The sequence below is a fragment of the Lissotriton vulgaris genome, chromosome 5, assembly GCF_964263255.1.
Source record: "Lissotriton vulgaris chromosome 5, aLisVul1.2, whole genome shotgun sequence".
NCBI classification, from domain to species: Eukaryota; Metazoa; Chordata; class Amphibia; order Caudata; family Salamandridae; genus Lissotriton; species Lissotriton vulgaris.
Window position 1 is genome coordinate 584,081,504 of NC_141693.1, and position 144,179 is coordinate 584,225,682.

Consider the following 144,179-nt stretch of genomic DNA (forward strand, 5'->3'; position numbering starts at 1 on the left):
TCCTTAGTACCAAAGGAGAGCTGAAGCAAAGGGGGAAATAAGTTTCCAAATTGAGAGATATAGAATATTTGACAAAGAAAAAATCAGTAGCGCATATGCTAAATGCTTGGTCTAACGAAAATTGGTTCCCCTACCTAGACATTTTACCAAACCGGGGGTACAGGTAAGAGATCCTTAGGTTACGGATCGGGATTAACCCATGGTTAGTAAACAGAGACCTTAAAACAAAATGTTAGACCAGCAAGGTCTCTGTAGGTGTGAGTTGGGAACAAAAGGAGACCTGTCACATATCTTGCTAGATTGCTTGACACTTTTAGAGCAGAGAAAACTGTGGCTGCGGCCTGTATTTCTAAACCATGATATAAAAACAAGGACGCAGGCAGCCAACCTCTTAGCAGAAATCCCCTCTATGGATATCGTAATTGCCCTGGGGAATTTTATAAAGGGGGCCCTGAGAGCACTGAGAACTCAAGAATAATCTATAATACTGTAGTACAGCTTGGTTGAATGAAAGTGCCTGTAGGGGTAAGAAAACGAATAGGTTTTTAACATGTAAATATAGGTTTTAAGAAATGTAATTTTTAGTGGAATTTTGTACTTTTGAATGGGTGGAGATCCCTTTTAACAGATTAACTTTTAAAAAAGTTTTAGGAGTTTATTGTGCATTCTCCTTCCAGTATTATGTTCATTGCATTGTTTAAAGACTATGGTCATAATAAACATATATTTTGACTTGACTTGACTTGAGTGATTGCATGAGTTCATGGGTAGTGCCTGGGTGAGTGGAGTAGTACATGCGCACTGTCTGAGTGATTGCATGAGTGCAGGTACAGTGCTTGAGTGCATGGATGAGTGCATGGGTAGTGCCTTGATGATTGTAGGAGTGAATGGGTAGTTCCTGGGTGATTGGATGAGTGCATGGGTAGTGCCTGAGTAATTGCATGAGTGTATGGGTAGTGCCTGGGTGATTGCAAGAGTGCAAGGGTAGTGCCCGAGTGCATGGATGAGTGCATGGGTAGTGCCTGGGTGATTGGAGAAGTGCATGTGTGTTGCCCAAGTGATTGTATGAGAGCATGGGTAGTGCCTGAGTAATTGCATGAGTGCATGGGTAGTGCCCGGGTGATTGGAGGAGTGAATGGGTAGTGCCTGGGTGATTGGAGAAGTGCATGTGTGTTGCCCAAGTGATTGGATGAGAGCATGGGTAGTGCCTGAGTAATTGCATGAGTGCATAGGTAGTGCCCGGGTGATTGGAGGAGTGAATGGGTAGTGCCTGGGTGATTGCAAGAGTGCTAGTGTAATGCCACAGTGCATGGATGAGTGCATGGGTAGTGCCTGGGTGATTGAAGAAGTGCATCTGTACAGCCCAAATGATTGCATGAGTGCATGAGTAGTGCCTGGGTGCATGGATGAGTGCATGGGTAGTACCTGGGTGATTTGAGGAGTGCATCGGCAGTGCCTGGGTGATTAGAGGAGTACATAGGTGGTGCCCAAATGCTTTTATGAGTGCATGGGTAGTACCTGGATGATTAGAGGAGCACATTTGTACCAGCCAAGTGATTTCAAGAGTGCAGTGGTAGTGCCTGAGTGCATGGATGAGTGCATGGGTAGTGCTAGAGTCATTACATGAGTGCATGGGTAGTACCTGGGTGATTGCATGAGTGCAGGGGTAGTGCCTGCATGATTGTAGGACTGCATGTGTAGTGTGTGGGTGATCGTATGAGTGCATGTACAGTGCCTGGGTGATTGGAGGAGTGAATGTGTATTGTCAGAGTGATTGCATGAGTGCAGGGGTGGTGCCTGAGTGGATGGATAAATGCATGGGTAGGGCCTGAGTTATTGTATGGGTAGTGCCTGGTTCATTGGAAGAGTACAAGGGTAGTGCCTGAGTAATTGCAACAGTGCATGGCGAGTGCCTGAGTGATTAGAGGAGTGCATGGGTAGTGCCTGGGTACATGAAGGAATGCATGGATCGTGCCTGGGTGATATGAGGAGTGCATAGGTAGTACCTTGGTGATTGCATAAGTGTAGGGGTAGTGCATGAGTATATGCATGAGTGCATGGGTGGTACCTGAGTGATTGCATGAGTGTATAGGTATTGCCTGTGTGATTGCATGAGTGCAGGGGTACTGCCTGGGTGATTGGAGGAGTGTATGGGTAGTGCCTGTGTGATTGGATGTGTGTATGGGTCATGCCTAGTAGATTGGAAGAGTGTACAGGTAATGCCTGTGTGAATGGATAAATGCATGGATAGTACCTGGCTGATTGCATGAGTGCAGTGGTAGTGGCTGATTATAGCTGTGCATGAGCAGTACCTGAGTGCATAGATGACTGCATGGATGATGTTTAAGGGAATGGATGAGTGCATATGTAGTGCCTGAGTGCACAAAATACTGCCTGGGTGAATGGATGATTGTAATGGTAGTGCCTGAGGTATTGAATGACTGCATGGGTAGTGCCTCGGTAAGTGCATGAGTGCATGGGTAGTGCCTTGGTAATTGGAGGAGTGCGTGGATGATGCCTGGGAGAATGTTTGAGTGCAACATTAGTGTTTGAGTGCATAGATGAGTGCATGAGTAGTGTCTGGGTGAATACATGAGAGCAACAGTAGTGCCTGAGTGACTTAAGGAGTGCATGGGTGGTGCCTGTGTGATTTGAGGAGTGCATGGGAAGTGCCTGGGTAATTGAAGGAGTGCATAGTTAGTGCCTGGGTGATTGCATGAGTGCATCAGTATTGGCTAAGTGATTGGAAGAGTGCATGGGTAGTGACGGGGTGATTGGAGGAGTCAATAGTAGTGCCTGTTTAATTGCAAAAATGCAGGGGTAATGCCTGGGTGATTGGAGGTGTGTATGGTTAGTGCTAGGAGGATTGCTAAAGTGCAGGGGTACTGCCTGGGTACATGAATGAGTAGATGGGTAGTAACAGGGCGATTGGAGGAGTACAAGGGTAGTACCTGGGTGATTGCATGAGTACAGGAGTAGTGCCTGGGTGATTGCTGGAGTGCATAGGAAGTGTCTGGGTGATTGGACGAGTACAGGGCTAGTGCCTGGGTGATTAGAGGAGTACTTGGGAAGTGCCTGGGTGATGTTATGAGTGCATGTCCGGGGAAAAAATAATCAATGAGATTGTAAAAAAAAACAAGTTACCGTTAAGCATTATTTCCAATATGTGTACCTATATGTTTACCTATCTACAGTTTCTAAATTAAGTCCAATTTATACATTAAGGGCCAGATGTAGGTAGCCCAATACCGGTTGGTAACGGCCGAAATTACAGAATTTCGGTCGTTAGCGACCGGTATTGGGCATTTGAGATGTAGGAGGCATGTTTAAGGATTCGGTAATTTACCGAAAGGTAATTTAAGGAATCAGTAATTTACCGAATTCTTAAATACCTATTCAGTAAATTACCGAATCTTAATGTAGGGAGCACTCAAGTGAGTGCATTTTTCATTTAAGGGTTCAGTATTTACCACCAACTACAAGTTGGTGGTAAATATCGAAAACCTTTGAAAAAGCAAATTTGTGCTTTTCCACGGGGCCATGTGGCAGACATACATGCCCTTAGGGCATGTATGTGTGCCACATGTGCACCCATGCACTTTTCAGGGGTGCAACAGGGTGTCAATGTGCCACCCTGCCACCCTTGTAAGTCTTCCCCCTATTACCGATTCAGTGTTTATTGAATCGGTAATCCTCATTCATTCCTATGAGCCTCCAGGAATGAATGGCAATTACTGAATCAGTAAATACCGAATTGGTAATACCCGAATTTTACCTATTCGTTAAAATGTACCGAATTTTTTTCTTCATAGCATTTACCGATTCTAAAATACCGAATTGGTAAAATTCTGTATTTTAGAATCGGTAAATGTAGATTACCTACATATGGCCCCAAGTCTTTTATTACTCTGAAAAACTATTCCTAAATGTATACTCTCATTTATATCTGGTACAATATAGACAACAAAAATATATACAATTGCTTTTAAAACCAATTTTCCAAATCTAATATCAATTAGCACAAATAATAACATAAAAACTAACTAGAAATATTGATTGTTACAATCATGTCCAGTTTCTGTTCACATTTTCCCAATAGACAGAATAATGTATTCAAAACTTTTTCTTGGTAAAAATCCAATATAAATTTGATAATTTTTGTTGACATCTTTCCAATAGGCCAAATCATGTATTTAAAACTTTGGCTTAAAAAAAAAAAATATGAATTTTGTAAATCGAAAGGTAATATCGATTTGAATTGCAAGTGGGCATCATTGTAGTGTGTCCATCCTTTATAACATTTTAAATACACAGTATAGTGTCCAGATGTGGTGTTAGGGCCATTATGTAAAGTAATAGCCACTGCTATAAAGGTTCTTCCTGAAATAGATATTTGACTCGCAACAAAATTTTATATTTTGTCTCCAATTTTCTTCCATTTGCTTTACAAAGTTGTTGTAATAAAATTAGATATTTTCCAAATCTTTCTATATGTAATGTAGACAACGTCTCTGATTTACAATGAAAACATTTTATATCCTGATTTGTTGTTTTCACTAATTTGTTAAAAGGTACGGATTTCCAATATGGTACCATCAAGTATATGAATCGTTCTGTGTTCATTCCAGTGCTGGAAGTCAATGAACACTCTTCACATTTCTGATCCCATCTGTAACTTAGACCAAATAACTTTTCAATCTGCATTCTTCATGTTCTAATACTCCAAGCATAAACATAAGAAATGATTGTGCATCTTGTTGAACATTATGAGTGAATGTCAAAGAACCAGTACATATATCCAAAAGATGTCGAACACCAGAAGCAGTTTTGATTTTACTTCTGTCGGTTATGAATTGGTTAAATACATGACATAATAAAGAACAAAATCCCATAATTTCACAATGAAGCTCTTCTAAATAAAACACAATATTCAAAATTACATTAGCATAGCAGTTGATACCCATTGCTCCATTTATTAAACCTTCTTCTACATTCAAATTACATTGTAAAATTACCCAACAGCTTATACAGAGATGTAAAGTCTTTTCTCAACCTGCAGTTTTAGATACAGACTTTTCCAACAAATTCAATTTTGACTGTAGTTTTTCTGTGAGAAGAATAGTCACTCCTTTATGTTCAATTTCATCAATAGCTTCAATTTCCACTAATTGTTGCTTTTCCAGTGTTAAAACTTCTTGATTAAATGTAGAACACTCTTGCAAAGTAGGCATTAATCAAACGGTAAAGTTTTTTTTCTCCAAGCTTTTTGTACATTACATCAGCTGCTGTGTTTTTAGTTGTAAACACATTCCTCAGTGGTCAACTTTTCAAAGCTTCATTACCATGTTTTATCAAGACACCAACTCTCATATCTTGAAGAATATTACCATAATGTTCATCACTTGCTTGTCACATATTCTTAATAAGTTCTTTATATATTCAAAATGAGACAATATGTTCACAGTTCCAATACTTCTCGAATATTTTCTTGTCCCTTCATGGAGAAGTGTTTTAAAAACCGGTTGCCCTTTTACAAGAGTAAGTTGTAGTAGATCGCCAAATACAATTATATGTTTTCATCCAAACAAAACATCATAATCTCTTTTTAAAATCTGTTGCATTCTGAAAGGAACCAAGGAAAGCATTAGTTTTGAGACCATGCTCACCTCATCAATGATTAGAAGTTTAATTTTCTTCATTACGTTTGAGACTTCATAACAAGCTTCTCTAGATAGCTTTTGATATTCCAAATTATTTTCTTGTTCAATTAGTAGCATGAGTAATCGATTTTAAGTAATTCCCTTAATGTTGTGTGCTGCTAATCCAGATGTAGCTGTTACAACACAAGAGAAATGTGATTCTGTAGTTTTGTATAGATAGCTAGTCAAAACTTTCATTAAGAAACTTTTTCCTGTTCCAGCTTGACCACTGATGTACATTAAAATAGGTTTAAATGGCATTCTATTTTTTCATGTTGCAAACCATGTTGTATCTGTTCTGTCACTTGTAGATATATTTCTTTTTTCTCAAAGTTTAGTTGTTCTTCTAACTTTCCCAACTGAATAATATCCTGTTGTGCTTATAGCATTGCAGTTTCCACTTCATTCATGGTTCTGGCTGCTTCATTTTCAATAATTGGTTGTCCTAGTGGATCTTGACTTAATGGACCCGAACTTTGACTATCTTGAGAACTGTCTCCAGCTATTTCAGCCGCATTAGTAGTTTCTTGTTCAATTTAATTATTTAACATTTATAGATAAATTGGGAAGATTGTGCATTGAATACTATCTTTACATGCATTAAAACAATCTTCATAGCAGTTGAAATCTCCAAGTAATTCTGGTTCACTACGCCAAGGCTTGAAAATTTGCAGAAGTGCTAAACAGAAAGATTCCCTCTAATCTGGACTTTCACACCTTATTTTTCGTGGGTTAATAAGACTTACTTTGACATGTTTTACTTCATAGAGACATAGGTTTTTCGAATGTATGATGTTACAACGCATAAATTTACAACACATGCCTTTACAATGCAGTTTTTACATCGTACCATCTTTTACAACGCACTCCATAACATCGCATGACACTACTTCGCATTTTTAGAAACTACCTTCACAACGCATTCCATTACATCGCATTATACCTTTACAATGCATATCATTACAACGCATATCATTACATTGCATGTAAGGTAAGTATTGGATAGTATAGGGGTAACATGTAATATTCTAACTCAAGGGGGTACAACAGAAGGGTAAGTGTTGGATAGTGTAGGGGTAAAATGTACTATTCTAACTCCAGGGGGTGCAACAGTAGGGTACGTTTTGGATAGTGTAGGGGTACTATGCATTGTAATGGTATGCGTTGTAATGATATGCGTTGTAATGTCTGTTTTGTGGTGACATGCGATGTAGTGTCATGCGATGTAGTGTCTTGCATTGTAATACCTGTGTTGTACTGACATGCGTTTTAAATGATGTTGCGATGTAATGACTGCATTGTAAGTGTTGTGCAATGTAATGGTTGGGTTGTAAAGATGTTTTCCAGGTTTTTCAGACTTGGGCTCTTTTTAGGATAGTACATATCCAACTTATTAGTTTAAACAATATCTGTACTTTCTGGTTCATTCAATGCTAAGTATTAATTTTTTTGTCAAGATTTCCACACTCTATTTTGTGTGGCAGCAAAACCTAGACATACCCAAATGATTTCTCTTGACTTTGAATATAAACTGGCAGAGATCAACCGATCCGAACATTCATAGGATCCAATCGCTCAATGGGAAAGCATGTTCAAGCTAATGCTGTATAATTTCTTGCTATGACTCTTTTCCTGTGAAATTTCTTCCCACATTTCTTTCAACTCTGTCTTTTCAGAATTGGGTATATATCACATAACATAGCGAGCAACAGCAATTGAATTATCAGCAACATATTGAATATCCATGTTTACACTCCACATTATCAAAAACACTGGATTGTAATCATTAATGTCCTTCGAATCTTTAGTTTTTTTAAGTTGTATCTATTCTTTGAAGATTTTCTAGTTATAGTAAGCCTTACAGCTAACATAAAACTATTGACTCTTCCTTCTGAAATTATTGGACGTGAGAATCCATAACGACATTTTGAATACAAATTTTCCTTTGACTTGTATTTTCCTCAACAATATTTTCCACACCGATGACTTTGAAACCGTAAAACTTATTGTCTCAAGCTGTTATTTCCTCCTTTATTTGGAATGGCACAGGTAACATAGTCTTCAATAAAAGACAAAACAGTTTTATCAGCTCCAAATGTTGGTGCATTTTTGATACATAATAGCATGTGTGTATAAGGAGCACATCTGGCTGTCTCCTTTCTCCAAAATAAATCAGTAACTTCTCCAATGATGGATTAAAGATATCATAGATTGAAACCTATGATTAAAATATCTTCACACATTTACAGGATCCAAGGATCACAGTTCTCCAGCTGTCTTCAAAGTAATGATTTTTACATTTGAATTTGCTTCTCATAGAAATTCAAGTAAAAAATGCTCACGCATATTCAGCACAGGTAAGCGTAACAAACCATGTAGGGGTAACATAGTTTCTTAACATTCATTTAAGTACCCCATGACGGCGATACCAATTCTCATTGGTACCATGTTGACACACCATCAAATTAATTAACTCAGATTCTAAATGATCATCTCTTTGTTGAACTTTGTCCATGAATTCCTTTGCAGAATCATGTGTAAGATGAAGTCCTGGTTTTAATATCTGATTCACTGCATATGAAAGTCTAGACAAGTCACTTTCAAACAGAATATTATATATATATGGAATACACTGTCGAAATCTTGGATCTTCAGAGTGCAATCTTGAAAAGCGGCATTCTGGAGCTGGAATCTGTACTGCTCGTTCATCATATTGTCCACCTTCTCCAGTGGGAAAGAGCTGTGAAAGACAACAATCTTTTAAACTATTTACCCATACACTCATGGGAGTTTTCTCCACTTTCTTCATTTGAAATAATTCAATAGTGTTTCCTATCACTTCTTTTGAATGGAGAGGCTGTATTCTGTAATATTAGTAAATCTCTTCACTCATGGACTTGTCCACTTTTTCTATTTGGTCAGTTGAAATTTCTGTTTCATCTTCAAAAGATATTTATTGTACTTCAACATTTTCAGTTTTATAATAAATATTGTTCTGTACAAGATATAGGGGTATATTCACAAGAACGTGTGCTGAACATCTCTAAAAAATTGTTAACACAACTTTACACATGGCAGCCTATCGCAGGAAAATAACCCTGTGACAATGTGGAATTCACAACACCGCAGTACCATGCGAAAGTCTGCCAAAAACGCAGCCAATGTCCGCAATACAACCACCACCACGGAGATAAAAACACAAACTCCAACACGTAAAAAGACGCAATGTGCACAAACGTGATAAGAAAACAGTGACAACCAGCGAGAGGCCAGCTATACCCACACGTAATGCAGGAAAATGCACAAGAACAGCATATGGGAAATGCCACTAACAAACAACATCAAATGCGGAATACCACGGATGAACCCCACAATTCCCACTGAGTAACAGCCAGGAATACAGGGCCCGTGGAAGGCCAATAAAACCACCAACTGTACGTAACCTCTAACGTGTCATTGAAAACAAAGAGGAAAAGATGGCACACCACCTTGGACCATGTGAATGCCGTCGCATGGCAGAGGAGGACAATGGAAGAGCACAAGACGCCCTGGGCTGATGTGAATGGCAAAACCAAGCATTGTTTGTTCTTTGGGTGTGGCTGTGTGCGGGCCTACGTTGCCTACTGCAGGTAGTCGTCCGGCTTTACACCTGCAGGAGGCAGGTGTTAAATACCTGCAATGACCGCGGCTTATAGCGTGGTTTTGACTCGCATCGCAGATCTGGCAGTTTGTTATAAAAGTGGTGTTGTGGTTTTTTCGTTTTTGCGCGGGATCGCCTACTCTGCATCTCATTAGGGTTAGTTGGTGGTGTCCACCGTGGAGATACATTTTGGGGCAGTTATCACAGGAATACTGTTGATATCTGCAGTTCACACCAGCTTGTGAACGAGGTATTAAATATATCCCCACTTTTGATGCGTTAAGGTGGGGAAAAATCAGAGATAAGTTCTTGTGACCTGTCCCCCATAATGTAGCCTTTTGAAGTTTGGTTACATCTACTAACTCTTGCCATATATTTGGACTCTTTGTTAGTACACCATTAACTAGAATAACTACAGACTCCTTTCCTCTCTGTCTATACAAATTCATTTTCTTTCCTAAAATCTAAAGGTAAGTAAAAAACTCTTCTTTTTAGACCTCTTTTATAAATCTATTGAAGGCAGCTTACCTGTTTTAGGCTCCATACGAACTATAGACTGAAACGGGTGCACAGATTGAATAAGAATGGATTCATATGTATTTAAATCTGACAGTTCCTGAGGAATAGCTGTCAAGTTGTTATGTACTGCTCTAGCTGGCACTTTGTACTCTTCTAATTTGTTGTAACAATATTTACAAATACGTTGATCAGTACCCAACTCAAAACGAACTTCCACGAACAAATAAGCACCAAATTGCTCCCACTTATCATTGTTTACCTTTTCACTTTTTAAATACACATCAACATTCCTAATTTGATTTACATAGTTAGTATGTCGACAACGAATACAAACATATGGGGCCGATTATGATCGCGGTTTTCCTGCATCCTCCGAGCCGGCGGAAGCCACCACCGGCCGGGAGGATACAGGAAAACTGCTGAGGAGCCTCCACAGACCCACCGCCAAATTAGGATGGCTGGTGGGTCTTGAATTCCTTCCGGAGCTTTTCCGCCGCGGTCGCCTTCCGACCGCGGCAGAAAAGCACTAACATGGCTGGCGGTGTCTATCAGACACCGCCAGCCATATTAGGATGGAGGGAATCACATGCTTTTCCGCAGCGGCTTTTCTGCCGTGGAAAAGCATACGGACATTCACTTTGGGGGCCCGTTGCGGGCCGCCTGGGTGAAGGAGGGGTGGGGGGTGCACATGGGGGGTACCTATGGTACCCCCCTGCCTTTGCGTGCACGAAGCGGCAGGCACCACGCGGTGCCTGCCGCTTTGTGCATGCAAATGCACTGCTTTCATTTTTTACATTGCGGCGGGTGCTGCTTCAAGATAACTTTTGCTAGTGACACCATTTATGAAAGAAGCATACAAATAGATGTATACCTGTGTATTTTACATCTACTATCTTGCGATGCATAACACATATGAGAACACATGTGGACGTAAAGACATACCTCAGTTAGAAGGCCATGAAGACCGAAAAACCTGACAGACTGCACTTTACATTTCAACACACCCCTAGATTTATGCAGCATACTTCAAGCTATACTTCCCATAGACTCACACAACGCAGCAGAATCACTGTTCCTTCTGACAACATGTCTTAAACCTCATTTGCTACTGCAGATTCACCATTCAGCAACTACTCAGGGTCTTGGGCCTAGCAAAATATAAACCTTAAACCCTTCACATGTCTCTGCTGTAGATCTCACTATATTCCTGAAAGCATGCATACATTTGTGTGCAACCTTTTCCTACTGACACCATATAGAAAAGAAATATAGAAATAAATGTATACCCGTGTTTTTTACGTCTACCATCTTGACATGCATAACACATATGATAACATATGTGCAAGTAGAGACATCCCTCAGTCACAAGACCATGAAGAGCTTAAAACTTCACAGACCGAACTTCACATTTCAAACACACACCTAGATTTATGCGGCATACTTCAAGTGAACATTTCCACAGACTCATACAAAGTCGCATAATCACTAATCCTTCTGTCAACATGTCTTAAACGTCACATTTGTGTTGCAATTTCATGATTCTGCAACTATTCAGGGTGTTGGGCCAACAGAAAATTTAACCAGCAACCCTTCGCATATGTCTGCTGTAGGTCTAACTATATTCCTGAAAGCATACATGCAGTTGTTTGTAATTTTTGCTAGTGACACCATATATAAAAGAAGTATACAAATAGATGTATACCTTTGTTTTATACATCTAGCATCTTCAGATACACAACACATATGAGAATACATATGCATGTAGAGATATATTTCAGTCACAGGAGCATCCAGATCTAAAAACGTGACAGTCTGCACTTCACATTTCAAGCAGACACTGAACATGATGCAGTATATTTGAAGTTTACCTTCCCACAGACACATACACCTGTGTTTTACACATCTAGCATCTTCTGATGCATAACACATATCAGAATATATCTCCAAGTAGAGAGTTTCCTCAATCACAACAATACGCAGACCAGAAATCTTCAGAGAACACATTTCCTATTTCAAGAAAACGCCCAAAATGACATGGCGTATTTCAACTGTACCTCTCTAGACACTTTTACAAAATAGCCTAATCCCTAAGACCTCATGTCACCATGTTTGAAACATCACTTTTTTGCTGCAGCTTCACCATTCAACTTGTACTCACAGTGTTGAACCTAGCCACATACAACGCGGACAACCCCTCTTTCTGATACATCTTGCATGTTCTAATGTATAAGAAACATGAGAAGAATACATATGCCAGTACAGACATGTCTCAGTTACAAGTCCATGCACACCTTGAAACTTGACAGACAGCAGTTCCAAAACTAATGCAACACCTAAAATTATGTGGTGTTCTTCAATTGTACATTTCCACACACTAACGCAAACTAATTTAATTGCTAATCCATCTTTCAATATACACATATTACTATACACAATCTATTCCAATGATCATTCAAGTTCAATAAAAAAGTACAATACACATCCCTACATATAATGGATTTTTCAAACATCGCATTTCTTGAATACGTTTTTTTAATTTAAAATAAAGCTAATACATATAACATCTCACAAAGTTGTAACTCATCTTTCAAATAGTATTGTAGAATATGAAATATCAGAAACTCATAAAAAGATTTTTTTATGCACACAATCAATGTAATGCACCACTCTCAGCAAGGTAAACCCAGTAATGGCTAACTTTCCCTCTCTTTCTCCACACAAATAAATGTAAGTAACAAATCACAATCCTTTCTAAATATTTTCAAATTGTGAAACATTTCTATTGGTTAGACATATTAACCCTTACCAACTGACTTCTAAAACTTCTAAAACTGCCCAAATTGGTTCAGTAATTTTGAGACTCCACTGTGTTACCTCAGTAAAGCATCGCTATGGAACGTTGAATCCATACAGGAGTTCAAAAACCTAATAGTAATAATACTAACATTATTTTTTAAGAACAAACCACTTCTAAATATACTAGTGATTTGGGAAATCTTACTTTAATAAGATATCACTTATATAATGTACAATTTCATATTTTAAACCACAGCGAATTTTAACCCTTCACCCATTCTGTCTAATCTCAGTTTCCATAGTAACACTTTCTGCAACATTCACTGAACTGGCAGGTCACAGGTTTAACATATTTTCAAGCTAAGCACAGCAGCTTGCAAATGCAATTTCATTACAAGACCGGAGGCTACCATTATGCATACAACTTTTAATGCAGTTCTAAGCATAGCCGCATATGTCACAAAGCAAAGTTCCAACTTAGAATACAAAGAACCAACAATAGCAAGTATCACTAGGCAATCAGCCTCTTTTAAATGCGGCTCCAAGCAAGATAAGTCAACTTCTTTTTACCTCCTGATAAACCTTGTAATTTAGAGTCTGTTAAAAGTATTAGCGCAATGTTAATTGTTTTAGATTTTCTAATATCTTACTGTGAGTAACCCCACTCTTATCCCTACAGCATTAGGAGTTTAGATATACTGCTTTTACAGTGTAAGTATTATCTCTTTGATTTGGTTAAGGTTTATTTCCACCTTTAGACTCCTTGTGCTCGGATTACCAACCTCCAATTTACGGAGGTTGGATTCTGCTTTATTTCACTTGCTCGTAATGTATTTCATAACGATTATTTGAACCCCTTCGAGTTCGCTCGTTTTTCCCCTTCTATTTTCACACGCGTTTTAAGCAAACACGCACTGACCCGTTTTATGTACTTGAACGTCAGCCTCATTGGAATCCCATCGTTATTGAATTTTAGTCTCCAACGCTGCGGAGCGAGGCTTCATAAGCGCATCCCGAAGCTCAAACTTCACAATCAATAAGGGTTTGAGAAATGACCCTTGGCAACACACGCGCTACATGCGCTGGCTGCCAAGGTACTTTCCTACACTGCCATCAATGTAAACAGCTGTCAGGAGCCGAGCAACGGATTTTATCTCCGCTCGTGCCTCCAAATAGTCCTTGTTAAACACGCTTGCGTTTTTTGGCCTTATTTACTGCTTTTGGGATATTGCCTACCCCACACCCACTTCCAATATTACTATTTAGTCAAATATAGCTGTTTTTATTTGAAAAACCTTTGGTTAATAAAAGAAAAGGTGATTATTTACAATTTATTAGAAAAGACATCATAAAATATATTTTAAAAAAACGAGCTCAGACTTTAATAATATTTATTTTAGAATCATGTCTGACTCAGATTCATATTCATTCCATAGTAACACTATTGAATTAAATTTTAATGATGATGCCATCAAAAAACTGATACATAAGGAGATGAGATCTTGTATGTTCTCTACCTTATCTCAAGTTATGTCATCCAAGAGATCCTTGATCCATGATAATGATGATCTTTCGGATCTGGAAAAGGTTAATGTTATAATGCAAGAAAGGGGTAAGAGGCTTAAAAAAAGTAAAAACATAGATTATACCCCAGAGAGCACGGGAGGTCCTAGTACCTCAAGTTTAACAGGAGGTCCTCGCACCTCATTTGCCACAGGTGTCCCTCGCGGCACAAACTGGAAAGGTGTCCTTAGCGAAACAAATTTGATGGGTGACCCCCGTGGCACAATAAATCAAAGTGCTCTAGACAATGGTGATGGCTCAGAATTTCCTGACAAATATATTCTTGATCTTGATGAGGACGATCAAGATATTGAACCCTTTCTCTCAAATGAAATTGATGGTCCTTCATCTTCAAAAGATAATATTTTGGATCCTTTGGGAGAGGAAATGCTCTCCCCCTTTAATATTAAACACCCTAGGAGCTCTGAGTGGACCCCACATGAGCACGTATCCAAATTCATAACCAAATGGATTAGGAACCCGTTAGAGAGAGAGACTCGCAATCTCTTGAGAGCGGAATGTAACAGACTTTCTATTGAAGGTAAAGTATGTCAAACTCCGAACCTTGACTCGGAATTGATTACCTATCTTTTTAAATTAGGAAGAGACCCATGCAAAGGCTTGGAAAGATCACTTAAGATTTGACAGGATAAAGTCATCCTAGGTCCTCTAACAAAAATAATTGATGCAGCTGAGGAGAGTTACCTTAATGGTTGCCCTCTTGATACACACTCCATTTGCGGATGGAGTCAAAGGGCTCTAGTCCTTATAGGAAATGCAAATGCAGGACTTAATTGCGAAAGAAGAAGAGTGGTTCTTACTAAAATCAGCCCCAAACTAACCGACATGGCTGAAAAAGAAACCTCCATCAATCAAAAAGGTTTACTTTTTGGAGAAGATTTAATAAGAAGTCTGGGTAAATATGTATCGACCTTTACAGCCTTGAATAAAGCGCACCAAAACATGAAAAAAGTTTTCAATTACAACAGTAACCTTTTTGGAAGGGTCGGCAGAAGGGGTCAATCTTCCGGCTGCTTTAATCGACGCCCTTCCCAAAAAACAGAGGAAATTTTGGTAGAGGTTACCAACCATCCAACCAGCCACAGTTCTATCCACCCAGAGGAAGAGGTTTCCGCTCCAGAGGATTCCAAGCCAGAGGAGCATCTGCCGAATCTACCCCTCAAAGTGAGTACTCCTTCCCCTCCCCTTTCTTCCAATCTAAAAGTGGGTGGGAGACTAAGTTCTTTTACAACAATTGGAGAAATATTACACAAGACCCTTGGGTTCTAGACACCGTTCTTGGTTTCTCAATAGATTTCATCCAGATTCCCTTCCAGAACTCTTATCCAAGACCGATTCCCCTCACACTAGATCAAGAAAAAATTATAGAAGAGGAAATTTCCTCAATGCTAAAAAAAGGGGCAATTTTAGAAGTTCCTATGGAATTCATGAAATTCATAAGTACCTTATTCCTTGTGGAAAAGAAAGACAAGGGTTGGAGACCGGTATTGAATCTCAGGGAACTTAACAAAGTCCTTGTCTATCGGCATTTCAAGATGGAGGGCATATATCTTCTAAGAGACCTCTTACTAGAAGGCGACTGGTTGGTCAAATTGGACCTGAAGGACGCCTACTTTACAATTCCCATGGCAAAGGAACATCAACCCTTTCTTCAGTTCCTTTGGAAAAACCATCTCTTTCAATTTCTGGCTCTGCCTTTCGGCCTCTCCTCTGCCCCATGGTGTTTCACCAAGTTATTGAGAACAGTTGTCTCATGTATAAGAGAAAAAGGGATTCGTCTCATCATTTACTTAGACGACATCCTGATTCTTTCTCAAAATTATACTCAGATCATCAAAGATCTCAAGACAGTTATGGACCTTTTAGAAAATCTGGGTTTTATCATAAACAGAGAAAAATACATTCTAGTTCTAGTAGAAGATGGAGTTCCTGGGTTTCACAGTAGACACAGCAAAATGTCTTCTCCTTCTCCCTCCCAAGAAGATTACCAAAATCAGAAAGGAGATAAGACATGTATTGAAACAAGAAAATCTCTCCCTGAGAGAACTAGCCAGACTTTTAGGCCTTCTATCTTCTTCCATTCAGGCCATTTTTCCGGGACCACTGAATTATCGAGCCCTTCAGAGAATAAAAGCAAGGGCACTCAGGCCGGGCCTTTGGTACGGAGACCGTATTTCCTTAAACCAAGAAGCGATCTTAGAACTAACTTGGTGGTTAGACAATCTAGATGCATGGAATAGGAGAGCGATTTTTGGTTCAGCACCAAATTTTATTCTAGAATCAGATGCCGGCCTTCATGACTGGGATGCTTGTCTTCAGAACCAGAATACGGGAGGAATTTGGTCGCCAGAAGAGTCCCTGCACCACATCAATTATCTAGAATTAACTGCCGGTCATTATGCTCTAATGAGCTTCAAACGATTTCTTCAAGGAAGGTCGGTTATACTAAAAATGGACAACATGTCTGCTGTAGCGTACATAATCCACTTAGGAGGGACCAAGTCAGAAGACCTCTCCAATCTAGCAAAGAAGCTTTGGTTTTTCTGCCTAGAACACAGAATCTCTCTCAGAGCAGAATACCCTCTCGGGAAATCCAATCTTTGCGCAGATTGGAATTCAAGATTCATCTTGGATTACAGCGACTGGAAGCTCAACACTTCTGTTTTCAACTCGCTCAATCATTTCTGGGGCCCTTTTCAAATAGACCTATTTGCAAGCAGGTTAACTACCCAATTGGTGTCCTATTTCAGCTGGATGCCCGATCCTGGTGCTCTAGCAGTGAATGCTTTTCTCCAATCTTGGAAAGGGATCAACGCTTATGCCTTCCCTCCATTCGCAATGATTCAGAGGCTTTTTCAGAAACTGAGACAAGAACAATCCTCAATTGTCCTAATAACTCCCTTCTGGCCATCTCAAGCGTGGTTCCCAACAGTTCTGGAACTAACTTACGATTTTCCGTTCCTAATTCCTCCTCTGAGAGATCTTCTCACAGACGTAGACGGTCATATTCACCCTCTTATACAGACAGGGAATTTGAACCTTCTTGCCTGGAAGGTGTCAGGAGATCTAACGATCTCGCAAGACTTTCGTCAACAGCTTCAACTCTCCTTGGAGAGTCGTGGGCCCCTGGGACTCATTACAGGTACAACAACATTTGGAAAGTCTGGTTGCGTTGGTGCTTGGAAAGGGACTTGGATCCCGTGGAGGCACCTATTGTTGATATAGTCAATTTTCTCGGAGAACAATTCGATAGAGGATTAAGTTACAGATCTCTCAATTGTTTTAGATCTGCTATTTCTGCTGGACACTCTCTAATTAACAATAAAACGGTAGGTAAAAATCCTATTATTTGCAGAATTCTTAAGAGTATTAGACTTCCTCAACCTAGATATCAATCTCTATGGGATGTTAATTTAATTCTCCAGCTTTTCTGCAGTTGGCCTGTTAATTCTCTTCTTAGTAGGAAGAATCTATCAATTAAACTAGCTACTCTTCTTTGTTTAATTTCATGCAGGAGAGTCTCTGATGTTAAAGCTCTCGATATTTCTTACTGATCTTATGATATGTTCGGAGTTAAATTCGAAATACATAGAAGAACTAAGACTATGTCTGATTCTATTTTCTATCCTCGCTTTGATAGATGTACTAAACTCTGTGTTGTTCAATGTATGAAAGAATATGACATTAGAATGAATTCTCTTCGTCCTTTGGACGTTTCTCAACTACTCATTTCTTTTGTTAAACCCCACAGAGGAATTTCTCCACCCTCTATTGCTAGATGGGTTAAGACAGTCATGAAGCTTGCTGGAATTGATCTGAATATTTTTAAGCCGCATTCTATTAGAGGCGCAATGGCCAGTAAGTCTTTCTGGTCAGGTGGTAAGTTAGATGATATTCTTAAAGCAGCTGATTGGTCTAATTCTAGAACCTTTGCTCACCATTATTGCAAACCTGTATCTCATATGTCTGATGTTGTGTTACATGGCTACCAACATGCATAATGGTAGCCTCCAGTCTTGTAATGAAATTGCGATTCTCCTATTACCATGACCAGAGAATCCTGATTTCATTAAAGACACGGAGGCTAACATTATCCCTCCCACCCTTTCCCTGGGTGGTTGACTAGTTGATTTTATATGCTCTTTTCTTTACAGGAAAAGTTGGTTATATGCTTATTTATTTTTTCCTGACATTCTTGGTTATATTAAGTAAGTAAATAGTTTATTGTGATGATTATTTAAAATCTTACAATATTACACATCTCAGACAAAGGCTAAAAAAGATGCTTTCTCAATAAAAAATACTTAAAATATCATTACATCAAAATTATAGAACATTAAGTTTATAAAGTAGATATAAGTTCTAATTTCCTTTTGACTATCATTAAAAACTTTACAAAGATAGCATTTAAAATAATGTCGTTCGAGTTCATACAATTAATCAAGGCCTGCCTACGTGTCCTTATGTCACGTACTTTGAAGGGAAGCTTTAGTAGAGATTTTCTCTCCTGTAAAAGCATAAGGCAGGTGCAGAGAAGGTGAAGCATATCCTCCTCACCATTATTGCACAGTCTGCATGTCATTTGGGATTCCGGTCTTTCCCATGAGGGAAGGTGGCACAGGCCTGGCATTGTTCCAAAGGTGGCTTTAAGGAGGGCCTGTTTGTTTTGTTCTGTCCATGGTGTAACCAGGTATTGTTGGATTTCCTTATTTTTGTATCCATTAATTACCGTCCATGCGTGTTTTCTTTTGGTGAGGATTGCTTTATCGTTTAAAATGGATAAATGGTTTGCAGTTTTATTAAATATTTTCTTGAAAGAGGACTTGATTATATTGGTTTCCCATATTGACGTGATCGCAAAATCCTTTATTGCTTCCCTAAGGTATTGGTTTAATTCTAGAACCTTTGCTCACCATTATTGCAAACCTGTATCTCATATGTCTGATGTTGTGTTACATGGCTACCAACATGCATAATGGTAGCCTCCGGTCTTGTAATGAAATTGCGATTCTCCTTTTACCATGACCAGATAATCTATATTTCATTAAAGACACGGAGGCTAACATTATCCCTCCCACCCTTTCCCTGGGTGGTTGACTAGTTGATTTTATATGCTCTTTTCTTTACAGGAAAAGTTGGTTATATGCTTATTTATTTTTTCCTGATATTCTTGGTTATATGCTTATTTATTTTTTGCTGACATTCTTTCCTTTCGCAGAATTGTGCTTTCATAATGTTAGGATTTATTAACATCCTTTCTTTTCTTTACAGATAATCTTTCTAGATGAATCTTCCATCTTTTGGATCAGTTGTGGATGGATGATGTTTTCGATGTATTCTTTCTTCAATTTTGATGTTACTCTGGAGTTTATTGGACTTTTCTTTTCCTTTGTCACCACACTTAAAAGAGGCTGATTGCCTAGTGATACTTGCTATTGTTGGTTCTTTGTATTCTAAGTTGGAACTTTGCTTTGTGACATATGCGGCTATGCTTGGAACTGCATTAAAAGTTGTATGCATAATGTTAGCCTCCGTGTCTTTAATGAAATCCAGATTCTCTGGTCATGGTAATAGGAGAATCACAATTAGCAGATGTGATTTGCCTTTTGCAAAATATTACCTAATCCTATTTACTGTACCTTTCAAACATTTTTTAATAACCAATAAAAAACATGCTTTTTTAGCAAATTAACATGCATCCTATTTTTCAGTGTATAGTGTTAATGAACAGCCAATCAGTTATCTGCTTTTTCAAGAACAACATCTTGCCCACCATTTTAGATACCTCTCATTCTCCCAACTGACTATCTCAGCTACAGATATCTTTTCATTACTTCCAGACATCCCTTCATGATGCTTACAGTACCCATTTTTTTTGGCATTTTGTTAAACAGTTGTTGGCGTACAATTATCGCTCATTCGTGATACACATAAACTTTCATACAAGGGGAATAACACAGTGTTGAGTATATTCGTTAAACCCCCCGTGTTCCATGTGTATTTTCAGGTGGGGACACTACCAGTTCCCACCAATTAAAATTGTAACTTTCCTATCATTACAGAGTCTATCTTTTGAATAACCATCCCCCAATCCCATATGAATACATTAAATGGCATGTTTACATTCGCCCCTGGGGTTATCTATGCCTGTGTGTGCAGTGCCATGCCCTCTTAACAACATATATACATAAATTTTATCAAAAAAGGCATGAAAAAACAAAAAGCAAAGTTTCAGTCTGCCTTCCAAGGTCCTTTGCAGCTCTGTCCCTGAATAGAACTACTTACATATTATAAAAAAAACAGGTGAGAGTGGTCACAGGGGGACTCAAGGGAGACAAGCAAAGACGAGGGACCAATGAAGGGAGGGAGAGAAACATGAAAGACCCAATGACCGCAGGGCGGACGCACGTATCCAATAATGCCTCAGATGTAGTCCCAGCCAACACCCAGCATAATTCACCTGTATACAGGGGGGCCCACAGGAAAACCCAGTCCTGTAACCAATCACCATCTGACATGCTCAATTCACTGCTTTATGCTAAGCTGTGCGGATGGGGGGATTCCCCTTTCCCCTCAGTACTATCTGGGGTGCTCGGACGTTCCCATCCCTGAAAAACATCCCTTCATTGTTCAGCCATGGGGAGCCGGCGCAACCCCCTAAATTATTCTCCACACAGTGCTCATTCTTCCGCTCCGGCCCAGCCGGTCACTTCCCTCTGCCACACAGTTACCTGTGGCCCCATGTTTGCTATGCGCCTTCTTGCCAATGCAAGTACCGGATCAATGAACCTATTCCCTACCTCACGTTTGGGGGATCTAGGGAGGAGTCCGAGCAAGAAGATTGCTGCAGTGTGATTTAAAGCTTGCCCAAAAGTGTTATTAAATTGGAAGAGAACCTCCTGCCAAAGACCTGCGTAATCTCACATTCCCTGGTCATTTGCAGATAGTCTACATCTTCCATGGGGCATCGTGGACATCGCCGCAGTTCTCCCCCAAAGGCAACAAAGGTCCTATGTGGTGTCAAGTAAGTCATGTGCAAACAGTTAAACTGAATGTACTTCATTCGTGTGTTGTGAGATATTTTCTTGAGGGATTCTAAGACGCTTCTCCACTCTACATCTGTGAAGTCCCTACCCAGATTCCTTTCACATGGTCCCAGGAGCTGCATCAGGGGGGCCAGTGAGGCATTGCACAGGCACGAATAGAATCACTTGATTTGGTGCCCAGCAGTGCCCAAGGTAATCAGTGAGTGCAGTACACCATGCCCGCAGGCAGACCGCAACCCTCCACCAATTACCAGAAGGGAAGCATGTGCTTCTCGTGGCAGCAGTCCCCCCCATTTTCAAGACCCACCACCGCCCAGGGTGCCATCTGCTCTAGAGTTACAATCTGTTGTGGTTCACCAAACAGTAAGCCCACCAACGGCAGCTCCAGTGAATATTTTGCGATATCAGTACAGTTCTTGATGCAATGTTTCCAGCATTGCAGCGCTGTTGTCTGCGAGAGTAAACTTCCTTTTAAATAACAAATACAATGAAAATGCATTTTTTCTAGTACATATTAAGGTATATAGTTTTTATGTGCAGACAATCCTGAGAACTTAGGTAAAAATAGACATACCTCTAATTGACCACCACCACATCTTTACCAACATCCTAATTCTTCTTCTTCCTTTTTTGGATGTGAAGAACACCAACTTCCTTTATTAATTGGTAAATAATGGCCTATGCCCTAATATGCCTTAGAGTCTCTTTTTAACCCCAAAAAAGTGTAAATTACTTTATCAGGATGATATGATCAGGCGGATCACTAGAAAATAAGAATCTGTGGAAAACAAGCTTTATACATGTTCTAATTGGTTTTTGAAAGATGGCAAAACATTCCCCCAAGATGGCCGCCAACATTTGTCTAGCCGACATAGACGAGCTACACACTGTCCACGCTGACCGCGGTGTCAATGCGGAAATATCTGCATTTTTTCCCCAAAATAGAGTAATATTACTTTTTCGTGACTATAGTATCAGGCGGATAACTAGAAAAATAAAATCTGTGATAAACGAGCCTTTTTCATGTTTTTTATGATTTTTGAAAGTTGGCAAAACATTCCCCCAAGATGGCCGCCAAGTTTGCCAAGCCGAGAAAGACGAGCTATGCACGGTTCATGCACACCGCAGTGACAATGCGGAAATATCAGCATCTAAACAACCGCCGGATGCACACTCTTCAATATGCGGTCCGGAGGTTGCAGCGTAAGTGATTCAGCCTTGTTATCCCGAAATCCAAGTAAGTGAGTAAGTACCTTCTCTCCCCACAGGCCCTGACCAACAGCAGACTGCAGTGGTCCCCTTTTGATTTTTAGCAGCGCAACCAGCCACCAACATCTTGGCATTCCTGCATCATAACATTGCCGAATACTAAAACTGCAACCTTTTTTCCCTCAATCTTTCCCCAGATTGGAAGGGATACGAGCAACACTCCGCATTCCATGGGGCAAAGTTAGGTACCTATACATGTATGTAATGGTCTGTCTTTTTCCATGTAGTATGTGTGGGTTTAACCACTGAGTGTTAATGATAGTATTTAGTGACAAGCGGTTTTTAATCTCACGCCATTTGGCTTTTCTTATATTTTAGTATGGACACAGGCACAGTCATTCCTACGATCTGTGTCTGGTGTATGTATTAAAGATGCGAATACCATCAGGGACCATGCACCCCCTTAACCATATAAGTGTTTTCTTCTTTTTACTTACAGATACTACGTGACCATTATTTTGCGTATGTGTTAATGCCGGCCTTATTATTGCGTTATAACAGAAAAAGGGTGCCAGGGCTCCAATTTGGTTCACGACTGCTCTTTATTTAGCGGCTCTGTACCTTCATTTGACAGATTCGGAAGGCTCTTGTATTAATTCATACATTTCTTTTGCAATTCAAATTATTTACATTTTTCACAAGCGTCAGAGGCTTTAACAAACCTAAAACAATTGAAGCAGTTTAAACGGACATAAATCATATATGTGATACTCTATAAGTACATAAATATTAACATTCAATGACAGTTAAACATATGGATTAAACACAATTACAATAATAGAGCAACTCAATTTGGTACACCTATACTTGTTTCTCTAATAGTCCTAACGACACAGTGTACACAGTTAATAGAACTAAACACATTGGGCCTTTGGATTTTTTTAGTTCCTAAATTTTACTTAAATCACCCTAATTGTGAACGTGGATATTCTAATCCAAACCGCCAAGGTGTGGGTTCCCTTGAAACAGCTGAACAGCCGACGTGTTTCCAAACCCTTTATTCGGTTAACAGGGTTCTTCCTCAGGGCTGAGCTGTGTACCTATGGTGTAAAATTTGGGAATATTTAGCTTCTCTTATTCTCTAAATTGTTTGACTCTTGAGCTGTTTAGAAAAAAAGAATGGAGGGAGTTACCTCATCTTTCAAAAACGTTCGTTCTCTGTCACTTTCATGCATAGGGCGTCTGTTTGTCCTTCAATTTCGCCATTGCCTGGACAATAAATCAAAAGATGGCATACTGACAACGTTCTCACCATATGTGGGAGTTTTATACTACACAATCGGTAACATTCATCTGTCTTTTTATGGAGGTGCCAGCACTTACTTGATCAAGGTTTTGCGATTCTCTGAAGGTGCATTTGCGGTGTATGGTTCCTATTGGTTCCCGGATGCTAAATGCTGTTGGGTTTGAGAAAGCGCTCAGTCATTAAATGAGTGTGGCTATGTGTTTTAATTCATTAGTCTACCACGTTTGAACTTACTTGTAGACAGGAAAAGTGTATTCTGTACGTGCGGCTCTGCTTTGCTGTATTTTCTTCAAATTAACGGGGGTCCCTGAAAGGTTAAAACTTGCCGTTTAGTATATTTTAGCTGGAGCTGTGATACTGCTCGGTTATGTTTGGCGCGTTTGTTCTAAATTCTTACCTCTTTTAACTCTTAAAAGGTCCACTGTGATTTTCTCCGTGTCGCCGCATGACTGGCGTTTCGATTACCGCGAGTCAACTGATGTTGTCAAACGTTCCCCCGTAACTGGATTGACCTTTATGTACGCTGCTGAGCATGATGGAACTTGTAGTCTTAAATGTCTTTCAAGTTTGATACTGAGTTTTAACAACTGAATTATAAAGAGTTGGATCAAGTTATATTATGAGTGATGGCTGGCACTGTGTTTTACGAGGAGGTGGTGGGGGGCAGAGGGCTCAGTAATTGGATCGTTGCAGTTCGGACATTTTGTTCATTCCATCCACCACACAGTTAAATTTGAGGATTAAGTATGCCTCTTTTTTTATCAACATGGCATCGACATTTCCTCCTCGGGGGGGAAACTTTTATTGCGGATAGCACTGTCCATTTGAAGTCTGTCTCGGTATGTTTATACTCTACAAAGTGTTGTACCATAGGGGCAGTCAACACCTTGTGTCTGATTCTGGATCGGTGTTGCGCCACTCGCTGATTTACTCGTTGAGTAGTTTTCCCAATTTACAATTTGGGACACGGACACATAATTGCGTATATTACATTGCTTGTTTTGCAATTAGTGAATTCTTTATGAAGCCATTTTGATGTATTGAACTGGAATTCCTCCCCTTCTATCGTGTTGGCACAAGACACGCAGGAGCCACATTTATGATGGCCTTTTACTGGTTGTAGCTTCCATAAAGTGCGTAAATCTGATTTAGCCTGGCTTACTCCCAAGTCTGCTCTCACAACATATTGTGCAATGCTTTTGTTTTTCTTTAGTGTGAACAATGGTTTTTCCATTGGAACTTCTGAATTGGAGATCAGGTGCCAATTTTTTAAAATAATTGCCTTCAGTTTATTTGTATATGGCCCGAATGTTGTTACACAGACTGGCCTCTCAACTGGCTTATTCTCCTTTTTCTTGCGCAGTTCCTCTCGTGGCGTGTGCCAGGCCCGTGTGATGGAATGTTTTAGCAGTTTCGTGGGATAGCCTCTCTTACTTAGTTGGTCGCTTAGTATTTGAGAGTGTGCAGTGAAGTCTTCTTTCCGGGAGCAGTTTCTTCTAATTCTCAACATTTGGCCATATGGGAGGTTGGCTTTGAGGCTTTTCGGATGGCAGCTTTCATAATGAAGCATGGTGTTTTTGTCCGTGATTTTGCGGTGTAACGTGGTGGTCAATTTGCTTTCTTGTGGGAAAACTACAACATCTAAAAAGGTAAGAGATGTTATGCTGTGAGTTATTGTGAATTTGATGTCAGGATGTCTGCTGGTCAGCCACTGATGGAATTGGGCAAGCATTTCTTCAGACCCATTCCATTGACACCAGATATCATCTATGTAGCGATACAATGTTGTTATATTTTGTCTGTATGGGTTGTTTCGATAAATGAAGCGCTACTCATACAGGGCCATGAAGAGGACCGCCATTTCCGGGGCATAAGGACACCCCATGGCGGTCCCCTTCACCTGCACGTAGAACGCGTCCATGAACCGAAAATAGTTTCTTTTGAGGGCTATCCTCGCTAGGTCAAGAATGAAATAAGTGGGGACTCTTTGTGGTCTGGGTCGTGTCTCCAAATAATATTCCACTGCTTCTAGTCCTTCTTCTTGCGGGATTTGGGTATATAGGGAGGTGACATCAAAGGATACCATGAGTTCGTGACTGTCATCAAATGGGACACCCTCAACTCTATTGATAAAGTCCATGGTATCTTTGAGGTATGATGCAACTTCAGGCATGAAAGGTTTTAAAAAAACATCCACATATTTGGCCAGTGGTTCTAATATTGAGTCACACCCGGAGACAATAGGTCTTCCGGGTGGCTCAGTCAAGTTCTTATGTATTTTTGATAGAAAATAAATGACTGTAATGCGTGGACTTTTTTTGTCTAGATATTCAAATTCTTTAACTCCTAGTATTCCTTTGTCACGTCCCTCTTTTAGTTTAGTCTGAATTTCTACTTTTATTGTGGAGTTGGGTCTTCTTTTAGTTCTCTGTACCACTCAGTATTTTTAATTTGACTGTTGGCTTCTGCGATGTACTTATCCCTAGCCCAGACCACCAAGGCGCCCCCCTTGTCTGCGGGTTTTACAACTATCGATTCATCGTTGTGAAGATTGTTTAGTGCTGTTTGTTGTTGTCTGGTGATGTTTCTCTTCAGAAACATCTTTTGTTTACCCAACTGTGTGATGGAGGAAAGAACTGTCTGTTCGAAGGCTATTATTTCCTTGGGTATTGTGTATGTTGGAGGAATGAATGTGGATTTGTTAGAGAGGTTCGAGGGTTCCATTACTCTGGTATCTTCTTTGTTGTGGAAAAATGCCTTCAGTCTCAGTTTGCGGCAAAATTCTAAGGCTTCAATTTTTAAATCGGTTAAATCTGTGCTGGTTGTTGGCACAAATTTCAGGCCTAATTCTAAAACAGATTTTTCTGATGATGATGAACTTTCTGAGAACGTTACGAATCTATTTTTGGACCTCCCCTGGTATTGGGATAAAACTTGTCTTGATTCTATTTGTGTATAGTAGTCCTCTTTTAGATAGGGGTAAACTGTCTCTATTTTAAAAGACTTAACATCTTTCTCAAATTTGTTAGACCTGAAATTGATGGTGTTGTCCCTAAAAGTCGCAATCTCTTTGTCAATTTTTTCTAGTAACGCTTTTGCTTCAGTCACTGTGTGGTTATCTTCTATAGCCTTATTTAAAGCCTTGATTTCCTCCTGTTCTTTTTGACATATTCTTTTAGCCGTTTCCACTGTATGGACCATAAGGTCTCTACTACATTTTGTCGCTATGTAGCTAAAACCCTTTTTGTATACTGGGTCCTCTGGCCTTATTATTGCAGCATTTAATGTAATCTGTTTTTTTACATTAATCTCACTTGAGCACGTTTAGGAGTGGCGAACACAGGGCTGGTCCCTGTGTAGTCCAGAAGAAGAGCATGGGGACGTTCGAAACATGTTGACAGAAATTGCTAAGTACACCTAACTCATTGCCAGTAGGATCCCTAGCATTCTACCCTGTTTTTAATGTACTCCCCAGGGGTAGGTATAAATCATTTGCAGCTCACTAGGAATATAGTTGTAACCCACTTAAATAATACCACTCCACTTCACAACACCTTTAGCACCACACATAGTCCATCACTTAAAGTGCTCCTACGTAGTTCGCAAGTCGCAGCACGCCTCAGTCGGTAGAGGGCTGGGATGGCCCCAATGATGAAGCATGTCACCGTGGGAAAACCCTGATGAGTGAAGGGACACAAGAAAGAAAATCCTTTTCTTACTTCCAAAAACATCGTGGTTCCAATTCCAGCGAGTGTTGTGAATACTAGTCACTGAAAAGCCAGTCTCTTGACCCTTGGTTCCAAGGGTTTTATGTTCGCCATCCAGTTGCCGCATCTCAACCTCTATAGCTAATAATTCACTATGAAGTATCCAATGCACCCCCACACAGCATCCCATGCAATGCACCCTCACCACTTCTTGAATGCCTCCCACTCCAGACAAACAGAAGAAGCAGATCACTCATTATTAACAAAGTAGTCACTGACAAGGATTTGTAAGGCGGTTGCAAACTGCACATCTTCTAGATATGCAAATTAAGGCACCATGTAGGTATGAGGGTTCTAACAACTAAAGGACAGTATACCAGCAATAATGGACTGTGGTCAGATAGGGTTCGTCCCAAATACTCTGAGTGTGTGATAGAGTCTCTGAGGGAAGGGGAGCACCAAAAAGCGTCTAGCAGTGTGGAGGTGGTGCAGTGGGGAATAAAAATAAAAATCCCACGCGTTTCCATACTGAGTCCTCCAGACATCACACAATCCCCAATAAGACATCTAGTCCCGCAGCCCAGCTGCCACCCGTCAGGTCTAAGCCCAAGGTAGGGGAGGTTGGGACCAATCCACATCCATGTCCATTACTCCGTTAAATTCTCCTCCTAACAATACGGGGTCCACAATCATATTTGCAATACGTGCGGAAAGACTAGCCGTGTAGGCCAGTTGGTCCTGATTAGGAGCATAGACAGAACCCAACGTTCCCTCCCGCCCATGTAACCTCTACAGGAGAAAGACAGCCCTGCCCTCCTTGTCAATGTCAGACCACAATAATTCAAAGGGTACTCCCGCTCTGATCCAGATTAACACTCTGCGGGCATATGCCGAAGAGGACGTAGCATAAACCTGCCCTCCACCTTCTGCGAAGTCTGTCCACACCTGCTTGGGGCAGGTGTGTTTCCTGCAAAAAGGCTATCTACACCCTCCTCCTCATGAGATAGTTGTGTATTTTGTGGCATTTAGCCATTGACCCCATCCCCCTAATGTTCCACTTAAGTAGTTTTAATGTCTGGTAGGGTACTGACCTCCCAAACTAGTTAGTCCATCCCCCTCAACCCCCCAGGCCAGGAAGGCATTTCAGGCACCGCATTTTGGACAGGGCAGGGCTTAGACAGAAAGAAAACAAAGGGAAAAATAAAACAAAGGAAATCCCAACATGGGCAAACTCACCAAACCCCAGAACATTGCAACAACGGCCACCCGTCCAAACCCTCCATGTAACTTTAATAGTCAATCAAGTTCTAAACCAGCTGTGGTGAGGTCATACAGGGGGTCGTGGCATAGTTCATTGCCTCGTGTAATTGTATAGACTGTCAGGGAATGTGCCAGTCCCCAAACAACTCGAAAATCAACCTTGACCAATTTTATCTCAGTACTTCTTCCTGGCCCCACTGGCTCCAGAGGCCCAGGACATGCGACCAAGTCTGCTCCATAGTGTGACCTTCTCTATATGATCTCTTCCGCAGACTCCGGAGTAACTTGTGGTAGAACTATTCTGTCCGCATTAGAGGAGTTTGAGTCGGTGCCCCCTGTACACCCACCCCCACCCCCGGAAAGTGCAAAGTCGAACACACCTGATGATTTGGGATCACCTTAATAAATATCTAAGGAATTAAAACACCTTGGAATTGCCACGGATGTTAAACTGTCAATGAATCCACAAGTGGATAAGGTAGACAAGTCAAGTTTTCTAGCAACAAAACACTGAAATGCATCTGCCCGCACCTAGAATCCCCACACAAGGTTCAAGCTACCATCTTTCTTGTCCTATCAAAACTGGACTATGCTAACATTCTGTATCATGGCTCAACCTAGTCAACCATGAGAAGAATACAAAGAATTCCAAACACTGCAACTAGACTACTACTATATGTAAAGACAAAAGCACACATCTGCCCTGCTTTGAGGGTGGTATACTGGTTATCGGTTGCAAGAAGATACTCCTTCAAGCTACTTTGTACCACAAACAAAGCAATACATGACACATTGCCACTCTCACAACCAACAAATTCATACAACAAAGGAACCTATACTCAATAATGGCTCCCTGCCTCATAATTCCTACAAACAAGAAAAGAAAACATGGGTGGAACATATTTCTCTGTTCAAGCTGCCACAAAATGGAATTCCCTACTCTGAAACATAGGAACCACAGAAAACCATCTCCACTTCAGAGGATTAGTCAAGAGCTGGCTTTTTCACACATGGCGACTATAGTCACATCAAGAATATACCATAACAATTTACTCAGACACGACAACCTATGATTGTCATAAAGGAGAGGATTTGGCCTTACGATTAGAGCAGTCGGACTGGAATCTGGGGAACGGGGTTCTAGTCTCGGCAATGATGCTGATCATCCTGTAATTCTAGGCAAATCACTTAATCTCCTCGTGACTTGACCCAGGTCAAGTTCACGCTATATAAAACTCTGTAAAAAAAGAAAATGGAAAAGAGCTGTTTTTATACAAGTGCACCTCATTGTACCTCAAACTATGCCTCCGGTTATAAGTAGATACATTTGTATAAGTAAAAAACTGTGTATTAGACCAAAAGATACATTTGTACACAAGATCATGTCAAAATTGCTACATCTATGTATATATAGGCAGCAGTGACCTGTCCATACTGGCAAAGGGGTCATTCCCCCTCTTCTTTTTCTGGAGAAGAAGAGTGTCTGTCAGGCTGAGCAAAGATCAGTCTGACAGACACTCTTTTTGTTTGGGTTGGTATCCAGGAGCTAAACATGTGCTAAATGAGCAGGCTACTGCCTGCTGAAGTGAACTTTGCCTGGCTGACGAGTTCACAGCCCTGTGAGCATGACCCCCTCTTCCTGGCAAGAGTGCCTTGAGGTCATTCCCCTCATGATGAGGGTGAGGATTACTGAGTGCCTACAGTTTTAAGGCCTGAAGTGCCAATGGCTGAGTGTCAATCAGTGATACCTCATCACGGAGTGGGGTAGGGTCAGCATATCTTACTAACCATATCCCACTATGTGATGAGTGAGGGACTGCTGCTTTCCCTCATTGAGACAAGGCAGCAGTCCAAACTCTCTTGCTACCTCTGAGGCTTTCCTCTCCTGGAGCTCCAGAGCAGGTAAGTGTCATGTTTTTGAATGTTTGATGCATGAGTGCATGTATGTATACAAGTATGAATTTATTGTGAGTGAGTGGTGTGAATAGGGGTGTGTACACATTTATCAATGCATATGTGTGTTTGGCCCATCCACTGTCCTCCCTGCCAAAATTACTGTCCCCCTCTGCATATAGGTGCATATATAGAGGGCTATACATGCCACTAATAACTACAATAAGTGGTTTAGTAATATTTATGTATGTATAGGTTAATTAAAGTTATTTGAAATAATAAAAAAGTACTGCAAGATGAATGTGCACAGTAAAACATGTATATATGGTCACTTCAATCTACATATGGGTATTTATATAATTTAGATAAAGGGGTTTAATCAAGCAAACATAACTTTACCAAGCATCATATATACGTTTGTATCCTCGAGTGGTGGAATGCAATGGGAAGTATCATTTTATATATATATTTATCTCATTCCAAACCTTTCTGACTACTAGGAATTCCCAAACATCCTTCTCAAACTTTCAGCACTCCTTTTTAGCCATGCCACTCAAATGACAAGAACACACTAGCACTGCTAACAAAAATGTATTACTTTCCTTTTACGATTCAATTCCTATCATTTTATCCCTATTCCAAATTCCCCTTTTCAAGCCCATTCCTACCATGCTATCCTTACTCCAAACTCTACTAAATATGCATGAAATTAAGATCACAACCTAACACAAATAATGCACAAGAAAAAAGAAAAAAGAAATTGTACTAACCTACTAACTAATAAACTTGTTTCCGGGTAGCATGCTTCTTGCCGAAAAAACTAAGGGCCACATGCATCAACCTATTTAGGTAGTGCAAACGGTGCGAATCTGTAAATTCGGCCGTTTGCGATTCCTAAATAAGTTTTTGGGATGCATCATGCATTTTTGTGAAATTCGCTATTTTTAGCGATTTCCAAAAATGCGATTGCTTTTAAGGAATCACAAATTTGCGATTCCTTAAAAGCAATGCATGATTGTTTTTCAAATTGCTAATTCGCACTTAGGGGGTGCAAATTACCACGAGGGTGAACCTCAGCCAAGCTCTGTAGCCTTCGGAAACGGAGGTCAGTCATGCCCCCTCACAAGAGGACTGGAAGGTGGCAATGATGCAGACGGTGTCCTACAAAAGTGTTATTTATGGATTACAAGGTCAGATGGAGATTTTCAGGTACGCTCCACAGGATCCGGATGATGATCATGCAGCCCACCTCCAAACGTCACAAACCCTCTGATTAAAAGTCAACAGAGGTTTTGAGCCATTAGGTGAGGGGTAAATACAAAATAATAAACAGGGAAGGAAAGGGAGGGGTCTGCGGGGACACTGTTCCTTCTTTCAATATGAACACTCATATAGTTTCTTTATAATCTGAATACCTGTGGATAAATGCAGGAATTCTGAAAAGGTATCTCTGTTATCCCTCTTTGCCTGTACCCTCGTCCTATACGAAACATAAATACAGTGAGACCAAGAATCATATACACAACTGTGAAAATTGTACCTGGTATGCTATGTCTCTCATACCTTCTACATGCAACTGCAAGTTAACATAAGGGGTTCCTGGGAGAGCTTCCCACCAATCACAATGAAGAGGAGGACTGAGGTGAACCAAAGAGAGGCAGCACAGAAGATAGAAACACAGAACACGGCAATGCGTGGGAGGCAAGAACCACAGCACTCCGCTCTGCCGAATCTCAAAGAAAAAACAATCAGTTTGATTTCCACAGATAAGAAATGAATGAGTCCAAAAGAAAGAACGAAAGGTTGTTAAATAGTATTGTCTCAGGCTAATACTATTAGGACACAAAACCTTAAGTAGTATCACTCACGGAAACGCGTAGCTGCGACCACCACGGCGCTCCGCTCGCATTGGAATCAAATAAACACGAATGTGTGTAAACAAGCAGCTTGTTCTGGTGCCACGTAGCTGCGACCACCAACGTGCACCGCCTACTGTACAGTAGATAGGAAGTAGAGACTTAATAATACAAAAGTCAAGGAGACACGGCGGCGTGTGGTGCCTATGCCACTCCGCTCCGCTCTTTTAATCCTTCCTCAAAAGCCAAGAAATATCCTCCGATACTTCATACATGGACACGGCAACGTGTGGCAGAATACCACCACGCTCCGCATCTCCAATAATCAAATAAGGATACTGCGCTACAGTTCCTTCACTGTACGCAGATAAAGACGGCAACGCGTGGCGGAATACCACAGCGCTCCGCTAAATGCCGGTGAACACGGAGGCGGGGCACCGCTCCTACCTTCAGCCGCAGGTCCAAAACACCCGGCCCCCAGGTAAACACACGAAGCTGCGAGAGGCGAACTCCTCTCTCTCACAAACTCGGAACCCGGAATAACACACAACAGGAAGCGTGTCAGGCAGCCTAAAGTAGCCTCAGCCGAGGCTTCTGGGAAATGTAGTTTCCCTTGTCATTTCCAAAGTAGCGTAATACAGTTCTCACAGCACCGTAATGCAGGCGCTTAATCAGACCTTGACAGAGATATTTACACAGACATGGGCCCCATTCCTTAGAGAGACCACAAACTAGTACACTAAGGCCATAAACAGCGCAACTTGAGCTATCAACCCGCCATCCACAGATAGGAGGGATGTCCAGCTCCTCCACCCTTTTCCTCCTCTTCTTGTTATTGCTTACCTGCCCTGCTACAGCCCCTACTCTTGACCTTTTCCCCACCTTCCCCCTCCATCCCCCCACTTGTCGTCAGCCTCACATCCCTCATTTCCTTTTTTCTTCTCCCCCTCCCCCTCTTGCTACTGCCCACCTCCTTCTCCCTCTCCCTTATCTGATCACACCCAACCAGCTCTCAGTCGCAGAGGCAGACACCTCCCATTTTGTACCCCTATCCACCAAGGTTGGCCATCAACCTCTCTCCAAAAGCTGATATCTGAACTCTTCCTGTGGAGATACAAACCACTCTGCCTTTTTTAGCAGTGCATCACCGCCAGGCCCTCCTCAATGTGCACCTGCTCCCTTGCCTTCCCGACTACCAACACTGTCCGATATCTGCAATATACCCCACACCCAGACTAGACCAGGGGCTGCCCCTCCCTGTTCTTCCCTCCCTACCCCTCCTGCCTTCCACCCCTCAACACCCTACCTCACCCTGCTTGTTTAACTCTCTCCACCACACAATCTCCCCCCTTTTTTGCCCAAACATAAACTGCTGTGACCACAGTAGTGTGATCACCAGATGACACCTTCTAGACAATACCCATGTAACATGCTGTCTTCACCCAGAAGCCCAAAATCCATCAACTGTTCTCATATGTCCCACTATAGATACGGGAGATGTTCCCATCTGTACTTGTCCTCTCATCCTCCATTCTCTTCCTTCTCTCCACCCCTGTGCATACCCCTTCAACACCTCTCCGCCCATCAATACTCAGAGGTGTAGGTCATGTTGTGGCTGGAATTATGTACCATGATGTACCATATTGTACTGCTGTGTCATTGGTTTGTTGCCATGTATAATCCTCCTGTGAAATCTAATACAAATTATGACACAAAACAAAGATAATCTGGAGGATCCAGACTGTGTAGATTTTGTCAACAAGGTGGGTATCTGTTATTTTCAGGAGAAGTGAAAACTTACTGAGGTCACCTTAGATGAGTATGGCAATTTTCAAATCTAGACAAGAATGAGAAACAAGACCTGCCGAATGGAGGGCTCAGGATGTGCATCTCAGTAAAATTGCAGCTAACTATACACAGATCCCTAGGTCCTCCACTGATTATCCAAGTCAAGAAGCTAATCAAATATAAAACAAAATAGGAGGGTATACATATTTTGGATATTTATATTCCACTAGGACAAAAGGGCAAGAAGACCGGCCAATTTTTTGCAATTGAAGACCTCAATGGTAAAGTTAAAGAAGACAAAAAACATCAGATAAATGATATGTTGAAATTGTAGGGCGATTTTAATATCCATCTCCCAACTATTTTGCTGGAGAACTAAGGGCAAGACGAAGCTTTACCCTTTGTTGTTAAATAAGGGTAGGTGTTATTTCAATGGACACATACAGTCATATAGTCAGGCAAACTGTACCTTTTAGCAGGGGTGTAAGAAAGTTAAGATACAGCCACTGATGCAAGAGTGAAATAAGAGCAGGAAAGTTTTTATTAACAAGGTACTACCAGGTTTATTGAAACAATGTGGTAGAGATTGGTGTGGCTGACAGTTAAGAATACTATAGGGCAGACCAAATGTGGATGGACAAGAGAAGGTCCCAAGTTATATGAAGGTAGAGGGGCAGAGTCAGCCACCATGCATTAGTGAGCATTTCTCCTGACTTCCTCACCTGCTCTGGGGACTTCTGCCTTATTCTGGTGTCCTGACCCCCCTTTTGCTGGACCAGGGGTGTAGGAGCACATACCCAGTGGTGGTGGATCACCATTGGTAGCCGAGGACCCCTAAGACCACTATGGCTGCAGACTAACAGGACAATCTTGTGGCTCCACCGAGAAGCAATATTGTGATTACACTCCCTCTGGGCTATGCTGATGTACCTGGACCCGCCTAGGTGAGGGGAAGTGGGTTGATGGCTGTGGGAGCGAGATGGGGGTGGTTTTGCCACCCCCTTCTCTGCCCCACTGAGAGGCCATGAACTTGGCACAGCTGTATTGGGGTCCAAGTACCTGCAGAGGGGGACATGGCCTGTCCGGCGGCTCACAGGTCTTCAATGCCACTGGAATTTGCTGGGACACTTCTCCTATCAAACACTTCGCTCCTCACCTTCCAGACTGCAATCTGTGATGGTGCTACACCTGGTGGGGGCTGACCTGGCCCTCCCCCTGATTTACACTGAAGGAACCACCACAGCGTTACATAGGAAGCTCCAGGGTTGAAGGCCCTCCTCCTCTGCAGGTCAGTGACACTGCAGGCAATGCAGGCCCCAGTCACCAAGACCCACCCTGAACTTGATATCAAATTTGGGGCACAACAGCAGGTACAGCAGAATATCTACACCGTCCTTCTTCAACTTTACTTACTGGACCTTATTGCGTCCCACCACTCCCTTGCTTGTACTTCACCAAGCAAGACACTGTCCAAACAACTGCATCCAGCAAGAAGCACCCTTTGCCCTCCATCATCTCTTTCCTGGCCAACCGCTGAGCAGATCCTCCACAGAGATGCAAAGCACATCAATACTCTCTGGATACTGTAGATGCACTATCCCTATGTCTTCCACATCTCAGGTCCATTGTGCGACTACCTTGAATAGAGGAACCAGAGACAGGTATTCTAACCTGCATTGTAGTGGAGTTCAAGATGGTGACCACACCCCCCACCCTGAATGGAGAGCCTTGTATAGTCTGCTTCACCTTGGCTTTGCCCTAACTAATGCTCTCCACACAAACTTTGCTGCCCCCATGAAGACAACTAGAATAACCACTCTTGTGTACCATCTCTCTTGGCATCCCCCTGCAACAACCACCCACACCCCCAAATACCTCCATGGGATACACAAACTCTCCACCACAGGGCTCTCAACCACTGACTATGCCCAGGAGCCAAGTCCCTCGATCACAAACCTCTGGCACGATTAGCTTAACAAGCCCATATGCCAGAGACAAGCTTGACATTATCATGGCAGCCATTACCTCTACGCAAGAAGCCCTGGAATCTAAATTTGACTCACTAGTGGTGGATCTCATTTTCTTGAGGGACGACCACCACAAAAGGGCTGACTTAATCCACGCAGATGAGACTGACATCTTTGAACTCACCCCTACCATGAAGGATCACATATCTCAACTAGACGACATGGCGAACCACGTGAAAGTGATTGAAGCCAAGATTTAGGCTCAAGAAGGCAGAGTCAGGCATAATAATATCATAGTGATTAATTTTCTTGAAAACATTGAGGGTGCAGCAATGATAATTTAACTTGAGGACGGGCTCCAGATGGTGGTGATCCCCGAAGGCCTTTAGAAATTCTATGCACTAAAGAGTTCCTGCCCACCCTCTATCCACTGGTGTCCTGCCATGGCTAGTCTTGGAGGTTGGACACTGGATCAATGCCTATGATGCTCTCTCTGGCCCAGCACCCCAATCAACGCCTCACACAATGACCTGCTGGAAACCAGCATTGTGCGGAAAACAGCATTGTCCTTCTTCAGATCACTCCTGGCATTGCATATGACATTATTTAAGGAATTATATTCTCCGTTTGGTGTCACCAGGAAATATAATGTTTACTATAATCACTACTCTCATAATAGCACTTATGGTCCTGTCAACCACATGTTTTTATTGTTGTCACTTACAGACTCATTGGGAATTCTGGGGGCAGATGGGCGCCTCCCTGCTATTGAGTGCTCTCTTTCCTCCGCTCACTGCTCTTGTGAGCTTGGTTTATGCCAGCTTCACCATATGAGAGATTTCATTATGAGTTAACACAGTTTGGGCGGAGCGCCTCATTGCGACTGTCCTTGTTGGGTTTTGTTGAGGAATTTGCATGTTGATTTGTTTTTCATGAAGATTGTTTGTGCTCACTACTACTGAGTTGCTCAATGCTTTCTCATTCCAAGTGCATGATGGGGTGGATTGGGTAGTGATGGCCAGCTGTCCCTAACCCAAACTATGTGACCTTCCACACGTCCAATGTAGCTTTTAGCTTCAACGAACTCACTTGGAACATCAGGGAACTCAATTCCCCTGTCCAAATGTACCTCAAGACACAAGAGATTCAGATGGCATTCTTCCAGGAGATCCACCTTGTGACAGAAACTCTGGAGAGGGGAGATCTATGCCACTACCTAGTCCACCTTTGCTAGGGGTGGACTGATATGGATTCTACCCGGCACCCATTTTCTCTCACCAGCGGAAAATCATAGATCCAGAATTTTGCTTTGTGGTGTTAATGGGAAAACGATATAGGGTCAACATTGCTTTCCTTCATGTGTGTGCCCCAAACTCGGATCGACCTATGTTCCTGTCCTCTTTAGCACACCATATCACCAAGGTGTTGCAGTTACTTTATTGGTATAGCTGACACCTGACTCAGCAGATCACACACTATTCGCACTAGCTCCCCAGTATAAAAAGTAGCTCAATAACTTCCTAAAACTCATTCTGATCACAACCCATTACTACTGACTTACACATGCGGTCCTACGAAAGTCCCAATCCAATCCTGGAGACTGAACACCCTAGCCATTGCAAATCCTGATTTTCGGGCAGGCATTGGTCATGTGATCCATGATCACTTCATGGAAAATGAGCACAAAGGCTCCTCTTCCCTAGCAGAGTGGGAAGCAATCAAATGGTCATTTGGGGGCACTCTACAGCCAATATGATTGGTATTTTTTCTCAATTGCGCAAGAGGTCAAGCAACGGGAGGATTTCTTAACAGATTTTGTGATCCATTGTTTTGGTAACCCTGCCTCCCAGATAAGTTACCCATAGAATCTGAAACCCTCCTCGTGCCAATTGATCGCCTTTGGACTTATTGTTGTGAAAGTTATGGCTTTGGAGTAACCCCACAAGGTGTGCTTTCCCACCTATGGGTTACACAGGTGCACATGCTTTAACCACCAGCAATGAATGTGAAAGGCAGATTATCAAAGCCCCACAAAACACTATTCATAGTCATGGTCAGCTTTATTTAACTATCTTGAAAGAAACCACAAAAACATATCATACAGAATAAATACACATTTTATAGGCATAAAATAATAATCATAAAAACGCGAAAGATGGGCTATGAGACATCAATATTAAGCATGGGCTGAAAATGTGTTCTGCTCGCGGAATTTGCGGATATTCTGCGATTTCGCAATCCACGAATCTCGCGAAATTGCGGTAAAATCTGTGACTCAGCGGGACGAATTTTCATTTAAGCACTTACAGGGTTACAGCAGCAGGTGCAAAAGTTGAAGCTAAATTTGTGTAACCTTTTACAAAAGGGTTACAAAGAAATTAACTTCAACTTGGGCACCTGCTGCTGTAAGCCTGTAAGTGCTTCCTGGCGCCTCATTGCCTACTTGCAACTATTCTCTGACCCTGCTCTGACCCTTGAAGCAGGGTCAGAGAATAGTTACAAGTAGGCAATGAGGCGCCTGTCACGAAAAATAAACCTCAACAGGAAGCACTGACAGATATAAAAATAAGCATTCGCAATGCAGTAGGTCGCACATTAGGAAAGTTTGAGCTATTGGTCTTGTAAATGACAATTTCTTTTATTTATGTGTTGGTTTTGAAAATAGCTAAATTAATAGCTTTGTCATTTACAATGCCAATATTTATAACTTTCGCAAATGTGACACCTATACCATTTGTAATGCAACATGACTTAGATGTATTGATATTACAAATTACAATGGCTTTTAATTTTTTAAAATAATTAATACTTAAATAAAAGTGATTTTAATTTATTATGGCAATAGCTTAAACTTTTGTAAAGAACTTTTGTGAAGATTATGTTCAGTGTATTTTATTGTGACGAAAATACAAGAACAGAAGTGAAATATTAACATCTTTTTGTGACATTTGTAATAAAGCTTGAAACATTGAGAGAACATATTTGAACCAGTTGTCGTTGAATGGTTGCGCAGATTGATGCTAGGGTGGAGCTGAGTGGTGCTGTGGTGGTGCTGAGTGGTGCTGTGGTGATGCTGAGTGGTGCGGTGGTGGTGCTGAGTGATACTGGGATGGTGCTGAATGATGCTGGGGTGGTGCTGAGTGGTGCTCTGGTGGTGCTGAGTGATGCTGTGATAGTGCTGAGTGGTGCTGTAGTGGTGCTGAGTGATAATGTGGTGGTGCTGAGTGATGCTGTGGTGGCCCTGAGTGGTGCTGTGGTGGTGCTGAGTGGTGCTGTGGTGGTGCTGAGCGATGCAGTGGTGGTGCTGAGTGGTACTGTGGTCGTGCTGAGTGATAATGTGGTGGCACTGAGTGGTGCTGTGGTGGTGCTGGGTGGTGCTGTGGTGGTGCTGAGTGATGCTGTGGTGGGGCTGTGTGGTGCTGTTGTGGTGCTGAGTGATGCTGTGGTGGTGCTGAGTGATGCTGTGGTGGGGCTGAGTGGTGCTGTGGTAGTGCTGAGTGATAATGTGGTGGTGCTGAGTGATGCTGTGGTGGTGCTGAGTGGTGCTGTGGTGGTGCTGAGTGATAATGTGGTGGTGCTGAGTAATAATGTGGTGGTGCTGATTGATGCTGGGGTAGCGCTGAGTGATGATGTGGTGATGCAGAGGGCAGAAAGGCACAAAAGGCAGTCTAATAAAGGGCAGAAGGGCAGAAACACAAGGGGAAAATGAGACTAACAAAGGGCAGAAGGGCACAAAAAACCAGTCTAACAGAGGACAGAAGGGCAGAAAAACAAGGGAAAAACGAGTGTAACAGAGGGCAGAAGGGGACAAAAAACGAGTCTAACAGGGGGCAGAAAGGCACAAAAACGAGTCTAACAGAGGGCAGAAGGGCACAAAAAACGAGTCTAACAGAGGGCAGAAGAGCAGAAAAATAAGGGAATAACAGAGGGCAGAAGGGCACAAAAAACGAGTCTAACAGAGGGCAGAAGGGCAGAAAAACAAGGGAAAAATGAGTCTAACAGAGGGCAGAAGGGCACAAAAAACAAGCCTAACAGGGGGCAGAAGGGCACAAAAACCAGTCTAACAGAGAACAGAAGGGCAGAAAAACAAGGGAAAAACGGGTGTAACAGAGGGCAGAAGGGCACAAAAAACGAGTCTTACAGGGGGCAGAAAGGCACAAAAATGAGTCTAACAGAGGGCAGAAGGGCACAAAAAATGAGTCTAACAGAGGGCAGAAGAGCAGAAAAACAAGGGAATAACAGAGGGCAGAAGGGCACAAAAAACGAGTCTAACAGAGGGCAGAAGGGCAGAAAAACAAGGGACAAACGAGTCTAACAGAGGGCAGAAGGGCACAAAAACAAGGGAAAAACGAGTCTAACAAAGGGCAGAAGGACACAAAAAACAAGTCTAACAGGGAGCAGAATGAATCCCGCCCTGCGTGTTTGTCCACAAAGATGCCACCGTTTTGTGCAGTATCTCTACTCAGCTTGAGTACTTTCTACTGTCTAATCAGTAAGTGCTCCCTCGTTGGCTAAATGTATAGGGGCAGATATACAATAACTGGCACATCCCCAGGGATGCGCCAGTTATTGTGTGCCGCAGCTCTGCCCCCCATGGTCCACCACATTTACAATGCAGCGCACCATGTGGCAAAAACGGCACAGATGCGTCACGCATCTGTGCCGTAAAAGCAGCGCATTGCTGGAGCTGCATCGCAAGCGAGACGCAGCTCCAGCAATGCTCTGGGGGGCCCTATCTCCCCAATGCTGCGTCAAGCCTTGCGCCTGCTTCAAGCAGGCGCAGGGTTTTGACGCAGCATTGGCCTAAAAGTGACTGAGTGAAATCTTGTAGATTTCACTCAGCCACATTTAGGAGGCGTTCCTGCGCAGGAACGCCCTCCCCTGCACCGGAACGCCTCCTGATGGCGCAGGGCTTTACAACGTGACGCAGCTCTCAGATGCGTCACGTTGTTAATACCCAGCACCATGGCGCATCTTTTGTGCTGCCGCTGCGTCACAAAAGTGACGCAACTGCGGCGCAAAAGAGGCGCAAGTGGCTTGTAAATCTGCCCCATAGTGCTTTTACTACACTGTAGCTGCGTAAAGGGCCAGAAGATGTGTCTCCAGTGACCATGTATGCCTGTGCCTGTGTTACAGGCACACATGGTCACTGGAGACACATCTTCTGGCCCTTTACACAGCTGCAGTGTAGTAAAAGCACTATACATTTACTCAATGAAGGAGCACTTACTGGATTAGCCAGTAGAAAGTACTCCAGGGCAAATCGCAAAAAAATCCACGATTTCGTGGGAAAATTCACGAATTCGCTGATTATTTTTGCGATTTCGCGGGGAAATCCGCGAATTCGCAAATTTCACCCATGCTTAATCAATATAGCGCTATCATGTTTTTCCATAACCAGACCACACACCATAAAAAGCTAAAAATCTAGCAACAAATTGCTAAGGAATTCAGTTGTTATAAAACAATAATGCTGGCGAGCATTGTATAAGATCTTATTCATGAAGAATGGGGAAAACATAGCGCTTACGACACAAAGCATAAAAGGAGCAAACAAACATAAAGTGCAAAGTGCATTAACTAAATAGACCTTCACAAGAACATTTCACCAAAACATCTAACCAGTCATGAATACCAGGAAATGTGAAGAAGCGGTGGAAAATATCAAGCTTAAAACATGTTAAAACAAACCTATTCTGATGATTCTGTACAGAAGTACGATATGGCTGGATGTCGTCTGTAACCAAGGTCACCCGGTTTTTGATGACACTAAATTTTGCCTTTGATTTTTTAGATCAGTTCTGCTCACAGTATACAGCACATCAGGTGTATCGAAGTATTACCTTGGCTCAAATTCTGAGAAAAAGGTTTAACAAATTTGAACCAGGGAAATGATCCAGAACTAGTCTACTTAACACAATTGTTAAAAATCAAACCATTGGCTCAAACTTTATGTCGTGATAAAATCAGCGGAATACTCATCAAGTTAGATAACAAGCATTTACAATGCAATGGTATTGCCTTTGTTAAAGTTAGAGCTATTGGCATTGCTCTTGACATTATTTTTATTTGTTTTTTTTAAACATAAATAAATGGCATTGTCATTTACAATGCCAATAGCTTAATCTCTTGCAAATGGCACACACAAACACCCACAGAGAGCCCCCACACACACACACACAGAGCCCCCCCCACACACACACACACAGAGCCCCCCACACACACACCCACACAGAGCCCCCCACACACAGCCACACAGAGCCCCCCACACACACACACCCAGAGCCACACACACCCAAAGCCACACACACACCCACACACCCAGAGCCACACACACACCCACACACCCAGAGCCACACAAACCCACACACCCAGAGCCACACACCCAGAGCCACACACACCCAGAGCCACACACACCCACACACCCAGAACAACCAAGGTCAGCCTCTTGTGCTAAAGAAATGGCCAGGAAGGACACAATCTCAGATTCTCGCGTTTGTAACTCATTTACAGAGGTCCCATTTGCTGTGTTTACTTATCATGTCTTCACCTTCTGTTTTGTGACAAGCAAGTGGCAGATTAAATGATTATTAATGGTCCTTCTTAACTTTAATCAGTCTGGCGCCAGCACGCTCAAGCTGGTACAGTTGGTACTTCACTACACTCCTGTCATCACATGCTAGATCAACCAGGTACAAAGGAAATCTATTACTAGAAGTTAAAACACTTGCTAAAAGGCAGTCTTCACATGCTTAATTCTAAAGATGCTTCCCACTATGATCAGAAGGGGCACGTGCCTGCAAAAATGCAGAGGTTTAGGCAGAACTGCATCACAACCATATTACACGAACAGATGGAGAGTACGGGTGGCACTGAATGCTTAATTTTATTCCTTATTAGGAGAGCCTGCAACAGGATGTGCCACCCTTCTTCGTATATATAGTAACCTACTGCATCCAAAAAACTTCATGTTGAGGGTCACAGTTTTCGGGAGACTGCACCTTACGGTCGTAAAATGTATAAATGGACTAAGTACACACAAAACCTTTGGAAACAATGAATGACTGCACCAGGTAGGGCTTTTGACATCCTGAAAATTAAACTCAATTTGAGTGGTCTGTATCACAAAATGTGCATGTGTAACCTTTTCTCATAAAGTATGTGTTCTATGAATCAAAAGCACGCCAAAGAAGCCATTCTAGGGAAATCAAGATATGCATTTTCAAAGGAATGTAAATATTGTTCATATGTTGTCTTCACAGATACGTTCCAAGGGTCTACCCAAGTGGCTCACGACACAATAAGACACCTCATTTTGTACCTTTAATCGCCTGAAGAGAATGTTACACAGGAGGTGATGAGGTTTGGTTACTATACTGTATAAAACATGAACTCTGGTATAATGAGCTAACGTAGGACCATTAAATTGCATAACCGTCAATTCGTCCTCTTCTGGGTGGTATCATCTGCTTTTCAATTATATTCGCCATCCTAAAAGTGAACTTTTTCTCGTGAACGCCAATAGGAAAAAGATTTTAGCAAATCTGTCAAATGTAAAAAATGGCTTATGCTTCATTTAAACTATTAGGGCCACCCTGTTAATTAAAAACTTTACCCTCATTCACGAACCAGCAGGTTTAGGGTTATGAAGCTGGCAAACAGTAGAAGTCACTACATTGCCTAGAAGAAACAAGCTTCACTTACACACAGCGCAGGCAGCTGCATTGCAAGCTTCACTTACATACAGTCAACACAGGCAGCAGTAGTGCAAGATTAACTTACACACACAGGCGGCAGAGGCAAGAGCAGTGCAAGCATCACTTACACAACGGAGGCATAGGCAGCAGCAGTGCAAGTTTAAATAACACATGCCGACCGATGAGTCAGCAGCTGCAGCGTACACCTGAATTACAAACACAGCACACTTACAGCAGGAGCCAGAGAAGTGAAACGTTACACTAAAAATCATTTGCTGCCTTGATATGACACATACACAGTAGCGACCCCTAAAACACAGATTTACCTTTATAAAGCATGCACTAGGATCACTCTGCCATCAGCGAGGAGGATAAAACTATCACCGAATGACAAACAGGAAATATTCAGAGAAGTACATTTGAATCACGTACTGTACCCGGCTCCCACGCCCAAAATGATGAGACTCAGAATGTAGGAGACATATTCAACATTGAATGTATGGAAAGCTAACTTCTGTACATAGTGCGCAGTAGTGTCTGACGTAGGCACTGTTTGAAATGCGTGCTTATATAGCATTCTCTCTGAGATGCACTCCCTGTACCACAATGCATACTGAATGGATAACAAATGCTTACATTAAATGGAACATCCTCGGTCTATTCGGTGTTTGCTGTAGCATAAAATAAGCACTTACTCATTGCTATATGCATAGCTGCCAAGGTTTCAGATTGCTATATGTGACATTTCCATAATTTCAGAGTAATTATGAGTGACATTTCACCGACTATGAGTGACACTTTTTCTCACGGTAAAAATCAAGCAGATAAAATGATGGAAACAAATATCTGAAATTGCACCAATTTGAGAAACGTGACTGCGCGAGCAAAAAGACATTTTCATAGCATATCAAGTCAGTGCAACAGTAGATCTTGACTAACACACTCTTCCTGTACTGGGCAACGTAGGTCTGAGACTGGCCAGATTCACCAAAAGCACAGTAAGTAACTGTATGTGTTAGAATCTGACACACTGTAGAACCAGCACCCACTGACTGCAGGCAGCTACCTGATCATGATCTGCCAAAAAGGAATTTGCGAATTAACACACATGCACGCACGAAAAGTCCAGGGCAGGCAGATTTGTGAGAGAGTCGAGGGAGGGCGGAGAAGGCAGCCCGGCGGGGTGCAACAGCAGCATAAGGGAGTCTGGAGGGCTCACAGGCGCTTTCCAAATTAATATAATTTGAACAACCTGCTGAGCACAAGAGCCACAGAGTTTGCTGGGAACTGTATACTAGGGTGCTTGGACGTTTGTTCCGAGCTTCGCTCCCCCACAGCAACTTTACTTGATTGATCCTACTTACAACAGGAAAAAAATAACATTTTTACAGAAACAGTACCCTTCACTGAAAGCAGTGCAATGGCAGTTTCTGCTAACACCTTGCAAAACGTAGGTTCAGAGAAGACATTCGCAAGCCTCGAAGATAATTAACACTTCCTTGTTTTGGAAGTTAGTCATCACACTGCGTTTCAGTTGATAAATTAGGAACACGCACTGGAAGCACTTCTTTTCAGCTGTAACACGCCCTCTGGTAGTCAGTGCCCACATCTGACTCTACCAGGCGGCCCCGCCCACGACAACATGGTTTCTCTGCCTGATTTAAAGCTACGGGCTGCTGGTGTGCACTGTAGAGGCTGAGGCAGGCTGCAGCTGAGGATGAACCACTCCAGCGGGCAGGTTCACTCCGCTGCCTGTGTGGGTTCGACTTGGGTTATTAAATTTCCCCCAAAGGTGCGAGCGCCAAAACTTTTATCTGGAACTGTGCTGACTGCACCTCGGGTGGCAGACGGGAGGACCCGACCCGCCTTAAAGTTGTATGCGAAATCCCGAGGTGCGTGCAGAAAAAAACAAACACTCACCTGGACAGCTTCCCGCAGATCTCTTGCTTCCCGCTCTCCACTCCTCTTCCTGATGACGCGGCGGAGGCTCGGCCAGCTGGGCCAATCCCAGCGCTGCCCTGGCTGGAGGTGGACGGCTGCTTCCTTCTGTGGAACTCGGCTTCGGGGGCCGCGGCGGGGAAACAAAGGGACACTGCCGGGTGGGCACCGGCTTTAGAGGACAGCAAAAGCACTCCACACGCTCTAAGCGAGGCTCCTTCTCACGGCCCCGAGCAGGAAGGCGGGTGCCGGCAGTGCCGGACAAGATTCGGGGGCGTTCCCGAGATCGGCTTTCGGCTGACGTAGCGTGACGTAGCCAAAAGCCAAAAATTCTCGGGAACGCCCCCGAATCTGGTCCGGAATTGACGGACAGGCCCGTCTTCCAATGGCTAGCCTCCATTTATGGAGCTAGCCAATGGAAGACTGGGGCCGTTCCTGTCTCCCCTACCATAATCATTAGGTTTTCGCCTGCGCAAAAAAGATGCGCAGAGCGCATCTTTCGCCAGGCAAAACCTAAAAAGGGGGCTCTTAATTCTGCATGACAAACAAAGGTGGAAAAGCTGTTTGGGACCGACAAAAGGTTCCATTTAAACCGGGGTGGTGTGACTAAAGCCCCATATTCCCGCCTCATATAGGGCCAGAGATACGCATTTTGTGTTGTAGAGGGTTAGTATTTCCTTACTCAGCTAACTTAATTGCGAAGTTAAGCAATGTTGAGATCAATTTATCAAAATTCACCTTCCAGTTGTCAATGGCTGGGTACCATGAACCACGATCATCAACTAAAATGAATAAGTAACAAGAAGTTGTGGTAAAATATAACTTGAGGTTATTTATCATAAAATCACAGCACTTCCGGAGATGCCTCTCACACTTCATTGCAAAGGTTTTCCCTGCATTAACCATCAGGCAAGGATCACTCATAAAGCTAACAAAGCCATTAACTAACTGCAGCAGCCCCAACGATTTCAGGACATGAGAACGCCATTGTCAGCCTAAATCAAACAAGGGTATGGGTCTGTGGATGACCTGAGGAAGATCCCTGCAAGTGCTTCTTAGGGCAGACTCTAGTCTGTCAATATACAGTGTAAATAGAAAGGGTGCAAGTATGCAGCCTTGTCTGACCCCTCTCCCAAGCTCAAAAGTGGTGGTGCATTCATCCCCAAGACCGAAATGTACTTTATTCTTGCCACCAGATTATATTTCCCTGAGAAAGGCTATATTCGGTGGATCTACCCGGAGCTCTAATAAAACTGAACATAATTCAGTATGGAGGATGGACTCAAGTGCCCACAATAAATCAACAAAGGCTAAGAACAAATGACTCTTCTTCATAAAAGTATACTTACCAATAAGTAGGTTAAGAGTAAACCCCTGCTCAATTGTTCCCAGGCCCTGTTGGAAACCATACCTTGGGTCAGAAAGAATGTTATTAGTTTCAGCCCACTCTTCTACACGATTCAACAAAATGATCCGTATTAATTTTTTACCAAGAAATCATTTCCTAAAATTGGTAACAATTGTAGTCTCTGACCAGGTATCAAGGACACCAGAGCAGCAGCAAGTCCATAATGCCCAAGTTAAAATTGGACCACACAAGGGGGTATTGGCCTTGAAAAGATCAACGGGGATGCCATCAAGGCCTACAGCTTTACCGCCTGTTAGACTTGACATCCTTGGCATGGTTTCCCATGACTGGTACCTCCTGTATTTTGATGGTATACTGGATTTCATTTTTGCTGGCTTAGATGCCTTTGGCACCTTGCCACTGCTGATCAGTGTCAAAGTGCAAGCGTTCCCTAGAGAAATTGTTATTATGAATGTGTAGTGGTCTCGCCCATCGCGTGCCTCACGTGCAAATACTGAGGCATTGCTGGCCTTGTGCCACCTGCGTGTGTGCATTAGGCATTCTGTGACAGTTGATATATGACAGTTATTATGTCCCCTGCTGGAGCGGTGCAGTCGTATGTTCCGTTGCTCCTGTTGGAACGCAATAAAGTTTTATCTTTATACTCAATTATTGCCCTCGAGTTATTACACTTGATTACTGCGATGGAGGTAATGAGTTCCCACGACAAACCCACAAAGAAAGAATAAAGAAGATTTGTGAAGAAACTAGCCGCGAACTTACCAGAAGCGGTAAAGACAGCGTTGTGAGGCGATTCTGACGCCCGATGTTCACGGAAGCTGTGTGGGCTGCATCACGTGTTGGTAGGCACCACCCCACTCACTCCTACTGTCTCTCAGCTTAACCCTTTCGGTGGTGAAGGAGCACGGACTAAGCAATCAAGGTATTTTCTTTCATTGAAAAAAACTGTACCGGTGTAGCGCCCTGGAGGAACAGGTACAGAGACGGTTATTAAGCTATATGTACGGTGTGCAACGGAAAACACGGTGACACGCACACCTTAAAAATATATGTATTATAAATGATAATAGCTTGATTTAAACAGGGGATAATATAAATATATACCACAGCACCCCAGTGTCTTAATTTGAAGGGGGCGTTTTTCTAAAGAAAAATAAATAAATAAAAGAAGATACACGTATAACTCCTCAGTTTCAACAAGAGACACAGTTTTATCATCTATCGCCCACTATTGCTTTTCATCACAAAATGCAATCTGTCCACCCTCTACCCCCATTTCTTGATGCACCTGGAGAACCACCCATTGTGCAGAGAAAATGGTTTGAAGCTTTTGAGAACTACTTAGGGGCAATTGGTGTGCATAGATTCAGACCAGAACCGAAAAAGTTTCTGTTGTTGCACTCCTTAGGGTTTGAAGGAAGGGACACCCTCAAACATTTACCTGAACCTGAAAATAAAGGGGAGGAGGAAATTGACAAATACAAAAGCACAGTGAAAGAATTAGAGAAAAGATATGACAAACAACCCAGTATAGTGGTGCTGAGACACAAATTCTTTAAAAGGGCTCAAAAGATGGAGGAGGATGTTGATACTTACATAACTGCGCTTAGGAAAATGGTAGCAGAATGCGAATTTGAGAATTTCAGTGAACAACTGGTTAGTGATCAGTTTATTAGCAAATGTAGTGACATGACCATTAGAAAAAAACTACTATCTCTTGAAAATCCTTCTCCAGGTAAATCCATTCGCATTGCGAAGAGCATAGAAACGTCACAGACATCCATCAAAGAACTGGAAAATAAAAAACAGAAATGGTCACTCCTGTGCGCCTATCAAATTTCAAGAAGAAGAAAATATTCCAACAAAATAATCTTTTCAAAAGAACCGATATTTGCTTCAGGTGTAGATACCCGTATCACCCAAAAAGTGGTAGACCTTGCCCTGCAAAAAATGCTATATGCCGCTCTTGTGGCAAGGTGGGGCATTTTGACAAAGTATGTCAGACTCAGAAAAAAGGAAATGTTCTGGTAAGATGTGTAAAAGACTTTAGTGACAGCGACAATGATGACACCCTTAGTGAATTGAAGGACATGGTGCTGGTGGTAAATGACGGTGGGGTCAAAAGAGGGAATCCAAATGACTGTGTTGATCCTTATGTAGTGATTGGGGTTGGTGACAAGAGTCTAAGACTCCCAGTAGAATCTGGTGCGCGTCTCACCATGATAACGGACTCTCTCTTTAGAGAGAAGTGGGGAGAAAGACCTCTTCAACCACCGGATCGAGAACCAGTATCATATGAAGGGCGCAAAATCGACCTCTTTGGATACTTTGAGGACGTCATGGTAAATAGGCACATTCATGGGAAGATACATGTGGCTATACAAGGTCTGAACCTATTAGGTTGGTTCCATCAAGGCCTGTTTAGTATGATGTTATGTCCTGGGGCAAGAGAGCAGGTTTTAGCGGTACGTGATCACGACAATGTGGAAGACTTACTAAACAAATACACCAAAGTATTCTCTGGTGAATTGGGAAAAATCAAAGGGTTCAGACATAAAATAATAATAAGAGATGATGCTGTACCTGTCAAACAAAAAATCAGAAGTGTTCCCTTAAGTATTAGGGATGACTTGGAAAAAGAGCTCAGGTCTATACACAGAAGGGGTGTGATTGAATCCATTGAATCCTCTGATTGGGCTTCATCCTTAGCGATAGCAAGAAAAAAAAATAAAGAACTGAGAATCTGTATTTACTTACGCAGTCTCAATAGGGTGATTTGGGTGGACTCACACCCCTTACCCAACATTATAGAAATGCTTGGAGTAGCAGCAGGGGCACAATTGTTCACAAAGTTAGACTTAGCCTCTGCCTACCACCAAATAGAGTTGGATAAGGATTCACGGCATTTCACAGCCTTCAACTCCCCGTCAGGCATGTTCCAATTCTGTTGTATGCCATTTGCCCTGGCATCGGCCGCCTCAGTTTTCCAAAGAGTCATGGTCAATTTACTCAAAGACATAAAAAATGTAGCAATCTTTCAGGATGATGTCCTTATATTTGCCAAAGATCAAGCTGAACATGATGTGACTTTGAGCAAAATTCTCTCCATCTTCCAAGAGCACGGAGTGGTTCTCAAACGTGAGAAATGCGTGTTCTGTAGAGACAAAGTGGAGCATTTAGGTCACAACATTTCAGGGCTGGTGTCACACCTAAGCCCAGCTTGGTACAAGCCATTCTTGATGCCTCAGCTCCCAAAGATAAAGCGGGCGTCAATACCTTGCTTGGTTTGACGGAATTTTATGCCCGGTTCATTCAAGATTATGCCACTAAAGTACTTCCCATCTCAAAGTTACTGAAAGAGAAAAATTAATTTGTGTGGGACACTGAATGTGAACAAGCATTTATATGGCTCAAGGAACAACTGAGCACGGTCAGAGCACTGAAACCGTTTGAACCCTCTTTTCCATGTACACTGACTGTGGATGCTAGCAGCTACGGACTGGGTGCAATCTTGACACAGGAAGTTGGTAATCAGGAACACACCATTGGTTTTGCATCAAGGGTTTTGAGGGATGCAGAAACACATTACTCAGTTATGGAAAAAGAACTCTTGGCATGTTGGTGGGGCATTCAAAGGTTCAGGAACTATCTGTGGGGCAAGTAATTCACTTTGCAAACTGACCATAAACCATTAGTAACCATCTTGGGAAATGTCAACAATAGCAATGCTACACCACGCTCGCCTGGTGTCTAAACTTCTGCAATTCAATTTTGAAATCATACATATTGCAGGAGGAAAAAATGTTAGGGCTGACGCTTTGTCTCGCTTACCTCCTACTCCAAGTACATCTGTACATTGTGATGATGATGTTGAGTATGATGACAAAGAAGACTGTATAATAGCTAGTGGAGAGTTGAAAAATGTGTGTTCAGTGATGGAATGCAGTTGGTATGCAGCCATGGACAGGGATGTAATTTTAAATGATGTAAAGAAATACATAATACAGGGCTGGCCAAAAGAAAGAAATGTTGACGTTGATTTACAACCTTTTGTAAAGATCAGTGATGAACTGTCATTAGAGGATGGACTAGTGTTCAGATCAGGCAAGTTAAAACCTCCAGTTAGCATCAGAGTCACCATTCTTAATAAAGCACATGAGGGACATTTGAGAGCCACTCTAACCAAACGCAGAGTGCGAGAATACTTTTGGTGGCCACAAATGGATAGGGACATTGAAGCCCTTGTGTTGGAGTGCCCTATTTGCGCCACTAGTGACAAGTGTCTCGGCACATCTGTTCCCCCTCTCACCCCCATACCTCTTCCTGAGGCCCCTTGAGAGAAACTGGGCATTGATGTACTAGGACCCTTTCACACTTTGCCACATCAATGCAAATTTGCCATTGTAATGATGGACTACTACACAAAATGGCCGGAAGTAAGGTTCGTACCCAGAGCTGACTCCCAAGAGATTCTAGACTTTTTGAAAGAAATTTTCATGAGAGAGTGCTTCCCCAAATCAATCGTTTCCGATAATGGGGTTCAATTTGTTTCTGCCGAAGTGGAAGAATTCCTTAGAGAATCTTCTGTCACCCACCTCAGAAGCTCCGTGTAACATCCCCAAACTAATGGGTGAGTCGAAAGGCTTAATAGGGTTGTGGGAGATTGTGTCAAATGGGCCATTCAACACAACAGGATGATACCCCCCACAGTAAGGACCATGTTATGGCTCTACAGGACAACCCCCCACTCATCCACAGGCATTTCTCCTTTCGAACTTCTGAGAGGCAGAAAACCTTGCACTGAATGTAGACCTGCTTGGATGTCCAAATGGTTCAGATCCAATTGTACCCCCCAAGATTTGGATGAAAGAGTCTGACACAAGGTTGGTGAAAGTCAATCCAAGCAAAAAGAATACTTTGATGAAAGGAAGAGGGTTGTCAACAGGGACTTTGCAGTAGGAGACCTTGTTAAAATAAAAAAACAGGGCTTTGTAAAAAAAAGGCGAGTCCAAGTTCAGCAAACCTGTTATTGGAGACAAGGTGTGTGGTAGTGCTGTTCACATCAATGGACGTAATTGGTGGAACATGAACAAGATTGTAAAAGCCAAATATATGAACAGTGGTCTGTGTAACGTAAATGGCGATTTAGGTGGTTCATTCAATGTTGTACCAGGTAACAGTATGGCTCCTTATTCATGCAATCATCCTGCTGTTCCAAGGAGGAGCTCTAGAGTGGTCCGCATGCCATCCAGATACAGGCATTAGAGCTTTCCCTTTTTCCTCTTCCTGCCTACCCCTTCTCCTGTCTGTTTTCTGTCCATCCCTTCGCTTCTTCTCTTTTCCTTTCTCCTCTGTCTCTTTTCTCCTCTTTCTTCCCTTTCCTTCTTCTTCCTCCCTCCTCCCTCTCCTTTGCTCTCTTTCTTTGTCTGTTAAGGAAAGGAGATATATGTAGTGGTCTCGCTCATCGCGTGCCTCGGCCACGAACACTGAATAGCGCTGGCCTTGCGCCGCCTGCATGCGTGCGTTAGGCGTTCTGTGACAGTTGATATATGACAGTTGTTATGTCCCCTGCTGGAGCAGTGCAGTCGTACTTACCGTTGCTCCTGTGGGAACTCAATAAAGTTTTATCTTTATACTCAATTATTGCCCTCAAGTTATTACAGATTAGTTATCCGTGATTGGCATATTTGATTTACTGGCACTCTGTGTGCCACAGCCTGTAGATCAAATGCTATCGATGGGCCTGCAGCACTGATTGTGCCACCCACATGAATAGCCCTGTAAATTTATCTCAGACCTGCCAATGAAGTGTCTGCACACACAGTTTTAAACTACTATGTCGACCTGGCAAGCACACCCACTTGCCAGGCCCTAACCTTGCCTTTTGTTTCATGTAATGCACTCCTCAGGTACGCCCCAGGTACCCCCATTGGCAGGGTGCAGCATATGTGAAATGTAGGGCATGTACTGGTGTGTGTTGCATGTCCTGATAGTCAAACACAGCCAATTTTGTTTTTCACTACTGGAAGCCATCTGTCCCATAGGCTAACATGAGAGTTACTGTGTAACCTCTTACAAGTATAACCTTTTATTGGGACAAGATGGAGAAATGGATTTTAGGATCTCTGAACTCAAAATAATTTAAGAACACATCGCTTTTTAGTGAGATGGTTTTCAGGTTGTGGGTGTGAAAATGCCACGTTTAGAAAGTAGCCATTTTCTTGTTTAACTATTCTGTGTGTCTCTGCTGGTTGCGTATTGATTTTCCGGTTATGGAGTGACAGGAGCTGGGGATGTGCATTCACTGTATACAGCCACTAGGGGGGTTGAGATGTGTCCTGCCTTTCCTGGGTGATTCATAGCTGGGCTGAGTTTACATTGGCTGCATTTAGAGTGAAGGGATGAGTTTCATTTGCACCTGAATAGGCTGTGTCTCCCTTGAACAATGCTGTCTCTACCTCCTATGTCATGCTGCACCAGAGAAGACAAAACTGGTTTGGACTGGGTTTAGAGACCCTTACCACATAGATAACAAAGAGCAAATGGGGTATGAGTATTGGACCTCACATCCAAGAGATTTAGATCACATCTGGTCTCAAGAGGAACCTCTGCCAAGGAGAAGAGCTGGAGAGCCATAAGGAGGTGTACTACCCCTTTGCTTTGTTTCTTTGCTGGGTTGGCCTGCAGATGCTGCTTCTGCTAAGGAGAGAAGACTTGAATTTTGCTGTGAACCTGCTTGAAGAAGAATCTCCAAGGGTTTTTGTGTGCTTGTCTCCTTTTCTTAAGTCTCAGGGCCACAAAGACTTCTCCTGCAACACACTGACCAGCACCTGGACATTCCTGCTGTGGACCCCTGCAATCAAACGGGTACCAATTCCAGTTCCTGTTCCCTGGGACTTGTGTGGCTGGTGCTGCAAAGGAAGAAAAACAACTGCACAGACATCAAAGATCCTGCCAGTGATGCTGTGACCTGCACAGAGGCCGGGAACAATGCTCGTAAAGTGCATGATGCCCTGCCTGACCTGCACTACAGCTCCTACATCCTTCAATGCCTGCTAATGCCTGCAGTTATCGGCTGTCCCAATGCCAGGGTTTGCACCAACACCATCAGCCCCAGCATCATCTAACCAGAAGCAACGCCATAGCACTGAGGGTACCTAGCTTCCCTATCCTGGACTTGACGCCTCGCCTCCTCATTGGCTCAACACCTCGCCTCTGCACTGATGCCTCACATCCATAATGTTGTGCATCACCTGTTGGTTTTGTTCTCCATTGTACTGTTGCTTGGGGATCTGCCCAGCACCTTGTCGTTAGTGCCGTACATTGGATTTGTGCCTGTCATGACATCTTAATAGCCCCAGGTGGAGCTATATTTTTCTACAGTTCTATACTTGCAAGTAACCCTTTAAAAAGTGAGATCTCAATAAATGTATGTTGGATTTTTATCATTTTTGTCTTGTTTTTTTAATAAAGATACTTTATTTTGCCTAAACTGGTGTGGTGTTCATTGTGTTGTTTTCACTGTGTTATTGTGTGTTTTGGATACAAATATTTTACACATTGCCTTTGGGAAAGCCTGTCTGCTTGTGCCAAGCTACCAAGGAGGTGAGCAGGGGTTATCTAAAGTGTGTAACTACCTTACCCTGAGTTGAGGGAAGGGTCCTTCCTTGGACAAAGAAACATACCTCTGCCAACTAGAGACCCCCATTTCAAAACATAGGTGGTTAGTGGTCAGGATTGAACTTGTATTTCTACTTGACTCACAGTAATTAGTATAAATCACTAGTCTAGTGCAGACCACTACACAACTACATACTGTGTTTTTGGTTCTATTTTTGATTGATCTTTGAAGTATCCATACACCATGTCTCAAAGTGGTACACCACCAAGGGAGGTTGCACAATTGAAGTTTGGTATCGAAATGTTGCATACATACAAAGTGGATCAACTCAAACAAATTTGCAACAATGTTGGTGTCCCATGAAGTCCTTAAGTGCCTGGTGGTAGGTCAGAGAGGCTGGGGAGACTAAAGATACAAATGTGGATATAAATGTGCCAGGTCAGCAACGGAGCTTTAAAGCTCACAATCTACCTGTGGGGAGAGCATCATCTGGCCCTGGCAGCAGTGTGTCTTCCAGAGATGTGTCTCCAGAAGAGATAGGGGAAAAACAAAGGGTCAGGAATCATGAGTTAGAGGTTATAAATCTCCAGGTAAAGAAACAAGAAATTGAGAATGAGACAGCTTGTGTCTTGGAAAAAAATAAATTACTTTTGTCCAATGAGTTGAGCGGGAGGAAGCTGGACCTTCAGGCTAAGCAGGTAGAGTCCAGTTCAAATGGTGACAGCACGCAACCAGTGCAGTCTGTGGGAAAGGTCTACATTCCTTAAGATCTAGTGCAAAATTTCCAGGAGAAGGAGGATTTCTATGCTTGGTTTGCATCTTATGAGGCAGCACTTCACATGAAGAAGCCCCAGAGAAATATTGGGGATGGGCCTGTGGAAACACTCGGAGGCCAATGGGAGAAACGCCCTGACACCTTTGGAGGAGGCAGGTAGTCTCACTTTTCCCAATATTAAGGAGGCTTCATGCCTCATGTATGGGCTCACTCCTGAGCAGTAAAGGGAAATGTTTAGATTGTTTAAGAACACTTGGGTGAAATGAGTGAGTTTCTTTTGCAGAGCACTGGATGGCTGAATAAAGGACAGCAAGGTAACTGACTATAAGGAGTAGCATGATTTAATTGCATGGGAACACTTGTATAGACTTTGTGTTCCAAAGCTGCACCAGTATCTAATGGATAGTAAACTGACTCACCCCAGGAAGCTTGCTCTGGAGGCGGACCGCTGAACGAGTACCAGGGTCCACAAGGGGTATGTGGGAAACTCATCCAAGGGTGGACAGGATACCTAGAAGAAGAGTATGGTGGACAAGGGTAACCAAAAGAAGTTCTCTAAAGGGCCCCAAATTAGTTCCCAAGGTAATGATTCCCAACCCCAGGTGGACAAAGACCTGTCCCTCTAGAGATAAGCCAGGTGATGGGGGATTTTGTAAAAGGTATTTTGTAGGTGGTCAGGAGGGTCACATGTGAGGGGATCTCAAGTATCCCAAGGCCACACCAGCACCCACTTTGTGCACTGTTAGTGGGGTAAATTAGTGTAGCCCTGGGCAAGGAGTTGGTTCCTAGTGAGGGGGAACCAGCTGTGATGACCCTTATCTTGCTAAGAGATGGAGAGATGGTCCAGGAAACCTGTCTACCAGATAACAGTAAGAAGTGCCTGCAGTGGGTGATCATCAATAGGAGGAGAAGCTCTGAGAGACACTGGAGCCAGTGTGACATGTTTGAGGTTTCAATGGGTGTCTGAAGAGCAGGTAATTACCAATGTACTTCATGCTTTAGTTGCTGAGGTTAACGCTGAGCTCCTGCGTAAGGTGCTGTAAGTTCCTTTTGAGTGAAGGGGTCTCAGGTCACTTGAAGGTCATTGTGAGTCCTTCCATGCCTGTTAACTGTCTGCTTGGCAATGGCCTGAAGAGTTCCCCTTGGAAGGAGGTAGAATGACGGTCTCATTTGAGATGTTGGGTTTGCTCGAGTGGGCAAGTGTATGCCAGTTGGGTTAATCAAGAGGCTCTGAAGCAGTGCCTCAGGTGCCTATCAGAAAGAGGAGAGGTAGGGGTGCAGAAACCCCACCCGAGATGTCCCCACTGTCCAGGAGAAGGCAGACTTTGAGGGGTAGGCTCTGGAAACTACAGGGGAACAAGTGGCCTACCTGGGAGACCTCCCTGAGCTGACCCATTGGCAGAGGAAGGGGTGTCCCAGCAAGGAGGAGTTCTGGAAGTCACAGATGGAGTGCCCTTTTGTTGTTGATTCATGCGAGCAGGCTGCAGACCAGGCAGCAGGTGATCAGTCTTGATCACACTGGATTTATTGGAAGAGTGGCCCCCTACATTGTGAGCTTAAAGTTGCCAAGCTGGGGTCAGCCCATGTCCTGGTCATACTCGAGCGCTTGAGGGCTTTCCTACCAAGTCTAGCTCATGATGTGCCTTTGGCAGGACATTTGAGGCATCACAAGACCTTTCACAGGTTTGTCATCCACATCTTTTGGCCCCAGGTATGAATACACTGATACTCAATGAAGGTTTTGTCAGACTTGCCAGGCAAGCGGCAAGAGTGGGGGGAAGTGTATTTCTCCCCTCCAAACTTTTCATGTGGTGAGCACCCCTTTCGAGTGGGTGGTAATTGGCATTGTGGGGCCACTGGAACCCAAGACAGCCTTAGGTAATATGTATATCTTGGTGTTGGTGGAATATGCCCCCGGTACCTGGAAGCTGTCCCTCTCATGACAACCTCAATCCCTGTGATGGGCTGTGAGTTGATGGGGATCTTTTCCTGTGTAGGGTTCCCCAAAATGGTGGTATGTGACCGGGCTGCCAACTTCATATCTAGGCATATGATGTCTTTGTGGGAGACAGAACTGCTGCTGCTTTGACCTATGGGGGACCATGGTCAACAAGCCCCAGCCAGCACTATGGTGCGGCTGCCACCAACATGCTTCTCTAATGCCAGGAGGTGCTGAAAACATCGCCAGTGCTCCCGCAGCGTGGGAGACAGAACTGCTGCTGCTTTGACCCGTGGGGGGACCAGGGGCAACAAGCCCTAGCCAACAGAGTGGGGCGGATTCTGCTGATGTGCTTCTCTCACTCCAGGAGGTGCAGAAAACATCACAAGTGCTCCAGCAGCACAGGAAACAGAACTTCTGCTGCTTTGACTCATAGGGGGACATGGCAGACTCCGCCAACATGCTTCTCTCATGCCTTGAGGTGCTGAAAACATCGCCAGTGCTCCTGTAGCATGGGATGCGGGCAGGCGTGCCCATCTGCGCCTGTCAGGAACAGGAGACAGCAGGGCTGGGCCCCCCTCTTGCGCCTGTACTCCACAACTTTGCTACTCTGGTAAGATCTTGCAATTCGCACAGTTATTGGTGTCGGCAGACAAACATTGAATTTATTACTACGTACTAATTGAGGAATACACCCATGTCAGTTCAGACGATGAAGCCCAGCTGCAAAAACTGATACCGTTGACCAGCAGAAAAGAGAAGTGAATTTTCTTTTTCCTTATTTTACTCAACCCTTTTGTATGCACAAATTATGAAGCCAAGCACACAGCACTCATTCCCTGAAATTACATGAGACATTTGGGTCGGTCCTGCAATAGATCCCTGTGCTTGTCAATTAGTTCAGGTGCTGTTACTATTTGGGGCATCAACCTGAAGGTCCATACCAGCGGAACGCTGTTTTCATCTAACGTCTTCATTGTCCAAGAATGTTGTGATCATGAGTTATATGGTTATATCTGGGGGGGTCTTGTACTTATAATCCAGCTAATCGCATGTGTTTTCCTATAATAAAGGTCAACTGACTAAGTAGCTCAATCAGAAGTTGCAATCAACTGGAATCTTAGGGGTAGTCTGCAGTGACAATGGTTAAGAGGAAGCCTGTAGAGGCTGCAACAGGAAAGAAGAAGTTAGCAACACTCAGTAAGCCAGTTAAGTCAGCAGCTAATAATTGCACCCAAGCAGCAATTGATGATTTAAGTGAAGAAGTGGAAATAATCCTAGCTGGCGAGCGGGACCTAACATTTAATGGTACTATAAAGATATCCTCATACTATAACAAAAAGAGCAAGCCAAACACTGTCAGGCCTCCCATTGATCCTATTATAGTCCATCATGCTAACAGCGAGGATATCGCACACATTCCATCATCCTCCCTGAAGCTAACCTAAAGCAAGCTTGTCAGCCCTACCCCCATCATGTCTGAGTCAGTGGTGCCCGACCAAGCTAGCTTAACAAACAATGAGGCTCTGGCAATACCCTGCTCTAACAGATACGCATTGCTAGATATTTGGCAAAGGGAAGATCAGGTAAGACAAGCCAGTGATGTTCCCCATGCAACAGCCAATAGTAGGGAAATTGAGACCCAGACCGAGAACACGACATCAAAGCACTCATGGTAGCTTTACACCAAATATTAGATATCATACAAGATGAGATAAGAACCCTTAAGGAAAGAGTTGGACACCACTCGCTACAACCTACATCTGTTTCAAGTACAATACAAGGGAATACAAACCAACAATGGGAAAAGCTACCTGTAATCAGATTACAGGAACAGTGGATAGGCGTTCACCTAGATCTCTCTTTACCTCTGCCACAATGGAGGTTGTTTGTAACAAGAACCTTCCAGCTTGTAACAATCTCCGCCAATCCTTACCAACTAATAATTATAACCAACACACCAGTTTGGATACTCTGCCCAGAATGCCCCCGTTATTGGGACAAGGGGCATCCAACAACAATTCTTTTAAGACCTGTACACATAATGGGCCAAACTACAAGGGACAGGAAGGGCTGCACCAGAAGTCCAGAGTAGACCGGAAGTTTGGAGGTAATCAACGCCGAAGGAAATTTTTTTCATTATCGCAACACACAACTAGTCCTAGGGAAAAGGTGTACAGTATTTTACTCACAAATGTCCCAAGCTTAAACAATGAAACAAGAGAGGACGAGGAGTCTCTAATAAATCAAGTTATGCATTGGATTAGAAACAAACGCCGTTCTATTATTAGATCTGACATTTTAAAAGCAGAACATCACCGGCAAGAAACAGGGAACCTGGATGACAAAAAAATAACTTTTTGTACCAAAACTATTGTAGACAATTTAATAACGAATAGTTTAAGAACACACTCACGCTTCAATTCAAAAATCAGTTTTAGACTAACAAAAAAACAGCAGCAGAGAGAATTAGTCTATTGCTAATACTTTAAGGGACCCAGAGTTTAGAATCAGTTGATTGACTATATGCATGGCTTAGAGGGACGCCACCTAAGGGATGTTCTCATTGCTATATAGATTTTAGGCTCCAGAGTCCAGAGCAGGATCCCCTTGTTTTACATGATGCCGATTTGCACAGGAATCATCTACAAGATCTGATAACAATTACAACGAACATTGACATCAATAGGCAGAACCAGCAAAAGGCCACCCCTAGAATAAGCTTTAAAAACCCTAAAGATGCTGACTGGAACATAGCTGAGCTACATCAAAAACTTTCTGAACCCGACTAGTAGGATTATGTGAATAACTTTGACCTGTGCATATTTCAGGAGACAAGGGCCATCAAGTCTTTGCACAAACTAGGCTATAGAACCTTCCACATAGGGGCCCTTCCATCGAAGAGAGGAAGACCGTCAGGTGGGCTAATCATCTGGGTAAAATTATTTTAAATACTACTATACAGATAGTGAACTCTGGCTCCAAGGACATGTTAGGAATAAAGTTAAAACCTGAGAACGCACTACTGACATACCTTTTTCACATATACTTAAGACCAAGGGGGCATACAAAGGAGGGACTGGGCACCCGTCATCTTGGGGAAATGCTTGACAGCATCAGGCCATATGGAGCGGTCCTTGTTGGTGGTGATTGAGCAGAGGGAACTGCGCCGGGACCTAGACTGACTGGGGGAAAGAGTAGTGACGGTGGAAGAGTCTAACCAAGCACGCTGTGAGGATCTGGTGCTCCTCCAACAAGAGGTCCTCCGTCTCTGGGAACAGCAGGTGGACCTCCAGGCTCATGCGGAGGACCTCGAAAACCGCTTTCGGCGGAACAACATACGGGTTAGAGGAGTACCATCAAAAGTGGAGGGGAACAGCGTCACAATGTATCTCCAAGACCTATTCCGAGAGATCCTCAATGAACCAGCGGACTTTCCCATCCGCATTGACCGGGCACACCGGGTGGGATTACCCCGTCGAGCTCCTGCCCCCCCTCTGGACATCTTAGTGTTCCTCCCGGACTTTCCCCTGAAAGAAAGGATACTAAGGGAAGCACGTCAAGCACAACCCCTTCGCTTCCGAGACTGCCCTTTTGAACTCTTCCAGGATCTCTCAGCTAAAACGTTTCAAAAGCGCAAAGAATTCAAAGCAGTCACCATGTTTTTGAAGGGAAAACGGGTGCCTTATTTCTGGGGCCACCCGTTCCACCTGATCTTTAAATGGGAGGGTACCCTACACCAGCTCCGCTTACTTCAGGACACCTGTGCCCTACTGGGCCTTGAGTTACCAGACGACACATCAGAGGGGGGCTCTACTCCGGGATCCTCCCAAGCTAATTGGACGCTACCCTCTGGAAGCGGTTGGCAACAGGTACGGAGACGACACACACCTAAAACTCACCTCCGCCCGGATCCAGGGACGATCACCAAAGACAGGGCCGCAGCCATCGAAGAAGTAGTTAAGGACACCGCTACTAAGTCCTAAGCCTGTTTTGACCCGGGGGGCCATACTTGATGCATCTTTTCACTGTGGGGGGGGGGCGAGGGGCCACATGAGTCGCCACTGCCACAGTCTCCTTTGCCCTTTGAACCTGCAGGCCTGACCTGACTCTGGATAGGCCTGGGACTATGACTTTTGATTGGGAGCCACAAGTTGGGGTTAGGGTGGGTGAGGGAGGAGGGTGTTGTTGGGTAGAGGGGGGCAGTTGGGGAAGTTGGGAACGGGGGCGGAGAGGGAAATCAGGACCCTCCCGGTGTGGTACATTAGAGTCGAGACGGACCGACACGGGGTGCTGGCAGACCCCTGACAGGCCGAGGACGCTGCGCGACTCACACAACTCCCATGCATGGCTAGCTCTGCGCTGAAGATTCTCAACTTGAATGTAAAGGGGCTTAACAACCCCGTTAAACGCAGGGCTGTCCTGTCCTTCTTAGAAAACTCAGGAGCGGAAATTTGCCTGCTCCAAGAAATTCACTTGCTCTCCAAAGACTGGCACAGAATGCGCTCAAGGGCCTTCCCGCTCCAATACTACTCCTCAGCCCTAGAGAAGAAAGCGGGGGTGGCCTTACTAGTGGCACGTCATTTTAAGGGGACAGTTGGGGACAAGGTGGCTGAAATTAAGGGGAGGTTCCTAGCCCACACCATCCGTATCGGTGGGTTGGAAATGGTTGTGGGCTCCCTTTATGCTCCGAACACCAAGCAAGAACCATTCCTCAAAGGGGCATTAGCAGACGCGCTGCAACCTAACACTAAGACAGTACTGGTGGGCAGGGAAACAAACCTAGTAATGGACCCCAACATTGACAGATCTGGCCATCGACAGGGGTTTGCCGGGGCGATCACATCGGAGGGGAGCCAATGGTTGTTGGAGGAGGGGTTCGTGGACCTGTGGCGCAAACACCATCCCGTCACCCCGGGATACACTTTCTACTCCCACGTACACCGCACCTACGCACGCATTGACCACTTTTTCGGTAACACAGACGTGACTCCCCTGATAGACGATCTGGTGGTGCTCCCAGCGGCGTTGTCTTATCACGATGCGCTCGTACTACACATGCAAGCCCCTAGGGTGTCACAGCGGAAAGGTAGATTGCGCCTCAATGATGCACTCCTGCGACACGAGGGGGTGACGCAGCGGCTTCAAGACTGCATCAAAGAATATCTGCAGACAAACGACACCCCGGAGGTCTCCCTGGCAGCGGTGTGGGGGGCGCTTAAAGCGGTAGTGAGGGGAGAACTGATTTCTATAGCCGCGGTGGAAGCCAAGGAACGGAGAGATAAAAGGCACTCTTTGTCCGCGCAAGCGCTTGACCTGGAGCAAGCCCATAGCCGAACCAGGGCTCCCAGGATTTGGAGGCAGCTTAAGGCGGTCAGGGCCCAACTCGCCAGCTTAGATCTAGATAGGGCGGAATATGCAGCCCTGAGACTGCGCCACACTTACTATATGGGTGGCGATAAGACAGGGCGCCTGCTGGCGAGCTGCCTCAAAGCGAAGACCCTGCGGGCGAAGGTCCCCTCCATCCGTACCCAAGATGGGAAGGTCGTCCGTGAGGATGACCAAATTGCAGAGGCCTTCCGCGAGTTTTATGCCTCGCTGTATACGGCAGAGACACCTGCCGGGCGGATTACCGCGGAATCATATCTCCGGAACACGGAGATAACGCCCCTAGATGAACCCACAAGCGCTTCCCTCGAAGCTCCCATCAGAACGGAGGAGGTCATCTCCGCGATCGCGCGTCTCAAGCCTCTGAAGGCCCCAGGCTCGGATGGTTTTTCTGCAAGCTTCTACAAGGCTTTCTGCCCCCAAGTCGCGCCGGTGTTAACTAGACTTTTCAATTCCTTCCAGGGCAGAGGCTCCATCCCTCAGGACATGTTGGAAGCTGACATCGTGGTAATCCCCAAGCCAGGCAAGGACCTGTTCCAATGCAAAGCATATAGACCCATCTCCCTACTTAACCTTGACCTAAAACTGTTCACAAGCATGTTGGCAGCGAGACTAGGCCCGTGCCTACCGGCAATCATTGAACCGGACCAAGCGGGATTTATCCCCAACAGGCAGTGCGCAAACAACACCAAGCGCCTGCTTCATGTCATTGATAAAGCCCACTACAATGACTCTGACGCGGTCCTACTGTCAGTAGATGCCAAAAAGGCGTTCGACAGAGTGGACTGGGGATATCTAGACGTCGTCCTGTTGCGGATTGGGAGCCACAAGTTGGGGTTAGGGTGGGTGAGGGAGGAGGGTGTTATTGGGTAGAGGGGGTCAGTTGGGGAAGTTGGGAACGGGGGCGGAGAGGGAAATCAGGACCCTCCCGGTGGGGTACATTAGAGTCGAGACGGACCGACACGGGGTGCTGGCAGACCCCTGACAGGCCAAGGACGCTGCGCGACTCACACAACTCCCATGCATGGCTAGCTCTGCGCTGAAGATTCTCAACTTGAATGTAAAGGGGCTTAACAACCCCGTTAAACGCAGGGCTGTCCTGTCCTTCTTAGAAAACTCGGGAGCGGAAATTTGCCTGCTCCAAGAAACTCACTTGCTCTCCAAAGACTGGCACAGAATGCGCTCAAGGGCCTTCCCGCTCCAATACTACTCCTCAGCCCTAGAGAAGAAAGCGGGGGTGGCCTTACTAGTGGCACGTCATTTTAAGGGGACAGTTGGGGACAAGGTGGCTGAAATTAAGGGGAGGTTCCTAGCCCACACCATCCGTATCGGTGGGTTGGAAATGGTTGTGGGCTCCCTTTATGCTCCGAACACCAAGCAAGAACCATTCCTCAAAGGGGCATTAGCAGACGCGCTGCAACCTAACACTAAGACAGTACTGGTGGGCAGGGAAACAAACCTAGTAATGGACCCCAACATTGACAGATCTGGCCATCGACAGGGGTTTGCCGGGGCGATCACATCGGAGGGGAGCCAATGGTTGTTGGAGGAGGGGTTCGTGGACCTGTGGCGCAAACACCATCCCGTCACCCCGGGATACACTTTCTACTCCCACGTACACCGCACCTACGCACGCATTGACCACTTTTTCGGTAACACAGACGTGACTCCCCTGATAGACGATCTGGTGGTGCTCCCAGCGGCGTTGTCTTATCACGATGCGCTCGTACTACACATGCAAGCCCCTAGGGTGTCACAGCGGAAAGGTAGATTGCGCCTCAATGATGCACTCCTGCGACACGAGGGGGTGACGCAGCGGCTTCAAGACTGCATCAAAGAATATCTGCAGACAAACGACACCCCGGAGGTCTCCCTGGCAGCGGTGTGGGGGGCGCTTAAAGCGGTAGTGAGGGGAGAACTGATTTCTATAGCCGCGGTGGAAGCCAAGGAACGGAGAGATAAAAGGCACTCTTTGTCCGCGCAAGCGCTTGACCTGGAGCAAGCCCATAGCCGAACCAGGGCTCCCAGGATTTGGAGGCAGCTTAAGGCGGTCAGGGCCCAACTCGCCAGCTTAGATCTAGATAGGGCGGAATATGCAGCCCTGAGACTGCGCCACACTTACTATATGGGTGGCGATAAGACAGGGCGCCTGCTGGCGAGCTGCCTCAAAGCGGAGACCCTGCGGGCGAAGGTCCCCTCCATCCGTACCCAAGATGGGAAGGTCGTCCGTGAGGATGACCAAATTGCAGAGGCCTTCCGCGAGTTTTATGCCTCGCTGTATACGGCAGAGACACCTGCCGGGCGGATTACCGCGGAATCATATCTCCGGAACACGGAGATAACGCCCCTAGATGAACCCACAAGGGCTTCCCTCGAAGCTCCCATCAGAACGGAGGAGGTCATCTCCGCGATCGCGCGTCTCAAGCCTCTGAAGGCCCCAGGCTCGGATGGTTTTTCTGCAAGCTTCTACAAGGCTTTCTGCCCCCAAGTCGCGCCGGTGTTAGCTAGACTTTTCAATTCCTTCCAGGGCAGAGGCTCCATCCCTCAGGACATGTTGGAAGCTGACATCGTGGTAATCCCCAAGCCAGGCAAGGACCTGTTCCAATGCAAAGCATATAGACCCATCTCCCTACTTAACCTTGACCTAAAACTGTTCACAAGCATGTTGGCAGCGAGACTAGGCCCGTGCCTACTGGCAATCATTGAACCGGACCAAGCGGGATTTATCCCCAACAGGCAGTGCGCAAACAACACCAAGCGCCTGCTTCATGTCATTGATAAAGCCCACTACAATGACTCTGACGCGGTCCTACTGTCAGTAGATGCCAAAAAGGTGTTCGACAGAGTGGACTGGGGATATCTAGACGCCGTCCTGTTGCGCTTTGGGTTCGGAGACCGGTTCCACACATGGGTTACTAGCTGCTACGCAGCCCCGCAGGCCAAGATCATAGTTAACGGGATACGCTCGAAACCTCTAGACATCCAAAGGGGCACCAGACAAGGGTGTCCTCTGTCGCCCCTGCTATTTGCTCTGTATATCGAAACACTGGCCCAATGGATTCGAGACAACAGGTCCATTACAGGCGTTCGATTCGGTGGGGAACCGCAGACCATAAGTCTGTATGCAGACGACGTCCTGGCAGCCCTGGAGAACCCCTCGACGTCGGTACCGGCTTTCCTCTCGGAGATAGAGAGCTTCGGGAGCATTTCCGGGTTCAAGATGAGTGTGGAGAAATCACTAATCCTGCCCCTGGGACGGAACGCAAAGGCCATGCGGCGGGCCAGCGGCAGTATGGGGATCTTCAGACTCAGATGTCCATACCCTATTTAGGCATCTCTTTAATCCCGAGCACGACCCAAACGGTCGAACGGAACTATACGGCTCTACTAGCTGCCTTGAAGGGGGACCTTGCGAGATGGCGTCGCCAGCCACTTTCCTGGTTGGGACGCGTGGCAGCGATAAAAATGACACTCCTGCCAAAAGTCCTGTACTTGTTTCAGACCATTCCGGTAACTCCCCCGATTGGCATGCTCAAACAATTGCAGGACTCCATCACACACTTTGTGTGGGCTGGTAAGTGCCCGCGTCTGCGCAGGGACCTGAACACGCGGGCTACGGCGGGCTACGGCAGAAGGCGGTCTCGGGGTCCCTGACCTGCTTCGCTACTTCCACGCATAACAACTTTGCTACCTACTGGAATGGAGTAGGCCTGAATCGGAGAAGCGGTGGTTATTTCAAGACCGGGCTATGGGCCAGATGTCCCTATGAAAGGTCCCATTCCTGAGACGAAAAGACAGACCCTCGTATCTTAAGAAATCACCCATCATGAGAACGGTAATGCAGGTATGGGACAAAGTGGCGGTCCCGAAGGGCCTTACCACGTTCCTGTCCCAGATGACCCCTCTGTTTGGAAACCCGGCATTCCCTCCGGGATTGACCCCCGGATCGTTTTAGCAGTGGCGGGAGTCGGAATGCAAGGCAGCTTGCGACCTCTTCAATCCGACGGGCTTCATGCAGATACGCACTTTGCAGGACTACTACACACTCCCACAGATCCAACGCTTCCAGTACTTCCAGATCAGACACTGGCTCACGGAGAAAGACGTGCTGCCCCATGTGAACAGACCCCTAACAGACTACAAGAAGTGGCTCCACACGAAAACAACAGACAGACATGCGATCACAGACCTCTACATGATGCTCAGCCCACCTCCCCCTGCTGCATGATCGGTGGGTCAGAATCGATGGGAGCGCGAACTAGGTCGCTCCTTCACAGACAAGGAATGGCAGGACATATATTTCAGGGCTCATCACACTGCCCGCAATGTGGCTAGTAAAGAGGCGGCGGTGAAAATAGCATACTATTGGCACCTTACACCGGCGCGGCTACTTCAAGGCAATCCACGTAGAGACCCTGGGTGCTGGAGGGGTTGCGGTCAACAGGGGACACTCACTCACATCCTGTGGGAATGCACAGAGGTCCAGGGGTACTGGGAGGATTTGCTCAAGAGCTTTGACACACACTTTGACACGAAAATTCCCCGGTTTCCAGCATGCACGCTCCTTGGCCTCCCCAACGCCATCACATTCCCTCTCAAATCGATCAGGGGGAGGCAGATGGGGCTAGCGATGGGGGCAGCCACCCAACACATCCTATCTCTTTGGGGTACCCCAAGGAAGCCTACTCATACGGGATGGCTCCACCGCCTGTGGTATATAATGGGGATGGTGAAAATATAGGCCTCTCTTACCCAAACACGGGACACATTCCTCGATACATGGCGGCCCCTCGTCTCTCTCCTGTCGAAGGAATTCAATGAGATCACCTGCCCAAAATACCTCAGGGTGCTCCGGCTTCCAGACGATTTCCGGGGGGATCCCCGATCACCCGACTGAATGATGCCTCTCCTGCAGGCCCTGTGATATCTGACATCAACGCACTTACCACACCGGGGAAGGGGAGACGAGGGTGGGATATGGGTGGGAGAAGGGAGGTGGAGGGATTGTTGGATGTTCATGGGACCGGATCAGAGCTTTGCTTTGCCCCCTGGGTTTCCCTAGTACTCAAGGACACATTCTGTGCTGCAACAGGGGGCCCTGCCCTTTGGGAGGGGTGGGATAGATATTACTTGCCGGGCTCCCACATGCACGCCCGTACTGTTTCTGTGTCCTATGTCTGTCTTGTCAAAATTTCAATAAAAGATTTAAACCAAAAAAAAAGATTACAATTCAATATACAGATTTCCAAAGTGCCTTGTTCAAAACGAACCAACATGTTGGTATATATAATTAATAAAATAATTCACAAATTATATCATGCAGTATCAGGGGTCCATCATAGAACTCCGCGCCCTTGTTGCGGTTTTAAGGAAAGTGCCAGTGCGGACGATAAGTTCAACATCTCCTAAATCTAATATTAGTCGGTACGCTACCTCCAGGGTAATTGGTCTTCTTTTTGATGCACAAAGTCACTTTAAATCCTGAATTGGGGAGATTGACTATTGAATTCCTGTCTTCTAAACTGAACCCGAGTGTTGAACCCTTTCTAGACGTGATTGAACCGCAATTGGCTAAGTCACACTGTATGAGATTTAGGTATGAGATATTACAAGTCAATGATTTCACAGTCAAATGGACAAAGTCTCAGGAGATGGTTAATGACTCAAAATGCTCACTGTGTACATTAGGTGCCAATGAGGACATTGCATATTTTCTATTCTTCTGCACAGCATATGCTAGCCCCAGACACAGCTGGATTAAGCCCCTGTGCAGAAGTTTGAACATCAGGAGCTATTTAGAGTCACTTAAAATACTAAAATCTGACAGTAGCCAACTTCTTGTATTTGGCATCAGTACATTTTTGTTGGCTGCCAGTCACATAAGATATCAGAACGGGCTTAAATTTTAAAAGTTTAAAAAATAGATTTTTAGAATTTTGTATGTATTTTAACTTTTTATGGTCTTAGATTGAATAATCTAATAATTGTGATAATTGAATAATTATCTTTGTACTGTATTGGCAAGAATTTTATTCAAACTGCGTGCAATCAGAACTATGACTAAAAGGAGAAAGAATTAAGCTGTAAATATGTTGTGTATTTTAGTCCTTTGTAATTGATATATGTTTTTATGTTTGTAATAGATGGATGAAATTTGCAATATGTACAAAGATTTGTTTTGTAAGCTTTGATGATTCTTCGAATCCAATAAAGATTTTTGATGAGGAGTGCAGTGCAATGTACAAATGTCTCTTGTAAATGATATCTGTTTTTATGTTTGTATTAGATGGATGAAATTTGCAATTTGTACAAAGATTTGTTTTGTAAGCTTTGATGATTCTTCGAATCGAATAAAGATTTTTGACTAGGAGTGCGGTGCAATGTACAAATTCACCATTCTTTACTATCTGCAAGGAAATTGGTTGGTTTAGAGATTCAACCGAACCCTAAAAGACACGATTAAAGGTCTTGCAGAACCCATGAGGCATAAGTTGGATGTCTTCTTACCATGCCTACAGAGAGGTACCACAGAATCCCTAGGGTTCTGTCCCTTTGAATTTTTATATGAGCATCCTGTAAGAGGCTCTCTCAGTCTGGATAAGTAGGCATGGGAAAAAACTCCTAGTAACAGTCTGCCATATTTATTTAGCTACATGATAGCCTTCAGAAACCCGACTAAGCACTTTGGGAAACTCACCCAGGCAAACCTAGAAGTTGTTTTTATCTCTTCTAAATCCTTTTTAACTTCACTCACATGCACTGCACTTATAAATCCATCACCCAAATGCATTTAATATCCATTGTTGAGGCCTGTTACTAGGTGTACAAGTGCTCTCTCCTACTCACTTTCACTTCCTCCTGTCGTGATTTCTGTGACCTGGTCCAAATCCGATCTATATGACCTTCCTCTATGATCTAGAGTGGTAGTGGTAGGAAGGAAGGATATCCAAATGATGACACTGACCTCTTTGGTAGTTGATGGAAATACTATCATTTTGAAAAGGTCTTTGCTTTTTGGTGTTCTTGGGTGTTAGCACTTGTTGTGTGACTTGGTAATTCAATTATTTCTCCATCTGTAGACCACCAGATTAATTTGTCATTGTTGAAACCTAGACGCCAGCCAGGAAGAGATGAAACTTTGGTATGATCAGAATGTCACTCTGGGAGAGTTTCAATCTGGCCAAAAAGTGTGAGGGATGGCACCAGTGGAGCCCTATGTGCTCCAAGAAAAGTGGACTAGTCCATTTGAGGTGGTGGAGCAAAAGAGTGAAGTCAACTACCTCGTGAACTTGCAGACTCCTAGGAACCCCTTGAAGGTCCTACAAGTGAACGGCCTCAAACCTTGCTTTGAACAGTCTGAAATGACCATTCTCCTGGCTACAGATGATGAAATGGAAAAGGAGAGTGACCCTCTTCCTGACCTCTTGTCTATCCAAGAGCATGATGGGTCAGTAGATGGTGTGAAACTATCACCCACCCGGACCCCTCAACAGCAGAGGGACTGTCACCAGGTGCTGGGACAGTTAGCTTCCCTGTTTTCCCTGACTCCGCTGATCACCAATTGGTATGTCCATGATGTGGATACTGGGGACAGTTTGCCTGTGAATAACAACATTTACAGGTTGACTGACAGGGTCAAGGCTAGCATCACGGAAGACGTTTCCAAGATGTTGACACTAGGGATGATAGAGCTCTCCAGCAGCCCATGAATTAGCCCAGTGGTCTTAGTTCCAAATGCTGCTGCCCCCGGTGCCACTCCTGAACTACGGTTCTGTGTAGACTGCTCAATGCCATCACCAGGACTGACACAAACCCCATCCCCAGAGCTGATGAGCTCATTGATCTGTTAGGAGCTGCCTCGTTTACCAGAACATTTGACTTAACGTGTGGGTACTGGTAAATTGCCTTAACTGATGGGGCTAAAGAAAGGTCTGCGTCCAAGCTGGAGGAATTCCTAGATGATATTGCAGTGTTCAGCTCCAGCTGAGAGGAACATTTGCAACACCTCTGTGAAGTGTTGAAGGCTCTGCAGAAGGCAGGCCTCACTAGCAAGGCCACTTCGGGCACTAGATAGGAAGTGGCCAGGTAACACTCCTATAGCCCAAGATTGACACAATTCTGGCTTGGGAGCCCCCCAATTCCCAGGTGAGAGACTTCTTAGGTCTCATCGGCTACTACAGACACTTTGTCAAGGGGTATGACACAATTGTTGCCCCGTTGACAGAGCTGACTTCAAGGAGGCAGCCAAGGAAAGTGATCAGGACTGATGCCTTTCAGACCACTTTTAATGCCCTGAAATCTGCCATGTGTACAGCTCTTGTGCTCAGACTCCCAATGTATCCCAATAATTTTTTGTGCAGACAGATGCTTCAGAGCATGGTGTGGGAGCAGTTCTCTCACAACTGAACGATGAGGGCTTGGACCAACCTGTAGCTTTTATCAGTAGGAAGCTACTTCCCAAGGAACAGAGGTGGAGTACATTTGACAGTGAAGCTTTTGCTGTGGTTTGGGTGCTGAAGAAGCTAAGGCCCTACTTGTTTGGGACTCACTTCTGGGTTCAAATACACCACAGGTACCTCAGATGTTTGATGCAGATGAGGGGTGAGAATCCAAAACTGTTGAGATGGTCCATCTCCCTAAACTGAATGGACCTTACTGTGGAACACTGTCCTTGCACAAAACATGACAATTCTAATGGTCTGTCCAGATTCTAAAGCCTTAGTGGTGAGAACTCCCAAGAGAAGTGAATTAGATCAATTCTAGACTCAAGAGAAATCCCTGCCAAGGGGAAGAACTGGAGAGTTGTAAGGAGGAGTACAGCCTCGTTGCTGTGTTGCTTTGCTGGGTTGGCCTGCAGTTGCTGCTTCTGCCAAGGAGATGACAAAGACTGGAACTTTGCTGTAAACCTGCTTGAAGAAAAATCTCCAAGGGCCTGTGTGTGCTTACCTCATGTTTAACCCTGGGGGTAGTGTGCTTAGTTGCGCTACATGTAGCTACGCGAAGTGCACTTCGCACTACGCAAGCTACATGTGGCTATGCGAACTGCGTAGTGCAGTAGGGAAAATGCTGTTTGAACTGATTGCACAGTGCAGGATGCTTGTCCGCACTGTGCGATCATTGCAAATGGCATCTTGCACAGTGCAAGCGGTTGTTTCCTGCCGCTCGAATAGATTCGTACTTGAGCTGCAGTTTTCTCATCGGGGACTGGTAGTTTCTCATTGTGGGCAGTCACGAGCAAAGGCGACCACTCGCAATGAGAAACCTGACCTCCCCGCATTGATAATCTCGCCGGGAGGTTTATTTTCCACACTCGTGATCAGCATTCGGCAACTTGATGTTGCTGATCGCGAACGAGGAAAAAGTCTCACCGGGAAGTTATTTTGCTTGCTCGCGGTCGCGAAATTGACGTTGAGGACCGTGAGCAAGCAAGAAATGCCCTCTACGCTACGCGTTTTTGCACTGTGCTACGTGCAATTCGCATAGCGCGTACTTGCGCAAACTACGCGAGGGTAGCGTAGTCCTACGACCAGGGTTACTCATATTCTGAAGGCTCATGCCCACAAAGACTTCACCTTCAACCCACTGACCAGTGTCTGGAGTCCTCTGTGGACTCCTGCATTCAAAACACTGCCAACTCCAGCTCTTGGGCCCTGAGAATTCTGTGGTTGGTGCTGCAAAGCAAGAAAAACAAATCTGACATCATAAGCGATGCCGCCAGTGGTGCTGTGACCTGCACGAGGCAGTGGACACTGCTCATGAAGTGCACAACGCACCACCTCGCCTGTACCGCAGCTCCGTGCCCGCTGACCCATGCAGTTATCGGCCATCCCAATGCCAGCACTTGCACAATGCCATCGCCACCATCCTGTTATTGCCGATCCGATAAGTGACACATATGACTTCATGATCTCTTCAATGTTGCATTGCATCACCGGAACCAACGCGTCATCGCAGGTGCCACCTAACTTCTCTGTCCTGTACTCAATGCTTCACCTCCTCACACAATTGATGCCTTGCCTCCCCCATGGCAGAAAGGAACCAGCTTCACCTCTTCACCGACGTCCCACCTCCATGATGCTGTGCATCGCTTGTTGACTTCATTTTCCCAGGTACTGTTCTTTGAGGGTCTGTGTGACTCCGTGTCCGGCCCAAACACTGAAGGGTCAGCATCATACATTGGATTTGTGCCTTTCACGACATGGAAATAGCACCAGGCGGAGCTATTTTCTTTCTACGGTTCTATTTTTGTTAGTAACCATTTGAAAAGTGATTTCATGATACATGTATGTTGGATTTTTGTCATTTTGGTCTTGTTTGTTTATTGATAAAAATACTTTTTTTTCCTAAACTAGTGTGGTGTCCATTTGGGGTGTTTTCACTGTGTTACTGTGTGTTTGGGATGCAAACACTTTACATATTTCCTTTGGGATACGCCTGTTTGCTCATGCCAAGCTGCCAAGGGGGTGAGAAGGGGTTATCTAAAGTATTTAACTTGCTTACCTGACTAGAATAAAGGCTACCTACTTGGACAAAGGTACATATCTCTGAGAACTAGAGACCCCTATTTCTAACACCAACCTTACTCCTTGCTACTGCTTTGTTGATTTTGTCCATGGAGAACCATAAATTACTACAATTGCAATTCGAAACTTTGATAGCAGAAGGGTCAGTCCCCTTGGACTACTGGCTGGATTTAGAATAAACCTTAGAAAGATGGGAAACCCACTCGGTATCATTGAATTCTGCCTCCAAACCAGGGACACAATTATCCTGTAAGAGAGGGCTATTAGTAACTCGTTAAAAGACAATGGTATTTTTAGATGTACCAGCATCTATGAGGAATTTCCAGGCAACATTTTTTAATAATTTCTTTCTTTTTTTCAGTGCAAAATTATAATCTATTCTGCACCTCCTTACCTCCAAGGGATAATGCGGCAACCTATTTGGGGATTTTATAAGGTATTTAATGGTTTTAGTACGATTACCATCAAATTGTTGAGGGGTGTCGCTATTTGATAGGGACTGTTTTCTAGTTAAATGGTCTTTTATCCCACCATAAATATAAAGAAATGTAGCCTGAGTAACACATCACAAGAAGAAATATCATAAGTGTCGAAGGCATCCATGGAAGCAATACCAATTTTTTTCTAGAGTTCACCAAAGACCAATGCAAAGAGGTACTAATATATGTTTTTAATGCTGATTTATCAATGATGTGTTCAACATGGATATTTTTATGACTGCACTACAGGCTAACCTTGAGGTTCAGGGGAAGATGGACGCTCATGAAAATAGAATGGGTCATCAAATCTCCTAAGTGCTACTCACAGTTAATTGAACATAGAATATAATCAATAACATAATTATGTCCTTCTCCGACGAAGGTAGAATTAAAGGGAATTGGGGGAGAACACAATTATTTGGAAAAACCAAGGTCTAATGTTAAAATTAGATCATTCAATTTCAACCCTTAATAGCTGTACAAAAAATGGGACTGAACATCATTATTGGAATCCATCATGCTGAAAACCATTCAAGCTGGGAGAGAACAAAATTGAATGTTGAAATTTCTTCCCAACAATATAAAAGTTTCTTACCCTTCACAACAAGGTACTTTATCCAGTTGCTGCTCGAGCTGGGAAAGGACTGAATTGATTTCCTGATAGGGAACATCCTTATAAAAGTTCACAATAATGAGGTTTTGCTGAGTGAAATGACACAAACAATAATTAAAGGATAAGCTAAAGATGGTTCAATTCTATGCGTAAGGTAGGACAGCAAGTACAAAACATAAAGAAACAGCCCCCCCTTGGGTCTGTCGGCAAGGAAGGTCTTATATCCATTGATATGGATAGGTTCCAATGCCCACGTTTCTTGGAAGCAGAGAAAATAAAGTTTCATGACAAAGTCCATCCACTGAGAAAGAGGTACCTTGAAACGTAATCCTGCCACAATTCAAAATAGGAAATTGTAAAAATGGGACAGCTCGGTGGTTATGGCTAACCACTGTAGTTAGGGGAAGGGAAGTATATTGACAAGCTTGTCAGTGAAACCTCTGCAACTGACATGAGAGACATGGGAACCACAGACAGATGAGCAGCAAGGAGGGGAATCTTCACAGGCCCTGGAAGAAGTAAGCCAGTCCTTTCTACATCGAACAATAGAGAAACATTATTCTGAGTAGTAAAAGAAGGATGACAAACAGTAGGCAATACAGATTCCGACTCCTGGAGTAGATAGGGCATCACCTCCTTATTAGAGGGGTGAAAAAAAGTACGCCAGTGGGAGGGGAATCACTAGTTGTAAAGTAGGGAATAAAGAATTAGCTCTGGTTCTGCGTAAAATATACTCTACCAAAGAAGGAGATTTAAACTTTGGTAGAGTGTATATTACTATACAGTCACCGGGTAACGATTTAACTACTCTGCCAGTCCAGCTGACCCTTCTGACCATTTTTAAATCCTCAAAGAGGGCATTTTCCAAACCTATTTTCTTGCCCACCCAATGAACTATCAAAGGACCTCAAGGTGCAGTAGTGGTCTGTTGGACTTGGGCCTTTTTTGCAGGTTCACCCCTAAACATTTTGCCTTTAGCCTCCGGCATGGTGGTAGTGATTTTAGACCTCTGCTCACTTTAGCAATGTGTGAGTGGCCTGCCCTCCCATAGGAATGCATGGGGGATATGTGTGTCCATGGTATTTCCTGATATGAGGGGAGTGCAGGGTAAAGTTTAGTATGTGCAAACTCATGAGAATAAATGTTGTGCAATAGTGTGCACATATTTATTGTATTTATTTTAGAAATGCCCCCTTTAGAAGTTGGCATTTCTGTGTGCTGTGAATTGCCTGTCTGTGTGACAGGTGCTGGATGGTGTGGCTGGCTCACGGAGCCAGGATGGGTCTGCCCGGTGGTGAATAGGGAGATGTGCCTGTAGATGGGAGGGAGGAGTTGCACCTGGGACCTGAATAGTGCTGTGCCTTCCCTCCACAATGCTGGCTCCACCCCCTGTGGTGCGTCTGATGTCCCTGGCCTGTCCTGTGAAAGGGAGAGAGGAGCTGAGCAAAACAAAGTGCTTGACAACACACCTGAACCAGTTGTATCTGGTTCTCCCATGACCTACACTTTTAGACAAAGAGAAATGCTGTATAAAAGAAGGGGCTGTGACCCCATGAAAATGTTCTTGGGCCCGATTCACAGAACTAACTTAAGACAAAATCCTAAACTTACTACTTTTGGTATTCACAGAAGTTAGGATTTTGTCTTAAGTTTGTCTTAAGACAGACTTAAGTTAGGATTTTGTCTTAAGTCTGTCTTAAGTCTGTCTTAAGACAAACTTAAGACAAAATCCTAACTTCTGTGAATACCAAAAGTAGTAAGTTTAGGATTCTGTCTTAAGTTAGTTCTGTGAATCGGGCCCAATGTTCTTGGACTCGAATCTGCCAGGGGCGTGCTGCTGCTGGGGCCCAGGGGAAGGCTTGCCTCCCTGGGCTCTGCCCTGCCCATGGATGCCTGGAGGACTTTTTTTTCTGGGACCCTTCTGCTTTGATTGGATTCCAGGACCCTAAAGAGATTTTGGCAGCCCCTTTTGTGCCCTGGGAGTGCTGTGCTGCATTTCTTTTATTGTCCCCCAGGAGAAGTGTGTGGGCTGCGCAGCGCTGATGCTGCAGCCCTTTTGGAGGGAATCCCCATTGTAGGTATTCCCCCCTCCTTCTGAACTTTGCGGGTGCCGACCTCACCTGGCTGCTTATTAGTTATTTTTGGCGGAAGCCTACCCCACTCATTGCCTTAGTTTCAATGTGGGTGCCCACCCCGCTTATTTAATTATTTGTATGCGCGGGTGCCCACCCGGTGACTTTACTTTTATTTTTATGCAGGGGTGCCCACCCAGCGACTTTGCCCTTAATTAAAGCGGTTGCTCACCTCGCTGTATATTTTTAATCTCGAGGGAGCCTACCCCTCGTTTGCCCCAAAAAAGAACTCACTGCCATGGCCTGTGCCGCAGCACCGGAAGTCAGGGGCTCCTGCCCTTGACGTGGATGGGGCCTGAAACCTGGCCGGAGGAGGAGACGGCAGCCTGGAGTCTTGCTGACTCCACACGAAAGTCCCAGTCCCGAGACGGGGGACCGGGTGAAGTATGTAAGAGGTGAGGCGAGGCTCCCGTATAGAAGGAGAGCCCCGCAGGCGCCAGCAGTTGAGTAGAGAGCCCCGCGGTGTGGAGGTTGCGGCACCGGGGGCCCGAGGCACATTGTCGGTGCCGGCCCCCGCCGAGTATCAGAGAACACACGCCAGGGGCCCAGTAAGGAGAGGGCTCGGTGTTGTTCCTGTTAGTTTTTCGAGCGGCACCACTTGGCAGCGGGCGCTCCAAAGGGATTGGAATGTTCATTTTAAGAGCCAGATGGCTCCAACAATTGCCCCAGTATTTTAGAGCCTACATGGCTCCAACCGGGGCATATTTAGTTCCAGAGCCTCCGTGGCTCCAAAGGGGGCATTGTGGTTTTCAGAGCATGGGTGTCACCAATGTTTTGGCCCCATCATTTATAGAGCCTGTGCGTGGCTCCAACGTTTTGCATATTGTTTCAAGGGCCATTGAGAGCCCATGCTGCATTTTTTACTTTTCCAGCTGCCCAGCAAATAGTGGGCAGCTGCACCGTTTAGGTCTTTCTTTATAGGGGATATGATTTTGAATGCAGGAGTGAGACGCACTCCTTCGCCCCTATCTTGACCTTCATAGCTGCGCAGCACTTAGTGCCTGCTGCTACGTTTAGGCCTTCATTTGAGATTCACAGCTGCCCAGCAAGTAGTGGGCAGCTGCAACGTTTAGGTTTGCACAAAGTGCACACCCTTGACTATCGCTGCATTGGCAGCGCGCCCTTATTTACTGACAGAGGGCATTTGAGCCCCTTAAAGATGGATAGTTGGCCAGGGGGACTGTTAGGTTTGTAGGGCGCCAGGCCCTATGGTGATTTATACAGGTGCCAAGAAATGTAATGTATATGCTATGTTTTATGCTCCTTAATTTATGCTTATAGATGTGATTTTATGCTTATGAGGTTTTTCCTACTGTGTTATGTTTTATTTTTATCTTCTACTGTGGTCTAGAGTTGATTTATTCCCCACTGCAGTTTCTGCTGGTGAGTTTATTTCCTAATGCGAGATATGTTTAGGAGATTATTGTCTACTATGTTTAGGCTTATGAGGTTGGCGCAGAATACATTTCTTGCCTGATATGATACTGTGCATGATATGATTTATGTTGATAGAGCGCGCAGGTCACCCGTCTCTGAGTTTACCAGATTTTTCACGCACTTGGGCCCATGACGTGATTACGACACTTATTTTGTGAGTCGGGCGAGTTTACACACCACTATCAGTACTTTGTATGTGTCTTCTTTAACACTATTACCATGGTACCTGACTTACCACAGGTACATATTCTCACGATGAATCAGGAGCTAGTTGTAGACAAGAGACAAGATAATCCTAAATACTCTATTCATTCAATAACACTTTGAGATTATTTAATGACCACAGACACCTGGGGGGTTTTAAGGATTTTTATATGCAAGGCTCGGTTCTCTTGTCACGTGATCGGGTCCACAAAGACTTTTAAGATGGAGAGGCTCCCCACTCCCAGGCCCACAGATACGCGGTACATGAAAAGTAAGCGAAAACAAATTAGAAACACAGGAAAAAATTAATACACTGTACACCATGACAATCTACACTGCACCCCTTACTTCATAATAACTACAGCGGTTAAGAGTTAAGCAGAAATAGATAGAACTGCAAAGCGGCATGGGCAAGCAGAGAGCGTGTTAAGAGACAAGTGGCCATTTTAGCTACAATGCGCATGAGCGAAATATCCCTCCAAAACTGCGAGTGCGTCACATCACATGGGTATGACCGACGCATGCGCAGACTGGATTTCTGCGAAGCAGCCATTGTGTAGTATGCAAGCGTTGTTAGGATTAATAGACACATAGGCAAGCGTCTCTGGGACACCCGCGTGTACTGTAAAAGTGTAATAATAATGACAAACAGGATTGTTTAATGCTATTACAAGTTAACGAGGTTCATGAATGTGAGCAAGTCGCTTTACGTGCGAATCCTTGCTCCATCAATGATACAAGTTGATGCTGAGTATAGTGTTTGCCAGTGATTACTGGTTGTGTCCTAAGATTATGATATGATCAGACTTTTACTATTTTTACCAAGTGATGATTCTGACAGTGGCCCACGTGTCCCTGTTATGTGTAAATAACCCCCTGTAAATATTGCCCAGTGTTAGTTGGCACTGTGTATATTGTGCGATTACCATCTAATGTGTTTTATGATAATACTAGCTTACCGGTCGCGTGTTGCTGCGATCTCAGAAGAAAGGAAATTTAAGGAAACTTGTTATACTAACATTTAATTTACATTGTGTAATTTTTATTGAAACTTATTCATTTTAATATGGAAATCATTTTAAAGTGTTGTTTTAATTCTGTTTATTTATTCAAGTGCTTGTGGATACACGGTATTTTTAGTTTTTCCGTCTGGTGCGTACACGAATAAATCAGAAGGTTTTTCAACATGTGAGCTGGCCACATACAGTTGTCGATGTGAGAAGCACAGATTCTCCAAATCTAGTCCACACACTTGCAGGGATTGTCCTTGTGCTTTGTTGATGGTCATTGCAAAAGCGAGTCGCACCGGAAACTGTAAACGTTCAGTATTGGAAAGATTATGAGGGCCCTGGGGGGCCGGGGGGGTCGATATTTAACTTTTTTTTTTTTTGCCAGAAACCTTCGTAGGAGAGTACTCAACAACGTCCCAAAGTTTCACGCTGATCGGATGAATGGTGTAGTAATGCATAAAGGACAAACAGACATACATACATTCGTTTTTATACACATAGATAAAGGGTATTTTATTTATAACCTTGTGTGGAGTTCCTTTTGTGGTTTGCCTAGTACGTTGTTACTGTGTGTGCTATGCAAATGCTTTACACATCGCCACCGGCCACCGGGGTAAGCCTGACTGCTTGTGCCAAGCTACCAAGGAGGTGAGCAGGGGGTTATCTTTGGAGTGTAACTCCCTTTCCCTGACTAGAGTGGTGGTCTCTGCCTGGCCTTGGTGCAAGCCTTAGCCAACCAGAGATCCCAATTTCTAACATGGTCGAAATGTCATTGGGTTTAGCAGGTTCGTGTTGAGATATGGGGTCTGATGGGTATTGGTAGATGGGGTACACAGTGATTCAGGCAGAAATATGGTTGCTGCGAGGATTGAGCAACAGAAAGAGGCACAGTGGGCATACTCAAGTTTGTCAAGGTGCCATGTTTGGCATTAGGAAGTTTATTTGACTAAGGCTAGCCTAGAATACAAGGAATCCAAAGCAGATTTAACTAAAGGTTCAAGTGCTGTCACAAAAGTAAGCAAACAGTTCAAATCCTCTGCATTAGCTGCTAGGGTTTTGGTCGATTTGTCCTTTTTAACCACGGGTTTATGTGGTTTAACAGAAGCTTTAGTGGTATGCATGAGCCCTTCCTGTGTAGTGCTGGTTAGTTTAACCAGGGGGGGAATCAGAAATTTTCATGCACTTAGGTGGTGGATCTGAGAATGATTTGGAGGGAGAGTTGGAAATGACAACATCTAAGTTGGATGCACCCGTTAACCATAAAACAAGAAATGTCACCAGCGCCCTTGGATGTCAAAGCAGTGATATGGAGGGAACGTTCAATGTCTCCAACAATATGGTTACAAGATCCAAATCTCTGTTCAGCAGAGATGATTACTTTATCAAGGACACCCATTACACTTGTCAAACACTTTGAAATTGAGAAACCGGGCTAACCTTGTGATTTGGATGATGACACATTTAGATTGACGATTGGGGGTGCTAATAAGAGAACAAGGGGCCAAGACAGAGGACCCAACCTTGTCTGGAAGCAGGCGGACACAGACAGACTGGCTCTTGGCCCATTCTTCATCCGGAATGGAACTCAAGCGCTTCAAATTATATGGTTTAAACAGTTCTCTTTCATTGAGAAGTTGCCAAAGCACAACAACTGATATAAGTGTTTGTAATACCTAATTTAATTGTATAATTGATCTTAAATGAGTCTGTTCGTTTTTAATTAATTAAGGTCTCCTTTCAGGAGCTCTAAGTCTGAGGACAAAATGTGATTTAATGAGTACACTTTATTAGAAAGTGTGTGCATTCCATTGTCTATAGCTTTAAAAACTGTTTGCATATATTGTTGATTTTTAAAATATATAAAGAAATCTCCCTAAGTAGCTCTTCTGTTGATCCTTCCTTGGTTTCAGAGGAATCCTGTAATCGCATCGCCACTTACTTCTTTGAGAAAGTGGCTACTATCTATTCCGCCTTCACACGGGGTAAGGAGAAGGCAATAGAGTTCAGTGGAAATTTACCATCAGAAGAAGGCGCAAATAACCTAAGCAAATTCGTTACTCCACCACCTAATGAGCTTCAGCAAATCTGCTGCTCGATTAAGTCAGGCTCCCCCCGCGACCCGGCATCACCTAAACTCCTTGGAGGGAGTATGGAAGCTCTTGCGCCTTACATTAGAGAGGTTTTGGATCTCTCTTTTATGAGCGGCACCGTACCTAAAAAATGGAAGCAAGCGATTGTGCTCCCGCTCCAAAAGAAACCTAACCTCAGTTGGGATAGGCTAGACAATCTTCGACCTATCTCCCTCCTTCCCTATATGGCCAAAGTGGCAGAGAAGATCGCCAATCTCCAATTGATGACCTTTGTGGAAGATGCCAACCTTCTCCATCCGACCCAGTTTGGATTTCGGGCGCGTCACTCTACGGAATCTGCGATGCTCCTGGCAACTGAGACCATTAGGCAGGGTGTAGATGAGGGGCATACCATGGCTCTCATCTTACTCGACCTAAGTGCCGCATTTGACACTGTAGCACACTCCACCTTGCTGCAGTGTCTGAACAATGGCGGGGTAAACGGGATGGCACTCAGCTGGATGCAGTCCTTCCTGTCTGAGAGGGGCTTTCAGGTCAGGCAGGGGGAACACTACTCTCGGGTGTTCAATCTCGAACAAGGGGTTCCCCAGGGCTCGGCCCTCAGCCCCACCCTGTTTAACCTCTACGCCTCCCCTGTTGCCACCATTGTGGAAAGGCATGGCATCCAGCTGGTGTCGTACGCTGACGACACACAGCTGGTCATCTCGTTGTCACGGGCACCCGATACTGCGGCACTCAACTTCAGGGCCTGCATGCAGGAACTTGCTTCCTGGATGTCCAACAACTGCCTTAAGTTGAATGGGTCCAAAACGGAAGTGCTCGTGGTAGGGGGAGGCCCGTCTGTGTGGTCCTCAGCGTGGTGGCCTGACTCTCTGGGCTCTACCCCCACGCCGAGCCACCAGGCGAAAAATCTTGGGGTTCTATTCGACTCTGATCTATCCTTTGCTCCCCAGGTTAACCGGGTGGTTGGAATGTGCTTTGGGATACTGAAGAGCCTTCGCAAGGTCCTTGACCTATTACCGATTGGTGCCAGACAAACTCTTGTGCATGCTTTGGTCACATCGAGACTTGACTATGCCAACCTATTATATCTGGGTATTACGGCCAAAAGTCTCAACCGTCTCCAAGTTCTACAAAACGCCACAGCCCGGCTGGTACTGAGACTCCCCAGGAGAGCACCCTCTAAAGCTGCCTTGAGGTCCCTTCACTGGCTTCCTATCCGGGAAAGGATTACCTTCAAGGCTCTCTGCATGTGCCATCGCATCTTTGGAGGCAAAGCACCCGGCCCGCTGAACAGCCTTATTACTCCCTACAGACCTGAGCGGCTGCTCAGATCCTCTGGGATGGGTCTGGCTGTTGTCCCCAAAATCCGTAAATCTCGGATGGGAGGTAGATCTTTCAGGCTCCTTGCAGCCAAGAATTGGAATTTGCTCCCCACTGAAATGCGTCTCGAACCTTCTGAGACTAAATTTCGCAAAACCCTCAAAACCTATCTCTTCCGCCTAGCATTGTTATAATCCTCTGACTCTCTTCTAGGTTCTCTTCAGCGCGGGGACACGCCGGTGTGCGTTACCAAGCGCTTTACAAAATTCCAAAATGAAATGAAATGAAATTTATTTGTCTAATTCTTTCTGTAGCTTCTTTCTCTGAATATTTGTTTAATTCATTGAAAATTGCATATAAGACTGTGACAAGAAATCTTTTATTTCTTTTAGGATGGTGTCCCAGAGGAAGTCAGGAAAATCCATGTTCTCATTAATTGAGGAAAAATGTTCTTTTACAGCTGGAACACTTGAGTGTTACAACCATAGTTGGCAAAGCTTACCTACACTATATGTAGTAACTGCTACAGGTGTTTGTGTATTGTAACATGGATCAAGATGATTAATCTTAGAACAAGAAGTGTTGTAAACAAAATTCTGCAAACAGGTATCAGAATTATAAGGTCATATGGCTAAATTATAGGTTCATTCTGTATCTTGTCATTTATGTCTGATTCACACACATTCATTTGAAATTGCCAATTATGGAACGTGGTCAAATATTTTCTTTTGGAATACAGGAGTTCTTTAGATTCTTCGGTGTTCTAAATTCCAGGCAGGAAGTCTGCAGGATAATTTTGTTAAGAAAGATAATTTCTTTAGGTATTACACAGGCTCCAAATAAGGTTCTTTACACTATATCTGCCGAAATGTTGTTCCCCAAATGCTTTTCTTGTCAACATTTGCTTTCCAATACTCATATCCCTGAATAGCCAAGTTTTGATGAAACTCGGTGGAGTAAATCAGCTTGTTGATAGTGATTAGAGTTTTTGGAAGCTGTGTGTAATTGTGAATTTTCTAGGACACCTAGTCTGAAGTAGTGTATAATGTTGAGTGTAATGGTGATAACAATACGTTTCTTTGTAATTTGATGAATTCAAATAAGAATCTTCATTTTCCAAGTGGCTTATGCCTCTAAATCAGACATCCTTCTTTTAACATGTCCAAATAGTTTGTAATAGAACCAGGTATTATAATATCATTTAACAAAACGTTTAATACAGAAGGCAATTGGAATGTCTCAGTAGGTTCCATAATCTGAATTGAACCATTTCCCAGGCCATGCCCTCAGGATAGGCTGCAATGTTTTTAGCATAGAGACCTCTTTGTGCTCTGTGGGATGAAGAGTGTGATTGTAGTTTATGGACCACAGGCGAGGCAATTGTCCTTGCAGGGATGACATTTCCATTGAATAGTAGTAGAATGGAAAGTATAGTTGACAACCACATGATGAAAAGAAAAGTTCTCAAAATGATGTAGGCACACCATCACAGAGGAATAAAATACTTGACACAAAACCACTGACAAACATGAAGCAGTCCTTGGAGATTGGTTGAAAAGTCTCCTGTGAAGTATTCAGAGTCATTTTCAATATTGTTGATCTCTGAAGGGTCTCAAAAGGGTACTAGTTCAAACGACGTACAGACAGGTGGAATTTCACAGTATGCCATGGAATTGTGTTGTACAGTAGCCACTGGCATATTGAGAGCATCAGCTGTGTTTATTACAGTCAGTGTTCTGTGTAGAGTGTTAAGCACAGATAGCTGTGTGTGGGAGCTCAAGCTAGAAATGTTAGTGCATTATTCTAGGGGTAGGGGATTCAGAGTAGGGAGATGCTGGGAGGCACTACTTTGAATCCTTCTCTGTGCCTGAGGAGGTCGGCTGTGGAGGACTGGCCCCTTAGCGTTTTTTTAAAGTTGTCTGGTTTTTCTTAAGCCGGGCAGAAGAGGCAGAATATTAGTTGTGTTGACTTTTACCCCAAGAACAATGACCAGTAGTCGGGAAGATGATTCAAAAACTTGCTTGTCATGGATGTTTTCCAAACGTAGGTCCCCAACTTTGGGAGCCCACCCATTGACAGCAGTGATAAATATTTCTTCACAGTCCGCAGTGTATCATGAATCTTGTCCCCTGCCAAGCAATTCACACCACTGCGCTTAGGAAATTTAAGAAACTCATGTACCCTTCCTAATATGTGGATCCTATGCACAATTAACTCTTCTCTGATGGCAGTGGCAGGCACAGCTCATGACACATGCACATGCCTTGTTCTGTATACTGTTAATTGTGTATGCTATGTTCTGTATACTATTTATTTTGTATGCTACACACTGTATATTTAAAGACTAAGCCCTGGTGACAGTGGTAGGTACCAATCATGATTCTCCATGTGCCTTGCTCTGTATACAGTGTCCTTTGTATGCTAATCGTATTCCCCGGTGGCAGCGGTAGATGCCATGACTCATCAGTGTGCCTTGCATGTGTATGCAGCTTTATTTATCCTAATTATTATGTCTGTTGATTTAAGGACCCAGCATAACAAAACTTTCTCGTGGACCCATGCAAATAGCGACTGTCATCTAAAGTGCACCAACAACCCCAACAGTTGCCGCAGCACACATGACACGTGCACTCATCACTGAGGCTGTGGCTTTTTAAACTGCCCCTCAGAGCAACTGCCTGCTTAGCCTTGTTGGAAGAAGTGTCACTTAGCTGGCAACCAGACACTCAACTGCTGTTCCCTGGAATGCTCCTTCCACAGCTGTCGGTCTCCTCATTGGTTTGCTACGCACCATCTGCAGACACCTTACCGTCTTTCCTGAAAGTGAAGAGCACCACAAAAAATCATTATGAGACCCACACAGGTATTCAGCATCGCGCTCATGTCCTGGTTTGAAAGCAAGACAACAGCAACACTCGAAAAACAATGTTTTATTGTTCGCACAGATTGTCCCTAGTATAGCAGGGAATTATGGTTGAATTATGCCAAACAGGAAGGATGTATTTCCTGTACAAGTTGCAGCATATACGAAAACTGATATGTGCTTCTGGGACATACGTTGCAGCATAATAAAACTGATTTGTGTTTTCTGTGACATATCTTGAACACAGTGAGTATTCAGTTCTAAGAGACCACTGCTCAGAGATCTGAGTTTTTGAACTGCTTATTCAGGCTTGACTTATGTGTACTAGAATGCACACATTTGAGAGAAAAAGAATCTGGGCAGGGTGTTGCCTAATCTCTGTAATGTCATTACACAAGTACTTGCATGATTGGTTTTGGGAAGAGCTTTGTTTAATTAATGTTTATCGTTCACAGATAATAGTATTTCTGAGAAATCCTAGCACTTGACAGAGTTAAGAAGGTCCGTACCAGGAAAACAGCGACCGGGAAATACAGGAGGAGGGATACGGCGCTTATGAAGTTCCGGCAACAGGTAGCACCCACCAAAACCGGAACCAGTCTTATTATCCCTTCCCGGTCTTCGGCTTGATGCACACAGATATCAAGCGTCATTGACAACACAGAGTCTTAACCACAGTGTGCGGGAAAACAGATCTGATGTGACCCTCACCTTTCCGAGACGATCGACAGCGTACTTCTTTTTGCTACTGCTAGCTACGGAAGGAACCAACACACCTGGAACCTTCTTACAATACGGAAACAAATCTTCCTTATACTTCTGCAACACTAGTACCGTAGAGAATCAATACCTATACCAGCACTCATACGTAATCAGACCACAAAGACACATTGATCGTGACCTTTTAGAACTTTTGGTCGAGTCTTAAGCCCTGATGATTTGCAGCGATTTGTTCCAATGCGACAAAACACGTGTCGGCTGTTTGTGGAATCAATAAAATCTACATCTATTTCTCAAGGAAACTGTACTGTATTGCAATTGTCTGTTTGGCTCTGTACATAGAATGTTTTCGTAGACCTTGCCTACTGTATGGTTATACTTTGTCTTGTGTGTGCGAGGGCATTGTAGCTCACTTGACAGAGTTGTTTGAGTTCAACAGCTTGTCTCATGCTTCTTGGATACTCTGTAAAATATCCAAATGTTTCTCCAAGAGAACTTTATCTTCATTTACCACCTTCCCAAAATTATCCAAGGCAGTCACATATATATAGGAACTCTGAAGAGAACCTCATATGAAGTGCAGTCCCCAATACTCATCTAAGCAAGTTATTTACTGCTCTCCGACCTTAATACAGAATATGGTACCAACTAAGACCTAAGCCTAGCATTCTAGCAGTCAAAACATTCACAATGCCATTCGATTCAACTTTGAACGGGTTGCTGAATAGCAGACATTGAATTTTTGTAAGCCTTAGAGGTGAATGCAGAACCATATTCTGAAAGAAATTAATGAACTGCGCCCATTGACACTAGGCAATGCAAATATTTAACTACTGCTGAAGTGCTTTTATTTCTCTATGACCCAACCAATAGGAATCAAGAACATGAATAAATAACAACCAACATGTACTTATATCAGTTAACTGAATGAAGGGGACCGATGTGGTCTAAATAAATCATATTTGAGATCATGAGGATAGATGGGAAGGCTTTTGACAGTGGAGGGTTTAATCTGTAGACAAATGTCACACTGCCTAGCATAGTTCCTAGTCTGTTTATATCAACTACGGGGGCAATTTATAAGGCCAATTGGATTGCTCTTGCACCAAGTAATATTATTCAAGAGTGACACAAACCATAATACAGATTTATGAAGCCTTGTAAAGCCACTTTGTGTGGTTCTGAGTGGTCCAAGAAATCAGGAGTTTTGCAACGTAGCACACAAAAAAGAGGAATATGCCTTCCATAATTGTTTTTGTGCAGTAAGGTGTCTGTTCTTACACAAAAACAATCCTGCATGCAACAGAGGCAACCTTGCACTATAGTGCAATGTTGCTTGTATTGGTACTAGGGAGCCCATAGTGTGCCTGTGCATGGGAAAGGACAAGAATGTGCCATATTTCATTATATACAGTGTATTCCTTCCCTTTTCCTGTCATGCAGTGCAGCTCAGAAGGTGCCTTGCTGCACTGCATCACACAGCTCATAAATGAGCCCCTAGGCCACCAGTAGCATTGGTGTAGCATGGCTACGGTTGTGTTAATTCCATCATGTGCAGAAGCCAACCCTTCATGAGCTTCTCTAATTAAATCTAATCTAGACAGACTATTAGATATCTTGCTGTCTCTATCCTGGTATCATAACTAAAGGTATGTCATCTGATGTATGAGTATAGGTATTTGGGAGAAAACCCTGCAGGAGGTTTCACAGTTGCATTTATTGTTGTTAAAATATCTATGTTGATCTTAATTTGTAATCTGGTTAAGACTGATACTCTGACAGATTGAATCCCAGCTTTTGCTCTTAGGTCCACTGCACAGTCCCTTTAGCGTTTATGTCATCACACTGATGGCCCACGGTATGGCTTATATACACCAATAAAAGCTTGTTTTGTAGGACAGGTACCTTTCCCCAAAGTTATTTATTCTTTATAGGTTTTCACTTTGAGTCCTTGAATCTATTCAACCACCAGTGTTGAAAATCAACATTGTAACCTTGCACACAAAAGGATGAGTTGGGCATTATAAGTCTGGGAACTTATGAGTCAGTCTTCTTTAATGCAAGTAGCAGGACATGTAATTCTGCAAGTTTTACAGTACTGCAGGACTGTTGTTAGACCTGGCACTACTGGCGTGGGTCTCCCTTCCATTTTTGCTGTTGCCTCATGTGTTTTTGCTGGTGTTAGATGCCTTTGGCACTGTACCACTGCTGTCCAGTGCCACAGTGCAAGTGCTCCCTACTGTAAATGGATGTGTGGTTCTATGATTGACTTGTTTGGTTTACCTGTCAGACCCTAGTACAGTGCACCAGGAGTGCCAAGGGCTTGTAAATCCAAATGCTGCTGGTGGGCTTGCAGCACTGGTTGTGCAACCCACAGAAGTAGCCTTGTAAAATGTGTCGAAGGTCTGCCATTGCAGAGCCTGCGTGCAGTCTGGTACTGTGATGCTGACTGGGCAAGTGCACCCACTTGCCAGTCCTTAAACATTCCCTTTTCTTCATATCAGGCACCCCTATGGTAGGCCCAAGGGCAGGGTGCATTGTAAATATAAGGTAGGATATGCCCTGGTGTGTGTGGCATGTCCTAATAGTGAATCACAGCCTTTTTCGTTTTTCACTATTGCAAGCCTACTGTTCTCCATAGGCCAGAATGGGCAGTTAGATTATTACATATTATAATCCTAAATGACTCAGGAAACACAGTTGAAATTCGAGTTTAGTATGCCTGGACTGAATTAAACATTAAGAATGATAAAATATATCCCTTAGTGAAGTTGGTTTTAACATTCTGTGTTTGAAAATACCACTTTTAGAAAGGTATTTTCTTGCCTAACTATCTAAAGCCTGCCTCTGCTAGGTTGTTTATTCCTTTTCTGGTGTTTTTGAGTGACAGGGCTGGGGAATTCCAAGAGACAGAATGAGTCAGCACAGTGGTGAATAGAGAGATCTGCATCTAGATGGGTGGGAGGAGTTGCACCTGGGACCTGAATAGGGCTGTGACTGCCTTCTCTAATGCTGGCTCTACCTCCTGGGGTGCGGCTGGTGTCTCTGCCCTGCACAGTGAAAGAAGAGAAGGAATCATGTCAACAAAGTGCTCCAGGGCTGTGCTTTCCCTCCACAATGCTGGCTCCAACTCCTGTGGGGCGTCTGTTGTTTCTGCCCTGCACTGTGAAAGGAAAGAAGGAATCTTGTCAACAGAGTGCTCCAGAACTGGTTTGGACTAGGCAAAGGCCCCTCTGCCTTCAGAGGACAAATAATTTTGGGGTATAAATATTGGGACCCTGATCCCAAGAAATTCGATCACATTTCAACTTTAAGAAGAAACCTCTGCTGAGGAGACGAACCTGAAGAAACTGAGGAGAGACTATTGCTAAGCTGAAGTGCTGCTTAGGGGATTGGCCTGCAGTGGTTGCCTGACTACCAAAGAGAGGAGAAAAAACTTTGTGTGCTTTACATTCGCCTATTGAAGGATCTCCAAGGGCTTGGAAAAGAGCCTGCCTCCTGCGGAAGCAGGGACAACAGGCTTCAACCCCCAGCTCCCCAGAGTTATTTGGAAGTGCCTGCTGCTGTTGTGGCCCTTCTGAGGGACTGCATGTCGCAAGGAGCTGGAAGCGTGACTCAACGAGGAAGAAGCGTGCCTCCATCGCTGCTGCTGCCTTTGCAACTTCGAAGAAGGGTGTCGCCGCTGTAGCTGTCTGCACCGCATTGAGAGAAGTGTCGCACAAAGAAGAGAAAGTGTGGCACCATCGCATTGTGAATGTCGGCGCTGTAGCTGTCGTATTGCACTGCATCGAGGAAAGCGCCTCACATCCCCGGGGAAGCACGCCGCCATTGGAGCTGCTGCCGTCACATCTTGGATGTCACCGCTGTAGTTGTCGTATCGTTCTGAAGCTTCTCGCAAATGTTGGAGAAGAATGTCACAGCTGAAGCTGTTGCTGTTGCATCGCTGAACAAGGGTGTTGCCGCTGCAGTTGACGCATCGAACCGAGAATTCTCGCATCATCGGAGAAGCGTGCCTCATCTGGAAGATCTTCACGTCTTTATTTCTTTGCACCAGAACTTTGCCGCATTTCCATCACTGCAACATTGCTTGTTGTGGAAGCGCAATGCATCGTAAGGTACATTGACGCAAAGTGTCGCATCTCAAGAACTGAACTGAACTAAGCTAAAACTACCATTTTTAAGTACAATATTGTGGATTTTTGTCGTTTATGGTCTTGTGTGAAATCTATATAAACAATACTTATTTTTTAATATACAACTGGGTGGTGTTCATCTGTAGTGTTGTCACTGAGTTACTGTATGTGGTCACAAATGCTTTACACACTGCCTCTGAGATAAGCCTGTCTGCTTGTGCCAAGCTACCAAGGGGGTAAACAGGGGTTATTTTGGGAGTGTACCCCTTACCCTGACTAGAGGCAAGGGTCCCTATTTGTCACAAGTACCTACCTGTGCCAACTAGAGACCCCCAAATCTAACAACTGTAACCTAGGATTTCAGTGTGGGTGCACTGGGGGATGAATTCACCATCTTTCACTACACCTTGTACTGCCACACTGGCTGTGAAGCATTTGTATTTTGTTGTTCCCACTGCCTGTTGGGGAGAGCTATTTGTATAGAAGAAATGCTGGTAAGATTCAATGTATAAATTGGCTGGAGTCAGAGCAACATCCTGTTCATATTGGAGAAAAGCAAGTGTATGAAGAGTGGGATCATACTGAAACATTACATCTGATTCACTTAAACAAGAGGTTCACTCTACCCATCTCTTGTGTAGGGCACAAGCATTAGCTACGCTTGCCTATGTGGCTGCCTCTAGTGCTTGTACAGAAGAAACAATAATGACTCTAATAACTAGGTTGTCCCTAGTTTATAAATACTTAATCTTAAAGCATCTCTGCTTGTAGAGCACGCAAGATATCAGTGTGTGTGTTTAGACAATATTTTGATGAAAACTTAGGAGAAATCAGGTCATACAAGAGCTTCCCTCTCTCCGCATATTGAGGCAAATAAGTATGGGTTGCAAGGTAGCACACTTCTGAAGAAAGTCTGGAGGTTAACCCTTGCCCTCTCTGGATAACTCCTATCCATGAACGGTCCCCATCAGGTAGTCAGTCTTCCAATTTTTGTAAATGAATTTTGTAAACATGCAAAGTTAATATGGTTATTACTCTGCTTATCCTGGTTACGTGTAGATTCAAATCATCATCAGGAAGATAGATATCATCAATTTAGGACAATACCTATGGATCTGGTTGTAGGATCTCCATGATTTGCACTGAAAATGAGCCAGGTTTGTTCTTATAGTCCATGGGCAAGCGTTGGAATGAAAACTACACTTTGTTGAAACTGAAAGTGGTTAGATACTCACTCTCTTGTACTATGTTTTAACTAAAAAAGCGTTTGAAAATATCTAGAGTTGTTTTATATTCTTTTTGTTCCACAGGCCTGATTACAATAAGTGCCCCGGGGGTGCAACTGGTATTTGTGCCCATTTTCTGCTTCCCCGGGGCAGTTTGGTATTATAGAAGGGACGCAGACACTTGTGCGTCCCCTTCTATAATACTGCTAACGCTGGTGCACTCAAAGCGTCAGCTCTATCAACAGAGGGTGTTACCTCATTTCCATAGGGGCGTGCCCTATGTGAATGAGGAGATTCCTTTTACTCTGTGCCTGTGCTATATTACAGACGGGGGCGCAGAGTCAAAGAAGCCTTCAGGAGGCGCACGGATAGTGCCCCATTTAAAAAGTGGTGAACTGTTAGTGTGCCTCCTGACAGCAGCCCTCTGCAGGGGGTAAAGGGGGTCCCAAGAACCCCCCAGACATCCCCTTGAAGGTAGTGGAGTTACTGACTGCACCTGCCTGCAATGTGATCTCTGTTACCCTGTAAAAGTGCAGATGGATGCCGCCTGCACTGTGAAAACAAGGGGCAACTGCTCCATGTTTTCACATGAATGTGCTGCCCCCATGGCAACTAGAGTTTGTGGCTGCCCTGGGGGCAGCACATACATCAAAATAGGGTGCATTGTGATTGTTTCCGCTCGGCTCACTTTTAAAAAGGAGCGCCAGGCACAAACAATCACAATGCATAATATGGCCCCAGGTTGGTCTTGAGAGCGGTACTAGGTCCATTTTGTACTACATAAGTCCAAATGTGTGAATTTAAATTCCTGTATTCTAAGAATATTCTATAGGAGCAATCTGGCTTGGTGACAGGTAAGAGGGGCATGTTCATTGGTGAAAACAAGGTGCAATTATAGCCTGGTATTCCAACTGATCTAATATTGCTTTTATACCACATTTTGCTTCTAGCATTAAAGGGTATGGAGCATGTGGTTCACTACATAAGGGAATGGCATATGGACTGAAGTGTTTGTCCCACTCTGCTTGATTTCTGTATAGGGCTGGAGCTTGTCTTATGTCCGGTTCATTGCCATAAATTTCCCTGATATCTTCAGGTACTCTTGGCGAGAATCGCTATCCTTTTGAGCTTATCCCATCTGGGTGCTTCCTTAAAAAAGACCGGAGGCAAGTCTTATTTAGTAAAAATTATGTCATATTAATAAGATATTTTTTTGTCAAAAGACCCTGTCAGTAGAGTCTCGAGCTGTATAAAGCAATCAGTGGGATTTGCATACAAGAGCCCCTAAAGCATCTGATGTACTATTGTGACTTCTGCGGCACTGTCTAGGAGCACAATCCCCCAAGTTCTATTTTGCAGGGGTACTTATAGCTGGATAAACGTGTTTCTTAGAAAGTCTTGCTACTTTTTTGTTATTAACTGGGGTTTTTGTTCCACCAGCAAAATTAGATGAATTTGGTAATGCCACATTACTCTTGAAGTGTGGGATCACTGATTAAAGTCTGCAGCTCCACTGGTGGAATTAATCTGCTGTGTTTCTAAACAAAATTTAACAGGGTTGGAATAGTGAGTAGTCTCTCTGTGTTTAAAATAAATTCACTCCAGATAAAGTTTAATCTACAGTGGTTTACAAACATAAAATGACTGCACCCCTTTCCAGCTCTGTTTAAAGCACTGCACAGCAGGGCATATCCCTTGGTGTACTCACTTATTTATATAAGGGCGCTTTGCATTATACACCTGAGTGGACCTCTCCGCGCCCTTACAAACTTTTGTAAGGGTGCTGAGTGGTATGCAATGGAATAGATACACCTTGGTGGCTTTACACATCAGGTAGCAGGGAAAGAAACCACCATTGAGGAGAGCACAGAAGTGGAACTTGAACATTCAGACCGGCAGAGTCTACAGATACATTACAACAACAAAAAATTGAACCAGCAGCCAGCAATGGTTATGGCCCGAAAGCAGCTTCTAGAGGATGAAGCAGCTGGCAAAGAATGGCAAGGGGCGGAGCATTATTGGAAACAGAAGAGAAAAGGGAGGAATAACAATACAACCATAATGTCATACTTTCATGCGAAGTTCAAGTCTCCAACAAGATAACTAATAGCGCAGAGGGCAAGTAGGGTATCGATAACTGCGTAGCCTTTGCTGACTAGCCAGATACTGCCCAGCAAACGGACCAACACGAGTGATATCACATAAAGGACAATCCTGAATGACTGCGAGGAAAACAAGGTAGTAGTTACTAGAGAAGGGGCCAAAAACAGAAACATAGTTAGTACATCAATCACAGCAGAGATTGAAGCACGTTTAACCCCAAAGGCAATACATCTCCGGAATCACGAAGATCCAAAAGTAATAGGATTAAATCACAGCAGTTATCAACAGAAGGAATCTAAGATAATCCTGTTCATTCTGGAAAACAAATCTAAAGGTAGAGGAGACATCCTGAACAGAGGAAACATCTTGCGACACCTAACCACCATTAGCAAATTGACTGAGGCAGGATCATAGAATTCAAAGACCTTAAGTATCCGTCAGAGTAAGTGGTAACAAAGACAACCTGGGCCATAGAGGAATTAGTTGACAAAATCATGAAGGAGGCTAACCAACGAAATGCCTGGGGGATACAATTAAAACTTTATCAAAAAATCGGATATCCTGAGCCTCTGCTTTGATACCATCACCAGAAAGAAGGCTGAAGGCCTAGAAATATGGACAACACAGCAAAAACCAAATCGGTACCTAAAGGGCCTCGCATCACCTCCGTCTTGGCGACAGAGTCCAAAAACTGGAGCCACTGGCAAGCAGGGGAAAGTTACAGATCAAATAATTGATCATGGATCGCAAGAACTATAAACACTTGGCCCAAGAACACATGACAGGGCATGAAGCAATTTGGAAAAGGGGCACAGATCACACTGCTATATTTTAAACAATTCGATCTCATTTTACTCCAAGAAACCTGACTATACGAACCATTCCAACTACAAGGTTACAAATTATGCCTTCTTCCAGCATGCAGAATTACCAAATTTGGGAACTTAAAAGGAGGCCTTGCAACCTATGCCTCAATAAAGAGCATAGGTAAAGTAAAGGAACTGGATATCAAACCGACAGCAAAACATTGAATAACTGCAATTAAGATGGACATAGCAGGCCTCAACAACAATCAACAATTAATACTTGAAAAAAGTCTATCTACACCTACGCAATAAAAAAATGAGTGTGAAACTCTTGACAGCCGAGTTGACAAGGTTACTCACAGAAGAGGCAACCCCGATCCTCATAGTCTCAGGCGATTTCAACATGTACCTCTCAAGACCTCTGGACAAGGACCAAGTGGTGGAAGAACATTTGTCGGCATGGGGGATTCTGCACCAGGAAGCCTACAAATGGGGCAAACAAACTAGGCAAGCAAAAGATCTTCTTAGGGACTTAGAAAATCTGCCTGGTAGCATTAAACAGACGCTTCCCGGGTAAGCGCCCGACAGTGGCAACTTTTCACAACGCTTTCACACACACAACAATAGATCACACTTTCACTTCAATATCACTGTTGAACAAAACTGCCGACTTCTAGATAGAAACATCAGATTACAGTGACCACTCACCACAAGAGTTTGCATTGGATGCACATGTGACAGCACCCACTCAGCTAGTGGGGGGGGGGTCCAGGCATGGTGTATACATACAATTGCAAAAGAATCAAATGCAAAATGGCCAATCTGTACAAATGTCTGGCTGAGGCAAAAACCCTGTGGGAGGAAAACAAGCTGCCTAACACAAACATCATAACTCGTTGGGCAAAATTCACAAAAGGTCTCGGAGTTGCCTACCCCAAAAAAGAAGGTACAAACCAAACAATAGGAGCAAAAGCCCAACATTGGGCACACAATGTGCTACAGAGTAAGCAAGGAAACCAACTCTCAACAATACAATTGAGACAATTAAGGTGAATAAAGAGAGAAATAAATAGAGTAGTCAAATTCTTCGTCAAACGGGTCCAGATGGTAACAACCAAAAGGAATTGAGGGCTAGATGTATGTAATTCCCAAATACCGAAATGGTATTAAGGGATCAGTATTTGCGATGTAGGAAACAATTCAGTAAAAAATACCAATTCAGTAAAATTCGGTAAAAATTTGCGATTTCTTAGGAATCAGTAAAAGAATTACCGAAAACCCATTACCACATCAGTATTTCCGATTCTGTATTACCGATTCGGTAAATACCGAATCGGTAATTTGAAAAATCTGTATTTGTCGAATCAGCCAATCCTGAGCAAAACATAACCTGGAGAACCGGGCCTTATGGGCCTGGCGGCACAGGGCACGCCTTAATCCCCGAGTTCACCTGCCTTGCAAAATACAGAAACACAAGACACTCCGTTGAGCGTGGAAGCCAGGTTTATTAGCTGCAGCTAAGCACAGTTATCCCAGAAGTTATGCACAAGGTGGGTTCTAAGGAGACTGCCACTTCAATCCATGGGGCACAATCCTTTATAGCAACATATTTACAGCATCTCACTCCTTACACATACAAAATGAACCAATGAGAAAAGTTGGAAATCAAGCTATCAGGTATCTCAAATATGCCCCTCTCTCAGACCCCGTGTGTTACCCCTCCCAACAAATTAATCAGTGATGGCGTCAACAATCCCTTCTTGCAGGTGGCAGGACGAATTTGTGTGCCTCAAAGGATAGTTGTGTAATAGGAGAATACAAGGAGAGAATCGGGAAGGCCAGTTGGATAAGATAGTATAAAGAAAGAATAGGAGAAGGCAAATAGTCGGTCGAGACAGGGATCAATCGAGCCAGACATAGATTAACGAACTCAGCCAGACCCTGACATCGGGTTTTGTAAACAAGGGCAATGGAGTTACTTTTTAACTGAAAGGGCACGCAGCAGCTGGAAAAGCAAAAATACATCGTCCGCTGTGCTGCCTGAGTGAAGGAAACACAAAATGGCGGCAAGACACAAAATGGCTGCTAGATAATGGACGAAGTCAGAAATTGAAAAACCTCAAACCTCCCAACCAGGAAGTGGTCACACCCATGCAGGTGCACTGAATATGTAGCTGTTGGAGAGACAGGGAGCAGGAGCAACAGCAGAGGAGCTGCACAGCCAACACCCAGCTCACACAGAGAAAATTTACCATGGCCACACCTGAGAAAGGGAAGGATGCTGCTGGAAGGAAAACAAACCACAAGTTTAGTGAAAGAGAGTTGGAGGTCCTCATTGAGGAAGTAGCGAAAGACCATGACGAGCTCTTTGCGAAGAGATCACTAAATGTCCCTAAGTCCCAGAAAAGGAGCATTTGGATGGCAATCCAGGAGAAGATAAATACAATTGGGGTCACAAATCGCACAACTGAGGACTTAAAAAAGTGATGGTATGACCTGAGGGCGCGTGCTAAAGAGAGTATGGCTGAGCAACAAAAACAAGCTGGGAAGACAGGTGGGGGAAGCTTCACAGCACCTGCTCCTACTGCCCTAGACCAACTGCTAGAATCCACCCTCCAGCCAGAGAGAGTCAGTGGCATTGGGTATGTCGATATCTCTGCTACACCATCCAAGAGAAAAGGTAAGTTGCATGCACAACATGCTGTCTCCCCCCCAACCCCAACCCCCCTGCAACAATCCCACTCCAGACCATGTTTTATGTAAGATCAGCAATACATCATGGGAAATGTAGTCCCTATCAATGAGTAGCAAATCAGCCACTCCCCAATAAGCATATGCAAGTCGCACACATCAGTACATGAGATAGCAGAGGACAGAAAGCTGGAATGTCAGTTGTGAAATTTATTTCACACAGTTGCTGCAAGAAAAGTGAGTAATAGTAAATTCTGTATCCACAGGCGGAACAGAGCCACCTGCTGTAGAGAGGGAGACTGCTGATGCCCCCAGGGAGGGAAACAGAAGTGAGGAGGAAGTCATGTCACCTCCAGACATTGCACCAACAACCCCACCACCACCACGGTCCAAGAGATACACAGTGGCTCCACTCCAGGAGATAGATGCCAGAGAGGAGGACAGGCAGGATGCCCAACAGACAACACCGGGCGAAGACACACAGCCATCTAGGGCACAGTCCCCCATAGTGGAAAGCATCACAGGTGCCCGTAGACAGCGTCAGAGGTCACAGAGTCCTGATGCTGAAGGATCAAGTGTCTTCTCAGGACTGGAGGGCCAAATGCTGAAAGTCCAGCTCCTGCAGGGGAAGACAATGAGGGCCATTCCGAGACAGATCATGGCTAACAGCAGGAAGGTGGATGACATGAAGGAGGCCATCTACTGCATCAACAATACTGTGGCCGAGGGACTGAAGGAGGTATCGGAGGCAGTGAGGCAGTTAAGCGGCAGAACGGATGGGGAGCGCACTGCAAGGTGGAGAGACAGACAGGTAATTTCAGGCTTCACCAAGTCCGTGAACTGGCTGTTCAATGCGATCCACGTGCTGAGTAGGAGATCTGTGGCCATGCAACTTGGGATTACAAATTGCAGCCGTGGGGTTACCCACGGCCTGGTCACAGTCACCAGTGCCGTAGAGGTGATGCAAACTAACCATATTTCTGCCACTGGTACAGGGGATGTGGAGAAGAGTGAGGAGGCAAGCAGTCGTAGCACTGAAATCCCCCCTTGCCAGAGAGCAGGAGGCGCAGTGTGAGGCATGGATCTGCTGCAGGACACAGTGCTGCTGAGGACAGTGTACATGCAGAACGCAGCACTGGTGTCTGGGGGCCCAGGCGATAGGAACGGACCTCTAATCACATTCTGTTGTTGGTGACACAACCCTTTGGAAACCTAGCTGGTGTTATGGTGTGCTGGACAGTTGCCTGTTGCAAGGTATATTAAACACCCTGACAAAAATGCATTACCTGGCTTTGTCTCAATACTTACTCAGAAATAATTTTGTGTGATCTTTGACCGTCTCTGTCTCCAATCTGCTGCAGCTGCGCCACCTGCTGTGCTGTGCTGTGGCTGTGTACCTTCCTCGTCCTCATCCTCCTCTTCAGAATTACATATTTCCACAGGTGTACCCTTCTTAGTGGCAAGGTTATGCAGCATGGCACATACAGCTATGATTTTGCAACACACCAGGGTCTGGTACTGCCGGGCACCTACACTTTTGTGCAGGCAGTGGAACCGGCTTTTTAGAAGTCCAAATGTTTGCTCAAACACACTGCATGTCGATCTATGTGCAACATTGTGTCTCCTTTCACTTGGGGTGGAGGGGTGCAGGTACGGAGTCAGGATAAAAGAGCGCACCGCATAGGCACTGTCACCTGTGTGTGAGAAGTAAGTAAGTAATTCCCAGTCTACAATCGCAGCAACAGGTGTATACTTCAGGGGTGTCACATGTACTTACCTAGCAGGTAGCCTTCTCCAAATTCACCTGCAAGGAGATGGGTATATATCACACTGTTCCTGAATATGTATGAATCATGGGTGCCCCCTGGAAAATTTGCAAATATGTTGGTGATGATGTTAGCCGCATCAAATGTGACCTGTGCATTGATGGAATGTGTGGACTTGTGATTGCGGTAGATGTACTCAGTCTCAGCAGGGGGGCAGGTTGGTATATGTGTCCCGTCAATGCAACCAATGATGTGTGGTAACTGGGCCTTCTGATAAAAGTCCAACTTGGTCTTCAGCAGTTCTGTCTGTGTGCTGGGGAATTTGATGTAGTCTGCCATCCTTTGCAACATGGCAACCATGAATTTCCTGTAGAAATGTGACAGTCAACTTTGTGAGTCCCCACCTGCCACAGGTATTACCCCTTGGTAACTGCCAGATGCCAGGAGGTGCAGGCAACAGAGTATCTGTGCATGAGTGGGTATTGTGTGCGCCCTTTGTGTCTGGTGCTCCAGGAGTGGGTGCAGGTCCTGTATGAGGTCCAGGATGCTGTGTGGGTGTAGCCTGTACCGCTCATGGTTTTCACCCTCAGTCAGTTGGAACAGTGTTACACGTGGTCTGTGCACGCGCTCCTCCCATCTCCAGATCCTCAGTCCTACTGCTTGCAAATGTAGACGCCTTGATATCACGTAGAGGGCCGCCATTGTGTTCACAAATTACAGGCTTGTTGCCTTGATAAACAATCATGCCAAATATTTTGCGGGCCTCCTATTGGAAGAGCTCATTGACTGGGCATCTCAATTGGCATCAAACCTGATCAATCAAACGAGATTCCAAAAACGAAAGGGGACATCAACAAATATACTTGCCTTAGCGCTTATAATCGAAGGCGCTAAAAATATGAACAAACCGATCTTTGTTTGCTTCATAGATTGGTCATCTGTCTTCAAAAACATTGACAGGAAGAAACTTTGGACAAATCAAATTGGGTGCCGGTGACTGTCTATCTAAGAGAATACCAACAACCAGGGGGCAGAGGCAGGGTTGCGTCTTGGCGCCGACTCTGTTCAAATTATTCATGTCAGGTCTCTCATAAGGACTAGAAAATTGCAATCACCATGCCCTGTATCTGGGAGGATTTACCCTCTCAAACGTAATTAGACGTACTCCGATAGGCTGGCAGCACTTGATAAATACTATGAGTAACTTCTCTGTTAGGCATGGAATAAATATAACCTTAGACAAAACCAAAGTGATGATAATGAACCAGAAAAAGTTCACACACAAGTTTCATTGGGATTTGTAGGGACTCAGACTTGACACAGTAGAAAGATTTAAATACCTGGGCATTATATTGGACAGTAAAGGTATGTCCGCCAGAAGCAGCCTTAACTGGAAGACGGACCGCTTTGGTGGTTGCTTTAAAAAACATCAAACATAAAAACTCTGGTCCAAACCTCACCCCGCTAACACAGGAGACCCGAACGAGGCTCCTCCCCTGCATCACCTATGAAAGCGAGTGCCTAAGAGGAAGAGAGGCAGGCATTCTGGACAGGACAGTGTCCGGGACAATGAGAATAATATTTCATCTTCCGCAGTACACCTCGCAGGCACAAATAAGATTAGAGTTTGGTCTACAAAAGCAACAAATAACACGCAAGGGTGCCTATTTTAAAAAATGCTGGCACAAAATAAACTGTGCAGATCCAGGGACATTAAACATGTACTTATGGAATGAGCTAAATCAGAAAAAAGAGAGCACAGCCATGACCTATTTATAAGCTTCAATAGACTGTTTGGCCTTACGGGACCCTTGGGTTACCATAGGGTCACAGAAAAGCTTCAAAGAGCTGGTAAATAAAACAGTAAAAATAATGTCCCTTGTGGAGGACAAAGCTGCATTAACAGAAAGGGTTCACGGCTGGTTTTGAATACAAAGCTATTCTAGATGCTCCCCCACCCTTATTTAGGTGCAGGCTTTACTAGAGCAAAAAAGGAAAACCACCTGAATCTGAGGATGGACATTTTGCCATCAATGCCTTATCTGCCCCCATGGAAACGGACACAGTCAACAACATCATGCAGATTATGTAGCGAGGCCAAAGAAGATGTGCTACACTTATTGTGCATATGCAAGAGATTAGATAAAGAATGAAGAATGATATTAAAACCTGCCCTGAAGGTAAAAAAGATAAGAACATGCAGACAGGCATTGAAAGCATGTTTTGAAGGAGGAGATATCCAGCTAGCCTGTCACCTGGTTCAACTCATTGAAGCAGTCGGAATAAAGCTAAACACCAGCACTTAGCTGACTCAATGGACAAAAATTCATTGGTCACTGCTCCCGTCAAAATGAACTATAAGTGCTGGCACAGGATTAATGGTTATAAAACCAAATGATACAGTGAACCACAACTTCTGGCACATGATTAAAGGGTTTACCATAAATATTTTGCACATTGCTGTGTTTGAACATAATGGCTCTCATTTAGAGTTAATTTATGCTTTTATGTCTTAGGGCACTGCATGAATAAAGCCAAACATCACTTACTGGACATACATCCTGTTCCTCAGCTCCTGTCAAAACGAAAAACAACTGCAGACTAAGGTTTTGGCGTGGACAATAGGGATATTGCTGGGTCACACAATCAAATTATACAGCGAACTTCAATCTCTGGCACATGACTAAATGTTTCAATATAGACAACTTATATATTGTTGTTTTTATATACATTACAATTTTGTGTAGAGTTAAATTATGGTTCTAAAAATTTGAAGAGATTTTAACACAGCTATTTCAACTGTGCAATTGTTTTAATTAATCATGCAAATAAAGATGTACTTACTTGCTTACTCTTTTCTTCGGTACTCAGTTTGGCTCCCCTTCTCTGTTCTTTTTACCTTCAATGTTCTGAAAAGAATGTTCTGAAGTAGTGTGGCTCACTGGTTAGAGGTGGCAGACCCGAGAGCAGAGGACGGCCGGGACCAGGGTTCGATTCCCGACGCGGCAGGTTTCGGGACCAGGGTCAGCGGACTCGATAATTCTCTCGCCTCGGTGCCCACTCTGATCAGCGATCACACTCGGCAACTCTGGGCATTAGCTTGCCTCATCTTCACTAACGGCCCCACCAGACCGCCGGGGATGCCTGGTCTCACCCTGGAGATACCCACTAAGGGACCAACTCTCAGGGAAGCCAGGAAGGGTTTCGCAGCGGTCGAAGCGCGGAGATACTCCTCCGGGAGTCGATCCTAGCGCTATATAAACCTGCAATTAATTAATTAATTAATTAATAGCGGCTATTAGAATACTAATACAGTTCAGGCTTTTTTATTTTCTCTTGATATTTTAAGTTATAACTGAAGTTATTAGTCTGGGGACAATAAACAGACTATCTACATAGATACTCCCCAGGGAGTATCTACGTATTGTCGCCATTCTAATAACTTCATAAATATCATTAGAAAGAAATCGCATATAATAAACAATTCTAAATGCAACTTTGAGGTATCATTGTTTGCAACGGAGAGAAATGCCAGAATAGGCACACAATTGGTCCGAGATTACATTTATCCAACAAATAAAAAAAGATCTGCTTTCTCAGTGCAATCTAAAATCTATCCAAGGACATCCCAAATGTGGCTATTCCATTACCTGTGTTCAGATAATTGAAGAATCTGTGTTCACTAAAAATAAAATCCAGTGGAAACACAGTGAATTCCCCAACTGCAGAACAAAGAATTTGGTTAATACAATAATCTGCCCATGTGGAAAAATGTATATTAAAAAAAAAAATCAAGAAATTAAACAACGGATTTTCCAACACAAACCACTCATTAAAAAAAGATTCTCTCAGCACTTTTAGTTAGCCATTTTATGAAAGAAGGTCACATAGTGAAAGATTTCTGATGGACAGTTCTAACCACCATTCAGCCTAATTCCAGAGGAAGAGATGTAGATACAAAATAGATGCAGAAAGAGGCATAATTAATATTGATATTCAAAACTGTCAGTCATAAGCCTAATGAGAGGTCAGAAATAAATAAATTGCAATAAGTGAAGAAAATCACAAGCTGTGTCACCTAAAAGTTCAATTTCCATACTATTAAATATGGTTCAAGACTTCAAGTACCAGGGTGAATACATGCGCAAAAAAGCAGTTTCAATGGCATATCGAAAATTAGTTAACAACATGCCTGCCCCCCCTCTTACAGCTGCGTAGTCACTGAGAGAAAGATGTGGTGGAGTTGGAGGACGACGATTGGCAAGATGCCCTCGCATCTCCCAAATAGATAGCAATTTTGTCTTAGTTGAGACAAGTACAACTCGAAGTACTACACATAGCTTACTTGTCAATTACCACCCTGGTGAAGATGGACTACAGAGATAATCCTGGGTGTGATAGAGGGTGTGGCCAGGAAGGCACATTTATACATACCATCTGGGAATGTGCTTACATCTTACAATAATGGGTGAAGGTGACCCAGAGTATGACAAGTGTTTAGAGGAAACAAGTAGAACCCAAGATAAAACAATGTCTTTTAAATGTGTGGGATTCCACTGACTTGAAAAGGAAAGACAAAACCTGGGTGACGCTAGAGATAACAGTGGCCAAGCGAAATACGGCAAAACTGTGGAAAGCTTGCGATACGCCAACACTTGGTACATGGAAGAAAGACATGGACTGGGTCATGGTAAATGAAAAAACTGTATGTGAGTCATGAGGTTGTCCCAACAAATGGTCACAGGTATGGGGTAAATGGAACAAATATAGAGGGAATATTTGTGAGCCCCCACAGGCCACACAACATCCTGAATCAGACATAGACTAACAATCGTTTTAGAGGGATAGTTAGTGATAGTAGGACTAGAAGCTAAAGATAGAAAATTATGCACAATTATTTGTAATTTTGTTGTTGCAAGTAATGCTCGGAATTGCATTAGGATTGTATTTAACTTGTCATCAATAAAAAGAATCATTAAAAAAATGAGTACTCTCTGATTTACAAAATATTAGTGTTCTACAAATCAGTACATAAGCCTATCCTAACAGAAATCAAGTAAAAAACTGAGCTAATTTGGTAGAAAGACTTTAGTCTATGTTGGTCTGTAGACCATTGGAATAAGAATTGGACAAAATACTAAATTCATCTTGTGCCGCAAACACTAATGAAACCTTATATTTTATGTATCATTGTCTGTAAATTACTCCTGTTTCAATAGCAAAAATAGGTACTGATGCACCAGTAAGTGATTTAGTGCTTATATTATTTGTGTGTGCCATCATATAGGTGAATTCTGGGCAAATGTATGAATTAAATTAACTATATATTTTGTGTTAATATTCCTTTTACATTTTCCAATATTTTCCAAGGTGTCTATCTGTTGATTTTGTCAGTCATTGCTATATTTCTGCATCAATTTAATTACTAATAAAAGTGGCTTTTCATCAAATTTCTGCAAATTATTAAAATGCTATTAATGTCAATTTTAAGTCATGGTGGTATGCTTTAGGTTTCATTCATAGGCTGGATCGAGTTTATGTAACTACTATATCACTTGTTATAAAAAGAGAAAATGGATGGGTTCCAGTAATGATGTAGCTCTTGATGAGGTACCAAACCATTTCCACTGTGGATGCTGATAATAAGCCACCATGAATTGATTTTTATTTTCTCTGTTTTTGGAATTTCATTTTTCTTATAATTCACATTTTGTTTTCAACTGGCCCATTTAATTATATCCGTAAACCACTACTTTTACATACCACTTTTTCATTATTCGGAATGTGGAGCATAATCAGAGTTTTCTTTTCCTCTTTTTTGTGTCCTTTCTCCATTCTCTTACTTGAACATTCTGTTGAAATATTAAACATACTTTACAATTCTTAATATCTCATAAGATGTTCGTTCATATTTTGGGGATTTGAAATATTTCTGTACAGCATATGTATAACTTCCAATCTCTATTGCATGTAACAATTAGATTGCTAATAGTATAACTCTCATGTAGAACCATGTGTTATGAATGTTCAATAAAGCCTTTAAAAGAATAAAACCTTTTTTTTAAAGACTTCAAGTACCATAAGGCCTTGCTAGAATATTTCCTTGATTGATTAATTATGTCTGGATATATACAACTGAGCACGAACATACAGATTCTTAGCCGATTTAAGAAGAAAAGGTAGGTGCAAATATTGGCTACTAAAACACGAAACATCGAAAGTAAGTGAGACCGCAAGCTTTCTCTTCAATTTCCAAAAATTATTTGCTTAGAGTAAAGACGGAATTGATCTACCTGTGTCTTATATCAGCAGGCGCGCATGCAGTAGTAACAATGTTTCCAATCAAGTTCCTACCAACTATAGCCAAAAGCGAGCCAATTTCCCATCTAATGGCGTGAACACCCGGATTTGAGAGCGTGCTGAATCAACCGACTTTATATTCAATGGACACGGCCAAACACATCCAACAATATGTTCCCCAAAAATGCATGCTTCTACATTTAAATGACTTGATTTCTCAAACAAAATCACTTGTTTTTTTCAGATAAACAAAGTGATTGATTTTCCACTACCGCAGTTACAAGGAGAGAGGACTCAAAGAGCAGTATTCTCCTCCAGCAAGATGAACAAGAGGTATTGGTGGATCAAATTAAATTTTTAGACAATCGCTCAGACTAATACTGTGAATGTATTGTTCACAGACTTCAAATCGTTCTTAGAATTCATTTAATGGCCTCCACAAGGAAAAAAAGATAAATATTTCATGGATATTTCCATGAAAGCAAAACTGAGGTAAAGCACCATAATCTTGAATTTGCAAATAATATTTCACATGTATGGGGTGGATTTCAGCTACCTCAATGTAAATATTATTTATTTCACAGAAAACGATCAGTCTAGGTCCTCAAGAGAACCTATAAACTGTAAGGGTTCAAAACGCATCGACGACAAAGGCTAAGGCAACAGCAGATATTGTTCGAGATGGATGCTGGTGAACATAATCAAACTATCCATCCCATTACTGATCATTGGGTTAAAATAACCCCTTAATCTGTTCCAAAAGGGTCACTACAATTTCATCATCTGTGACAATTACCTCTGGTTCTCAAACTTTTTGAAAGACTGGTATTGTCAATGCACTCATTTTTGTTGGTCAAAATGAAGTGTATGCCTTAGTGATTGTCAGTAATTCTTCCATTGTTGAAAAACCTTTTTAGAGAAGAATTTTCCTTTTTAGTTAAAAATCATCTTATGGTTTCCAATACTGTATTGATTGTCAGTGATTCTTCTATTGCTGAAAAAACTTTTTAGATAAGAATTTTTAAACTTTGTTAAAAATCGTCTTATGGTTTACAATGTTTTTCTAAGGATTTATTTTGGATTTTCACTTTTGGTGTATATATTTGTGTTGGTTTTCATAAAAGAAAGGTCTTCATTGAAAATGAGAGGATTTGTTCTCTAGGACACATCCTTAAAAACAGACCAAGTTTGAGAATTCATTTGACATGGTCTTTTGAAATTAGTGTTTCCGAACAATCAGTCAGAAACTATTGTTTTTGATTCATATTGAAGGTGCCCATTCTGGCTGTTAGTGTTAGGGTCCAACCCCCCAGTATTTTAACTTTCTAAAAGTGGCATTTTCAAACACACAATTTAAAAACAATCTCCCTAAAAAAAAAATGTTTCTAAATTCTGAGTTCAGAGAGCCTAAACTCCATTTCTCTAATTTGTCCCAAAGGAAAGTTATTTTCTTTTATTATTTTTTTTTTCCTTTTTTTTTTTTTTAATTTTTATTTAAAATTTTGTTGGCACACACCATACAACAATTGTCATTTGTATAAGCAGAGATCACAATGCAAAATTTAACCCAAATAATTACTGTATAAAAAAAATTATAAACAAAGCACACATACAAGTGGAGAACTTGAACAAGCCTTACAAATTATTAACCAAGGGATACACTTACTCTCTCTTTCCAGCAATATACAGGTTTCCAAATTTTTAATCCCAATTTTCTTGCTCTTTTACCCTTCCTGGCATATATACCTTTTTCAAGGTTAAATATCCCCAATAGCAAAGCAATCCATTGTTGTGTTGTGGGGGGGGGTAGGGTCCCGCCATGCTCTAGCAATTAATAATCTGTACACTGCCATCGCTAGGAATACAAATTCAGTATTATCATCCCTATATCCCCTAACCCCTAGCATAATAACAGTTGGTGTTCGGATCTCATTTACACCAAGAGTATGCCTCATAAAATCTTCAATACCCTTTCGTAAATTATCTAATTGGGGACAGAGTGCGAAGATATGGATACTGTCTGCTGCCGGAGCATTGCAACGAAAACAAGTTGTCCCTGTAGTCGCCCCCCACTGTGCAATGCGGTCCGGTGTGTGATAGAGTTGATATACAGTTTTAAAATGCTGCGATTGAAGAGGAGCAGAACACAGCACAGAACATCCTAACTCCATTGAATCCAAAAAACATTGACTCTGTACCCCTAGTTTCCCTGCCCATTTATCTCCAAATTTCTCAGTATCATCTTTTTTTAATTCTGCTAGGCTAGCATAAAAGAATCGTATAGAACACTCTCCCCCCTGAGCTAGGGATTCCATAAGGTTACTCTTCCGAAATCCACATTCTCCACCTTTTTTCTTACCCAGAAAACTCCTGATTTGCAAATACTTAAAGAAGCTATTTCTTGTAATGTCATATTTTCCCATCAAATCTGAAAATTGTAAAATATTCCCATCCAACCCCATCAGATCTCCTATTTTTTTAATACCTTGCATATCCCATTCCGCCATTATAGAATCAGAAAAGATCAAGGGGGGTAGTGTCCTATTCCTATACATTCTAGTATACCTGTTGTATCTTCCTAGTCCACATTTCTTTGCTACTGCTATCCAGATGTTATATGCAGCTTTAACTGTTTTAAAACGTGTATGTTTATAGTAAAGGAAGTCGGCATGATTTAGAAAAGCATTTGCGGCATCTGCCCCCATTACAATAGAGTATACCATTGTCGAAAAGGATCTAACATTCGACTCTAAATTACCTGCACCCAGCAAACCCTGAGTGAATTGTAGTACAGTTGCCCAATAGTATAGCCTGAAGTCCGGGACCCCCCACCCTCCACTAACCCTTGGTAACGTCATAAACTTGTAGGCCCTTCTAGTTTTCCCATATGACCATATAAATTTATTTAATATTGATTCTAGTTTATTAAACCAAATTGATTCAAACAAAAGAGGAATAGTGCGAAAGAAATAAAGGAATTTAGGGAGAATAATCATTTTTATCACATTTGTACGTCCTACTAGCGTAAGCCTAAGCTTATCTATTCTGGCCAACTCTGCACTTACGTCCTTAATTAAAGGGGAAATATTCCGTCCTACAACTGTGTCCAAGTTAGATGATATCTCAACTCCTAAATACATTGCTGCAGGAACCACCCGATTATCATTATATTGAACCATTGTATTTTTAATAATTTGTGTTTTTGCGCTATTTAATTTGTACCCGGATATTCTGCCAAATTTACTAGCCTCCAACTCAACCTCCTCCATTGCTTTGGCTGGGTCTGGGGGGATTATGGCAACGTCATCTGCATACGCTAATACATTAACCTCCACTCCGTTTGATATAAGAGGAGGGATATTCGGGTTAGATTTTAAATAACACAAATACGGGTCCATATATAATGCAAAAAGGAGGGGAGAGCTAGGACAACCTTGCCTAGTGCCTCTTTTAATTTGTACAGGTGCAGTTAAATCTCGGTTTATTTTAATTCTGGCTGTAGGTGCCTTATATAAAACCTGAATTGCCCTTATAAATTTATTGCCAAAACCATATACTTTCATTATTTCCCACAAGTATATCCATGCAACCCTATCAAAAGCCTTCTCTGCGTCTAGGAATAAGGCTGCCAAAGGACCACCAATAACCTCCATGGCATCAAAGCAAGTGATCACTGTTCTAACATGTGTAGTGGTGCCTTTTCCTGGGATAAATCCGTGTTGCTCTGATGTAACTAGTTTTTCTATAACAGTGGACAGCCTTGTTGCCAGAATTTTGGAATATAATTTCACGTCCGCATTCATAAGGGCGATTGGTCTATACGACCCTGGGACTGTAGGAGGCTTACCCTTTTTTAGAATGACAATAATCTCAGTGCCCCCCCAGGAATCTGGGACTGACACTTCCCTCTGTGCTTGTAAAAGAGTATCTAGTAACTCTGCTCTTATAGAAGAGAAAAATGTTTTGTAAAATTCAATTAGAATGAGATCTGGCCCTGCGGCTTTAGAGGATGGGAGTTCTAATAATGCTGATGTTACTTCCTCTAACGTTATATTGGAATCCAGCTTAGTCTGATCTTCCATTTCCAACATATCAAGCTGGATATTTCCCAGATAGTCTCTTATTTCAACACTTATTTCATCAATACCCATCCTGTTGTCAACATCATATAGGTTCGTATAGTATTCCCAAAATTCATTCCTTATACCGTTAGAGTCTAATATCACATTTCCTAAATTATCTACCATGCTTTTAATATCCCCAGCGTTGGTTTTCTGCCTAGTTCTAACAGCAAGAATATGACCCACCTTCTCGCTGTATTCAAACACCTGTTCCTTTTTTGCGAAATAATTTACAGCCGTTTTATTCGTAACCATTTCAGCAATATCAATCTTTAAGACCATTATTTCTAATATTTTTTGATCCAGTGGGCTCCCAGATATAATAAGTCTACTAAGTTCTGCCTCTGCAGCCAGAAGTGAATTCATCTGCTGTTCGGTCTTCTCTCTTTCACTCTTCCGTCGGAATGTTGTAAAACTAATCGTCTCGCCTCTTATCCCTGCTTTAAAAGCATCCCAGATGTTACCACTACTTGAACTACCCTTATTATTAAACCAGAATTCGGTTATCCATTTCTCCATATGTTTACAATAACTCTCATCTTTTAGCAACGCCCTTTCAAATGTCCATTTATAAGCTTTTCTGGTTATACCATTGAGATTCAATGTCAGTAACAATGGGTTATGATCTGACATCATACGTGGTAACTTTGTAATAGATCTTCAATATGAGAACAAGGCGTCCCCACGAGAAAACAGTCAAAGACTGTGTGTCACACCTAGTTTCTAGAATCTAGGGTGAGTGTTCCATTTATCTAGACGCGACTTTATAAAGCATGCCAATAATCTGGCGGGAAAGGTAAAGTTACAGTGATTCGTGCTTACTTCCTATCCGTGTATGATCAAAAGGAGCAATGTCTACCTACTGTTATAGTTACTAGTATCCCTAAAGATGCCAACTGTTATTTGAAAGGGGATTGTTGTCTCACCGTATAACCAACATTAAAAATGACCGTTTTTTAGTAATACCCACAATAGGTTAAAATACCTAGCTTTCAACAAACATGTACATCAATCAATATCTTCAGTAAATATCAAAGGAAAAAGGAAAAGTTTACCACACCATTAGTTACTCTGTTACACATTTATTATACATACAAATTTAAAATTCCATCTTTACAAAGTATACAATCAATTAAAGAAACAGTGTTAATACATTTGTATAAAACAATTTAAAAACAAAGAATCACAGGTCGACGCGGCGTTTCGGTTTCTTGTATTTCTACCTTCTTCAGGACAGATTCTACATGAGTTTAAAAAGAAATTTTAAGAAAACAGAGTTACTCTACGTAGCATTGGTGCAGAACATTAAATATACACATTTCTAAGTCATCATGAGCTCATTTAACTGAAACTTCCTTTCTAGGCATCTCTAGTCCAAACAGACCTTATTACATCTCCCCAAATTTCCTATTCCATATTGTTGATGATATTTGGACACAGTTAGGTATATATAATTTCTTACTGGTAATTCTAAAAAACTTTAGTTTAAGAACACATAACGATCATGTCTTTACAATCATACACTTCGTACAAAACTAGTGGTGTTTACCTCTCCCATGGACTGTATAGTCCAATGCTTTTCAAGCCCACATGGAGCAACCCTATCACGACAATCTAAATAGTTGTATCTCTGTTGCATACCTTAAAACAAGTGGAGTAAATTTCCCCACCAGACAGTATTTTCTGTTTAAAACCTTGTTGCCATCTGATTTCTGGACTTATTTTCGGTTGTGTTCGGTGTATTACCTCTGGATAGAATAAATTCAATATAAGGGTAGCACATTAATCAATTTGCTTATTTAAAGATGTTCATCTGTTTGTCACAATAGACATCCTTATAGAATATACAAGAGGTTTGTGGTAAATTCATATTTCCACGTCTAGCATTACCTCTGGAAAAGAATAAATTCAATGTACCAATCGCACATCAAAGATTATATCTATATGTCACAAAGGACATCATTGAAAACACGTAGTTTTATGGCAACTTTATAACTGCAGGTATAACGTGTAGAATTAGTTATGTACCTTATGTTAAGACTTTTCACGCTTGGTCTTCGACTACCAGGAGGAGCCACCGTATTATCCTATGTAGGTTTCTTCAATGACCCTGAGGAGTATTTTAATTGGTTGGTTATAGGTTTTATCATTCCAAATATGGGCTCTATTTGATTAGCAGTGCCTCAGTCTTCACTCACCATTTAAAAAAAAGTTGCTGATAATTGCAATTTCTTTTATGTTCAGTTTCTCAGGCACCTCGTTGTAGATGTCGGGGTTCCTGTTGCCTAAAGTGATGGAAAAGAGATTTTGCTATATTCTTCCAATTTCCAAATAGTTTTTCTAATTTACTACAGTCCTTGACTTAATCATTGCTAGCCCTGTCAGGTTATTTGTCTTTAAACCCAAAAACGCTTTTTGGATGTTGTCATTCAAACTATTTTAATGTTATCACTAAGTTTCTAGCGACCGGAATTATGCCCACTCTTTTTTGCAGTCTTTACCTTTAAAATTACAAGCGGCCTCCCTGCTCCTGGGTCCCGGTAGTCTTTAAACAGCGTTCCTCGGCGGTCCTATTCGATCCATCAAGAAAATGGAATGGAACGCTAGTCTCTCTCGCGGTGTTAATATAGCAGCCGTGTGTTAATTGGCTTCTTTAGACACCCGCGCTTATTGGTTCTTTATCTTCCTATCCGCATCCGGTTACCATGGTAACCGAACGCTTTTCGCCGAGTGCGGAACCGGCATTTGATTTGTCTTCCACATTATCCAGCAGCACCTCCGGTTGGATCGGCAGGTTGCTAAGTTACCGAACGCGTTATTGCTGTCACTATGCGCACAGTATTTCGCGTTTGCACTGAATAAGGCTCACACGAGGGGGACTCGAGGAGTCTCCTAAATGCGCATTTAATACAATACCTCCTGAGCTTCATGGGCACTAATTCCTAGAGTACCGCTGCTTGTGTTACGTGGGGTTCGCTGAGGTATTTTGCAGTTTTCCGTGTGCACTATACCAGAGGTTAACACGAAAGGGGCTCGAAGGATATGTCCCCCACTAATTTAAAACACCTCATAGGATTTTTTTATTTGCTATTTGATTTGGCGATGTGCTGGATATCCTATGTGGTTTTTGATTATTTATGTGGGCCAGCAGTTCAACTAGACCTACATTGCTAGACCTCTAGTGATATTACTAAGTCATACATTCTTGTATTGTTTACCACTCCCTACGCAGTATATTATTTGATTCGGTGATATACTAGAACTACTGTATGATGTTAAGTTATTATTGTATTAAGATTGTTTGCCATTCCCTACGCAGTATACTATTTGATTCGGTAATGCGATGTTTGGTTATTTTTGCGGACCCGCAATTCCGCTTGACCTTTATTGCTGAAGCACATACCTTTATTGATATCACTAATTCATCTCTATTATTTGTTGTTTGCCACTCCCTACGCAGTATGGTATTAGGTTATTTACGTGGGGTAGCCGTATCACTCGACCCAACTTACTGCTGCCTGCCCGTTTGATTGTATTGCTACATCATCTCTTCTGTAGGCTTACAGGTACACAAGTTTTGTTCAGATCTTGTGTATTGTTTCTGTCTGTCTTCTACGTTCTTTTATCCTTGAATAATTCTTTCCCAGTCTTCCTTCGAATTAAGGCCACACCTGACACTATTCAGGGTTGACATAAAAAATTGTTCCCTACGTTTTCTTTTATTGTTCAGATTCCCTCCCCTGGTGGTTTCACTTACTCTCTCTAGGCCACACCATTTAAGGTCCTCAATTTTATGGCCTGCTTCCCTCCAATGTTCAGTTAGAGGTGCTCCATTTTTATTAGTCCTTATGGCAGAGCGATGTTCATTGAGCCGCAGCCTGAGTTCCCTAGAGGTCTCGCCTACATATGGTTTTTTGCAGGGGCATTGAATGAGGTAAATTACGTTTGAGGTTCTACAATTGATAAAGCTCCTGATGTTGATTGTTTTGTCATTTACCGTGATAGTTCCACCTCTTATAATATTGGTACAGTTAACACACCCCGCACATGGTTGCTCCATGTGGGCTTGAAAAGCATTGGACTATACAGTCCATGGGAGAGGTAAACACCACTAGTTTTGTACGAAGTGTATGATTGTAAAGACATGATCGTTATGTGTTCTTAAACTAAAGTTTTTTAGAATTACCAGTAAGAAATTATATATACCTAACTGTGTCCAAATATCATCAACAATATGGAATAGGAAATTTGGGGAGATGTAATAAGGTCTGTTTGGACTAGAGATGCCTAGAAAGGAAGTTTCAGTTAAATGAGCTCATGATGACTTAGAAATGTGTATATTTAATGTTCTGCACCAATGCTACGTAGAGTAACTCTGTTTTCTTAAAATTTCTTTTTAAACTCATGTAGAATCTGTCCTGAAGAAGGTAGAAATACAAGAAACCGAAACGCCGCGTCGACCTGTGATTCTTTGTTTTTAAATTGTTTTATACAAATGTATTAACACTGTTTCTTTAATTGATTGTATACTTTGTAAAGATGGAATTTTAAATTTGTATGTATAATAAATGTGTAACAGAGTAACTAATGGTGTGGTAAACTTTTCCTTTTTCCTTTGATATTTACTGAAGATATTGATTGATGTACATGTTTGTTGAAAGCTAGGTATTTTAACCTATTGTGGGTATTACTAAAAAACGGGCATTTTTAATGTTGGTTATACGGTGAGACAACAATCCCCTTTCAAATAACAGTTGGCATCTTTAGGGATACTAGTAACTATAACAGTAGGTAGACATTGCTCCTTTTGATCATACACGGATAGGAAGTAAGCACGAATCACTGTAACTTTACCTTTCCCGCCAGATTATTGGCATGCTTTATAAAGTCGCGTCTAGATAAATGGAACACTCACCCTAGATTCTAGAAACTAGGTGTGACACACAGTCTTTGACTGTTTTCTCGTGGGGACGCCTTGTTCTCATATTGAAGATTCATTACCCCCCCAGTCCCCTATTAGTCTGTGTGGGGTCCTCCTTTTCTTTTTAACTTTGTAATAGATGCATTGGATAACAAAACATTCGAAATTAGGAAATAGTCTAATCTAACAGTAATTCTATGGGGTGCTGAAAAAAAAGTGTCCCCGTCACTCATTGGATTCAAATTTGCCCATACATCCGATAATGCGTTATGTGCGGCCAAATCTACTATTGCCTTATGTACCCCCTTCTTACGCCCAGTATAACCGCGGTCCCTTTGAAGTTCTACGCTAGCAGGGCGATTAATATTAAAATCCCCACAACAAACGATAGGTTCCACCCAAGTTGTCAATTCCTGATCCAAAAATTCAAATATGTCCGGTTCATCGGACGTTGAGCCATAGACTGATACCAAAGTAAATCTAGCTCCTCTGAGCACTACTTCCACAATGACCCATCTTCCCCACTTGTCTACCTTATTCCTAATCACCGTACACTCTCTCCCCTTCCCAAAATTGCCACCCCCCGTGTTTTCGAAGCTTGTTTAGTATACGCTAATACTTCAAACTCCAACTGCCCTAACAAAAAACCTTTACCTCCCTCAACGTGAGTCTCCTGGAGACAGATCAAATCTGGATTTATTGCCTTACAAAAAGCAGAGACCCTTAATTTCTTCTGGAGGTCGTTAAGACTGCACACATTCATTGAAATAATTCGGCAAGCCATTAAAAAATATCAAAAATTATACCCATCCTACTCTCCCAGTTTCCTTTTTCTTTCTTTATTTCCTTATACTTAAAAGCAGTACCAATTTTTTGCAGGAGCTCTGTATGTATGCTACTACGCATGATGTGTGCCATTTCCCCCCCCCCTTGTTTTCCCCCCCTTCTCCACCCCAGACTACCCCTCCCCCACCCTCCCCTACAGGCAAATAGGTCACGCATGACCTATGTGTGATCGCCAGGGAATCAGCAGTCGCCACTCCTCCCCACCTTCATACCCCCTCTATGTCAAATATCCAGCTTCATTATTCTAGTTAACGCTCCTTGTACCCCAAAACTTCGATCATGAAGGCCTTTGCTTTGATTTCAGAAAAGAAAAACTTAACCTGACTTTTGGTTACTATTTTCAACTTTGCCGGATACAATAGGTAGGCTTCTGAGCCCAGAGATTGTATACTCGGTATCAATTGCCTCAATCTCCATCTACGCTCTACCGTAGCATGGCAAAAATCGGGCCTTGCAAAGAATGAAACATTGTTGAAAGTCTTTCTTGACTCAGGTTTGGCCTTATCCAGGATCAGCTGTCTTAGCAGAAAATTCCCAACAAAAATCAAAATTGCCCTTGGTTTCCCCCCTTGGGCTCCTTCCTGTCCTCTTTTGAAAAACGGAAAGCGATGGGCTCTTTGGATTTCATGTACCCATTGCCATGATGTTAGTTCTGGGAAAGCCCCTTTTAACAAATTTACCACAAACATTCTGATGTCCCCTCCTTCCAGTCCTTCTTCTACTCCTAGCAGTCTGATGTTATTTCGACGCTGTCTATTCTCAAAATCCTCCAGTTTCCAGTTTACATCTTCAGCCACCTTCTGATGCTCTTCCTTATATGATTTAATCTCTCGCAGATCGTCCTCCACTTTCCCAGTTCTTTCCTCCACGTGGGCCACCCTTTCAGCCATCTCGTCCTGTCTTTGACTTATTTTCCTCAGTTTGTTCTGGACCTTTCTTGCCTCATGTCTAGCTCTCCTACTTTCCCCTCTAGCCTCGGATTGCATCAATTTCAGAGTGTTAAATAATAATAAGTCCAGAGTGACTGGGGGTTGTGTAGACTGCAAAGATCCCTGCTCTCCAATCATTGTAGCTGGGCTATCCTGCTCTAAAAAAGAGAATGTGGTAGTAGAATAATCCCAGGCTAGCTTCTTGGTAGGGTCTGTGGTACTACTTGCTGAAGAAGGTTTTCTTTTGGCTAAGCGCTTTTTTTGAGTGAATTTCTGGACCGGAGAGCTGCTACCTGTGTCTCCCCAGTTGACTCATCGGAGCTCTCTCCTGTAGGAAGTGATTGTGACTGGGAGTCTTCTTCTACCGAGTAAAACCTCTCTGCTGAGGCTGCCTCAGACACAATGTGCAATTCAGTGGAGTTGGAAGCAGAAGCTGAGGATTCACCACCTGATTTGACTCCTTCTCTTTCCATGTTCGAATCCACTTCATTCACCCATAGCGAAGGCAATGCTTGTATATCAGAATCTGTTGCCAAACCATTCACCAATCCTGTATTGCAATCCGAAGTTTGTATCAAGCAGCTATCCTTATCCGGCAAATGTGTATTCAGAGCTCTAACATCAATCAAACCATTACCGACCTTGTGCAGCGAGACATGCTTTCCCGGTTGCATATGGTTCAAAGATTGTGTAGGGTCCGAAGCGGCCACTGCACTGACCTCACCTGCCACAGCTCCTTCGTTCGTCTTTCTTGCAGCGCTACCGGTGGTTACAGGCATCGCCTCAGCCGGCTTCCCCACATCGGGTCTTTCACTTTGTTGCTTAGCAACCTCTGTCCCAGCGCCAGCGCTGGCGCCCGTTACAGCCCTCTCTCCGGATGCCGGAGTCGATCCATGAAGTACGCTGACAAGCTCCGCTTTTCCACCAGCATCTGTAGCAGCAGACACCGGGAGGACATCAGACTTGCACCCAAACTTGCCACCGCCGCTGCTTCCGCCTGGATTCGAAGGTATGTTTGAAAAGCTCTCCGTAACTGAGGGCTGACGCATTGCACTCTCTTTTGTTTTCTTAGTATTTCCACTCTCCTTTGCCGAAGCTAAAACTATATTGTCACCGCCCGGCTTTCTCAGGGATGATTTCTTAGGGATAGCTCCGCTTTTCTGGGCCGCATTCAGTGATACTTTTGTATCCGTCTTTGTTTCCAATTTAGTATCAATCTTTGCTTTCTCTTTAACATTTTGACCTTTGTTAGTGTCAGTCTCACAAAGCTTCCCGCTTTTGTTTTCTTTGCCGTCTTTCGCATCATTTTCCCGCTGTAGCCTCGGCGGCATTTTAAACCAGGATCTCAGAATCAGCCTGGTGTTTGCTGTAAAATTCCTCCAAAGATTCAGAGCAACTCGTTTAGTTGCGCTTAATTCTTGAAATATAAGTCCGCTTTTCCTGTGATTCCTGTCGCATTGAAGCTCTATGGAGTACTGAAAAGTATTCTTTCCCAAGCCAGGCTCCACCATTAATTCAGCCATCCATTTACCCAGTGGCAGGGAGAAGTGAAGTGTGCGACTTACTCGCTGAAACCCTCAGCGGCCATCTTGCCTCTCTCGTCCCAAAGGAAAGTTATACTTGTAAGATGTTAAAAAGCAACTCCCATGTTACCGTATAGGGCAGATAGCCTTTCAATAGTGAAAAACGAACTTGGCAGTATTTCACTATCAGGACATGTCACACACATCAGGACATGTCCTGCCTTTCATATGCACTGTACCATGCCCATGGTGGTATTTTGGGCCTACCTGAGGGGTGCCTTACATGTAAAAAAGGGAAAGTTAGGGTCTGGAAAGTGGGGGCACTTGCCAGGTCAACATGGTAGTAAAAATTATGTGCAGATACTGCAGTGGCAGGTCTGACACACCTTTGAAAGGCAATTTGTGTGGAGGGGCGCAATCAGTAATTCAGGCCCACTAGCAGCATTTGATTTACAGGCCCTTGACACACACAGTGCACTGTACTTGGGCCTTAGTAGTAAAACAAAAAAAGCCAAATATGGAAACATCAACCATAAATACAATGTACAGTCGGAGCACTTTTACTTTAACACTGAACAGCAGTGAGAAAGTGCGCCAAGGCACTAAACCAGAAAAACGAAGACCAATGCACCATTAAAAGCAGGAGGCGAAAAAGCAAAAAGACGGGGAAAAATGCAAAAAAAACAGGTCTAACACTGATTGACTGCTTCCCTGCTATTGACCTCTATTACAATTGGTGCCTCGATAATTAATGATATATAAGGAAGTGGTTCTGTCGGGAATGTAACAATTTCTTTGTTCAATGTAAATATATCCAGAATATTCACTTTTTAGAAGTAAACATTATAAACTTATTGAAAGAAAAAGGTTCAATGTCACATTTAAAGAACCAAATTGGGATACGCGGAACACACCACAAGGATCAATCAATCAAAGACATTTCTAGAGCGCACTACTTACCCGGAGGGTCTCAAGGCGCTTGGGGGGGGGGGGTTCTGCTACTGCTCGAACAGCCAGGTCTTGAGCTTCTTCCTGAAGGAGAGGTGGTCCTGGGTCAGGCGCAGGTCGGGAGGGAGGGAGTTCCAGGTCTTGGCGGCCAGGTAGGAGAAGGACCTTCCTCCTGTTGTCGTTCTTCGGATGCGGAGGACGGTGGCGAAGGCGTGACTGGCTGATCGGAGGTGGCGTTTGGGAGCGTAGAAGTTGATGCGGTTGTTGAGGTAGCTCGGGCCTTGATCGTGTAGGGCCTTGTGTGCGTGGGTGAGGAGACGGAAGGTGATTCTTTTGTTGACGGGGAGCCAATGCAGGTCTCTCAGATGTCCGGAGATGTGGCTGTTTCGTGGGATGTCAAGGATGAGTCTGGCTGAGGCGTTCTGGATCCGCTGGAGTCTCTTCTGGAGCTTGGCGGTGGTTCCGGCGTAGAGGGCGTTGCCGTAGTCCAGTCGGCTGGTGACGAGGGCCTGGGTGACTGTCTTCCTGGTCTCGGTGGGGATCCACCAGAAGATCTTCCGTAGCATGCGCAGGATGTTGAAGCACGACGAGGAGACGGCGTTGACTTGTCCGGTCATGGAGACGGAGGAGTCCAGGATGAAGCCCAGGTTGCGTGCGTGGTCTGTCGGTTTGGGTGCGGTGCCCAGGGCGGGGGGCCACCAGGAGTCGTCCCAGGCGGAGGGCGAGGAGCCCAGGATGAGGACTTCCGTCTTGTCTGAGTTCAGTTTCAGGCGGCTGGTCGTCATCCACTCGGCTACATCTTTCATCCCTTCGTGAAGGTTGGCTCTGGCGGTGGGGGGGTCGTTGGTCAGGGAGAGGATCAGCTGGGTGTCGTCGGCGTAGGAGATGATGTTGAGGTTGTGTTGGCGTGCGATGGCCGCAAGGGGGCTCATGTAGACGTTGAAGAGGGTGGGGCTCAGCGAGGATCCTTGAGGGACTCCGCAGATGACTTCGGTGGCCTCTGACTTGTACGGTGGTAGATGGACTCTCTGTGTTCTTCCGTCGAGGAAGGAGACAATCCATTCCAGTGCCTTCTCCTGGATTCTGACGTTGCTGAGGCGCTGCACTAGGGTGCGGTGGCAGACAGTGTCGAAGGCCGCGGAGAGGTCTAGGAGGATGAGGGCCGCTGTTTCTTCGTTGTCCATCAGGGCTCGGATGTCATCGGTGGCAGCGATGAGGGCGGTCTCGGTGCTGTGGTTGGCTCGGAAGCCAGACTGTGAGGGGTCGAGGGATCCATTTGTCTCGAGGAAGGCGGCCAGCTGTTTGTTGACGGTCTTCTCGATGACTTTGGCTGGAAACGGGAGGAGCGAGATGGGGCGGTAATTCTTGAGTTCGGTGGGGTCCGCTGTTGGTTTCTTGAGTAGAGCGCTGAGTTCGGCGTGCTTCCAGCTCTCCGGGAAGGTGGCGATGTCGAAGGAGGTGTTGATGATGTCCCGCAGGTGGGGTGCGATGACAGCGTCGGCCTTGTTGAAGACGTGGTGAGGGCAGGGGTCGGTCGGAGATCCGGAGTGGATGGAGTTCATCATGCGGACTGTGTCTTCGGTGCTGATCGGAGTCCAGGCGCGGAGGGTGGTGGTGGGCAACGTTGCTGCGGTCGTGGCGTGCGTCGGTTGAATGCTGAAGCTGTTGTGTATGTCCGCGATCTTGTTGTGGAAGTAGGAGGCGAGGGAGTTGCAGAGGTCTTGCGATGGGGTGATGTTGTTGTTTCCGGCGTTGGAGTTGGAGAGCTCTTTCACGATGTTGAAGAGTTCCTTGCAGTTGTGTGCGTTGTTGTCCAGCCGGTCCTTGAATGCAGTTTTCTTGGTGGCGCGGATCAGTTGGTGGTGCTTCCGGGTGGCAAGCTTGAGGGTGGTCATGTTGTCCGGTGTTGGTTCCCTTCTCCAGACTTTCTCGAGGGCTCGGCAGTTCTTCTTGGAGCTCAAATATTTTTTTGATAAAATAATAACAATTGTATTATATGAGTAATATACACACACATTAATGAATATGGCTGTCAATAAAACAATACAATACAAAATGATCAAGTTATTGAAGTGCAGGACATGAGACTCATGGTGAGAAGTGAAAAAAAGTGCTGTACATAAACTATACAAATAGGGAACACATGAGGCCAAAAATTATGTTGTACTGCCCATTCCTCAATGCATGAATACACAACCCAAGTGTCAAGTCAAGTCAGAAATACTTTTATTTGATTTCAATTAAAAAATCATAAAAGGGTGGGGAACCACCTTAAATAAAAAAAATACATTTTAAATTATAAAACAGTGGAATTTAAAACATTAAGACTGTGCCATTGATGGGTATGCTGGAACTAATTAAATTAGTGAATGGTTTCCTTTTTATTCAGCTCTCTTGCTGCCATTTTGAGAAATGTTATCGCCCTACAGGACAGTTGGATTGATGACCCTCCAAGGCATAGGATGCCAGCTGCTTTACATGTCCGTATTTCTTCCTTCCTTAAGGCTTCCCGAAGGACCGTTCTTCGGGTAGCTGCCAGGGAGGGGCATATGCAGAGCAGGTGTAGAGGGGACTCTTCCTGACCTCCGCATAAACGACATTCCTTAGATTGCCAGAGGTGTTTCCATTTTGCTGTCAGATCTTTTGATGGAAATGACCCCAGCCGCAGTAACGTTAAGTACTGTTTTCTCTCCTGGGAGAAATGATCAAGTAAATATGATTGAGGTTTCATCCGCTGATAGCCTTGAATCACGGTCCAGGCATGTTTTTTTTTTTAAACAGTTGTTTTGTCCATTAATAGGGAGGTCCTTTTAATTGCGTTGTTCACTACGATTTTGAAACTGGAGTAAGTAGGGAGGGTAAGCCAGGCCTCCTCGACTTGCAGTGCCGCAAGAGAGTCTTTCAGAACGCTGAATCTTGAATTACTTAGCCTGGATTGGGTTTCAATTTCCTTCCAGCAGTAGTGTGCTAAGGTGTTATCGTCTGCGTCCCTCATTCTCCAGTAGTATTTTGCTAATGCCCCTTGTCTGTCGGGGATCTGGTTTCTCACGCCATACTCAAGACGAATTTCGGATGCTGAAATGTGTCGGGGGATTGAGAACAGGGCCTTGAAGAGAGTTGATTGTGCTGAGTTTAAGGAGATGACGTCTTTCGTGTTTAGAATTTCCGAGCCGTATGAAATTGAGGGTAAAAATTTTGCTGAAATGGCTTTGAGCAAATGGCCTGTAGAGCACCCCGTAAGTTTTTTCTTTAGGACACTGAAGGCGAACTGCAGTTGTTTAGCTCTGATACGGCCTTGCCCCAGTTGTGACTTTGTATTAGGATCAGGGAAGCTGCATGGACAAGTGTGACTGCAACGTCGACGTTTCGACCCTGGCCAAAAGTGCAGCTTATTATGCTTCAAAAGCGGGTCTTCATCAGGACTGTAGGGTAGGAAACGAACAGTTGACAGCCGCAATGATTAATTGCCAGGGATCTAATCAGGTGAGTAGAGTAGGATCCAAATTGATTCAAATTTTGTAGGACTGCTAGAACCACACCAGGAGGTTGTGGTCTGAAAAAGCAATGTTAACTCGTATGTGCTCCACCAGCCGGCTGGAGACGAGTTTAAGAGTGATTTTAAACAACGCCAGCCTCAAGCGATCGTTGCTCTGTAAAATAAAAGAAGGTATTAAAGTGCGAGACGTAACCTGCTCAGTCTGCTTCCATTCTGCTTCTCAAGCAGACTGAGCAGGTCATGTCTCTTTGCATTTTCAGACCACAGCTTCTCTGTATATACTTAATGATGGGTCAGGTGTGTGTGAATAGTGAAAAACAACTCAAGTGTAACCATATGATACAAGCTCCAAGTTGTTTGCCAACTGTTGCGGAAGTTATAACTTTGGAATAACTCTACAAGGTGTGCTTTCCCACCCACGGGTGACATCAGTGAACTTGGGTCAATGGGCCAGCGATTAATCTAAAAGCAGGTTATTTTAGCACTGCACAGCATTATTCTATGTGTAATTGACATAGAAGTACTGCTTTTGGTTACTAAACGTTTTAGACTCTGTGTGTTTTCTTTGCTTCTTTCTTTTAAATAGTATATATACCTGTGTGTTTTAGTGTATATGAAGGACTTCGGTGATTGGGGGGGTCCTCTCATTGAAGTGATGATAAGGTATTTCAAACTGACTCGGCTCTCCCGTACAGTGGCCATTTTCACTCACTGTGGTCGACTTGAGGTGTCAATTTGGAGCAGGTTGCTCTCTAGTTGCGTGGCAAATTAGCTGCTGTCTCCTCTCTAATAAGAAGCACTGCAGCATGGATGCACAGCTGGTGTGCAGGCAATCCCGCCTGTGCCCGTCCACATCGGGATCAGGGCCTGACCCAGCCATGATGCTTGTGGCAACATTTCCATTTTTCCTCACCTTCAGTATTCGTCCTAAGAGCTACTCGCCCTCAAACTGTCTGTGTCTTGCCCTATGAGGCTGAAGTCTGAGCCCTGCCTCTGGTTGGTAACCTAATCCTCATGTTGTAATATTTTCTCTTTCAATAAAGTAGCGGGGCAAAAGGCTGAGGCATGTGTGAACATATAGGGCAAACTAACGCTAGAGGTCGCTTGCAGAGAGAACTCTTCTCTGCTGAACAGTGTCGCTCCCTACAAAAGCACTTCCTTAACACCATTGCTGCGTGCAAGATTCCCCTCCTGTGTTGGGCCCCAATGTAAATGGGTGTGTTCATGACGAGCTCAGCTCGTCGTGAGCACACAAGAGGTATACCTCATGACGAGCTGAGCTCGCCATGAGCATCAAAGGGGTTAATCTTTTTTACTTACTTAGTAGCCATAAACTAGATGTGCTTTTTTATGAATAAGACGTGGCTGAATGACTCCTCTGCTCCTGATATTAGTGATTACAGAGGGACACTCTTTCATACATACTGGTAGGACCCACAAAATAGGGGGAGCGGTGATTAATTTTAAGCACGTCATCGAAGAGCTCTAAAATTTCAGGAAATCAAAAGTCTGGCTTTTCACATTTTGTGATAGCGCAGGTGTCTTTCTCTGATGTCCTGATTTATCGCCCACCAGGTTATGCTGGCAATATTATTATATCGCTTGATTCAGCACTGGACTGTCCCTTGCTGAATTTGACAAATTTTACCGTGCTGGGAGATTGTAATCTCCACTTCGATGACCATTCGGATAAGATGGTTACCACCCTCACAGATACCATGATATCTTCTAACCTGCCCCAGTTGGTAACCTTTCCCACTCATTCTGCAGGGCATACTATTGATCTGGGCTTCTCTAATTGTCTTCTAAGGATTAGTCCCCCCCAAGGAAATTCTTTGGTCGGATCATCTTAAAATTCTGTTTAGTTGGAAGGTAGATCATTTTAATCTATAGGCCTGCCCTGCTGTTTCCAATATTGTTTGGCCTTGGAATTTCCAGGCATTTGGTCTTGAGTCAAACACCAATTGGCTTGCAAAGAGTAATGATCCACCCTATAAATTACTTGGCAAGGGCTGGAAATAAATAAAAAAAAACGAAAGTGGTGAGACTAGCAGGCCCTTGTCCTGGATAATTCAGGTTGTTGGCCAAAAGTGACCAAATAAAGGAAATCGGCACTTTCAAGTATCTGGGGATTAATTTGGGTCGTGGTATCTCCTTTACTGAACAGAAAGCAATAAGAGCAAAGGCCCAAACATTAATTTTCGCCTATAAACAATTGAAACAAAAATTGAGTTGTCCTTCCTATAGCCATCTCGTGACAGTAATGGCAGCACAATTACTACCAGCACTGGCATACGGCTTAGAAATATGACATGGCAGGGCGTTTAAAATCCTGAACGAACTTTAGACAAAGGTGTACAAAGCTGTTTTTAATCTTCCCAAAGGAGCATCACCAGCTCAGAATCGGCTCGAATTCGGTCTACGCAATCAGAAATTCCGGAGACAATCTGTTTTTGTGAAACTGTGCTGGAAACTTCGTTCTTCGGTACCTGGTTCCCTGAACAATCTATACTGGACAGAAATAAAGGCACAGTGTGACTTGAAAATATTATGGGGCGAATACCTATGATCAGCATTGATGGAATTAGACATCCAGGAGGCATGGGTTAGTAAAATGGAAAGGGTGGCATTTTATAGAGTGTGTAACAACGGCGCCAAAATATGTCATTCCTTGAAGTCAAACAAAAAACTAGTGAAACGTAAACAGTCTTGGACAGTCATTCATTCTTTTATTTCATTTTATATTTTTATTATTTTATTATATACCTGGTACAATCCATTAAAAACCTGACGTATACAGATTCTTAAAATGTAAAATCGGACATATTACAAAGTAGAGAGTGGCTACATACAGTTATACAAATATTACACACAATTGCACATAATTAGGTGGCAATTCATTAATAAATACCCAGGAAAAAGGACGAAGAAGCAGCCCGCCCTACCTACTTATTGTTGGGAATCCCTCCAACTCTTAATGGGGGCCCATATGCTCAACTCCAGCTGCCTCATCTTCCTGCCTCTCCGGTTCTACAAAGCACATTAAATATTATGTATCCCCAGGAGCCTAGACAGCCACAGGGTGTCTTTCCAGCCTGCCGTTAACAATATCTGTAAGACAGCCACACATATAAAGACGAAAGATTCCTCCTCTGTATTGAGGCCCATATTGCTATTAATTCCTGTTATCATTCGGGTAGGGGATAGGCTGATCTTACTACCCAGCACCCCCTCCAAGAACTTCTCAATTTCGCCCCGGATTAGGCTTAGTTTATCGCATTGATGGAACATATGCACCAATTAGCAGGCCCTTCCAGACACCTCGGACATTTATCATTATCCCTCTTGTTTCATTCATATAATTTGGCAGGTGTATAATAGAGGTTGAAAAGGGTTTTATAATGTTGGGTTCTTAAGTTTGTAGAACGAAACAGTTTCCCTGCCAGTTGCAGTGCTTTATCCACATCCACATATGGGTCACCTAGTTTTTTCATCCAAGAGGCTTCAACTTTTTCTATATCATATTGTAAACTTAATAATAAGGTGCTATAAACCGTTTTAATTTTTGTTCCGCCACCTAATAAATAATCATTCAGATTAATTCTACCACCCGGAGAGATCTGTGGTCTAATACCCATAATGGTATTGTGTGTTTGTATTTATTTAAAGCTTTGATTTACCTGAATGCCTAATTTCTGCTGAATAGTACTAAAGCTCATCAGTTGATCCCCTCCAAAATGTCCCCGATTCTTGTCATACCTTGCTGCTCCCACACTCTCCCCATCCTATCCTGACTGAATTGAGTGAATATACTTGAATTCCATTGGGGTGTGTAATAGTTTATTTTTGGGACTGACATTGCTCTTTTCATTACCTTCCGTACCTCCCAGGCACTATCCATCAACTTATATTGCATTGCTTTAAATACTGCCTATCATTTCTCCGCAGCAGGAGCCCTATGGCTTTTCTCCCCAACATCAGTTCATAAATTGATGGAAGATTCTGGTTGCCATATGAGGTATCTGTCGGGCTTTTCGCAGAATCAAGTAATATTGATAAAATCTAATATTAGGAATTGCCAGTCCACCCTTCACCTGCGGCAGGGACAGATGTTTCATGGACCGTCCAATTTTACCATAATGCCATATAAAATTCATAAATACTGCCTCTATCGATTTCATTAAACCCTCATCAATCAAGTAAGGGATGGAGCGAAAGAGATATAATATTTTGGGGAGCATGGTCATCTTCAGTGTGTTGGCTCTCCCTATCAAGGACAGATGTAAAGCGTCTATTCTTTTTAAGTCCACCACGATTGTTGTTAGAAGCAGGGCAAAATTATCTTTTATGAATAATTCTGGTATAGGGCTCACTCTAACCCCCAAATAGACTGTTGATTAAGTACACCTTACATCATTTAATATAATATTGCTGGTGCAGACTATTTGGGTCTTGGTTTGGTTCAACATATAGCCAGAGCACCGTCCAAATTCGCTCGCAATCTCCTTAATACCTCTCATAGCCCCTTCTGGTTCAGGGGTAATTATGGCCAGGTTCTCAGCGTAAGTTAGAAGCTTGGTCTCGAACCCATTAGTAATTATTGGTCTGATATCATCGCATCCTAACAATCTCTGAATAAGTGGGTCTATGTACAGAGCGAAAAGAATTGGCGAGCAGGGACAGGCCTGTCACGTCATCTAAGAAAAAAAAATTATTTCTGAGCTGCCTCCCACTAGTTGGATTCTGGCCTTTGGCTCTGACTACATGGCCTTAATAGTTGTCATTATTTTGAGGCCAAAGCCCCTCCATTCCAATATCCCCCACAAATTCTTCCACGTGACACGATCAAAGGCCTTTTCTGTGTCGAGAAGGATCATGGCCATCCGTCCCCCCGTGGCTGCCTACACATCAAAAAGTGTGATAACCCGCCTGATATGTTCTGTTGTCCCTCAGCCTGGGATAAACCCATGCTGCCACAGGGAAACCCGAACTCCTACGTTCCTTCCCAGCCTTTTTAGCCAAAACCTGCGCGTAGATCTTAGTCTCCGTATTGATGAGGGATATTGGACGATAGGATAAAGGATTCTCTTTAGGTTTCCCCTTTTTATGGAACACTATGATATTAGTTTCCTTCCAGGATTCTGGAATCTCTCTTGAGCACATTATACCACTAAATAGATCCAGCAATATAAGGGTAATCTCCTTCTGAATGCATGTATATACTTCTAGCGGGATGCTGTCGGGCCCCGCAGCCTTCCCCATTAGCAGATCCTGCAGAGCTTCCTCAACTTCCCCCATCCAAAATCTTTCGCCAATATTTCTATATCCTGTCTGTCCAAGTGTGGGCCTAAATGTACAAACACCTGTCTGCCTGCCTCTGTCCCTATCTCTTCCTTATATAGATGTTAGTAGAAATGTTTAAAATCTTCAATATGTCATCAGGCTCTGTATAATTCCTGTCCCCCTCACGTATGTTCTTTATTGCATTCTTGATGCTTTCCTGCCTAATCCGGAGGGCTAACAATTTACCTGCCTGCACTCCTATCTCATACAACTTGCGTCTATGCGTCTGATATTCGTCAGCCGATTTCTGGGCTAACCATTTGTGTATCTCTGCTTTGATAGACATAATCTTCTGCTGAATCCCAGAGACCTATTTCCCCTGACTAATATCTGTCATCTGTTGTTATTATGCAGCTGTTAACTGACCCACTAATCTCTTATTTTCTTCCCGAAATTCTTTCTTTTCCCTGACTGAGAAGCTAATTGTTTCCCCCTCTCAGGGCTGCCTTAAACTCATCCCACATAGTGTTCCGGGATCTGCTATACCGGTTCATATTAAAGTAATCTTGAGACCACTTCCTTATGTATTCTACAAACTTGGGATTAGCTAATAGCTTTCTTTCAAATGTCCACTGTGATTGACTCTTTTTAAGGTATCTATAGCTAACTTCAGAATTAATGGGCTATGGTCTGACAGAATTTTGGGGAGTTTCTCGATTGTAAATTTCTCAATTTCTGTCCTGAACTCAAAAAATAATCCAACTTAGTATTCTTATTGAAAGGGCAAGAAAAATATGTGAACCCTGGTTTATTAGGCTCTTTGGTCCCCCATACATCTCAAAATATCTTAGGCTTCCGGCCAACATAAGTAGTAATATTACTAAAGTAAGTAGAGATATTAAAATCCCCGCACACTATCATAGGTCTCTACCAATTAGTCAATTCTGTTTCCAGCTGTTCGAAGAAGTCAGGATCATCCTGATTCATGCCATATATTGTACATAATGTATATCCCACACCGAGTTCCACCAACGCCCATCTACCTAGGGCATCTGTCAATTGCCGTTTAACCCCCCCCCCCCTCAAGCTTGTTTTAGCCAATATTACAACCCCTCTAATAGTAGATGTCTGGGAGGAGCAGGCCAGCACATCAAATCCTCCCATATTTAATAAGTGGCTCTTTGCCCACGGTAAATGGGTCTCTTGTAAGCATACCAAGTCTAGATGATTTGACAGAACACCATTGCTCTAGCCATTGCCTTTTCCTCCAATCAATTAGACCCCCAATATCAACCATACAAATCCTAAGCCTCCCCATTTTTCTCTGAGGAATAGCCACACCCTCTTTGACTCAAGCCGGTCCTCTGTGTTATATACCGACCCTGAAACCAGATTGCAACATAATACCTGGTATTTATTTTCTCCCTTGCAACACATGTCCCCACCCCCTCCACCACCCAACCTTCCCCTACCTCCCTCCCCTGCTTTGTACTCTCCGGCCACCCTCTTGAAACGCTCAGACGTTAGTCTGTGCATATGATGTATGCAGCATTAGCGGCCTGGGCCCTTCTAGACCAAATCATCATAAATTTACATCACCCCCTTAATCCTATTAAATCAAAGATCAGAAATAAAAAGGTGAACCACACTATTGAATGATTCTACATCTTCTCGACACCCCTCTCCATCCATCCTGCCCTTAAACCATTGATCCTACATGTCCAGCATCATTTACATTCTGTCCATTTCTACATTGCTCATTTACACCAGGTCATCTTTATTTGTCCATAGCATCCAAGTACTCTCTAGATTTTATCTCTGATGAGAAATACCGGTTATGTCACTCATGTATCACCTTGAGCTGCACCGGGTTGCTAAGGTAAATCTGAATATTCTTCTCCTGAAAAGGTTTTATCAGCTGTCTCAGCCTCCAGTGTCTCTTTACCGTTGAGTGGCAGAAATCGAGGCAAACGAAAAATGAGACTCACCCACTTGATCTGTTCGCTTCTGGTCTGACTTTCTCTGAGATTGCCTGCCACAGGAGGAAATTGCCAAAGAACACGAGAATTGACAGCGGTTTAACTCCCTCTTTTGCTCTCTTGGTTTAAAAGGAGTTTGGTGTGCTCTTTGAATTTCAGCTGCCCAATTCCACTCTAGCAACTCTGGATAGGTGGACTTAAAAAGATCGATTACATATGCCCTGGTGTCAGACCCTTCCACCCCCTCAGGGATCCCCAACACCCTGAGGTTATTCCTTCTTTGCCTGTTCTCAAATTCTTCCAGTTTCCACTCGATATCTTTAATTTGCAAGCCTTGAGCCTCAACTTGGGTTGATGCGCTTGCCACTTCTGCTTCAGTTGAAACTATTCTTTCCTCAAGGTCCATCACCGTCCCACATACATTTATACATGCCTTAGAGAGTTTCCTGACAACCCCTTGCATTTTTCTCATTGCGGCTTGCACCTTACGACTGTCCTGGCGTGTTTCTTCTCTATGAGAAAGGATGGCCTGATGTATTACCTCCAGCGTGGGGGGAATAATGCCAGTTTCCACAGGGGATTTACCTGATAAGGGGCCCCTAGTGGGATAGCAGATGAAGAGTCCCATTTTAAGTCCTATCTCCCCCGACCTTGTGTGACTGAACGCTGGTTCGATTTTTGGGCTGTTATGGGGAGGTCCAGATCACTATCCTCAGGATCTGAATCCAAATTACTAGGCCCTGGTTATGAGCTCAGACCATTGTCTGACCACTCTGCCCCCTCTGACACAGAAAAGAAACAGTCACTGGGCTCCTTATCGATTCTGTTCTTGTCCCCTGGTAGCATATCTGTTGCCATAGTCACGTCAGTCATTCCCAGTGCTGAGGCAGGATGCCGTGATCCCTTTCCATCTGCCTCTCCACCAGGTTTAAGAACCTTGCCAGAAATATCGAAATTCTTGCCTTCTCTATCGGCATTTTGGCTTATAGTCTATGCCTCGCATCCTGCTACAATGGCACACGGAACCGGGTGGGGAGGCCAAAATCACTCAGGGCACGTCAGCTGTACTATGACACCCATTGAGGGCTGAAGTGGAGATATTCCCCTCCCCACCGACATCAGGACGGGGGGTCCACAACATCTACCCCCTGCCCTTCGTTCAAAACATTAACCTCTGTAGCACTTGCTTCTGGAGTGTCTGGGGTACCTTGAAATGCTGCACAGATCTCTCTTTATTCGGCCTTCCCTTCATGCCGCTCCTCTTGCCGTTTGCTGGCACAGCCACTGCCTCCGTCTGCGGCTCCTTTCCCCGCATCAGCATGTCTGCTACCGAGGGGCCAGCCGGGCAGTTCTTCCCTGATGCTCCGCCTCTTCCCTTCCTCAGCGGTTCCGGCGTGGGTGTCTGTCTGCTGCGGGTGTCCAGGTGACTGATCCTGCATATTAGAGCCCGCCAGAGCTTCTCCACGCAATTTTGGGGCAGCAGCTGCCTTGGAGCCAGCAGGATTCGCCATGATCTTCTGAGCCATTCTTCAGCTGCTCTGCTGTTGACACGCCAGGTGATCCAGGTATTTCTGCACTGAACGCCTAATAATCTGTTAGCCAATTTTAACCCAAATCGCCCACAGTTTGTTGTGGGGGCTCCGTAATCCCAACATGGGGGGGGTATTCCTTCCGGTATCCCGGGTATTTTGCTGTATTCAGTGATCCTGTAGGGGTCTCACATTACGTGCCTGACCCAGCGTGACTCGCTAATGCTGCTGTCGGCCTCCTAAGTGGCCGCCATCTTGCCTCCAAGGACGGCCATTAATTCTAATGTAAAGCTCAAACCTCAACCTTATTTGGCAGCACACATTCGGTTGGCCCTAAAAAAGCGTTTTACACAGTACCGGCTTGGGGAGCACGAGGCCAAGGATTTGCAACCAACATGGAAAGGGAAACACCGAAACATAAACTGTCACCTATATGGACATTATAAGGAATCTCTATGCCATTTGATGTGTGTTTGCCCCACATTGAAAGAAGCAAGATGGAGGCTTTTAAAACCTATTTTAAATTAACTCAATATTCGTACTTGCAGACAGTCTGTAATTTGTTGGATGTGGTAATTCTTCAAATATTTTAATCTGCCGAAGGGGGAAGGTCTTAACCTTGACTGATACTCTTTCACTAACAGTGGACACTAAATAAGTGAACAAGGTTACTAATGAGTTGGAAATTTTCCACATATTTTGTAAACAATTTTTGATCTTTTCATGAAATAATATTTTAACTGTAATAGTCTTTTAAGAAATTTTAGTAGTATGCTTTATGGTTGTGAAAAACCAAATAAAGAAATTGATGATCGACTGGGTTGAGCTCTTGGCCGGCACTGCTCCCCCTCCAGCTGATGATGTGGATTTTGGTGTGGAGATGGTTACATCTTGACTGAATGGGGCATCTTATGCCTTGGCTTCATGACAGTTGGAAAGGGAGAAGCAAAGCTGATTAGCTGCCCCATGATTGTTCCCCCTCTTTCGTAGCTAAAAGAAAAGTGTGCAAAAAACTTGAGCGAGTTTGACTCAGATACTATTTTCTGGATAGAAAAAGGACTTATCAATCTGCCCTCAGAACTAATCACGCTTCCATTCAACAAGCACAGATCACTTGTTTTGAGAAAAAATGTGTTCCACTTCTAGTAGCCATCACGCCACCTTTTTGGTTGCTATTATTTTTTTCTCTCCTCAGTCCTGCCACAGAGCAATTGCTCATTCTCAGGAACTGTGTAACAGACTCGCTGCAATTTACAAATCTAAGAATGCTAACATACAAAAGTCTCTTCCAGCTCCAAAGGATTGTCTGATGGCTGTGAGGCCAGATGATTTAGATAGCAATCTTTTTCAGTTGAAGTCTATTTTTTAGAGCAACCAGGTGTGGCAATCTTGAAGTGTAGACTGGGTCTCATCTGGATTTATGCCCTCCTGCATTCTTAGTAGCCACTGTAGAAATAATGAATCCTGTGTTTAATTACGTTTTTTTATCTCTCTCTATCCTCTGGTGTTATGCCAGCAGCCTGTGAACTTGCCAAGGTGATCCCTCTTTTCAAGAAACCATCCCTTGATCCCAACATCTTTAGCAACTACAGACCCATCTCACTATTGCCAGCATTTGCCAAAATGTAGAAAGAAATGTGTGCACGCCCAAGTTTGCAGATTATTTGGAGCAGGGCAAGTTGCTGAATCTGAATTAATCAGGTTTTCACCCCTGTCATAGTACGGAGACTTTGCTACTTGAAATATCGAACCATGTCAAGTAGTTTCTGTAGCAGGGCAAAAATGCAGCACTTAATTTAATCGATCAATCTGCTGCTTTTCATACCATCTATCACACAATTATCTTACAATACCTCGCCAACCTGAGTGTGGGAGGCATAGTATGGGACAGATGACAGTTATTCCTAGACTCTTTTTTTTTTTTTGTTTTTTAAAAGTTTTATTGTTTTATTGCAAGGAAATACAGCAAAGCATATTAATAAACAAGAAAAAACACAGTATCTTCAAAAAAGAAGAACAAATTATATAATACATTTTTAACAGAGTACAAAATGGAAGAGCAAATATAAAAAAACATAAAATTAGATCCACTCGGCAATTGGTGCCCACATTTTTTCTCCCATGATTCTTTTTTTAACCCCCTTAAGCTTATAGATAGCAGATTCCATATTAAACATAAATAGTAATTTTTCCCGCCACATGAAAAACGTGGGGGGATCCTGACTAATCCATTCTTTGGTAATACAGGATCTGACTGTGGCCATGCATAGAAAAAGAAAATAAGAAATTGGTCTAGGCCGAGTAACAGTGTGATCTATACCAAGTAATACTAATTCATTAGTTAACTTTATATTACATTTCAAAATAATAGACAAAAAAGTTTCAATTTGTTGAAACAGCAATGATAATTTAGGACAAAGAAAGAACATATGCAATTCATCGGCTGCGTACAATCCACATCGGCTGCACTTCGTGCCTACCGACGTGCTCCATTTAACTACTTTTCTAGGAGTATAATAAAGATTATGGATACACATGAAATGTTGGGATTTCATCATCCCAGTTATGAGACACTCTGCAGCCATTTTAATCGACAATAAGATATCGACATCTACTATACCTAGACTGTTAGCCCATTTAATCTGACATTGGCCTAAATCATCCCCGTATTCCTGCATAAGGCTTGAATATATAGCACCTATCCGAGGTTTTTTTTGTAAAAGCTCTAGTAAAGGATTTTTAACCGGTGGAATTGAAGGATGACTCTGTAGGAAGCTACGAAGTTGTAGGTATTTAAAAAAATCATTTCTTCCCACAGAAAAATTGGTCATTAAATCCTGAAACGAAATCATTTGCCCATTACAAAATAAATCACCCAAGTGCTTTATTGCTTTCTGCTGCCACCTATACATAATTAAATCATAAAACATTTCTGGAAATAGCTCCATTGATATAAGAGGAGTGTAGAAATTTAATTTCACTAGTTTAATATGTTTTCGAATTTTCTGCCAGATTCCAAAAGCTGATTTCAGCGTCTTATATTTGGTTTTTTTGTGATAGCTGGGTTCTACTATTCTCAAAAAGCTACCCTTAACTTTCTCGCCCAAAATCATTTGGTAAGTTGATGGGGTCTGACATTCTACAAGTTCAATTCTATCACCCAAAATGAAGGGGCCAATGTATTGTAAAACAGCAGAAAAGTAATAAAAAAGAAAATAAGGTACATTTCATCCGCCACATTCCTTGCTAAGAATCATTTTCTTAGCAGCTTTTCTGTGACGTTTATAGCCCCAAAGAAAACGAAATGTGGTTCTTTCTAAATTTTTAAAGGAATGTAATTGGAAATCCAGAGGAATTGTGCGAAATAGGTATAAGACCTTCGGTAAAACCAACATTTTTAAAATGTTGGTTCGACCAAAGAGGGATAACCGTAAATGATCAAGACGCTGTAATGAAGTGTTGATTTGGGTTATAATAGTGTTTAAGTTACGCTCTGGTATCTTTTCTATATGTAGGGAGATTTTAATAACTAAATATGTGACTTCTGAGGTGGTAGGGATATTTGCTGGTGGGTTTTCTCCTGAGCACAAAACTTGAGTCTTTTCCAAATTAAGTTTATAACCCGAAAAGAACCCGAACTGTTTAGCAATCTGGTCAATGATAGGTAAGGCTGTTTGGACATCTGCAGTAGTAATCACGATATCATCGGCATAAGCAAGGACTCGATAGTTAATATTAGCTAAGTGTATGGGTTTGATATTGGCTTCCGAAAAAAAACGATTGATTAAGGGGTCAATATAAAAAGCAAAAAGTAGGGGAGAACAGGGACATCCCTGACGGGTACCCCTGGAAATTAATAAAGGTGATGATAATTGTCCGTTAATTCGAATATATGCTTTGAGGGTGATATACAAAGTTTTCAAAGCTTTAATGATCCCCTGACCTAATCCCTTCCTGAGCAGAATTTCCCAGAGATAATCCCAAGAAACCCGGTCGAAAGCTTTTTCAGCGTCTAAAAATACGAGTCCAATATTAGACCGAGTTGCTTGGGACCAATCCAAAAAGGAAATCACACGTCGAATGTGATCAGCGGTGTCTCTAGCTGGGATAAACCCATGTTGGTATTTAGAGACTAAAGGAGAAATAATATTGGAAAGTCTAACCGCTAAGATTTTAGAAAAGATTTTGCTGTCAGAATTTATGAGTGAAATAGGGCGAAAAGATGAGGGTAATAATGGAGGTTTGCCTTTTTTAGGAAACACCGTAATAATAGAATAATGCCATGATAGAGGGGAGTTACCTTGCTGTGCATTTAAACATAAATTCAATAATTCTGCTTTTAATGCATTCCTAAAAAGTTTTAAAAATTCTAACGGAATGGCATCAGGTCCTGCAGATTTTCCTGAGGCTAGGGATATTAGGGAGAGTTCGATCTCCTCCCAAGTGAATGGTAGATCTAGTTTCTCCTTCTCTTCAGTAGAAAGGATAGTATTCAATACTGGGTCAACAAACTGATTAATCTGGTCTAAACAATCAGGACGATCATCATCCGCACACAGTTTGGAATAAAAATCACTAAAGACTCTCAAAATATCTTCCATTTTGCTAACTGTCGTCCCTAAATGGTTATCTATTTTGTTAATACTAGCAAAAGCTGCTTTCTGTCTTGCCCTCTTTGCCAATATTTTGCCCGAATTTTCCCCAACTTCATATAACTCTGTCCTGAATGCAGAGACTTGTGTAAATTTCGTAGCAAAACGTTGGTAAATCGTAGTTTTTAGAGCTGCTAGTTTCTTAATAATGGTTTCCGTAGGTAATCCTCGCTTATATGATTGCATATGTTGGACCTCTAAAGATCTAAGATTTTTGAGTTCAGAAGTTACCTGGACTCGGGCTTCTTTTTGTTTGCTTAATGAGTAACTAAGTGAATCACCCCGAACCCCACATTTAAAAGCATCCCAAACTATTTCTGGTGATGCAGTACCTTTATTATTAAGAAAGAATTCCGGAATCCAAGCATTCATGCGATCAACATAGGCTGAGTCATACAATAATTTACGGTCAAAAGACCATAAGCGGGTAGTATTAACTATATTCAATGCAAACTTAAGTATTAAAGGATTATGGTCTGAAATAACTTTCGGAAGGACCTCATATTCTACTTGTGCTAACTCATTATATAATCCCTTAAATACAAAAAAATAATCTAATCTGAAAAATCTTTGGTGCGGTGCAGAAAAAAAAGTGTGCCCAAATATACCTCCTCTTTTCTCATGGCCTACATCAGTTAATCTGTACTCTTCGATGATCCCTTTAAGTGCTGTAAATACCTTCTTCTTCCTACCCTTGTATGGAATACTGCTATGAATATCAAATGTTTCTTCCAAATGTAGATTAAAATCTCCACAAAAAATAATATTGGGGGACCATTGTGCCAGCTCTACACTTAGGAAGTCAAGTGCACCTGAGTCATCCAATATAGATCCATAGAAGGAGCATATAGTAACAATTAGTCCTCCAACTTTAAGTTCAGCAATCACCCATCGTCCAGATAAATCCTCTTTAACTCTTTTAACTTCCCCCATTCCACGCCTCTTAAGTATTGCGACCCCTCGTGTTGTGGAACTCTGTCGAGAGCACCCTACCACTTCCAACCCAAGATCTCTTAGGGTCCCTCTGTTAGACCAGGCAATATGGGTCTCTTGAATGCAAACTACATCCACCCGCATAGTTAATAGCATCTGGGCCATTATACCTCTTTTTCTTTTATCGTTCAAACCACATACATTGATAGAATATATCGATAATTTAGCCATTATAAAGCATTTTTAAATGAACTTGACTAAACACAAACATATGAGCAACAACTGCCAAAATTCGATATCTACCAAAAATGAATCTTAGACAAAAAACAAATACATCTTGCAACTGTATGACCTTGCACCCCAAAGAAAGAACTTCTTCCCACCCACCAACCCCTTTGTTCCCCCCCACCCCTCCCTTCCCCCACCACCCTCCCACCAGAAGTGTAAGGGCTATTGCCCTAATTGATGGTATGTGAGTATCAGCTGTGAGTTCCACCCGGGTCTGACCCTCCTGACAAAATAGCAAAAGAAAATAGAGTGCATCTGGAACTAGAAAAAACAGCAAGATATAAGAAAAAAAAAGAAAGCAGTTAAATAGCAAAGCATACTGCTAAGGGGGTCAGCCCATTCAAACTAACTGCAATATTAAACATAACCTTATTCCTATAGCACTTATTACATAGTCTCTAAGTATTGTTGCGCTTTTATCTCCGATACGAAAAATAAGGTTCTTCCTTTATGCACAACTTTGAGTTTAGCAGGGTTAAGTAAGAAGGTTTGACCCCCCCTTAGCTTGCATTGGTGCCATAAGCTGTTTTAGTCTCCAGTGTTGTTGAACAGTTGCAGCACAGAAATCTGGTCTAACAAAGAATTTGTGCCCCAGACCTTTTCTGGGTTTAGAAGGTCTTGCCAAATCATAAAGGATCTCACGGAGAAGATAGTTCTGCACACAGATGAGAATAGCTCTTGGATGTTTGTTCCTCCCTTCCTGGTCTGATTTTTGATTAAATGGGAACCGATGGGCGCTTATAATTTCCTTATCCCAGTCCCATCCAGTGAGATCCTGAAAAGCATCCGAAAACAAGTCTATTACAAAGCGTCGGGTGTCTTTCCCTTCTGATTTTTACCCAACTCCCAAGATACGTAAATTATTGCGCCGAGCACGATTCTCTAAATCCGTTAGCTTCCAGTCCACATCTTGCCTAGTACTGTCCAAGTCTTTGATTGAGTTCTTTTGTAGCGTTAACTCATCCTCTACCGCCGATATACGTGTTTCAGTCTCTTTCACTCTCAAGTTAGTGTCCGTAGTAGACTTGGCCAATCGTCGAACAACATTTTGGAGTTTACGTACTGCTCCCTGAGTCCGAAGGCCGTCTGCCTTGGTTTCTTCTCTGTGAGTTAGAATCATACGATACATTGAGGCCAGTAACTTATATATGGACTTTAAGGTGATCTCCTCAGTTTCCTCTAATAACTCAGGAGTTTCAGAATTTTCATGATCAGATTCATTATTTACACCAGCCCGATCCCATTGAGGTTGATTCATTGCTGTTATATTCTCCTTAGATTTTTCCTCTATGACCTTACGGGCCGTATTTGAAGCTCCTTCATTAGTTAGAAAGTCAGGGCAAAGCATATCTTCCTCTGTGATTTGATTACACTCCTCCGCTCAATCTTTTACCTGAGAGTGTTCCTCGTTTAGGAGCTCCTCCTCAAGATCACCTTCAGATGCAACTGATAAATCAGACATTGAAAAGAATTGGCCCCCAGACTCTACAGATTCTGCATCATGTTGTTGTTGTAGGTCATTCGGTCTAGGTGAAACTCTAACTCCCTCTAGCAAGGCAAAGCTCAGATACTGCATCATCGTTGTTGACTTCCCCTCTTACACCAACATCTTCATCAGCTGGAACTAAAGCAGCATCAGTTTTGGCTGATTGGCTTTAATTAGTTTTATCGGGGTTAGAGCGTACTGTAGCCTTAGATGAAGTCGATTCAATTGTAGTGCTTTTATTAGAGTTAATTGTAGGCTTTTTCTTAAATAACTCAGGTATTGTGGGCTCTTTAGAAACTCCATTTGTTTGTAAATTGCGGTTTTCTGGGTCTGCTGTTGTGATAGTATTTGCAGCATTTGCAGAATTCGCAGCATTTGTGGAGTTAGCTAGATTAGTGGTATTTTTTTTGTTACTCTGCCTTTGGGAGCCATGTTAGATAGATTACGATATATCCCATATAATGTATCAAAGAATAAGAGTAGGAAGATACTTTCTGGCTTGCTGACTGCTAAGCGAGAGTTTTCAAGCACCACAATGTAGCAAAAAACAAACAAAAAAAAGGATATGTTTTCCACTCACCAAAGGTGTCTTTTATTGAGTGTTGCAACAGGAAGAAAAAAAACTGCTACAGTTGCTGACTGCAAGCGATTTTGTAATACAGCCTGTTTGTTTGAACACCGCCGATAACGCCTTTAATCGCGCCCTTGAACTTCACAATATGTCCAAAGCACCGGCAGTACTTTTCGAAATGAAACAGAAGCCAAATTGCAACAGTGTAGCCAGGCAAAGCACACCGCCAGCACAGACGCCCAAACTGTGTCCTCCACACGCCTCGCAGCAGCTCACCTCGCCTCGCCTCGCAGCAGAGTAAGTCACGGTTGGAGCGCCGCGGACGCTCAGAAGCACCTGGACCCCGCCAACCAACAGGCAAAAGTCAGCTCGGTCCTGCAACTCGGACCAACGGACCAACGGCTCCAATATTGCGTGATAAAACGGAGAACAAATCGATCTTTTCTCCTCGGCTCTCAGCTCACAGATGACGATCGGCAGCAAGCACCACGCTCACGCCAGGCTGGGTCAGATCCCCGGAGAGAACACGAGCAGCTCCTCACACGGCTGCAGTAGCGGCCGCTATCTTCTTCCACAGTTATTCCTGGGCTCTATTGGCATTTGGTATGGGTCCCACCCTTTAAAACGGAGCCTTACTCTTTTTAATGTCTTTATGTCACTGCTGGCTAAATTAGTTAAATCATTCGGCTGCATAATTATTTCTTACGTGGATGACACCTGCTGATTTTTACCTTTGAGGGACCCATGTCCTCAGTTGAAACTAGAAGGGTGAGTAGTAAACTCTGCTCCACTGGCCGAGTTTGTGGAGTTTTGCCATTCCGCACTTCACTTGGAGCCCGGTATTCAGCAAAAACTCTGCGAACCATGGTGAGGCCGAGTTTACCGGTGCCCACACCTAGCTGGGCATCACTCCTAAGACCTGCGTCTGAGCTGGGGTTGATCCCGTGTTAAGAGGCTTGCTGGGCCTTACTGTGGGCAATGCCTGTTTTTTTGAATCAGTACTTGTTGTGAAACAGCGCTGAGTCTGGAACTGGGCCCACCCTACATAGACTGTGCCGCTTCTGCTCATCGCTCAGTGTAGTGCAGGCCCTTAGTGCACAGGCTGTCTCCCACACTGTTGATTTTCATTTATTTTTTGGTGACTGAAAGCCCCTAAGAGTAAATGAGCCGAAGCCCAGAAAGAATCCAAGAAAGACAGGCCACCGGAGCCACCAGTAGCAGTTCCCCCTTGTTTACTTTGCAGCTTCCATGGCATTGCATGAAAAACAGTAAGTTGGAAGAGGCGACCCTGCCTGGGGCCCACCTCCTAACACCCCGAATTTCCTTGCAGTGGGCAGTAGTTACTTGCAGGGGTCCTACCTCCTTACGTCACCTGTATACTTGTAATGGCATCTGATAACTTGCAGGGCACAGGGTGATTGTGATGCACTAGGTCACAAGTGTGGCAATAGGTGCTGAGTCACCATGTGGTGGGGTAGAAGAATCAGTGCGTGAAGGGGTAGTGTGTACAAGAGGGTAGGGTGATTTACTCTGCAATGTAGTGTGTATGTGTGTGTATACATTTTAACAACTCTGCACAAAGCGATTCGGCACCTTCATAGTAGTGGGGAGTGCTATCAAATGATATCAGAATGTATTCGGTCAGATTGTACTTGGGTGGGTTTAGGTATGTATGCCTGTGCTTCATTCTGTGCCTGAACAGAAGTGTTATCCATTGCTGCTGTGACTCCATGCAAAGTGTATCTGTGCCTGGGTTCCTTTAGAGTGTGAAGAGTGGGGAAAGCTGCTAAAAGTGTGTATAACCCTGTGTAAAACATTCTCTAAAGTGTCTTGCCTTCTGTCCCACGTACTGTACCTCACAAAAGCAGCCAACGCATTAGCGGCTCAGCAGGCATAGAGAAGGCAGAGGGCACAGAGGATGAGAGGGCTGAGCAGACAAGGAGCCCACGTGGAGGAGCAGAGTGGAGGAAGCAGGTAGCATAGAGGACAGAACACTAAGCAAGCAGAGTGGGCAGAGGCTGAACAGGCAGAGTGCGTGAGGATGGGTGAAGCAGGCAGTGAACAGGACAGAAGACTAAGTAGGCAGGGGGCCATAGCGGCCATAGGGCTGTGCAGGCAGAAAGCACATGTGGAAGAGCAGAGTCTATGAAGCAGGAAGCGGAGAAGACAGAAGACTGAGCAGGCAGAGGGCATGAGCAAGGAGTTGAAGGCTTGAGCAGCTAGAGGGCTTGGCTAGCAGGCAGGGAGGAAGGGCCACAGAGATGAAGGGCCAACACTTTTGGGGTAGATTTACTAACATTTTGTGCTGGTTTAGTGTCACAAAAGTAACACTAACCAGCACAAAATGTTTTTCCTAATTTACTTTCCAGTGCAAAGATCATTTTGTGCTGGAAAGTACCCTGAAAGTAAAGCAAGGCAGCGCGAAACACTGATTTGCATTATGTATTGCCAAGAGGGTGTTACACAGGCATTCCCATGCTACTGTCCATGCCTTTTGAGGCAAAACCCTATATCCAAATTATAGTAGAGTTTAGCGCCAAAAGTTAACATTTGAAAGGAGGCATTAAGAGGAGAAATGTTTGTATTTCTCCTTTCCTTTCTGACTTTGCATGCAGTAGGAAAAGTTTTAAAGTGTTTCTACATATAGCATTTTGTACTGGAAGGGTATCTCTGTAGATATGATGCTCTGCTGCAACGCTGCATTCCATTACTTTTCTTTTGTAACTCTGGGCCTTACTGTTGCATGAATTTATCCTTTGCACGCAGAAGAAGAAGGGCTAGGGTCATTTCTTCTCCTCTGGCTCTATGACGAGGCTCTTGCTCTGGGCTCACTCTGACTTGAAGAGCAGCTGAACGCTTCCAGGCTCATTAGTGAACGCAGGGCTCCTTGTCCCAGTAGATGCAGGCTGTCCCGTACTCGCAGACTGTCAGCTGTTAGCTGTGCTGCCCATCTTCTGGTAGTAGGCAGGGGTTAGGAAGTCCATCTCCAGCACCCCAGCCACCCAGTAGGTGGATGGAAAGTGACTGAGGGGTTCCCTATAGAACGAGGAGGAGTAGACAGTGATCTGTCCCATGATGGACTCCTGCCCAGCAGGAGCAGGGAGAAACAAGAGAAAGACAGCGGGCCATATTATCAAGAGAGGGCGATACATTGTCGCTACATTTATTGACAGGAAATTGCCGCTAAAGCGGCGATAATGGGCTTGATAATATGCCCTTGTCAATTCCCATAGAAGCCCAGGTAAACACCAGAACCTGGGCTTCAAGGGGAATTCACAAAGGCATATTATCAAGCCCATTTTCGGCGCTGTGGCGGCCGTTTTCTACTGATAAAAGCGGTGATAATGTATCGCCCTTTCTTGATAATATGGCCAAGAGTCCACAAAGAAAGCACTAATCTGGAGGACGAAGCAGTCCATGGCTGTCTTTACGATTTGTTGTGTTTTATAGGGCAAGTGCTTTAGTTATTTGTACTTTGTCAGAGACTGGGTTTTAGCTGAAGGGGAGGAGGCTACCTGCCAGTGAGGGACATAAGGAAACAGAGCCATCCGATCAGAATGCTCACTAAAAGTGAGAACCAGAGTTTGCAAGACACATGAGGCGAACAGCAGGACACCAGGGAACCTCTGCATCACACCAGCAACCTTCCTACACGCACCAAGAATCCCTTCTAACCAAACGTGTTCCCTGACACAAATTAATCTGCACGCTTCCAGAGTTTGAGCATACAGACTGGCCCATGGAAAGGGTGAGGAGGCGGCAAAGTAAATGGGCTTGTCTGGAAAGTTCACCCTCGGAGTCTTGTACTGCCCAAATAAAACAAAATGAAAACCAAGTTGTGCAAAATATAGACAATTTAAATGAGGTTCATTTATTGATACTAATATGAGAAAACGCTTTGGTTCCTTACATGTTTGATACTCATGTATTCAAAAACATAAATATGCCAAACTCTCAAAAGCCTAGACTTTAATTTCAAATTCTTATGTTTTTCACTTGCCCATGGGAAACCATGAAAATATACCGCACCCTGCCTGCATGCTTAAACATATCCATCCATTCTCATCTATGGAGGGGACTAGCAACCATTGCACAAGATTCCATGTTTCTGATCATTGTGCGGCATCGATTACTCTATGGCATTGGACATAGGTTTTCAACCTTGTGTTTTATAATTATTCTGCTGAATCTATACCTGCCTTTTGAGCCTTAAAAGCAGCATTGGGGAAGAGCTCAGAAATGTGTTTATTTATTCACACTGAGAGCAAATGTTTCCAGGCAGGAAATAAAATGCTCTTTGTACTGCATATTTTACTCTTCACATGTAGAATTAAGCAGGCCTTGGGGGTGAACTCCACTCCTTTCACGGAGTTTCACAGTTTTTTACACTCCACACAGCTCGTGGAGTACCACAAACTGCGGAGCAGAGTTTTTTACTCGCTCGTCAATATTAAATTGGCGAGTGCAACAAGGAAAATCTAATGCTAGACCACTTCCCAGCAAGATTTCTCAACACACTGGGGTCACGGAGGGTCGCTACCGCGTGTTGAGAAAGCGTCCGTTCGCGTTGAGGAAGCTGCCATTCGCTTAGAACTTCTACTTGAGCAGTAGAAAGAAGCAGAGCCCTCTTTCGCTGTGCGTTATACAGTTTGTGCTGATTTTACAGTGCAGGATTTGTCGATTAGATACAGTGAGAAAAGACTTGAGCACAGTTTTGGAATGATTCTATAACATAGTCTGACCCAAATCACAGGATGTTGTCCTGACATGTGGATTATAGTGTACAACTATAGGGATGCTTGCTCAGAGATTTGAATTACACTGTACTGCCAAATGAATGTATTTGTAGGCAGGATGGTATATCTGTTTGGAAGCAGAAATGTGCACTTCTTTCTGTGAGTTATTGCTAAGTTTGGCATAGTATGTTGCTTTTAAAAATAAATAATGATGGCCATCTTAGCACACCACTATTTTGGAGTTGTGAATGAGGCATTCATTTGTAACTACTGACATTTTGGGGGGAAATCAATGAATGCTATTGAAAAGGTATCATTGGTAAATAATGAGAAATGAAATGTACGCAGGGTTTGCTTTTCTTACAGCTGCCCCTATTCACTCAAGCATCAAAGACTATGTGATAGGTTTGAAGGATTGACTTAGTCTTGTGCTGTACTTTGGAAACTCTAATTTACTAATGGCTCTTCAAATTAATTGCTGGCAATTAGTCAGGGATGGGTTACATTGATTATTAAACATTC